The sequence below is a fragment of the Cornus florida genome, unplaced genomic scaffold (assembly GCF_030987335.1).
Source record: "Cornus florida cultivar Cherokee Brave unplaced genomic scaffold, ASM3098733v1 CherokeeBrave_3.0.0_Hap2_Chr02, whole genome shotgun sequence".
Lineage (NCBI taxonomy): Eukaryota > Viridiplantae > Streptophyta > Magnoliopsida > Cornales > Cornaceae > Cornus > Cornus florida.
The window spans coordinates 4210242-4353786 of NW_026775572.1; the positions used below are offsets into that span (position 1 = coordinate 4210242).

At 34.1% G+C, this 143545-nt stretch overlaps 13 protein-coding genes, 1 long non-coding RNA gene and 1 other non-coding gene across 27 annotated transcripts in view; 7 read left to right on the forward strand and 8 right to left on the reverse strand.

Annotated features, from left to right (window-relative positions):
• Positions 1–4994: 4994 nt before the first annotated feature.
• Positions 4995–13435, forward strand: LOC132293199 (ABC transporter G family member 22). Of its 4 annotated transcripts, none has more exons than XM_059790561.1 (11): positions 4995–5116; positions 5616–6027; positions 7888–7979; positions 8545–8780; positions 9449–9604; positions 9734–9917; positions 10581–10889; positions 10992–11279; positions 12008–12292; positions 12381–12488; positions 12774–13435. In XM_059790561.1, exons 2-11 carry the CDS (start codon positions 5622–5624, stop codon positions 12993–12995), a joined length of 2286 nt encoding a protein of 761 aa, XP_059646544.1. In that variant the 5' UTR covers positions 4995–5116; positions 5616–5621; the 3' UTR covers positions 12996–13435. The 4 variants fall into 4 exon arrangements, with proteins under 4 accessions (XP_059646544.1, XP_059646546.1, XP_059646545.1 ...); XM_059790563.1 differs by having other exon boundaries at positions 7888–7958; XM_059790562.1 differs by lacking the exon at positions 4995–5116 and adding an exon at positions 5130–5332.
• Positions 13436–18667: 5232 nt separating this feature from the next.
• LOC132293200 (sucrose-phosphatase 1-like) lies at positions 18668–29696 on the forward strand. 6 transcript variants are annotated; one of them, XM_059790568.1, is made up of 11 exons: positions 18668–18823; positions 19367–19458; positions 21406–21490; positions 21575–21874; positions 22067–22168; positions 22357–22551; positions 22661–22948; positions 26752–26938; positions 28457–28503; positions 28593–28714; positions 29383–29696. In XM_059790568.1, exons 3-10 carry the CDS (start codon positions 21431–21433, stop codon positions 28686–28688), a joined length of 1275 nt encoding a protein of 424 aa, XP_059646551.1. In that variant the 5' UTR covers positions 18668–18823; positions 19367–19458; positions 21406–21430; the 3' UTR covers positions 28689–28714; positions 29383–29696. The 6 variants fall into 6 exon arrangements, with proteins under 6 accessions (XP_059646551.1, XP_059646550.1, XP_059646548.1 ...); XM_059790567.1 differs by lacking the exon at positions 29383–29696 and adding an exon at positions 28973–29332; XM_059790565.1 differs by lacking the exon at positions 29383–29696 and having other exon boundaries at positions 28593–28853.
• Positions 29697–30192: 496 nt separating this feature from the next.
• Positions 30193–30264, reverse strand: TRNAC-GCA (transfer RNA cysteine (anticodon GCA)). Its single transcript has one exon. It is a non-coding gene; the product is annotated as a tRNA-Cys (tRNA).
• Positions 30265–42666: 12402 nt separating this feature from the next.
• On the forward strand, positions 42667–43740 carry LOC132285005 (uncharacterized). Its single transcript, XR_009472410.1, has 2 exons — positions 42667–43172; positions 43292–43740. It is a non-coding gene; the product is annotated as an uncharacterized LOC132285005 (long non-coding RNA).
• A 2424-nt stretch (positions 43741–46164) lies between these two features.
• Positions 46165–47647, forward strand: LOC132293202 (uncharacterized). The gene has a single exon (XM_059790574.1). It carries the CDS (start codon positions 46894–46896, stop codon positions 47260–47262), a length of 369 nt encoding a protein of 122 aa, XP_059646557.1. The 5' UTR covers positions 46165–46893; the 3' UTR covers positions 47263–47647.
• A 125-nt stretch (positions 47648–47772) lies between these two features.
• LOC132293201 (receptor-like serine/threonine-protein kinase SD1-8) lies at positions 47773–51582 on the reverse strand. Of its 2 annotated transcripts, none has more exons than XM_059790573.1 (7): positions 50111–51582; positions 49891–50022; positions 49603–49793; positions 49228–49438; positions 48773–49010; positions 48499–48649; positions 47773–48367 (listed from the first exon to the last, which is right to left on the reverse strand). In XM_059790573.1, the coding sequence occupies exons 1-7, from the start codon at positions 51453–51455 to the stop codon at positions 48059–48061; spliced, it is 2577 nt and encodes an 858-aa protein (XP_059646556.1). In that variant the 5' UTR covers positions 51456–51582; the 3' UTR covers positions 47773–48058. The 2 variants fall into 2 exon arrangements, with proteins under 2 accessions (XP_059646556.1, XP_059646555.1); XM_059790572.1 differs by having other exon boundaries at positions 49873–50022.
• Positions 51583–54117: 2535 nt separating this feature from the next.
• On the forward strand, positions 54118–68565 carry LOC132293203 (E3 ubiquitin-protein ligase RHF2A-like). 2 transcript variants are annotated; one of them, XM_059790576.1, is made up of 9 exons: positions 54118–54365; positions 55251–55391; positions 55478–55524; positions 65217–65279; positions 65660–65768; positions 65877–66256; positions 66371–66475; positions 66594–66959; positions 68212–68565. In XM_059790576.1, exons 1-8 carry the CDS (start codon positions 54360–54362, stop codon positions 66901–66903), a joined length of 1161 nt encoding a protein of 386 aa, XP_059646559.1. In that variant the 5' UTR covers positions 54118–54359; the 3' UTR covers positions 66904–66959; positions 68212–68565. The 2 variants fall into 2 exon arrangements, with proteins under 2 accessions (XP_059646559.1, XP_059646558.1); XM_059790575.1 differs by having other exon boundaries at positions 54131–54365; positions 66368–66475.
• A 5141-nt stretch (positions 68566–73706) lies between these two features.
• On the forward strand, positions 73707–77215 carry LOC132293204 (fasciclin-like arabinogalactan protein 16). Of its 2 annotated transcripts, none has more exons than XM_059790578.1 (3): positions 73707–75166; positions 76508–76635; positions 76741–77215. In XM_059790578.1, exons 1-2 carry the CDS (start codon positions 73846–73848, stop codon positions 76570–76572), a joined length of 1386 nt encoding a protein of 461 aa, XP_059646561.1. In that variant the 5' UTR covers positions 73707–73845; the 3' UTR covers positions 76573–76635; positions 76741–77215. The 2 variants fall into 2 exon arrangements, with proteins under 2 accessions (XP_059646561.1, XP_059646560.1); XM_059790577.1 differs by having other exon boundaries at positions 73708–75166; positions 76728–77215.
• A 2515-nt stretch (positions 77216–79730) lies between these two features.
• LOC132293206 (protein WVD2-like 4) lies at positions 79731–84009 on the reverse strand. Its single transcript, XM_059790579.1, has 8 exons — positions 83832–84009; positions 82608–83204; positions 82446–82504; positions 82196–82276; positions 82005–82086; positions 81846–81917; positions 81624–81731; positions 79731–80387 (listed from the first exon to the last, which is right to left on the reverse strand). The coding sequence occupies exons 2-8, from the start codon at positions 83199–83201 to the stop codon at positions 79923–79925; spliced, it is 1461 nt and encodes a 486-aa protein (XP_059646562.1). The 5' UTR covers positions 83202–83204; positions 83832–84009; the 3' UTR covers positions 79731–79922.
• A 3900-nt stretch (positions 84010–87909) lies between these two features.
• On the reverse strand, positions 87910–95916 carry LOC132293207 (calcium-dependent protein kinase 26-like). Of its 2 annotated transcripts, XM_059790581.1 has the most exons (8): positions 95654–95916; positions 94038–95159; positions 91593–91736; positions 91300–91452; positions 90493–90608; positions 89708–89875; positions 88788–89012; positions 87910–88255 (listed from the first exon to the last, which is right to left on the reverse strand). In XM_059790581.1, the coding sequence occupies exons 2-8, from the start codon at positions 94990–94992 to the stop codon at positions 88133–88135; spliced, it is 1884 nt and encodes a 627-aa protein (XP_059646564.1). In that variant the 5' UTR covers positions 94993–95159; positions 95654–95916; the 3' UTR covers positions 87910–88132. The 2 variants fall into 2 exon arrangements, with proteins under 2 accessions (XP_059646564.1, XP_059646563.1); XM_059790580.1 differs by having other exon boundaries at positions 94038–95916.
• A 4627-nt stretch (positions 95917–100543) lies between these two features.
• Positions 100544–111525, reverse strand: LOC132293208 (fra a 1-associated protein-like). The gene is made up of 2 exons (XM_059790583.1): positions 111240–111525; positions 100544–101085 (listed from the first exon to the last, which is right to left on the reverse strand). Exons 1-2 carry the CDS (start codon positions 111440–111442, stop codon positions 100701–100703), a joined length of 588 nt encoding a protein of 195 aa, XP_059646566.1. The 5' UTR covers positions 111443–111525; the 3' UTR covers positions 100544–100700.
• A 3511-nt stretch (positions 111526–115036) lies between these two features.
• Positions 115037–118587, reverse strand: LOC132293209 (dihydroneopterin aldolase 2-like). The gene is made up of 3 exons (XM_059790584.1): positions 118449–118587; positions 116800–117004; positions 115037–115413 (listed from the first exon to the last, which is right to left on the reverse strand). The coding sequence occupies exons 1-3, from the start codon at positions 118465–118467 to the stop codon at positions 115209–115211; spliced, it is 429 nt and encodes a 142-aa protein (XP_059646567.1). The 5' UTR covers positions 118468–118587; the 3' UTR covers positions 115037–115208.
• A 14333-nt stretch (positions 118588–132920) lies between these two features.
• Positions 132921–137925, forward strand: LOC132293210 (uncharacterized). The gene is made up of 4 exons (XM_059790585.1): positions 132921–133694; positions 135014–135160; positions 135389–136078; positions 136556–137925. Exons 1-4 carry the CDS (start codon positions 133332–133334, stop codon positions 137672–137674), a joined length of 2319 nt encoding a protein of 772 aa, XP_059646568.1. The 5' UTR covers positions 132921–133331; the 3' UTR covers positions 137675–137925.
• A 1729-nt stretch (positions 137926–139654) lies between these two features.
• Positions 139655–140868, reverse strand: LOC132293211 (uncharacterized protein At3g28850-like). The gene has a single exon (XM_059790586.1). The coding sequence runs from the start codon at positions 140670–140672 to the stop codon at positions 139758–139760; it is 915 nt and encodes a 304-aa protein (XP_059646569.1). The 5' UTR covers positions 140673–140868; the 3' UTR covers positions 139655–139757.
• Positions 140869–142627: 1759 nt separating this feature from the next.
• Positions 142628–143545, reverse strand: part of LOC132293212 (uncharacterized) — a 6533-nt gene continuing 5615 nt past the window's right edge. The window contains exon 5 of the mRNA XM_059790587.1: positions 142628–142921. Coding sequence (XP_059646570.1) covers positions 142811–142921 — 111 coding nt within the window. The 3' untranslated portion in view covers positions 142628–142810. The remainder of the gene's footprint in view (positions 142922–143545) is intronic.

The window sequence follows — 143545 nt, forward strand, 5'->3', positions numbered from 1 at the left end:
AGCATAATTATTTTATTTTTATTTTGAGGTAAGTATGAAAGCAAATGGACGGCTTACAAAAAAAAAAAAAAAAAAAAAAACTGTTTTAATGTTTCTTTCTCACTATAATTTTGAACTATAATGATGAATTGTTAATTCATGGTAACCACAAAAATTTTATTACTATTCTGTTATAGGAAGAAGCATGAATATAAACAAAATGGGTAATAATCCCGTTGGTATAAATTTATCTCTTCAAAAGTACGATCAGAAGTTCAAGTCTTGAGAGAAATATGAGTGCGTGAGTTTATTTAATTTTAAAAAAAGTTGTTGTTGTTGACAAGTATTAATATCTATTATAATGTTTGAAAAAATATAAAATGTGCATAGCCATTGTGGAATTTTTGCATTGAGATGGTTCATTCACGCAGACTGAAGTGACCTTCCTATTGTGACAATTCATACAATTCTCTATTACCAACAAAATGATAAATCTTTCCAAAAAAATTAACCTGACAATGTTGGGATAGAATCATAGAAATGACAATACGAAGCGCATCAAGATACTTTCAATTAGCTTTTACAAGTGGTATGTTTTTATCATTGAGAATTGATGTCCTTTACTGATAGCAATGGGTGCGGGCATTATCTTCATTTCTATTCTCATTTAATTTTTTTTTACCTATATAACATCTTTAAAATTCGTCAAATTTTTCAAAGCAGCCTTTATTCTTGTTCCCATTTACATAATCAGTTTCTTAAAATCACCTCAAACGAGGCGGGCGCTTTTACAAGTGATATGTTTTCATCATTGAGAATTGATGTCCTTTTATGGCGGGCATCATCCCTATCCCTCTTCATTCCCACTTTCGTTTAATTTTTTCACCCACGTAACACATTTAAAATTTATCAAAATTTTCAAAGCAGCCACCATTCCCTCTTCCATTTACATAATCGGTTCCCTAAAATTGCCCCAAACGAGGTGGGACACTACCAAGGTGTGAATTTTTGTCATCCTTAATATATATACTTAACCTATATCATAATATGTAAATATAATTTAATAAATTTATAATATATTTGGGGCAGAGAAACCATCTCCCGAATTTGTTGAGTTTTTTAAAATAGTCCTCATTCTGGTCTCCATTTATATAATCGATTCTCCAAAATTGTCTTCAAATAGGACGGAGCGGCCCGTCAGGATAGAGATTTTTGTCATCCCTATCCTTTATCAGAGCAGGTAAAAGCTAAGAAACAAAGCAACCGAAGCTACAAGTATTGTGCACGAGAACATGTACCACAAATGAACCCAATATGCAGTTATAGTTAAAATGAATGCACCGAGTGCACCCATTACCTTCCGCCTCCTATATACTTTCGAATGGACAAGTACTTTTAAAAAAATTTAAGCGCAAAAAACAGTAATTATGGGATTGGTGTAAAAGCTATGGTAGTTTTGAAATTTCAAATACCTCTATTTCTCTCTCACATGTGCCCCGGGGGATGGTTTAAAATTTACAATAAAAGAATTTTCCTCCTTTTATTTTTGATACAAAATGACAATTATGCCCTCAGATTTTATCTTACGAAAAAGGACAAAATTTTAGACATAATGGAAAGAAAGGATGGCAAATGTGTTAGTAGCCATGCATGTGTGAGTGTTGGTGTCTCGCCCGAATTTCCTCTGTAAGTAGCCAAGCATACCCTAATTTCCTCTTTGGGCGTTATTCCAAGATAAGAAAGACATTATTGCTTGGTACTAGTAGATTTTGAGTGGGATTTAATCTGTTTCACATTAACCATGTGAGTGTTGCTGTCTCACAGACAAAATGAAGTTTTACAGAGCCAATATGTGTAATCATCATCCCATTTGTTACTCCAAACTTAAAATGTGAGAGGGAGATTGTGGAGCCAACCAACTCCACAGCGATAGGCTAAATACTCTTAAAAGTATATTTTGCGTAGTATTTTTATTTTATATTTTTAAAAAGTGTGTAAAAAACACTCCTAACCTTTTCACATTATGCAAAAATACTACATATGACATAAATTAGTTCTATAATACCTGTGTTGCCCTTTTACTATTCCGAAAATGCTCAAGGTGTATGTATGCTACTAATCTCATAGTATAGGGGTGTTACGTGCACATTATCTTCTTTTCTTTTTTAACTTTTTCTCTATATATATTTCTAGACATTTTTTTAAAAAAAAAAACTTTGAGAATTTGTAAAACAAGGATTTGAATTTTTTTAGATTTCAGTTACTCTTTTCTACTAATTTTTTTTCTTTATTTTAATTTTTTTCGTACCAACACTATTAACCAAAAAAAAAAAATCTCAATATCAGTGCACACTGATTTTCGAAGTTTGGAAAAATTTTATTTTCTTTAGTTTGCACTTTATTTTTATTTTTTATTTTCTATTTTTATCTTTACTTTTCTTTTATACTTTTCTTTTTTATTTTACATTTTTATCTTTACTTGTCCATTGCCCACGTCCTCCAATAGTATCATTTTCAAGTCATTTTATAAAATAGTTCAGTAAGGGTAATTTAGTCAACTTAATGTTTAAATTTGTCAGAGGAACCTATTTGCACAAGATTAAAACTTTAGGGGTATTTTTTGTACGAGAGAGACATTATCCAATAATATCTTTTTCAGTCATTTTACAAAATTATTTATTTTTATACATTTTATAAAATGGTTCAGTAAGGGTAATTTAATCAACTTAGGGTTTAAATTTGTCAGAAGAACCTATTTGCACCAAATTGAAACTTTAGAAGTGTTTTTTGCACGTGAGAGGTGTGATATGTATTGTAAACATACTTTAAGGATGTTTTTTGCACTTGACCCTAATAAAAATACGTATATCATTTGTAAAATTTTATTTTTATACTAGTAATACAGTAATACTCTAGATGTATACTTCACATAAAAATAGTGGATGAAATGTGTCCTCTACCGTAAAATGATTACACTTAGAAAGTAGGGAGATGAACAAACAAAACAAGTAAAATACAATATAGTCATGAAAAATCTCCAAATATAAGGCACACAATTGGAATACATTTTTATATTATACAAAATAAAAAAATTATTCAGACTCATTTTATTCATGAATATAATCACTAATTTAAGCTTAGGGTTGGATGGATTTTTTTTAAAAAAAAAAAAAACTTTGTATTAATTTTGTAATTAAGTCATACTATACTTTAAAATTGTATTAAATCCCATTTTATTTTTTTAAAAAACAATTGCAATATTACTCATCATATCTTAATAAAGTTAAAAGTGTCTCCCCCTTTTAATAACCATGTGGAATCAATGGTCCAGGTAATACAATACGAGTAATTTTTTCGAATGGGGACACCGCTATTGTAAAAATATATATATATATATATTTATTGACTTGTGAATGGACTATTGTCGTTCATCGTACGTTCAATATGGAGGGATGTGATGGACTTTGTATGCCACGTGGTGAGATGCAGTGACCAACCATGCACCGACACGAGACAGTGCCTTATCAGGAACCACCAACATTGTCCTTTTGAGCCACTTGTCCGCACCTGTTTTTCCACCGCCTTACAGCCACTCATACAGCAAATTGAACCTCCTTTTGAAGTTACCATCTTGCCCTTAACTCCCACACGATCTACGATTTTTGGTATTACAAATGTCAAGCTAACGTTGGAACTTCCATTTTAAGACACAAGACAGCGAGAGGGGAAATGACATTAATCTTTGGAAATGACATTAATCTTTTCTTAAATTATAAAAATACTAAGAAAACAAATAGTGGGTTTTTTTTTTAAGGTTTAAATCTAAATAGAGTGAAAATTATATAAAGCTGAAGAATGATATTAAACTCTCTTATGATGCCATTATTTTAGTTTAATGGCAAAGCTTAAAATGACAAACAACAAATATACGAATTCAAGTTTGAGAGAACTTACACAATCTCTTTTTCATTCTTTATTTTCTTTAAAAAAGATTAGGAAGAAAGGAAAATTTTTCTTTAAAAAATTATATATATTTGAGTTAATAATTTAGACATGAAACATCTGGCGAAATTTTATTTGCCTCTAAATATGTTTCAAGTGATCGAGATACCCAAGTGAATAAAAATTCTTTAACTAATACTGTAGACCTGAATTATTTGTTACAGTAGCAATATTCTTTTTCTCTTTTTTTTTTTTTTTTTTTTTTTAATGACAAGTGAGAAGACATACCATACTACTATGCCTAGTGGAATCGAAACGTAAACATCTCTAATGGACTAAAGACCCTACATATACCACAAGCTTAATAGCAATCACTTAAAAGCATAATAACACTAAATGTTAGGTCTAGACAATCTTTCCATCTTAACATTGCATGCAACTAGCTTAATGTCGAATAATGGCTTTATTAAATCGTAGAATAAAGACAACGATGATGATAATATGGTGACACTACGATGACATTTGCTCAACTTTTCAAGTCTTAAACAGTTATGGCAAATAAAAGAAAAGGACCACATGAGATAACATACCAAAATCCAATTTGAATTATGGAAAAAAATGGTGCACATGACATAAGCAAAATTCCAAAACATTTTGCTAGATAGTAGGTACCCTGCAAGATAGGTAACTTGAGATGGAACCAAGGCCTCATAATACAGACATTAAGGACCATGGCTTCTGTCATCTTCACCATTTTGATAAGGTGCCACCTCCAAGTACCCTAATAAGGTTAAGCAACATTAATTTCTAAAGTTTACTATCAATCGACTCAAGAACTTGATTGAGATCCAAAACCAAAGAAATTCCTAACAAAATGGAACATGAACTGTCCGAACACGTGTACGGTGTGGATGTTATAACTCCATGAATGTGATTGATGTTAGGTCCATCAGATTTATCTATGTCATGAATCATGAATTGTGGAAATGGAATTATGCATGCATTTGTTAATAATGATGAAGGTTGGGGGTACTTGTGTAACTTTCCACGTCCCCTCTTAATTGCTCATTATAAGAAGGGACGTACAAGAGAAGGTGATCATTTAGTACCCTTAGTACTTGGAGTAGACTCTCCCTATTAAACACAGATCTTCTCTTAATTCTTCTACTAGTTTGAGACTTGTGTTTTCCAAAAGGTACTTTTAATCCCACTCTCTGTCTTCCTCTACCGTTTACATGTATCTTCCTTCTCTCTTGGTCTACTAGGCAATATTTTCATAATCTCTCTCTCTCTCTCTCTCTCTCTCTCTCTCCCCCCCCCCCCCTGTGTGTGTGTTTTATAATTTCTACTTGGAAAATCTTCAGTGTAGAAGTCATTGAACACCTCCATATCTATTATCTATTAGAAAGTGGTAAGTGATTACCATGTCAGAAGTTATATAAATAGTTTGTCATGCTGTTTTTGTTTATTAGAAAGTAAATTACATGTTAACCTTTTTTAGATTAGGCAAAATAATAGCTACTTGTATCCAAAGCATCAAATTTGCATGGTTCAGATATATAACACACACCTATATAATGGCATTTTAAATTTGATTCCTAAGTTTCAAATTATCCTTCTAGTTTATATATATGAGTATTTGTATATTAACTTGAAAAAGTTCTTGTGGGTGCATGTGTCATGACAATATATAGTAAAAGATGGAGAAATCAAACTCGAGTCCGGGATTGTTGAGGACAAAATCAGATCAGTTGGTGGAGAAAGTGGCGGCGGCAATGGCAGCAATGAAGTCACCGATGTCGAGTGAGGCAGCAGCAGGAGCAGCAGGAGCAGCAGGAGCAGCGGAGAGTGGTGCCACCCTCTCAAGGAAGTCGAGCAAACAGCTACTAGCAGCCGGATCACCTGGGCGCACTGGCAGTGGCAAAAATACACACATTAGAAAGTCAAGAAGTGCTCAAATGAAGCTGGACTTTGATGAAGTGAGCAGCGGCGCCGCTCTGAGCCGAGCTTCTAGCGCTAGCCTCGGATTTTCCTTCTCTTTCACAGGCTTCACCATGGCTCCGGAGGAGATCGCCGATCTCGGCCCATTTAGTGACGAAGATATTCGTAAGTGCTTAGTTCTACTAAGTTTTTAAATTCAAAATGTTTCTTCTTCTTTTTTTTCTTTTTTTCTTTTTGTCCTCTATTCATTTCTATAACCATAATTTCTTAGGATCTGTTTATTAATTAAAACTAATAGTAAAAAATGAAAGGCAAAATTGTTTATCTTTAAATAAATGAAATGGATGAAGAGTCTATTTAGTTCAGTTTTTTAAAACAATTAGCAAGAATTTAAAACTATTTAAAGAGAATATTAAAATAAAGTTCTCTCAAAACAAATTTTTTTTTATTTTTTTTATTGAGTTTTCAAAAACTATTAATTAGGCAAGTTTTTGTAAATAAAATAAAATAAATTGAGCAGGCAAATTTCCATACATCTATTTTCATTTTTTTTTTTTTTTTTTTTTTTTTTTTTGAAAATTTTAACAAAAGTGGTTTGCCCTCATTCATACGTCATTCAAAGTTTAAATGACCTAAATACCCTTACAAAGATTACACTTTTTGGTTCATATCATCCCATAACTAAGAGTATAGAGGTGTTTTGGTCCTTTTATAATCTACAAAAACCATCTTTATCAGGAAACAACTAAGAGCTCAGCTTGAGCAAATGATTGGTTCAGAAAAGAAAGGTTGTTGGGAGAGTAAAGAAAACATATCTGATTTAAGTAATGCAGCTATCAATAGAAACTACCAGGCCTCGCTTTTAATACAAAAGACCAACAGTGTGGAGCTGGTGAAGAGTGGGCCCCATTAAAATGAGAAAGTGAAGGATAAAGTTTCCATTGATTAAACTGGAGATTGTGATGGGACCTAAATTTTCTTCCATGTCCTCAAGACTTTGGAAGCAGATTCGGCAGAAGCGTTCACATCCAAGTTCCACAGTTTTGAAGTTTTCACCCCTACTTTGAAATTTCACTGTTATAAGCAGTTAAATCTTCTTCCATACATATTCCCCTTTTTTAAGCTTTCACTAAATTTACTTTAAATTTTCACTACTACAGTTGTTTTTATAAATACTAAATAATGAAATTTCTATAAAATGAGGTCACTCTAATATGTGACTGATGTAATGTGTTTTATGATGTACAGTTATTTTTCATTCGGCTTGAATGACCTTTTTTTTTTTTTTTTTTCATTAGTTTCAAAAAAATTTAATATCATATACTAAATATGAATATTTTTTAACAATTCAAGAAAGTTTTCACCAAATTAATAAAATTACCTAAAGGGCCACTTTTCTCCAAATTCTTCTTCTTCTTTTTTCTTTTTCTTTGCCAGCCATAATTCACAGTCGATTCTTAAAATGACCAGCCAAAAATAATTTTCAACCGTGAACGTGAAAGGTAGAAAAAGGCTTCTATATGAGTATATGACATGACTTGACTTCTTTTATCAACCGTAACAAACCACCCTGATTTTCGGAGAAATTTTGGTACTATGACCATACCAAAACCAAACAAGGTACTTGATTGAGGATGAAAAGACCACACTTAGACAACAAGAAACAATTTGATTCAGGATGTTCAAATTGAATGATTTAGGGTTCTTAAAAATCATACGAATAAATATAGTATTCCGGTAGAAATAGAAAGTTTCAAATTCTTGAAGACAAAAAATAAATAAAATTCAAGGGTGTACATATATTGGGGGGAAAAAAAAAAAGTTAACAGAAACAAAGTAAATAACAACAATAAGTATTGCTAAACATGCATTTATCATCCAAGAAAACATGCTAAGACTTACAGTATCGTGTGATGTTACGCTCATTCGCACGGGATAACCTGAAAGGACGAAATTTTTTCAAACAAAGTAGTTTAGAAAAAGGTCTGTGCTTACTGATACATACTATAAAAATGCCCATTTCAGCGGAAGATATAGAAGCTGGCATGCGCAAGAAGAAGATTCAAACAGAGCCTACCTTACCAATTTATCTGAAGGTGATGATTCTTGCCATGCATGTAGGTTTTCAGTTTCCTTTCTTTGATCTGCAGAGCATATCCCGGTCAAATCCTCATCCCCGAATTGCACATGGATTAATTTGATACTATCTATTTGGACAGGAAAGGACGGAGACTTGTGTAGAGATCAACGCATCCCATTGAACATGGCAATCCTGTCAGGTTCAGTCTTGTACAGAATCTCATCTTATATGATATTTATGTACAAGACTAGATAATTACCAACAACAACAGTGCGATACATGTCATAATAAAACATACTGCAATTTTGGTCTAGGGAAACAAAGGAACTAATTCAGATACCTGTATATCTGATTATGAAACCTGCAGTATGGTTTCAAACTTGCTTCAGCTGTTACTGAGGTTGGACTCATTCCTGAGTCAGACCCAAGCATAAAATTAGTGTTGACATTTTTTTTTTCCTGAATGAATTAGTGTTGTCATTTTGATGCAAACTACGAAAATTGTTGTCCTATTTCTTTATAACTATAAACAGCTAGTGTTAGGAATTTGCTGCCTGTTTAGTGTTTACTAATAGCTCCATGTCTTGTTCTACGTTATGCAGTTCACGGATGTGACATACAAGCTAGTTTTCAAAGGCGTGACATCCACAGTGGAGAAGGATATTTTAAATGGAATTACTGGTTCAGTGAATCCTGGAGAAGTTTTGGCACTAATGGGACCTTCAGGAAGTGGAAAAACTACGCTCCTAAGTCTGCTCGGTGGAAGGATAAAGGAGTCTACCACAGGTGGTTCAATTACTTACAATGACAAGCCATATTCGAAGTTCTTAAAAAGCAGGTAACAATCTAGAGCCTAGTGTATTGAGATTGATTCACTGGTTTGAATCTAACAATGCAGATTTGAAGGAATAACTCTGTTTATGCAGATTTTGTTATTGGAAATCAACTTATAAGTTCATGTTTTTGGTTTCAAGGAGTAGATCCAAATTCTAAAAAATGAACACAGAGAAAAGAAGCATGAATATTCCATATCAGAACTGAAAACTGTAGAGAAGTTGTTCAAAGACAACAGTAGTATATTTTCTGCATGCAAACGAAGGTATATTAGAATTTATACAAGCTACGACTATCACTTAAACTGCATATCAAGAAAGAATAAGATACATCAGTAGTTGATTTTCATACGCAAAAAAAGCTATGGTAATTCAACATCAAAATAATAAAAGCAAACAGAGGAGCAAAAAAAGTGATTTCTATCTTATTTGGTGGATTTTTTCCCCCCTAGGTGGATAAAAAAGTTGAGTTACTTGGATATAAACCATAAGCAACAGAATTTGAAACTTTTCCATCAAACCTGATTGAAACTTCATTTTATGATTTCTTGCACCCATGGAATCCCTAAGTTTACCTTGGAGTATTGTCTGAAACGAATATTACAGCAAAAATGAATAGAAGTATGAAACAAAAGAGCAATTACAAATTAGACTAACATGAAAAACATGGCAGGATAGGATTCGTGACTCAAGACGATGTTCTATTTCCTCACCTTACAGTGAAGGAAACATTAACATATGCAGCTCTCTTAAGGCTGCCAAAGACATTGACGAAGCAGGAAAAGGAAAAGCGAGCCACAGATGTAATATACGAGCTGGGATTAGAAAGGTAAACTCTCTCTCTCCAGAACATTAAAAATTTCAGATGAAGATTATTTCACTTTGTAAGGGTTAAAGAAGCAAAAATTAGTTAATATTCTTCTCAAAACTAATCAGTTGGAAATATCTATTCACACAGGTGCCAAGACACCATGATCGGTGGATCTTTTGTTCGGGGTGTTTCAGGTGGAGAGAGGAAGCGTGTATGTATTGGCAATGAGATAATAATCAACCCTTCCCTTTTGTTTCTTGATGAACCAACCTCTGGCTTAGATTCAACAACTGCTTTGAGGACCGTTGATATGTTACAAGATATAGCTGAGGTATATTGTTTTTAAAGTCTTATCTTTAAGTTCATTTATTCACATACAAATATTTTTAGTTTAAAAGCAGTTTGCCAATGTTTGTTTATTCTCTGTTTACTCTCACAGACTCACTCTATTTTTTCAACTAAACACCATCTTCAGGAAATCACATACACAATAAGAAACAAGCTATTGCTCAACTAATATCAAAGGGCTAAGTTCTAGAGATATTATTATCATCCCCGCGGGGGGGGGGGGGGGTGGTGCGGGGGGCGGTTGGTTGTGGTGGGGAATTAATGAACAAAATAATAAATAAATAAAATACAACAAAAGACCATCCTAAAAAATAAGCAGTTAGCCCAACCATAACACACACAAAATTAACAATCCCACTAAATCCAGACTCATTTTTTACTTTTGTTTATGGCCTTAGCCTCTCGTCACAGCTTTTTCCTCAGAACACTTGCTCAAGCATGCATCCAACCTAAATGATACAATCATGTCCTAAGTCCTTTGTACTCCCATCTTTCTAGCAGCTTTTCTGTCCTAGTTGTTTGGATATAGACATATAATTACTCAAACTAATATGATATAAGGAATATAGATAATTCAAATGACATGCAATAACCAATTATCTACTAAATATATGGTGTTACTAATTTATTTCAATCTTATGGCAAGGCCGGGAAGACAGTAATCACCACAATCCACCAGCCATCCAGCAGACTATTCCACAAATTTGACAAGTTGATCCTTCTTGGCAAAGGAAGCTTACTTTACTTTGGAAAGGCATCAGAAGCAATGCTTTATTTCTCATCCATAGGATGCTCCCCTCTGATTGCCATGAACCCAGCAGAGTTCCTGCTAGACCTTGCAAATGGGAACATTAATGATGTTTCTGTACCATCAGAATTAGAAGACAAAGTGCAAATGGGTAACTCAGAAAGGGAAACAAGCAATGGAAAGCCATCTCCTGCAGTTGTGCATGAGGTAAAGTAATATTGATTTCATGAGCATAAAATTGTGGGTAGCTTGATAGAGAAACCATGTATGAAGTATGTTTAACTTTCTTGTTCTTTTTCTTCTAAACAGTATCTTGTAGAGGCCTACGAGACACGAGTAGCAGAAAATGAGAAAAAGAAACTTCTGGTTCCAATACCGGTTGACGACGAAGTAAAATCGAAAGCGTATTCCACAAAGAGAGAATGGGGAGCAAGCTGGTGTGAACAGTTCTCCATATTATGCAGGAGAGGACTCAAAGAAAGGAGGCATGACTATTTTAGCTGGTTGAGAATCACCCAAGTTCTCTCTACTGCAATTATTTTGGGATTGCTCTGGTGGCAGTCAGGTAGCAACAAAGCTGAAGAACTTCAAGATCAGGTATGCAATCATTACTTTGTCATAGCACACAAATACATCGACCAAAATGGAACACTAACTGTCCAACCTTACTAGATTCCCCAATGTAAAAGCCACAACTGAGGTGGCTATATACAAAAAAACTGAGGAGAGGTACTGGAGAAGTAAACAAATAACCTAATGTATAAAGCTTAAATTATCGACCTTTGTGGCCTTCTACTAAACATTTGAGATTGATCAACTGGCACTTAATTATTCCTCTTTGATTCATGCAATCATAGACCATTGCTTCTTAATATTGAGATTCTGCAATGTGATTTACCTTTTTTGGTCTCTAAATAGTGCAATATGATTTCTGATAATATTTCTCAGATATGCAACCAACAATGAGGGTAAAAACAAATCTCATACACATTGGAAAGAACCAACAGAATATAAAGAAAGCAAAAAGATCAGAGAATGAATATTCAATGGAAAAATATTTACAAAACCTAACTATAACTGAAAAATCAATTCATTTTCGCTAAATTTGATTATTTCATTGCAAGAATAAAATTCATACAAATACTAGTTAAAGTGACCAAGAAAAGGTTCTAAAGAATCATGTTTAAAAGAAGATACTAATGACATCTGGCTCTATCATGAAAGAATCCTAATATAAGTTGGTCATGTAACTAGAACATTTGTTCTTGCACAAACATGGAATATAAGATCAGGTCTCAACCTAGAATAATAACACTGAATTGCAGGCAGGGCTGCTTTTCTTCATTGCTGTCTTCTGGGGATTTTTTCCAGTCTTCACAGCAATTTTCACATTTCCTCAAGAAAGAGCCATGCTGAACAAGGAACGAGCAGCCGACATGTACAGACTGAGTGCATATTTTTTGGCCAGGACTACAAGCGACCTTCCACTTGACCTCATCCTGCCAGTACTTTTCCTTCTTGTTGTCTATTTCATGGCAGGCTTGAGAATGAGTGCTGGTCCATTTTTCCTCAGCATTCTTACAGTTTTCCTCTGCATCATAGCAGCACAGGTATGCCTCTTTCTAATTATCAGACCAACAGGGTACCATAAAGATTTTACTATGCTTCATGATAAGATAAGCTGGGGTGTAATGGCAGGGCCTCGGACTAGCAATTGGGGCTACATTGATGGACTTAAAGAGGGCTACAACTCTAGCCTCCGTAACTGTGATGACCTTCATGTTGGCAGGTGGCTACTTTGTGAAGGTAAGCATGCCAATACGCTTAGAAGTCAGACCATCCCAGACTTTTCATTCTCAAAAATATTTGAAACTCAAGAAGAAAATAGTTTTCAAAAGATTGAATAACTAATGTGTTCTTCAACCGAAGTCCACATTTATATAAAATATAATAATAAGGTTGGTTGAATGAGTATAAAGGAGAAAGAACTTACTATAGTTAACATTGACTTAAAAGTTCTATGAAAGCTCTTTTTTTGAACACCACATCCTGGAAAGGGTAGTAACAATAATAGTCTATGTGACATTGCAGACAGTTCCAGTATTCATATCATGGCTCCGCTATCTCTCCTTCAACTACCACACTTACAAACTTCTTCTAAAGGTGCAGTATGAACACATCAGTCCCACAATCAATGGGATGAAAACAGACAGTGGTTTAAGAGAAGTTAGTGTCCTGTTAGCTATGGTTGTAGGCTACCGTCTTTTGGCATACCTATCATTGCGAACGATGACGCTCCAACCTGGAGCTTAAAAGAGTGACAATCTTCAAGAGAGTACAAAGCTGAGCAACTCAGCTTCCGCTCTTTTACAGGTCTAAAAGAGAACTTGCGAAGAATTGAGTCACAAAGTTAGAAAAGGGATACTAGCTACAATCACTGATCCAAAACTTCTGAGCTTTTCAGCTTTAAGAAGTTATAAATTCATCAGGTAGCAGAAAGTGATATAGAGGAGACCGTTACATGTTATCCTATGCATGTATGTGGACATCACTGCATGGAGTTCCATTGTAAATTTTTTTTTTGATAAGTAAGTTCCATTTTAAATATTTTCCCATAAAATTGAACTTTTGTTCACTGGTAGGTCCTTGTCCCTAAAAATATGAGAACACTTTATGCATCAGCTATACCAAGTACCAACTTCAACTTATTGTATTTCTACTGAATATGCGTATGGATTCCACAATTTCTGTTATTGATGTGTCGAGGTAGGATAAAAAAACAAAAAATAACTTACTTTGATATGCACAATCATTTGTAATGATTAAAAAAGTCCTAGTTCAATTATCATTGATTGAACTTTACCACCATTGTACACATAGCAATACCCAAAAGTTCAGATAAAATTATAACAGAATATTCAACTGCTAATCTGAATAAATCCCAGTATTGCAAAATGCCTCAAATTTGGCTGTGATGACCACCCAACCCACATTTTTTTTCCTTTTTTTGTCGATGATGGTGGTGTCAAGCCTCTTAAAGCACTCCATAATCCACCGCCATGCACATACAGTCCCCCTGTCCCACATGTATGGGGCAGTTACCGGGAAAATTCCCTGGTGACGGCCCCAAGGGGATTCAAACTCTCAACCTCCAAGATGTGAGGTGAGAGTCTTTGCCATTAAGTTATCCCCGTGGGTTACTTTGCAACTCAATTTGCTGTACATCATTGTTACATTCAGATGCAACTTATACTTTTTCCACAAATTAATTTAATGTTTCTAATATTTTCTAAGGAGAGCTGCATCCAATATTGTGGGCTTCTTCTCCAGCTCTGACTCTAGAAAATTCTAGTCAAATGAAAAAAAAAAAAATGCTTTCTAGGGTTGAAACACAAATAAACCTCGGGTGATTCTCACCATTACACAGTGGGAAGATTGTTTAGATAGCTACTAAGTATTAAAGTTGCTAGGTTGAAGCAGGGTATCTTTGTTTCCCGAAGAAAATATGTTCTGGAATTACTGGCTCGACAATGTTATTGGAATTGAACGGGGCATGTGACCCGAAAGGCAAAACGAGATCTCATTAGATTTCAGAAAAGAGCTCAAAGTTGACGAGATTGGTCTCAATCAGGTACCGATACAGTTCTGGTTTTACCAACAAAACTGTTGCACGTGTTATTGCGCAAAAGCTCACAACCCAATCAGTATTTCCAGAAAAATTTAGTCAAACTTTGTAAGAATATTCATAGTTGTTAAAATCCCAATCCAGAATGTCAAATCTTATCAATCTTAAGCTTACAACAAAAAATATTCCAACTCCTCTTCCAAACACAGTTGTCAAAATATTCATCAAATCTTAGTTTTTTTCCTATTTCTTCGTATCACCTATTGTATCTTATCATGTGTAAGTTTTTTCTTTCTTTTCTTTGCATCTTTGAAAAGAGGTTATAAATATGGGTTTCATAAACAAAACACATAACATTCAAGCATGGAACTTTAAGCAATACACAATCAGTATCATTAAAATTCCATGTCCCAAAGAGGCAAAGGCCGCGAAGCTTTAAGCAATGCACAATCAAATTCATGAAAATACTATGGGACAAAAAGACGAAGCTATGCAATCATCAATTTCCAAGTCATAAACAATAAAGATAAAATAAAATCATCTAGAGGTTATGGTATTTCATCCAACATCTACTAATATGAACTTCCTAAGCGTTAATCCATACTCCTATCTATAATTTAACTTATCCACTGTTGAGAATTAAACACTAACATAACCAAAGTTCCAACTACTTCTCTTTTAATATATGAAATGAGTAAAAAATAAAAATAAAAATAAAAATAAGATTAGGACCTAAAAACAAATAAATTTGGCCTCTGTTATCGAGCTACAAAAAACCCTTAAATCTCCAACAAGTTACATCCACTTTATGACTGATCCATTTTAGCACAGGCTACATCATTGAAAATCTTAAAATCAACAATAACGGCATGAGTCAGAATGAATGTAATCACCCTAGGCATTTGGTTTCTTGTTACCAGGAAATAATGTTTCAATTTAATTCAGACAAATATTATCATAATAATAAAACTGACCTCATCGCTGGAATCGAACATGCATGACAGATGATCCACCATCAATATGCATCCATCCCTCTATTTACCAACACACCACCAATTTAAACCCAACAATGAAGACCATTAAAATATTGGGTTTTGATAGTGTCAAAGCACAAAAATCTTTGTCTCTGGTCTCTCAGTGTGAAAATGCCAAATTTAGAATCTTTTACCGAGTGAAAACACGGGATCGTAAAAACCCTAATTTCATTGTACTCATTCTGTAAGCATCAAATATTAGGGCGTCAAGAATATTTACAAACAAAGATTGTGTTATTGACCTCTGGGTCCGAAACTAGTCAATTGTATCTTTTTATGGTGACTGATCAACAGAGTGAAGTGATGGACCATAGCAATTCTTGTAGTATTTGTATATGGAATTGAAGAGGAAATGGTCTGGAATGATTGGAACAAATGATACCTCAAGAAGATGGGATAGTGTAATTGAAAGAACATTGTTGAAGGTCTGCTATATTATTAATTATTAATTAGCCGTAGGCATATTCCAACGGAATTTGTTCAGATTTTACTCACGTCAAGAAACTAGAGTAATCAGGGTTTTAACGATAAAATGTACTAACATACTTTGAATAAATCACAACATAACCCATATTCAAAAAATTCATGTTTCGTGAATGTATGTATGTGTGTATATATATAACAAGAAAAAAAATGATAAAGTGTGAAAAATACTCTTTATATTTACATTTTTGACAAATAATATGTTGTTATATTGGGTATATAATAAAAACTATCAAATAAAGGGTTATGTAGTTTGAAAAATGAGCAAATTGGAAAAGGGGTTGAAATCACTGTTAAGATATAAATTTTTGGAAGTACCGTCAACTCTTCCGATAATGTCTTTAGGCAAAGTTAGAAAAACACTACTAATGTTTATATTTTTAACAAATAACACCTTTATCATTGGCAAATAAAACCCTTATCATTTATTTTGAGTATATAAAATTCTTTTTAAGATGTAAAATTTCAAAAATACCATTGTCTCTTTCGATAATGTCCTTATCTATCTATCTATATATATATACACACTTGTCATATTTAATTAGTTTTTTTTACTTATTTTTTATTCAGTTATACATAACATTTTAGTCTTTCAGCATTCAGGTCATTGCATTGCACAAAAATTTAATGTTTAGGAATTTTTAGAATGTATATGGAATTATATATTTTATATGTATACCATAAACGTATTTTTTGCCCACAATCCTATATTATATATAAAAAAAAGAGTGACAGTTTAATAATTTTACAACTAATTAGTTTTTTACCTATTTTTTATTCAATTATGGAGTGATAGATTAGTCTTTTCAATATTTAGGTCCTTATTTATTTTAAGATTGAATGTTAGAAATTTTTTATAATGTATTTATACACTTTATATACATATTATATGAGTGATTTTTTTATTTTTAACGATAAAGCCCCACACAATTTTTGCCCACACCCCTCCCTCCACTTTAAGGATAGGTCTAGATGCATTTGATTTAGGGTCAGTTTGGTTGGATGCATTTGATTTAGTGTCAGTTTGGTTGGAGGGTGATGGAAGGAAAAGAAAGGAAACAGAAGGAAATGAAATATGATCATACATCATTAAGGGAAAAGAAAGGAAATTGAGTGATTTGGAATAATACAATTTAGGCATTTTAGGTTGCTTTTGTTATCCTTCTAAAAGTGGGAGTAAACGGAAGGAAATGCAATAATTTTTAATAAAATTTTATTAATATCAAATTTTTCCTATAGTAGACAAAATCAATAAAAAAGGATATGATAATAAATTCATTAAAATAGTTTTTTCCAATTCCTTTCACAAACATGATTATTATCATTTTTTAATCAACCAAACACAATAAGTAGTTAACAATATTCTCTCATTTTCTTTTTTCCTTCTCTCTTAACTAATATTATTATTTATTTTCTACTATACCAAACATAGCCTTAGAGTTAGCCTTTGGATTGATGGAATTGGAAGGAAAAATAAAAGAATAAATAAAAGAAATAAATGTAGTAATTTTTATATTTGGTGAAGGGGAAAAAAATAAAGAACTTGGAGACTCACTTGCTATAATTAATAACATTAATATTTTAGTGAATGAAATTAAAAACATATAAGTCTCACCTTGGATATGATAATAAATTAATTGAAATATATATATACACATATATATATATTTATACTTTTTTCACAATTTTTTTTTTTATTAGTAAAAATTAATTGGATTTCACAATCAAGCCTAGCCCCCGGCCCGGTACAGGAGGGGTGGTGGGCGTGCGCGTGGTAGATGGTTTGGACCCAAGCCTGCATAAGTCATTTCCCTCTTAAAAACTTGGGTGCCCTTGGGCCATTTTTCACTCTTTTTACCTTTTTCCAAACATAAAATAATATATATTTCCTTTTTAAATTTATTTATAATTTACATATTACTGCTATCTTTTATTTCTCTCATAATTAATGTTATAATTTTAATTTTTTTCTCATCTATTTATCCAAACAAAGTCTTAAGGTGGAAGCATCAATAAAAAGACAATCAGTTTGTTGTGTTGTTAAAAACATATGACTTATTAATTTTTGAAAGGTACAAAATTATAAATGAGAGAAGGAAAATTTTTCCTATACTAATATTACGAAAACAAGTTAGGGATTAAATTGAACCCAATTTGAAGTTTTTATTTATTTATTTTATATATAAAAAAATATTAATATTTTAATTATTTGTTTTTGTGATAAAGGAATACCAATTAAGTTTAAAAGGAAAAGTATATGTATAGAATACTCATTAAACGAACAATTTTACAGGGAGTGAAATGTTGAGTGTTAAAAAAGAAACATAAGAAGGAGAGACAAGATCAATCATCAAACCATTAGAGATAAGTCAGGTGTAGCGTCCATTATAAAAAAATTAGAAAGAGTAAATTATAACATCAATAAAAACAATGAGATCAAAAAATGAATTAAAATTTAAATAATTTTAGTAAATTACAAATGAAGAATATAGAAGTTGTTAATTTTATCCTATGTTTATAACATTGTGTTTGAAGTATCAAATCGATATCTTGAATTTTAAAAATATATATATATATATATATATATATTGGTGTCTTAAATTTAGTTTCCAAGAAAATTTAGTTAAAATAAATGTAGATAATGTAAAGTTCAATTATTATATATTTATTAAGATAATTGTGAAAAGAAAAAAAAAAAATTTAAAAGCAAAAAAAAAATATCCCATCAGCAGCCATACCTTGAGAATATGCCGTTTCACATTCCTTTCCACCCCGGATTGTTGAGCCTCGGCCTATCAAGTGCCTCAACTAATATTATCGTGGCCATCAATTGAGCATATGCCCAAAATCGACGGTGGTAAGGAATAATAATATCTCATCTTGCTTGCACTTCACAAAAGAAGCGCCAAACCATTTGGATCCGATACTCCTCCCCCCTCTTCCGTTATCGTCTCCAACAAATTCAAGGGCCACACAACAACAATGCTCTCTCACCACTTGTATGTTTACTTCTTTCATCTTTTGAGCCCTAATTTTCACATCAATTCCTGGTGGGTGATTGTTTATTAATGAACTCCCCTCTCCCTCTCTCTCCACAAACTTCTATACACTGTATAATTTTGTAGAATTTGATTCTTTTCCATTAAAGTTCACTTTTCTGGTTAATTACTCCAATTTCTCTCCATTTTTTTCCCATCAAAAGAATTAGTTCTGTAACATTTTCCCCATTCACTTCCTATATATATATATATACACTATAATATAATATAAACACACCTGGCGTGGCGTGTGTAATATACATATATATTACGTGTCTTTCAAATTATGTAGAACTTTGATTATTATTATTATTATTTTATATTTTTATCGAAGTTCACTTTTCTGTTATTATTCTGATCTCTCTCCATTTCTCCCATCAAAGATTAGTTCTCTCTGTAATATATATAAACATATACACTTATATATAAGTTCACTTATATATTTATTATTTCTTTTTTTGTCTTATTTTTTTGGGTTATTCTAATTGTACGTTTGTTTTGCAGAACTTCATTTACTTTTGGTTCATGAAATTCAAAATTTTCTCATAAACCGCAAGTGCTTTTAGCAATTCAAGTCGCTTGATCCGATACTCCTGGTAATGTTTTCTTCTGTGGATATATATATATATATATATTTGTTTTACTGAGAACTTGATACATCTCTTATGAATGTGATCGTATGTTGAAGGATTGGTTTATTCAATTTGTGAAAAATAATGGCAGCTCTGTTTGTGTCTTTACCGGCATTTAATTTATTTGGTTTTGCTTCATTTATATGCTTATCTGTTTGTTTTGCTATTATGATTATTCTTATGATGCGAATTATAAAAAATAAATAAATTATTCTTATGGACTTCCCCTCTCTCTCTCTCTTTTTTTTTTTTTTTTGGTGCCTGATCTATCAATTATTTATTTGTCTGTGTGTTGGGGTTGGTTGGAGCTTCTTGGTGCAATGATCAAAATTGAGATTCACAGCTTGTTCCTGAAATATTATCTTGGAACCACAGTGGTCCTCAATATGTTGGGAACACAAAAATTGGATTTCAGTGAGAGTAATCTGTGATATGGAAGAGTGCTAGATATATCAATGTTAACTAATTTGTATGATGAGAAGAGACAATTTATACAAGTAACATATGCATTTTAGTTGGGTAAATGCTTTAAACGGCTACCATAGGAGCATGTGGATTGGTTTTGAGAGATCCTTAGGGAAAGTACTATAGAGTTTTATCTATTGGAGGAAATTTCCATGTAAGGAAGGAAATTATAAAAATAGACGTTGTTATGGTTTTCATAAGAGGAATGATAGAAAAAAGTTTGATTAAAGATTATTTTGTAATGGGAAGCAAATATTATGTGAAAAGAGACGGAACAAAGGGATTTGCAATAGGTCAAATGGATTATTTATTATTTTTTTAACCAGGTGGGTCAAATGAAGATTTCTAAACTTTCACCACGATAGAATGATGTCACAACGTAGATTGTTGTTTTTTGATTCATGTACCAGGAAATGTAAGGCAAGGGAGGACAAAATTATTGCGGTATATAATGTTAAGCAGTTAAGGGAAAAATGCCCTTGAAACTAGAATGCATGCGGTTTTCTCTTCGTTTTAATAAAATCTAGCTTACCAAAAAAAGAAATTAGAATGCTAGGATGGATGAATGGTAACACATTTAAAAACTTAAAAATGTAATTTAAAGAAAGAAAAGTATCTGTCAGAAGCTTGATGTAGCACCAATTGAAGACAAGGTGAGAGATTGTAGTTTAAGATGATCTGGTCAAGTGCCATGGAGGCTGGCAACTAATCTAGTCTGGAGGAATGATTTAAGAATAAGTAAAAGGTGTTACGGGGACAAGTAAAGATATGAGTAGAGAAGTTGTGATAGTCTTTGATTTAATAGAAAAAAGGATCCTAGATAGGAATGAAGTTGATAAGTGATTCTTGTAGTTGACAACAAACAGTTGGGAAATAATCTTTTTCCATTTGAATAGTAATTTTTTTTTTTGGATTCTCAATGTCATAATACTAAAAGGATTTCCTACTTGAAATTATATGTTTTGGTTACTAGCTTTCCGAATAGGATCTTGTTGTTGTAACTGCTTTTCTTAATCGCGATTTATATAAGCACATTGTGATTGGTTGTTTGTTGTTATGTTTGTATGGGCAGGAGTGAACCATATACTGTTCATATGCCTGTGAAACTTTCAATGATTTGAACAATATTTTTTTCCCCTCAACAATAACTGTGGGCTTTATCCAAAGCTTACACCTTGTATCTAGTCATCATTTATTTAAACATTGTTTACAACTTTGCAATAACTTTCTATAAGTACATTGACTTGTCTGCATGTCTTGAACAACCAATCTAACTGACAATTGGATCTCTAGTTATCCTTACTCTTTGTTTTATATGATAGTTTATACATCTTTTGAAAATTTGTTAGTAACCAGCTGAAGTATAAGCGTATGACAAATTTATTTTTACAATAATTTATGCAACTTTTTTTCTAGAATTATAAATCCTTGTTAATCGTTTTTCAGGGGTCAAGGTAGCATTAGAACAATCATGGATCGGCTCAAGAGTTCTGCACGTCTCATGATAGTTTCAGACCTTGACCATACAATGGTTTGTATTGTTTTTGTTTGTTTTGTTACTGCCTTCCTTCTATCCTCTTTGTTGTTTCAATTTATTGATGAAGATGCTTTGCAGGTTGACCATCATGATCCTGAGAATCTCTCTCTGCTTAGGTTTAATGCCTTGTGGGAAGCCAATTATCGGCATGATTCTCTTCTAGTGTTCTCAACTGGAAGGTCACCTACACTTTACAAGCAGCTGAGGAAAGAAAAACCCATGCTAACCCCAGATATTACCATAATGTCTGTGGGAACAGAGATAACATATGGTAATTCAATGGTGCCAGATGATGGTTGGGTTGAATGTCTAAATCAGAAATGGGACAGGAACATAGTCACAGAGGAAACAAGCAAGTTTTCTGAACTTACTCTTCATGTATGGTTTGTACTTTGTAGATAATAGCTTTTTTCTTGTTGATGTTTATCTCTAGATAGACAATAACATTTGGTTTAATATATAATTTCCATCTTTTGGCAGTAATTTTGAAAAGAATTGGCATATTATGCTTTGATTAGGAAAATGGTTTATGTAATGGATTCCAGTTAATTTTTTTTTGGGGTTATGCAGGCAGAAACAGAGCAGCGACCTCACAAGGTTAGCTTCTATGTTCAGAAAGAAAAGGCCCAGCAAGTAATGAAGGCTCTTTCTGGGTGTTTGGAGAAACGTGGGGTAAGATTGAACTATATTTTTACTTCATTATTTTTCTGTTAATTCTTAAAAACGTTTGATTAATTGTATTTCTTTTAATAAATTCTGCTAAGATAGATGCAGACTTTTTGAATTACACCATATTTTTATTTCGAAGCTTCTTTTATTTTTTTCTCATTGTTTTAGCATTTTGCTTTGTTGTTGGTCAGTTGAATGTTAAAATAATCTACAGTGGAGGAATGGATTTGGATATATTACCTCAAGGTGCTGGCAAAGGACAAGCTCTTGCATATTTGCTAAAAAAATTCAAGACTGAGGGAAAATTACCTATTAACACTCTTGCTTGTGGTGACTCTGGAAATGATGCTGAACTGTTTAGCATTCCAGAAGTATACGGTGTCATGGTTGGTGGTTCACCTAATTCATCATCAAATTCTCACTTTAACGTCACATTGGGAATTTACAATTTTGTATTCTAACTGTTTTCCTTTTTAAATTTTGTTCATTTTGCAGGTAAGCAATGCTCAGGAAGAACTGTTGAAGTGGCATGCTGAAAATGCGAAAGATAACCCTAAAATAATCCATGCGACTGAGAGGTGTGCAGCAGGCATCATACAAGCCATTGGTCGTTTTAACCTTGGCCCAAGTACTTCTCCTAGAGATGTTACTGACTTTGAGGCTAATGTCGAAAACCCCAATCCGGGTAACGAGATAGTGAAATTCTACTTGTTTTATGAGAAATGGAGGCATGCAGAAGTTGAGAATTCTGCGCTGTATCTAGCTGGTCTGAAAGCAAATTGTGTATGTTCGATATCCTTTTTTATGTTCATATTTTTATATGCATTTAGTACGTGCATTCTTGGAACTTTTATTCTCAATATCAATTAACATTTACTGGATTATGAGTTGAACTATGCCAATAAAATGAGTGGGTGGAAAATAAAACACAGTTGAACCTATTTATGCTTTTGTCTTCGGCAAGATTTCATATTTTATTTTGTGTTGTAGTTCTGTAAAGAATTGAACATTTTTTGCTACTTTATTCAGTTATTTATTGAAACTGTACATTTAAAAGTATATTAAGTTTAATCAAATTTTGCCGCCTTGCACCTGTGTCAAATTGACTCAGATTCAGATGTCTCAATGCTAGGTGAGCATATTGAAGAATTGGTTGTAATTTAGGCCACCAAAAAGAGTGGGGCAGGATCTGGAATATAGATCTCTAAAATGTGTAACGATGCGAGCGTCTCTAGAGCATAAAATGTGAATAAGATATTGTTTGGATATACTAAATCTTATAAAGTGGTTACTTGGATGTAAATCTCAAATTTTAATAACAAAATCACACAGTCTTGTGGCAGTACAAAACTCTGATATTGAGTCCAGCTTTTAAGGCTTTTGGGGAGCCTATATATATATATTGTTCTTGCTAAATAACTCATCAGATTCATGGTAAAATTTGTGATTGAGGTAGTCAAATCCGTCGAGATCATGGATTATGCTATGTGCCAAATTCACAAATTGGAGGGAAATCTGCTCCCCTTAGGTGTAGTAGTTATTAATATGGGTTGTATGCCTGCTCACCCCCTTTTTTCTTTATCCATGTGAGTTAAATGAGAACAATTAAGAAATTGAAGTATGCACCTTAGACCTTTATAGGTATGGATAGATCATAGAATATAGATTGTGTTGCTTCTATTTAATTTATATAATTAAATAATAAAGTGAACAACATCATGAGTTTCATACGTGGTTAAAGAAATTTCAATTTCTTTGTATACACTCATGCTTATGATATAATTAAATAATAAAGTAAACGACATCATGAGTTTCATATGTGGTTAAAGAAATTTCAATTTCTTTGTATACACCCATGTTTATGTGTTCTTTGTGAATGTATGCCCAATTTCAGTTTGCTTGATTCAGATAGAATTGTGCTGAAGTTACATTGTTGGTAAGTTAGGTTTATTTCTAAATTAAAGGCTTTTCTTGAGTCTGATAAGTCAACAATTGATATACTCTCATACCAATTGCTAAGTCTAGGGACCATGACTCAAGGCTTTGACATGTCAGAGTATGAGTGGTGATTTAGACCTAGAGGGGGTGAATAGTGTTAAAGATTAATATTTTATATGCATTAGTTAGTATTACAATGAAAATTACGCTAAACACAAAAATATATTTTATATGCACTAGTGTAATTGAAAATTACACTAAATCACACTTAACCAGTTTATGCAAAAATTAAATCAAAGGGAATATTTTAGTTTTGTGTGTATTTAATCACATGCAATGATAGTCATAATATATATATATATATATATAGTTGTTACATGTGACAAAAAGAGAAAAGAATGAGAATAAAATAAGACAATTAAAATAAGTTGTAGAAAAGCTGGTTTGATGTGAAGAGGCACATGATGAATATCTTGTCCTAAAGTTGATAGTCTTTCCCTACGTGCTGGTGCGGACGGTGCTAGTCAACTCTAAGATACAACCCAAATCAGTTCTCAATGGCACTTCCTTTATGTGCACGACTACAGGAAGGCAATGGATCAAGTCTCTTATGTATCAAAGTTGCCCAAAATGAGTGTAGACGGAAAATAATAGTAATAGAAGGATAATATTTCAGAATAAAAATACTTATAAAAAAAATATATTCAATAATTAAAATATAAATGGCAACAAAGAAGCTTTGAGGGAGAGAGAATATTGTATAGAGCAAGTTCGTAAGCGTATGTGCGTATAGCTCTCATGGATTAGGCTCACTATTTATAGGCATATTGGGATTAGGGTAATTTTTAAAATTCAAAAATATAATTGACAAAATAAATAAGGTCATAATTAGAGAATCAAAGATTCATGACTGTCATAAAAGTTTAATAAACTTATTAGTTATAGACTTTTTCAAATTCAAAATTGGCAAAATAAAATAAAATAAATCATCACCGTCATCATCATCCTTGCCTTAATCCCATATGAACGGGGTCGGCCACATGGATTCTCTCTCCAATCTTTTCCCATTTCACCTACTGTATTTATCTTTTTGAAGTCATTTTTAATAACCTCATCCCATGCTATATTTGGTTGCCTTTTGAAGTTTACTACTAAATTCCAACAAATTGGTCTTATGGATATTTATTTTGAATTTCAGTTATCTTTAGGTATTTGTGCTGGTTGTTATTTGAATTTTAGTTTGTACCCATTACACAATCATGTATCCATAAAAAGTAAAGCATACTAGAAGCAGGAAACGAGAAGATTGGTCTGTGGAAATCTATCTTTTTTTTCCAATCAAAGAGCAACCCTGTGTCCTTTCTGCATTCTGTAATTCACTTTTCCTCTTGGCCCTAAGGTAAGGTTATTTAAAGGGTCTTGTCTTCAAACTCTTTGGCTGCCAAAAGCTTTGACTTTCAGTTTGGTCGGCCAAAATTCTTTGAAGATAGACGAGTAGGTCATACTCGGGCACGGGATGATCAATAGATAGAAAAGGTTGCAGGAGCTCTCAAAAATTCAATGGGCTGCGTAGGGATATTGACACCGACCGGTCCTGGATATAAAAAGTAAAGCAGACTAGAGACATGATTTTTACTTGGAAAACCCTAAACAGGGAAAAATCAGATGACCAAATCTAGTCAGATACAATCCACTATATGGGAAAGGAGCTACAAGTTCTCACACGCTATACTCCAAGTTACCTTTTGACGTAGACTAACGCCAAACTTTTCACTCAAGCATCCAGGTTGTCCGTCCACTCATCAATAGACTTCACTCCTCGTGAATTTGATTCTCTTCAGTAATCTTATTGGTTGATTTGAATTGGCTTGATATGCTTGATGAGATCCTCCTTGATGAACACTCAATTACATATAATGGAGTTTAAGGAAACCCTAGATCGAGTAATTAGGAATTTTACCCTCTCAAGGATTTTTTTTTTTTTTTTTTTTGTAAAGATAATTAGAGGCTTCAAATCATAATCTAGATTGTCTATAACTCCATATTTATAGCCAATATAGGTGGCCCTTGTAGAGTTCTAATTTGAGAGTTTCCAAAAATAAAGGTCCAAAGAATTTGATCAAGACCTCTAAATCAATACTTAGTGGACAAATATCGATTGATCGAGACCTCAATCAATACTCACTGGTCAAATATAGATTGATCGAGGCATTCTGGATTAATTGACATCATCTGCTTTTCAACAAACATTTGATTTTCAAATATGTTGAGATCCGTTGTTTCTGAAAAGCCACTTTTCAAAAATTCGTTTAAAACAAAACTTTGAGCCTCTCCAAGATCAATCTAGGTCTATTAAGTTCTCTATACCTGTGCCCTAAATATGTGATTGAGGATGCCAGATTTTTTGCCGTTTTCTTCGCAGATTTTTGTCTGCATTTGTCTTCAATGGTCATACTCATATGACTCAAGACACTTTGGCACTTTACAACCTAAGTTTTTAGTAGGAAATTGCCAGCACTTGGCTCATATGTCGAAAGAGTCATACTTTCTTTTTTCCTTTTTGACCTTGGCTTGAACATCAATTTTATTCATTTTTTATTCCCTAAATGAACTGTTTTAGTACTTCACTAACTATTCTGCTCTTGCAGCATCCACCTGGTGTTCATATCCATCCATCTGGTTGTGAGAAACTTCTCCGTGACTGCATAGATGCATTGAAAGGGTGCTATGGAGACAAACAAGGGAAACAATTTCGGGTTTGGGTGGATCAGGTTTTATCTACCAAGATTGGTTCAAACACATGGCTTGTGAAGTTTACTAAGTGGGAGCTAAACGGTGAGACATTCCCCCCTCCCCCCCCAAAAAAAAAAAATAAAGTGGTGTTTTCCTTTGCCTTTGCATGTTCCTGCCCCCAATATGCTCTTTTCATTTTTCACCTTTCCATTTCATTCTCTGCTGTAAAACTAGCTAATCCCGTGGTATGATCAGCTTTCTTTCTAGTCTCGGAAAACACTATATTTTCTTTTCATCTGTAGACCTCAATGTAGCATATGTTCTTTGATTTTTTAATAAATAATGATATGTATGTTTTAAATTCATATAAACAACGATCTGTATGTTTTGAATTCATATTCTTCCTTTTTATAGTTATATTGAAGGGAACATAGGTAAAAGTTTTATATTTGTGCTAATGCAGTTACATGAAACTTGAAGTTATGTATTGTTGTGGTCATTGTAGAAACTCCCATCTTTAGTGGCACTTACAGTATGGTTGTCTAGGTTTGGACTTAATGTTTAGAGCTGTAGACAGACCAAAGAATAAACAAATTTATTATTTACATGAAAGTTCTTTTCCCTAATAATTTTTATTTATTTTATTATTCAATCCTCTATCTATTTTATTTTTCCTCCCAAATTGTTTCTTCTATCTCAATTTACACAAGAAACATCGTCTTTGAGAACATAAATGTCCATGATGTTCCATATACTGAGCTTGAGAAGGATTGAGGATTGAATTACTATCAAGACTTGAAAGTTATTTTTAATTAGAGTGAGATAGGTTCTCTTCCAATTTCATTGTCAGAACTCAAAGACAAACCAAAAATTGTGAATAACACACACACACAGAATCCAGCTCTAGGTTGCGGCAGACATGTTATTACCTACAAGCTAGGAAGCAAAAGCCTCTTGAGGCAATCGCACCAGCCCACAATGGATATTTTGTGAAGTATTGGAGAAGTATTTTTAGGGTTTTCTGGAAAATAATTAATTAGTCGTGAAGACTGGAGATATTTTGTGAAGCCTAAGAGAAAAAAAAAAGGATGTAGTGCAGAAAACTTTTCTGTTTGGCTTCTACAAATATTTCAGATTAGTGAAAGCTTGATTTGGTTATTAGTTTTGTAAATCTTACACAACCACTGGTGCCCAAATATAAATAACTTCCCATAGAAAATTCTGATATGTCCAATATCCATTTAGCCAGAAAAGAAAAGCAAAATGCAGATACATCTAATGGAAGCAGTTTCTATTTTCATTTTGGGAATTTTCTCCTAGGAAATAGACTGAATTTCGATATCTTATTCTTGTCCAGTTTTAGGAATATGAATGGTGTAACATATCATCATCACAATCTTCATGATATACATGCTTTCCAACTTTGCTCCTTTTCGGGTTATTATTCTTACTTTTGTTGATAGAATTGGAGCTTTATATATGCATTTTTATCCCAATAAAAAGGAATTATAAGAGGAAAAGCAAGGATCTAATGTGGGATTATTTAAGTGACAAGATAGCTGCAATATTTGTAGTAGGAAAAGTGGCCTAAATGCTTTCTGAAAACTTGCTCTCTTGTAGGTGAAGAGCGGTGTGGTTGCATGGTGACAGTTCTATTAAGTTCGAATGTAAGTTCTGAAATTGTTGTGCTGAAGTATCCTACTAAATGTCTGCTTAATCTTCTTAATATTTTAAAAGTTGATTGCTTAATTTACAGGATGAGAGTGTTTCAGAAGGGTTCACTTGGGTGCATGTGCATCAGACTTGGTTGGATGGGTTGGCAGCAAAAGATCATACAACCTGGTTTATCTAGCCGGTGCTCCCGTCTCTGATGATCCAGTAATGCATAATTTTACTTCTATTTAAATAAATGGAGATCACATCATAGTTACAAATTCAGTTGATGATTCATATATCACCATCAACTTTGAAGATGGCTTCAATTACAATATATTTTATTTGATCTGTCTTATTGATAGGGTTGTCTTTTTCTTTCTATATATATATATATATATATATATTTGAACTACCGTTCTGGAGCATAGAATTAGAGTGAATAGATCACAAATTTAATGAGTTTGTCTTGTTTCCTTTCAGATTAAAAGCTACTATTTCAATTTTATCATAGGTAGAAGAGTTGTTAGCTTCCCTCCCTCCTTCCCTCAGTGGTTGAATAAGTGAACATAAATAATCGAAAGTCGGGGCAGGGCCATGAGATTAACAGGAGTAGAAGTTGAGGCAGGCAAATTTAGTTTCCATGATTCATGTTCATGCCCAACCACATTCATCATACATTGCTGAGTGGGTTGTCCAGGGGACGGTGTTCTAGTGTCTGTTTCTTCTTGTGACCATCTTATGCTATGAATAAATTTTTTGTAATGGTGAGACCTATGTTTTTTTGGGATCAAAATATACATATATACAAAGAAAGACCATGGATATGTGTTGCATGCCAAATGTACGAAAGATCAAATCTGATGCCCTTATTGTTGTTACACGCCGAACAGGTTCCTTTATGTGCCAAACAAAGAGGTGTATTGAAGTAAGGAAAGAGTGCTTAAAGAAGAAACAAAATCGTTGCAACTTGTGCAATGGTGTTGCTAACCAGTGGGATTTTCAAATTATATTCTTACCTTGTTTATTTTCAAATTTGTGACGCCCATCCCACTCTCTTTTGGTCTCGGTGATTATTGAAGGCATCAATCTCCTGCTACTCTGTTTCGATGCAAGCAGCCTTGCATGGGTTCCTAGATCTTGTAATGGGGTTGCGCACTCCTTGGGTCGTAGAGCTCTTCTTCTCAACTCCTCGGATTTTGTTACTGTAGTCCAGTACGACTTCCCTCCCCAGCCTGGTTGAGGGTGGTTTTGTGTTTGTTTCTTTCTCCTTTGACTGTGTTTTCCTTTGTTATGAAAAAAATAAAATAAATAAATAAATAAATATGACAGTGCTGGCATTACCACCTTCTTTCATACCCCCTTTTTTTTTAATAAGGAAATTAAAATAATTGAATCATGTTACTCTCTAGTAGCCTTAACCATCTTAAGTGAAACCCTAGGATGAAATGCCACACTCATATCACATCAGTTCAATTTTTATTTATTTATTTATTTTGGCCCTATAAAAGATGAAACAGATACTTCTATTTTATTTATGCAACTAAAAATAAGGAAAATAAAATTTTATTTATATATATATATATATACTCAGGTGAAACATGTATTTTATTTATGCAACATGTATTTCGATTTAGGCAACCTGCACTAGAAAAACTATGGTGGCAATGTGGCATGCAGTGAAGAGCAAAAAAGGAAAAAGAAGGGCCCAACCGGGTTCGAACCGGTGACCTCTTGATCTGCAGTCAAATGCTCTACCACTGAGCTATGGACCCCCATCTTGTTCTGTTTTGAACTTAGCATTGCATTTTCCCTTTATATTCTCTACAACAGATTTTCTCCTCCCAAAATCTTTTCACAACTGAAAAAAATAAAAATTATAATTTTAAGCAGACTTTTTAATTGAAATGCCTGCATTTGAAAAAAATCTATAAAAATAATATGCACCAATTAAATTAATTAGACTGATTTATGTTAGGCTCACATCATGACCATATCAACTGTTACTCAATTATGCATATACAGTTTGGTAACATTTTTATTTTTAATATTAATACACTATTATACGAGTGCACAAAATTCGTTTGAACCGTGAAACTGATAGAAATCATACTAAATCGTCATTTCAATTTGATTGGTTTAAGATTAAGTTCCAAAACAAGGAATCATTAATGTATGATTTTGGTTCGCATTAGAACCCAATTAAACTGCAATATAAACTAAATATATATATTACAATATTAGTGAACAATAATATATAACATATGTCACACATATAAAACTGCACACGACTATACAGCAATAAGTTTTTAAAATTACACAAATTTATGGCTACAGTCAAATGATTTTTTACTACTAAATTTCATATTTGTTTTACAAAAGCAGGATAATATTTGATTTGATTTGATATTAAATTTCAAATATATTTTATTTTTTAATTGAGAGGTTATATATTGCCCATTTGTTATATAAATTTGTATTTGCTTTTATAAAGCCAAATTAATGTGGATTGGTAATTAGTTGTTGAGTTTAATATTTTTTGAAAAAAAAAATAAAAAATTGTAATTCAAAGCCGAATTAAATTGGTCTTGATTCAGTTCGATTCGAAAACCTCTACAATTCTAGTTTTAATTGTAATTTTTACTCCGTACTATGTGGAACGTGGAATGAACAAAGACAGAGATATGCCTCCCAGTTGGCACACAGTTATGAAACAGCAAAGCGTACATGTGTACGCAATCTAGACAGAACACGTGACCCTTTGGTCAACCTAATGAGCACGGTTTGTTTACCAAAGGAACAACTTACAAAATCCAAAACCAACCTATTACCATCCATACTCTCCTCTCTCTATAAATGTATTCCCAACATCGGTCTCTGATATTGAATACTCTCGTTTAATCAAATTGGTTCGTCATACACATACATACATACATACATACATACATATATATATATATGGGTCTTCGAATTGTGTACGGTCTGGTGTTCCTCTCACTCTCCTGCACTTGTTTCAAGCTCCTCCACCTTGTTCTCCACCCCATCTTCTATATAACCTCCTGACACCAACTTAATTTCACATGTCCGGTGGTTTTTGTCCGGCGAGACTATGTCGTTATCAATTTTTATTTTTTATTTTTCATTTACTTACTTTTGCAAAAAACATAACACAGTCCACTTTGTCCTCTGCCCCCTAACACTAGATTATGTATGATATGTGATCGTGCGCTTTTCTGTATCATGGGTGCTGATGTAGCGGCGCGCGCAGACGGTTTGATCAATTTGTTGTATTCGATATATAATTAATGAAGCAATTGTATTACTATAATTCAATATTTGCTCTCGTGTCGTTTTCTTAATTTGTTAATGCTCCTAAATCCAGTATCCTATTGTTATGTCCTCTTCTTTCAAACCCTCCGGTGGAGTACTACTAAAATCTCTCTCTTTACCAAACAAAAATAAAATAAAGATAAGGAGGTTGCTAGTTCTCATTAAAAGTGTAACTTTTAGGATTCTAAGTTACTAATGTGTTTACACCAGTTTCTAATAACAGGATTTGATGAGATTAATTAGTATTGTTTCAAATGAATATGTTGTTGAAATATGATCTAGGTATACAATATACTATAGTATTACTATTTAAATATTATCTAAAAGTATAATGTATTCCTATTTAAATATTATCTAAAAATATAACGTGTGTGTATATATATATATATAATAGTAATAACTATTATTATAAAATAATAATATATATTATAATTCATTACAAAATATAATTATATATATGAAATAAAACTATAAAATTAAAAGAATCTGATTAAAAGAGGGTAGAATCTGATTCTATGTCCTTAAGACATATTCGTCCGTTAGCAACTTGTCTTTCTTTGATAGTAGCACTGCAAACCGAATGAATAAGTGAATCGGCTCGATGTAGTACTCTCTGACTCGAACTCACTGACTAAGGCTCGAACCCACAGACAATTATAGAAGAAGGGAGAAGGAAGAAGATAATTTAGAAAAGAGAAGAATGATTTCTGAATTGGTGTGCTTTGGAATGAATCCAAAGGAGGGTTTATACAGGCATCAAGGTGCCTTTTCGGGTGGCCTGAACCATCACCTGCATGGGATGTGATGGTTCAATTCAAGTGGTTAAAACTGAATGCACTGGTTCAGTTTAAAACAGAATGGGTGCAACCCTTTTTTGGAAAAAACTGAAAATTGGTTTTTTAAATTAAATACCAGCCCATCTGAATAAGCCCAGCAAACAGGCTCATCTGAATTCTGAATAAGCCCAGAAAAGATTAAAACTAAAATCCAGCACAGGTCCAATTTCATTTTTAAAAAAATTAAACATATTTTATAACCAAGCCCAAACCGGGCGGGGCATGTGCGTGTGTGGTAAATGGTTTGGACCTTACCTAGGTCCTCCCCATCTTAAAAACTTGGGTGCCCTTGGACTCAAACCCAAACCCATACTTGGCTTATTTAAATTTCAAATTATTTTAATATTTTTTCTATGTGGGACAAGCACTTCCCACATTTTGCAAACCCATGTAAGCTTATCAAACGTCTCACTTTGGAGCTAATTTCTCATTCACTCGGAAACAGATTTGAGAAATGAATTCGTCTATAAATCTGCAAAAGTATCTATTTTTATATACCCCGTTTCCAACAGAATATACTAAAAATTACAGTTGAAATTGGACTTGATGAGATAAATCTCAAAATTTTATGTTCCCATTTGGACAATCTTTCTTCTTTTATAAAATCATTTTCACGCGCCCAAATTTTGGATTTATCTCAATCAACTTATAAGGAAAACCGAGATCTTCTCCAACCTCGTTAGCTTCAAATGTTTTTACCATTCTATGTTTAATTGTTAAGAATACACATTATCAATCATATTTTCTAAGAACTAAATTTTGCATGAAATCACACCACAACACCGTCAGGCATCAACGAACAAATTACACAGACATCTCCTGAGGTTAGGTCATTTTTGGTTTTAACTATCACTTACATCCCAATTTACTTTTTGACTTTAAACACATGCGAATTAATCATTTTACCCTCAAATTTTTAATACAAATTATTTTTATTCTTAAATGACATAAAGACCCCTATATATATATATATTTGTACTGCTATCACCGGTGACAACCACCAACACACGCATGCCGTCGCCACCACCATAAACACACCCATGTCGCCGCCACCACCACCACCATAAACACACCTATGCCATTGCTACCATAGTCGGAGACATTGCCAGTGACAACCACCACTACCACCACCAAATCTAAACCCCAAATTAAAAGTGAAGAACGCACAACATATAATACCCTTAGTTTTCAAAAGGATTAAATGGGAATTTAACTTTGATTTTTATTGTATTTTTATTTAATTAAGTGACTTAAGTGCTTATTTGACTAATTGTGTTCATTGTATTTGTTTAAATTAATTGATTGATTAATTGTGTGTTTAAATTAATATTGTTTAAGTGTGTATTTATTTTATTATTTATTTGACTTGAAATTGTATGTGTGTTCTGTGTGGTTATTTAGTTATAATTATTTATTTACTTTCCTTAATTTTGTTTAAGTGTAATTAATTAATTAGTTAGTTAATTGTATTCCAGATATATGTATAATGAACGTAACTGTAATACCCCTGATTTTGTAAGGGTTATAATTGAAATTTTAATATTTATTTTATTGTTTTCATTATTTATTTTAATTATTTTTGGTATTTATGTGGCTAGGTGCTTAATTGTTTTATTTTTTTTGTTTCCATTTGATTTAAATTTAAATTTTGTATTTAATTGTAATGTTAATTAGGGTTTGAGTTTGGTACAACTCACGCCGACTAGAATTAAGTTTTCCATCGTGGATTAGGATTTGGGTTTAGGGTTTCTTGGGGCTTATATATATATATACTGCTATGGTCTTCAAATGGTGGAAATCTTATTCACGTACAATATAATGGAGAGAGAACAGAGAGAGATGGTGAGGAAAACAGAGGAGTAGACGAGGGTTTTGGCCAATAATTAAGGCTGAACCAAGGAGAGGAGGAAGGGATGCTGCTCATGGGTTGAACCTAGGGCAACAATAGAGTGGATGATAGTCAAGAGGTCACCGGAAAGTCTGGACAGAGGACGCCAAACTAAAGTTACAGAGGCAAGTTCTATTCTGTCTCTCTCCCTTTGGCTTGTGTTCTGTGCATTCATAGCTGTTCTCTAGGATATTAAACGGATAATGCATGCTTAGTATATGATAAATTAATTATCTATAGGGGTTGAAATTAAACTGAAATCATTTTATTTTTAAATTTGGTTTCACTATTAAATCTGTACGCATGCTAAATCGGTAGCACGTTTAATCTCTGTATTTGTTTGCAACCATTGAATATAAAATAGGGGAGTGCTACTGGGGTTATATAAAACTCATGTGGTCAGTTTTATCCTATTTAATTATGTGTTGCAATTTAATCTGTTTCAGTTTGTGCTTATTGAGTTTCAGTGTTAGTCTTTAAGCATATTCTATTTGGTAAGTGTTCTAAGATTTTTCAATGATGCCCACTAGTGTAACTAATGTTTAAGATGTTACTGGATACTCCTAGAACCCTTAGAATCAGTTTTATAAATCAACTGAATGGTAGAAATATGCCAGAGATGAAGCAGAGGGTCGGTGCCGGAGCAAAAAGGGGAACGGAGCTCTCAAATGAGGTGAGAGCCGGCTCCAGGAAGTTGGGAGCCGGCTCCCCCTTCATTAAGCCGGCTCCAAAGTGTTTTGGAGCCTGCTCAACTTGTCTAGAGCCGGCTCCACTTTTCTTTTACGTTCTGTGGTTAGTTTTAAGGCACTGTTTGATATTTTTTGCACTGTTTGAGTTCAAATTAGACTTTCTGAACTGTGTTGAGTTAGGGAAAGGTTTTTAAAAATTAATTCATGGAGTTTTTAATCCTTAGGGTGTATTAATTTAACTATATGCTAATGTTTTAAATCGTAGGAAAATCTAAGGCAAGTCGCAGGCAGTTTACGGATTTAGCGGATCGAAAGGATTTAACTGTGCAAACTGTGTCTAAAAATTAAAAAGAGTTGGAACATGGATTCCAAACATTATACCATGCTATCTTTAATAAATTAAGGTCTTAGTAATCATGAATTTAACCGTAGAAAAGTATATAACAGTACAGGCGGTTAACGGATGGAATGAGCTTAATTGCTTAAGTAAGCTTTAGTAATTTAACGAAATATTATTATAATTATAAATCTTAATTTTTTGGTGGCATGCTAGGACCATTTAATTAACAAGTTTGGTCTATGTATAGTTTGGACATTATTGGTTAAGATATTAAATTCTTTTCTGCAATACATGGATGTAAGATTTGAATTACAATTGCTGTAATATTAAGCATTACACTGCAATTATTTGGGTTAGGATTTGGATTTAAATTGCTGAACCAGTACTTAGGCTTTATAAATCTAATTCAATGCTTGGCCTGGAATTAATTGAGGAATTATATTTATATTTTCTGTCAATTAACGGGATGGATGCTGGATTTTAACTTAATGAGTTACTAAACGTTGTCTCGTTTAATTACATGGATGGATTTGTTTTTGGATATTAATTGCTGAACTATTATTAATAGTCTGTAATTGTTACATGATCGTGGATTTAATTGCTGAATTATTATATGTTCTGTCAATTACATGGATATGGAGGATTGTATAAACCGGTATGGGACGGTGTCATACTAGGTTTGGACAGCACCAGTTGCTAAAGTCCTACCTATACTGGAATAAGGGTTCGGATGATTAAAACAGAATCCACCCTAAATACTTAAGTCTGTGCAGTTGAATAAACTGAACGACTTACTGAATTTCTTATGGATGAATGTGAATGGATTTTAAATATATCATTTTGTTACCGTGACAAGAGCATTAGTCTTAAAGTCAACGGTTAGGGTGCATGTATCACCTAGAATGGATAGGGGTTTAATTAAAATAATAAATCCTAATTTTATGTCGTGTCATGGCAACGAATCAGTTGAGCGGCACTACATTGGTTTGGATGGGAATTTATATATATAAATTATGGTACCGCGATTTGAGCTTGAGTCTCATAGTCGACGGTTAGGGTGACGATATGCAGTAGGATGCGTAGCTAGCTATGTTGGTTGAGGTATACCCTGTTAGGCTTAGGTAGTCATGCCCACTCAGGTGCGTATTGCATGTTACCTTCTTTTCAGGTTGAGACCCTCAGCATAGTTGGTGAGAGTCCTGTAGTGTGGATATATGTTTATCTATTACGGACTATATAGATTGAGACGTCTAGGATGTATCTGCGTATCGGGTCTCTGTTTGGATTGTAGTTAGGATAGAACTTGTTCGTGGGCCTGACCCACTATTATTTTTCAAGTAACGGACGGTTCCAGGTCTTAGAGCTTGTTCGTGCCGAGCAGAGATGACTACTCATTCTACCGACGATGTAGGGGGTTCTTCATGGTTTAGCAGTGGACTTCTTTTTAGTTGTTCGCTTTCCAGTATTAGCTTTTGATTAGGGGTCCACCAGATGGATTCCCGAGTTGTATTATAATTGGAGAAGTTGGATGTAACAGACTAGTTCTTATTTATAAGATTTATTCTGAAGTTTTCAGTAAAGGATTTGCATTTAGTTTCTTTCCAGCGAATTTTAGTTACTCATGTTTATCTTAATTATATTCTGTGTTTGATTATTGCTAATTGTTTTGATATCCTAGGGTAATCGGGCGTGGGCCTGGCCAACCCGCATTCGAAAATTCGGGAGTATCACAGTAACTGTTGTGGTCACTTGTTTATTACTATGTTTGGGTGATAATTAGGTTTAGGGCATTATGATTAAGTATTTAGATAGCCTGCTTGTAGTTGGGCTGGACTTAGGATTAGGATTACTGGATTTGGGATTAGGGTTTCAGAGGGGTCTATATATATAGAACGATATATGTTGCAAGGGTTTTTGGAGAAAACCCTATTCACGTAGGGGTAATTTGAGAGAAAAAACAGAGATACATAGAGAGGGTTGTATACACTTCAATGTATATGTTCTTGTGTAGTCTATTAGGGTTAAAATAAAACCTTATTCACGTAGTATTAATCTGTGAGGCTAAGGAGGAAGAACAGAGGAATGGAACAATGGTCAGAGGAGGGACCAGTCTAAGAGAATTCTGAAACTTAGAGACGATACTGCTGTAAGGTTTCAAAACGAAATCTAAAGGTAAGTTTCATTCTATTCCTTTCTTGTAAACTTGTGTTCTGTGCATTCTTTATAGTCTCTAGGGATTTAAATCAACTGTTAAAACATGGTGGTTGATGTATATTATACGAGACGGTAATCTGTTTTGGTTAAAAGTATTGAAATTGGTTTATTGCTTAAACCTATGTTGATTTTGGTTTTAAACTTTTGTAAATTAATTCGTAAGGGAATCCAAGGAGTTTCTAGGATGGTTTGGACTATAATTTAACACTAGAAACTTAAAAACGAAAATTTGATACAAGATTATTAGACTGTAAAGTTTGTTGTGTCTAAAGAACTGAAATTTGTTTCTTATTTAAACTATGTTGTGTTTGGTTTTGATTTTTGTCAATTTGTTGACACTGGAATATGAGGGGTTCCTAGGGTTGTTTAGACTCTGAATGAACCATGAAACTTAAAAAAAAAATTCAGAACTGAAGCTTGGAGGTCACCAGTAGCAGAGAGGTGAAGCAGAGGAGTAGAGAAGGCTCAAAGTGGGAGAGAGAAGGCTCTAGATTTGTGGGAGCCGTCTCCCCCTTCAAAGAGCAGGCTCCAAAGGGTTAGGGAGCCGGCTCTAAGTAGCAAAGAGCCTGCTCTTTGATTTTAGAGCAGGCTCCCTTGGTTGGGTGATGTTTGGACGTGGTTTGGACACAGTTTGGGCTCTGTTTGGGCACTATTTGAGATTTTAAATTGTTTCAGGGACTGGAATGAGAATTCTAAAAGTAATTACAATGGATTTTAATCCATCTAATTGTATAATTTGGTCTATAAGGCAATTGGAATAAAAAGGGTAAGAATAAGCAACTTTGTACGCTGCTAACGGATATGACGGACTAAATTGCTAAATCTTGTTTTTAAAATTTAACGGATTGTAGCATGGAATTTAAGCATAATGTTATGCTAAGTTAGAGCCACACTTGATAAATTAATGTCTTTATATTCATGGATTTAATCGTAGGAAAGTTCAACGGTGCAAGCTGTTAATGGAAGGAATGGGTTTAATTGTCCAAGTTTAATTTCAGCTGTTTAACGGAGAATATATATCTTTATAAATTTTATTATGGTAGCATGCTAAGATCATTTATATATCATGTTTGATCTATGCATACTTTGGATATTAATTGATGAAATACAAATTCTGTTATGCGATAAATGGATTTAAGCTTGGATAGTAATTGCTGTGATATTAAGCACTATTCTACAATTACTTGGGTTATAGTTTGGACTTTAGTTGCTGAACTTATATTTGGGTTCTGTTAATTTAATTAGATGTTGGCCTGGAATTAATTGAAGAAATAACTGTATATATTTTCTGTTAATTACATAGATGGATGCTGGATTTTAACTTGGTGAACTATTAAACCTTGTCTCGTTAGTTACGTGGATGGATTCTGGATTACTAGTTGATGAACTGTTTAAATTCTGTATATCAACTATTTGGATTACGTGGATATAATTTGATGAACTGCTTAAAATGTTGCATCATTCACGGATCATTTGCATTATATGTACCGGTATGGGACGGGGACATATCAGGGATGGATTAGATCAAAAGCTAAATCCTACCCCTTCATACATAAGGAATGGATTAACTAAAACAGTTAAATCCTACATGGATGCATGTCCTGTCAACTAAGACAGTTGAACGACATGATGGATGTTTGCTTTACTTTTCAGTATTAGGAAGGAATCTATATATATATATACTTATGGTACGAGCTTGAGTCTCCTGATCACGGTTAGGGTGCGTATATCGCATTGAGGGATAACTGGACCCAAAGACGTTCTGTGGTAGGTCGGGGTGTGCATGACGACGCGACGACGTTTTGCGTGTTACTTTCTACTCAGGTGTGATGATATATATATATATATATATATATATATATATATATATATATGGACTGTTTTAGATATTGTCGAGCTATCTATGATGTATCTGCGTATCGGGTTTATGTACGGATTGTAGTAGGATGGAACTTGCATGTAGGCCTGACCCACCTTTATTTTTCAGGTGTTCGTGGGTACCAGGCTTAGGGCTTGATCGTGGTGATGCAGATACAGTCACTCACTCTTCCGACTACATAGGATTTTCTTTCTTATAATTTTGGATTTTAATTTTGTAAACATTTTACCAGTTGGAATTATTAGGGGTTCGCTAGATGAATTCCCGAGTTGTACGGATTTGAAGGATTTAAATGATATTAATTTATTATTTAAAGTTTGAGAATTTTTTATTTTAGATTTCTTTCAGCGTATTATTAATTTATTCTTAATTCAGTTTTTTATTCCTGCTTGTTTACATGTTAATTGTTTGATATCCCTCGGATCTGTGCTCGGACTTGATCACCCGTGGCTCTAGAATCGAGGGGTATCACACAACAAGACTTCGCCAGTGGGTTCTTCACAACTCATCGACGCCGGTCCATCACAGAGGCCATCGTCTTTTAAGCTCATCGTCACCGGTGGGTTCTTCCCTCTTCTCCGAGGCCATCGTCGCCGGTGATTCGCAGCCGCAGTTTCGAGCTCACTCGGCCACCGCCACCTCCAATCCACAACCCAAAATCGATCAAGCCAACCCCTGATTTGCAGCTGTCGTTCCGAGCTCGCCCGGCCACCACCACCTCCAATCCAAAACCCAAAATCGATCCGGCTGACCCCTAATTCATAGCCGCTATTCCGTGCCCGCTCGGCCACCTCTAACTCATATATATATATATACATATATGCAGTAATAACATTGTCATCAGGTCACATTATTGTTTTGTATGTGTGTATGTGTATATATATAGATAGATATATATGTGTGTAATTTTAAGGAGTTAGGTTTTGTGTGTCTGTGTGGTGATGGTTGTGGAATGGCGAATTCAGTAGGAGGAAGAAGAGGAAAAGTGTATGTTGGGGGTAGTTTGGTCATAAAAATAGTCAACAGGAGGTCAAATGGTAACATAGTCATTTAACACCTACGACTCACCAAAAACTGACATTTGAGGTGTAAGTGAAATATTAAATCATTAATTTAAATATAAATAAAATTTAAAACTAAAATATTAATCTAACTAAAAAATAACTTAACCTTGAAAAGTGTGAGTGTAATTTACCCCGCGTGAACATGATACATAGTTTAACAAGTGATAAAGTGATACTATGACATTTCTAATTATTATATTTAGACTCCTATATATATATCCTATTCTCCAAGCCTTCTTTTCATATATATATATATATATATATATATATATGTATGAAAAGAAGGCTCGGAGAATATCCTATTAGTTTAACGCCTGCACTCAAATTGATCATTTGGTTGCCGCGACTTTTTCTTCATCTCTCATTTTTTCCCCTATGTTACAAGACAAAACTCAAACAATCAAGAGTTTATAATTCCGCCCTTAGTTAATGATGATGAAAATATTACAATATAAATAACTCCTAAAAAAAAAAAAAATCACAGTATAAATATCTCCTAACAAGTCAACAAGGTCGTTTGAGTAGTCATTTCTGAGTAGTCATTTCCTGCCTCTTAAGTCAGGCAATCATAATGAACCCATGTGACCGCAGCATGAGAATTTTATTTGGTTTTTAGACCAAGTAGCACTAAAAAATGACAGTTCAACCGTTATTCAAAAAAGACACAGTTATATAGTATAAGTAGATACATTCATTTCAATTTTTTCCTTCAAACAAATTGAGTGTGCAAGTTTTTAGTTTAAAATTTTAATAAAATAATAATAATAAAAAAAAAAAGCAAAAAGAAAAAGTTTGAGCATCAAATTGCATTCCAATCTTATATAGATGAGAGGATCCGTAGTTGTTAAAATGAGAGGAGGCCGGCCATATGTCTAAAAGAAAGCCTCGGTTGATTGTTTTGTTTTGGCGCTCATGACGACGAAATCCACACTTCTCTTCTTGGTGGTCTTCTTTTTGGATGCCGTTACGTTTTATTCCTCCGTATGAGCGAGAACGAGAGAGAGAGAGAGAGAGAGAGAGAGAGAGAGGAGGCTAAAACCGTCAAATAACAGAACACCCGTAATATGAATGTCAGCATCCAAAATTATACGTTACGTCTAGATTCTAGAAACAGTTGGAAAGGCTTTCCCAGGCTGACCGGTCATACTCTTCTACGTCCACGGTTTCACCAAAACCCGATTATTTTTTCTTTATTTTGACCAAGTTGTCCCGTGCAACAGGTGCACTATTTGGACTCCTTTCTTTATTTGCTGCTATTATATCAGAGCATAGGTCATCACTTTCATATTGAAATATCTAACGTGGGTACCATTCTCTAATATTTATATTTAATTAAAAAATTCTTTCCGCACCGACACACACGACATAAATCAAACTAATCTATCATGTTTAATATATTTTTATTAGTTTTAGAATATTGTTGAGTTCATTTTAAGTGATTCTCTGCTTAGAGACCTATAGATCCGTTTGTTTTGACACACGAATACTTTTTATATTAATTTTCAAACGTTTGATTGCTATTATAGCGCATTTGAGAAAATTTATAACTCAAGGCTATAATTTGGTTTGGTGGTGTCTTTTGTTTTATATATATATATATTAGGTGGATGATTCAAATCACGTTAAAAAAATGAATGTGTGAGTTACAAATCACATACTCCGGCACATTTTAAAAGAGTACATACCTACCCTCCCCATTCTTGTCATGTTAAAAAAAAAAATTTTAAAGGTTGGATAAAAATGTTTAATTTCTAAAAAATAATTACATATTTGAAGGATGTCATTTGATGAAGATGTCATTTGATGAACACCAGCTAAGTAAGGAGGGTTTTTTTTTTTTTGGTTTTTCTATTTTTAATAAAGAAAGAAAAACCATTAATAATATTTTATGAATAAGTGAGAGAATGAAATAGAACCATTGTGTTGAGTCTAAAATTTTAAAAAACAGAAAAGGAAAAAAAAGTAATATTGTAAGGGTAGAAGAAAGTCATAGAGTCAATGCCATGTTGGAATGATGGTATTTGAAAGACTGAGTCGTTGGGCCATTCGCCCAAAATACAATTCCTATTTTGTAATTCAGCTTTCACACCTACATCACATTCTTCCTCATTTTCACTTTTTTTTATTAATTTATTTTATTCTTTTTTTTCGTCTTCTTCTTCCAATGCAACCTCTTCTTTATCTTCCTTCCTTTCATTCCATTGGTGATTCTCATTTTATAATCTTTATATATAAAAAATGCTCCATTTCATAGTCTTTGACCCAAATATGTATATATACACAACTGTTTGATTATTTCTAGAGAGAGAGAAAAAGATGGATAGCTCAATGGGGGCAGGGTTGATGGTAGTTTTTGCAGTTTCAGGAAGTGTAGCACTCTTTGCACTTCATGTTCATAAGCGTCTCCTCTCTGACTTCATGAAGAAGATTGAATTTGAATTGGGTAATTAATGTCACTTTTCTTTACATATATATATATATATATTATATTCTCTTCTTGATTGAAAAATTAAATTAAATGTTTGTTTGAATGATCATATATATATATATATATATATATAGGATCAACAGAGAAAGGTGAATCACCTAAGAAGACGGTGAGCTTCGCGGTGGATGTGATGGAGCCATCATCAAATAACAAAGAATATCGAAAGAAACATATCATGAGAAAGGCGGCGACCAGCGTTGACTCGGTTCATGATCATAATAATCTATGTTCATCCAACAACAATATGCATATGCCTCTGAATAGGCAAGTTCTGTATAAAGGGCTCATAGAATATAAATCTCTCTTAGGCTGCAATGTCTCTACTACTTGCTAATTGCTAGCGCAACGCCTCTGTTTGGTGGTGGCAGAACTGGGGTGGCGGTGGCTGTGGTGGTGGCTATGATGGTGGTGCTAAAAATGTATAAAGTTGTATATCTAGAACTTCCATAAATAATTTTCCATTAATATTGTAAGTTTGTAACATGTATAAAATCCTGGGAATTGAAACAGGATGTTGTTTTTCTGTTGATAACTAATTAAATTAGCTTGTTTTTCTTGAAATGTAACATCATCTCTCACTTTCTACTGTTGATTATTTAATTCATTTTGGGACAAAGTTTTTGTAGCCCTGTACGCAAGTGACATGAAATTTACGTCACTTTACCATATTTTAAAGTGTGTTGACCTTAAATTATTGCTTTCGCCCATACATAAATACAGATATATATTTTACACAATTTTACATCTCTTCATATGTTATTTTTCTAACAGGAGTAATGATCGTTGATTAGCCAAATAAAATATTTAAAGAATCTGAATCCTTACGCCATTTGGATGTAATAAAGTGGGATTTATGTGTGTATATATAAATAATATAATGCATGTTAATGAAATGTCATGTGTAACTTTTTGTAACTGAATGTTTTATTTATAAGTTATTGTATTATTTTCCTTCCAAACCTCATGTATTGGATAACAGGGTTTTTCCCATGTGAATTTTTTTTTTCTTTTTTTTTTTTTAACCCATGCAAAAAACAGTCAAGCGCACTTACATAGCTAACATCATATACATACACAAGCTACAAAATATCACAATAACTTACGAAATAACTAACTTCAGATAAAACCAACACTAAGTTAGGTCATGACATCAGTCATGATAACAACCTAAAGCTTAAAAGGATTCTTCGATGTGAAATTACTTTAATAAAATTCTGGAAGAATGTTGATTGGTCTTTATTTTTTTTCTAAATCGAGCTATTTTTAAAGTACTTTTTCTACAGTACTTTTTTGTGCGTTAGTTTCTTTTATTTTCAATCCAGTTTTTAATGTTGTCTATGTATCATTGAATTACAATTCTCATGCGTTGGGAAATAAAAACTACGTCACCTTCCGAAAAAACATAAAAAAATTAAAAACTACTTTAAAGCCATAATTTAATATAATCTCATTTTTTTTTGTGCCAATTGTTAACTACCAAGTTCAATGAATGAAGCCTCATTAGAGACGCAATTTAATGAATGTAACTGGTACCTTAATTAGGTCTTTACTGGATCATGCTTTTCCTTCATTAGGCTTGTAACTCTAAATTAGGTCTCTATTACCCGAAGATGGGATCGCATCAATTACCGGTCAAATTTAGAGAGCACACACACTATATGTATATGTATGTATATATAGTTTTATATCAGCAGGCTGCTCCAATTTCTTGTTTGATTTGTTTTATTAATATTTTTTATTTTTATTTGGCGGGATGGATGGTAGTTGTTGAACTTATTATGAATAAGTCAATGCAGATGGCTCGATAGCCTAGTAATTAATGCATTCGGTGAATTTTGAGAATACCAAGCTTCACTCTTTACAACTTCTAATCTAACTGCTAATACTTCTTGTCTTGTGAAAAAAAAAAAAAAAAAAATTATGAATAAGCCAATGGTTATAACTATATGAGAAATGAGAATAGGCTGTGTGTATATAACAAGAATGTTACAGAGTACTTTTTTGAAATTGACTCTAGCTTGTGCTCCCGACCTGGGGCTTACCTTAGGGCGGCCGGCTTTCTAGTATGGATTATAGTGTTTTTTTGTTAACCAACTATTTTTTCAAAGAAATAATTATAAAAGTACACCCGTGCCGATATTTTCGATGCCGTTTGATTTCGGTTCTTCACCTAGATATTTTGGACTAGTTGAATCTATTTTGGGGTTATTCACCTGATATTTTTATTTTGTACGTTGGTAGAAAGGTTGATTTTGGTCTAAAACAAATGTGTAAATCTATAGCTCATTGGCCAATATGATTTGCTTCTGCTATATTTGTTGACGCTATGCCCGGATGGATAAAAGAGATTGTTCTATCTTATTATATGATTTAAGATTATTATCATATATATATATATATTTGTCAGCGATAAAATAAATAAGTAAAAAATAAATAATTAAAGAGCAACATAAAAAATAAATAATTAAACATAAAAAATAAATAATTAAAGAGTAATATTTTATTTTAGGACTTAACCTAAGTCCCATAATCTTTCTCAATGGGGATGCCGCTCTTACATTCCGCATGCTCTCTCGTTCTAGTTCCCACTAATTGAGAATTAATTTTGTCGCTTTTGTGTTCTAGCTCTCGAATTTGGTCTCATTTTATTTTTGTTTTACGTGACTTAACAGTTAACAAGTAATTCTAATAAATTTTTAATTTTGCGGTAGAAGATTTTTTTTAGAACAAATCATATTAAGAGATGGAAAAATTATTAAGTTTCAAAGAAATAGTTTTTTTTGTTTTTTTCCTTTCAAAATCTCATTTATGTTTTAGTTTGTAACTTTGTTACTCCCTCGCTTTCATTTGAACCGTTCACTTGGAAGTGACTCACAGGTCATTTAAAATGATACGGAAGTAGTCTACTTTATTAAAGCCCCCTCTATATCTAACTTGTAGCTAGGAACAAGAAATACTCCGTGAATAAATAGTCTAACTTGTAAGTTGTAAGGATCACTCTTTTGCTATTCCTTAAATTATCTGAATACCCTTGTCTTTGTCCATGTGTGGAGCCTATTAGACTGCCTACCAAATCTGTATCCTCGCTGTAGGCTGTTCTCATGCGTGTTTCATTTCACATTCAAACACAGCATTTGCTTATTACCAACACTCAAAAACATATCCTAGATTTTCACTCACAAAACTCCAAACCCTTTCTCTCTCTCTCCATGTGTATTATTGAGTTACTTCGTACTTCAATTCGACCCTTTCTCAGTCACCATATAGCATAAAGAAAGAGGGAACGAAACTGAAAGCGTAAGAAACTGACAATATAAGAAACCGTCAACAACTCCGGTTTGCTCCACCGGCGATCAATTTATCCTCGTCGATCATAGGATATCTATTACCTACCATTCGGATTTAACCAAGATCTGAAAATCCGATGAATCAGAATTGGAATAATCGGATCGAAACACGGACCATGAGAAATTGAAAATTCAAATACCCTATCCCTAATTTTACACCTTTCTTCGTTTTTTTTTTTTTTTTTTTTTTTTCTTCCAATCATTGAAATTTTGGGGGAAATTTTGACATATGCAGTTTCTTGATTTGTCGAATTAGAGGGAAGGAAAGGAGTCTTTTTTATGACTCTTCTGCCGTCCGAGAACCTTCGGCAGCCTTTTTGCCGACCAAGATGTCGCCATCCTCAGGCGAAGGGCGAATGCAGTGGGCGGAGGTGGCGGGCGGGACCATGGCAGAGTGCGCGGTGGTGTGCTGCTGCTGCCCATGTGGCCTCGTCAACCTGCTGGTTCTTGCAGTCTACAAGTTGCCGTCGGGCCTGTGCCGCAAGGCGCTACGGAGGAAGCGCTGCCGTCCGTTGATAAAGAACACGCGGCAGAGCCACGCAGACCTTCAAATGAACTCCATTTCAGGCGACGTGACACCGGTGGCGGCTGACAAGCTGGTGAGACGGTTGAAATCATCGGAGAAAGATGTGCTTGAAGTGGAGAAGGAAATGTGGGATGGATTTTACGGTACCGGATTCTGGAGAAGTCCTTCATAGGGAAATTGTTGCCGGCAATGTAAGTAGCTCCCCCAACCCCAAGTAATAACAAGTACATGATTTTATTACAAAAATCCAATTAAATTTGGTCTATATATACACATATATATAAGTATTATTATCTGTATTTTCCTGTAGTTACGGTGATAAGTGCGCTGGTTTGGTTGCAAATCTTTGCTTAATAAAAAAGAGGGAATGCTTTTTCATGAACGTATATTTTGGTTACTTAGAAATGTAATTGGTAAGTAGTGATCATAATTTGGTTTTTGGACTTCTTTTTCTTTTTCGTTTACTTTTTTAATTGTTGTTGTTGTTTTGGGACCACAGATGAGGTCATGGATGAGTTGATCATGCTATTGCTATATGATAGAATTTTTTAAAGGAATTTATGGCTTTCTTTTTCTTAATTGATTTATTTATTAGTTTGATGCGGGAGTCATTCTTTTTATGAATTTATATGATGAGTCAAATTATGATTTTTTTTTTCCTCTGCAATGTTAAGTATCAAATAGAAATGTGAAAAAATCTGCATAGTATGGAAGATATTAGGTCAAGAATATAGTCTATATCAAATTATAAGTTTTTTGTCTGCAATGTTTAGGTTAATATTTTACTAGTTGAGAATCCAAATAGAAACAAACGGAATGGAAACATATGTAGATCAATAGACTTAGAACACAAGCTTTTTAAAATTTGAAGTTTTTGATAGGATGTTGACTAGTGTTTGTCCAAACATTTGTGTTATTTCACTTTTTCAGAAGAAGTCAAACAATAGGAATTTCTAGATTACATGTAATCATCTGGCTTCCATCTCTGAAATTGTTACATTATTCAATGAACAAGATCTAGGCCTACTAGGAGATAAACCCGCCTTAACATCACTTGTTCTCATAACAAATGCAGGTCCTTTGGGTATTGGCAGTTGTAAACTTTCATTGCTAAGCATGTAGATAGCATCGGACATGATAGGCCTGTCTGATGCATGTTCTTGAACGCACAAGAGTCCCACATTGATGTATCTAATTAGCTCAACTTCAGAAGGTCTCTCTCTCATACTTGGATCCGTCATCTCCGAAAATTTACGCTTTTTCCACAGTTCCCATGTCTGAAAAAATTCATCTTATCAGCACCAGTTTGTGTTTAAAGTTGAATTATATATATCTTAAAGCAATACAAACATGGAAAAGGACAATGAGAGCAGAAAAAGGGGATGAGATTTTGATCTCAGATACTGACATATACTAGAAGATTTGAGTAGTGGTCTGGTTGATAGAAGCTACTGGCTTTTCTTCCAGAGATGATTTCAAGCAGTAAAACGCCAAAGCTAAAGACATCAGATTTTACAGAGAAAATGCCCTGCACCATGTACTCGGGAGGCATGTAACCACTGGTTTCATCATTTGAACCAATGCATTAGTACTGCTACCTATGAAGAATTCTTTGTATTTGTGATGATGGCAGGTGCAAATGGTTGGTAAAAGACAAATTAGAAAGTGATTCTTTTGCTTACAGTGTTCCAACAATTCTATTCGTATTTGCCCTGGATTCATTTGTTGCATAAATTCTTGCCATCCCAAAATCTGATATCTTGGGTTTCATATGATCATCCAACAGAATGTTGCTAGCTTTCAAATCTCTATGGATGATTCTCAATCGAGAGTATTTGTGAAGATAAAGTAGCCCTTGAGCAATTCCTTCAATAATCTGCTGGCGTGTTGTCCAATTCAATGGCACTTGGTTGGTTGGATCTGTTTCATCTTTAGAGTGAGAATTTGTAAATGACAAGTAATGTTTTGATGCTGTAGGACATAGAGTGTTGGAATATATATATATATATATCAATAAAGAAAAGTGGGATACAATGTTTGATGCTGTAGGACATGGTGTTTTGGAACATATATTCAATAAAGAAAAGTGGGATATAAATTTTAGATGTGTTGAATTTGAGAAGATTAGAATGCAAACCAAATAAGAAGAAATCCAAGCTTTTGTTGCCCATGTATTCATAGATCAAAATTTTTTCTTCCTCTTCAATGCAGCAACCCACTAGTTTGACCAGATTCACATGTTGGAGTTCAGATATAAGTGTAATCTCATTTTTGAATTCTTCAAATCCTTGTATGGAACTGCTGGACAGTCTTTTTACGGCTACTTCTTGCCCATCAAGCAATGTGCCCTGCAATAGAGAACACGTTCGTTTTTCTGACTTTAGGCAGCAACAGAGTATCAATTGCTAGACTTACTATATGCTGAGGAGTTTTGCATAACTAATTGCAGGCAACAAATGTGGTTTATATTTGTGTATGTTTCTATGTATTCACAAATGCTGTGTGGTATTACCTTGTAGACTGGTCCAAACCCTCCCTCTCCAAGTTTGTTTTCAGCAGAGAAGTTATCAGTTGCAGCTGCTATGGTGGCAAATCTGAATAACGGCAAATTGTGACCCTTCTGCATGCCTAACTCATCATCTTTTGAGGTCGTTTTAGATGGACCAAATGGAAATAGATCTTGATTTCTGTTACTTCTTTTCCCTAGTTCATAAGAAAAAGCTGGTTATTTTCTGCAAATCTACTTGAAATTTCATGGCTATATATGAAAGTGAAGGAATACCTTTCATAGTGAACTTACTTCTCTTCCATGTATAGCAAACGAAGAAGCATAAGAGAAGCAATAACAGACCACCATTAATTCCTCCAATAGTTAACAGTTGCCTTTTTTGCTTACTTGAAACCATAAACCGGGACTTTTTGCTGCTTCTATCTGAAAAAAAAAGGAACTATGCTTCATATGTCATTAGGAATGTGAGTGAAACAAAGATGAAGATTAATTCTTCCCTACAAAACATTACATTTTTTATCTTGAAAATCCTTCAGCTGGGCTGCTGCAAGACGAAGATTGAGGGCGCTTTTGTTGCTTCCACTAGTGGTGGTTTGCTGTAAATTCATTAGATCCCCATGCCATAACAAGCACCCACCATCATAAGTGTAAGCAGAACAATCACATCTCTTTAAGCATGCAATCTTGCATTCTTTAGTGCTCTGAGTTGCTAATATCGACTCAGAATTTACAGGCAACTTATCCAAATCTTGGATTGAAAAAAATCCATCCTTTTCTCCATTAGTCCCACATTGCAGAGGGATCCTTCTAACGCACCCTCCAGTTCGATTACCGACCAGCCAATTTTCCTCATTCTCAGGATCAAAACCATCCAAACACCTGCACTCAGTCCCAGCTGGTTTTTCTGGATCACAACTGCTATAAACTCCACACTTGGAAAAAACTTCACATGGATTTTTAGGTTCTGACCAAATCGATTCCCATTGATGACTACCCTCACTCCACATCAATTGCTTGATCTGCCCTGAAGAATTAAGCACAATTCTTGATATTAAAGAAGTACTATTTATAACTGAGTAAGTGAAATAGCTTTCATTCTTGCTTGTAATGTAGCGAAAATCAGAAGTATTGCTGGATGATCCCAACTCAGGAATCGAGATGAACCCATTCCCATTCCAATCTCCACTAGTCCAATACCGCGTGGAGTTTTTCCACCGCAACTGTAATTGGTCTGTTCCATTCACATTGATCATACCTAAAGAATAAGCACCATCGTCAGGATCTTGAGGAGCTATCCACGACGAAAGTGTTTGTTCCTCGCCTGTGACCTTATTCGATCCAAGCCTTCCTCCAGGAAGCCAAGTATCAGTTGGGTGGTCAAAACTTTCCCAAAACACAACACGGGGATTGGAACCATCCCTCAACACAAGATTTCCTGTATCAAGGAGGACTGCTACTGTAGTGTTTTGGACCATGGAAGTGGTATTGGTGGACCAAATAGGGTGATCTATTGAGTGATCAAATAGAGCAAGATTGCCGGTTTCGAGTAATCTCAGCTCTGATGTAACATCAAGGAGAGGTATGTCTCTGTTTGCAACCCAAACCACTGTTTTGTCGGGGATGTTTTTGTACCAGATGGCTAAGTAAAATTTATGAGAAGTGACTGGTGTGTGGAAAACAAGTTCAAACTTGCCTCCTTGTGATATTATAGTCTGCTTCCCAGAGAGAGAATGACCTGCTGAGATGGTGTCTTCAGCCACTATGAGAAGATTGATTTCAAACCATAACAAGAAAAAGAATAATACACGACTATGAAGGAGAACGGAGGACCTTGGCCTAGTTTTGCCCACACCCATTGTTAATATAATAAAAAGTATCTTCCACACAAACTATACGATCACCACCATAAACAATTGATCAAGGTTTTATTGATTGAGAGAGAGAGACCGGACTTGTAGATAGACTAACAGGAGAGAATTACTCAGTCCACATTCCACAGAGGTGAGGCGGCGAGAAATTTCATTTGATGTTGACAAGCACTCGAACATTGGACTTTTCATTTAAGAAACGTACCATTTGGGGTTGAATATATGTGTGCCCTAGTCTTCACGCAAAAATCATTATTCAACGTTATGCGTGACAATTTTTCATCCGATCCGATGATAATAGCGGTAACATATTTGGAGGCTTATAAAAAACTTAAACTGCTGGATAGTGCAGTATACCGCCTCTATTACAGAGAATATGGAAAAATTAGACTTAGCAAATAATGCTTAATGTTGTAGGGAATAATATAAAAGTGGCCAGGATATAAATTTTAGATAGGTTGAATTTGAGAAGACTAGAATGCAAACCACAAATCAGAAGAAATTCAAATTTTTGTTGCCTATATACTCATAGATCGAAAAAAATTCTTCCTCTTCGATGCAGCAACCTACTAGTGTGACCAGAGTCACATGTTGCAGTACAGACTCAGTGTAATCTCATTTTTAGTTACTCAAATCCTCGTATTGAATTGCTGGACAATCTTTTTACTCTTACTTCTTGCCCATCAAACAATGTGCCCTGAAATAGAGAACTTGTTGACGTCTCATTTAAGAAAAGTGTCAAAACATATATGTGAATACCTCAATTAAAACCGCAGGCTCACAATATCTACACGGTGTGAATAGATAACAAGACCACACTACTATGCAAAATGCTGTACTTCTAAAAACATTCACTAGAATTAATGCTGCATGGTTAGTAGGAAAACTGGATAAAAGCAAATTGTGACCCTTCTGTATGCCTAACTGATCATCTTTTGAGGCGGTCCCATTCTGCAAATTGACCTGAAATTTCATGGACAATATATGAAAACAAAAGAATATACTATTTCATAGTGACCTTCTTTGTCTTGCATGTATAGCAAACAAAAAAGTAGAAGAGAAGGGACCGCTATTAATTCCACCAATAGTTAACAGTTGCTTTTTCTGCTTACTTGAAACCATAAACAAGGAGGACTTTTTGTTGCTTCTATCTGAATAAAGGAACTATGCAGCATCATATGTCATTAATTAGGAGTGTGAGATCAACAAAAATGAAGAAGAATAATTCTTCCCACCAAACATTATCTTTTTTCATCTCCAAAATCCTTAAGCATGATCTTGAAAAGAATTATCTAAACGAGACGGTTGTTGATTTCTTAAAATGCTTGCTATTAATTACTAGCATTGTATAAATCATCCATAATTTTTTTTTTTGGCAAATACAAATACTAAGGGTCATTTTTTTAGTCCTCCCATTTAAAAGGACACATCTAATTTAAATCAACAAAACTCGAATTAATAAAAGTAATAAAAAATTATTAAGCGTGTTTGAGACTTGAGTTGAAGAATTTGTATTTGATTTCAATTCAACCATTTTTTTTTAACTTGGCATAAAAAAAAATCTCGTGAATTACATTTAACAGCCACGAAAGCTACACTAGCCACTGCAAAATCACTTATTCTTGAGCATCAAACTAAATTAAATCCCGAATTTTTATTAATAAAACACTGAATATCTTGAATGATGACTAGACATAGGAATGAAATTAATAGACCGGAATAACATTCAACACGTACATTTGAATACCTCCATTGACCAATAAGTTTTAGACCATTCTTAAGCACTAAAGTCCCTGCAGACTTGCATTGCTAATATCTTGATGAAACATTGTAGTCACCTGGTAGCCACCTTGACAGCTTGTCATGATGATTAGGGAGCACAAACCAATCCCACTACAATCAATTAGTTTATGAACAATTTAAATCTACAGCGAGCAAGATTAACCATCTTTATGAGCTATTCTATGTAATTTTTATATTGGTAGACAAAGAAGTATGACATAAGCTCTAATTAACAAGCCTAAGTAATAAATTGTTACAGAATTATAGGTTACAATTAAATTACTGTGAAAAGAAAATATATGTTAAATTAGTGTCTACTAGCCACTCAAGTGGCATGACTTCTTTCTTTCAAGGAGACAGGGGCCTGAGCCCTTTTGCCACCATTTTTAGGAGGGTCCGTATGAAAAATATTTTAATATTTTTGTTATTTTGATGGCATAGTATTATTAATTAATTAGATATTAATACATAATAATATGACCCGCTAAATAAATATAATAGACATTATAGAAAATTCTCTTCCATGTGTACAAAGTATTTCAAAGGAAAAAACTTTTTAGATTAGATGAAGATAAAGTATAAAAGAGTAAATAAAATTTCTACTAGCTTACTGTGATTACGACAATGATTACATAGTGTGAGTGTAAGACAAAATTAATTTAGAAAAAAGAAAAATGGTGATAGGGTGGTCATAATTGAGGACCTCAAAATTGGATTTGTATCCCTCATGTATGAGAGAGAGAGCCAATTATTTTAGAAGTAAAGAGACATTAGAGACGACCCCCATCTTATATGCCAATGGAACTTTGACAACACAAATGGGAACTAAAAAAAGCAAATAAAAAGGATAAATAAAGGCAAAGGCGGACATTTCTTCTCTCACCTCTTTCCTCTCTCCTCAATCCCTCCCTCCCTCCCTCCCTCTAATCATTTCTCTCCCTCTCTCTCTACCCCTTGGTTCTAGGGTTCTCTGATCATCCCTGTGAACCAATTCCTTTCCACGGAACTTTAGCATTCCCTTTCCAAGGAAGAATTCAACGCTCGATCTTCAATTTCATGGGCGTTGTCTCGGATTCTTGACCCACTTTCTGGAACGTCTTTCTGTTACAAATGGAGGTAAACGCGCCAAAATTTAGAGATCTATCTATCATCTTTGGTTCAGTTTTATATTACTTCTGGATATGTTTGTATGCTTGTTTTGATCCTTTGCCCAAAACGGTGATTTGCTTTTATTTTTTCTTTTTATTTGGAGGAATTAATTTGGGTCTTTTGTGGTGATTGTTATATTATTGAGGAAAATTTTAATTACATTGTCTACTAAGAAGGGCTTTATGTTTTCATTATTTATCTGAATAAGGATGGATCACGGAGGTATAGTTTTTAACGGGTTAGCTTTTGATATATCATAGGTTTGTGATACGGTTGATTATAGATTTTAGGAATTGACTTTGGTTGAGTTCTCGGTAAGAGATCGTTAAATTTTGTTTTTTTAATTTTTGGGTTCTTTTTATTATTTAAAAAAAAAAAAAAAAAAAGTATTTTACTTGTTTTTGTGGGTTGTATTCGTAAGTACCGATAACTTCTTATAGGATACTACATTCGGTAACTACGGATACTCAGAGAGATGAATTCTTGCCTAACTCTATTACTAGGTTTTCAACTGTTCCCCTTTTATAATTAGGATGAATATGTGTAATATAGGTTACTTATCAAAAAAAAAAAAAAGAAAAAAAAAAAAGAATATGTGTAATATAGGCACTTCTATGTTTGGTTTATTTATTTGTTTGTTCTTTTTTTTTTCTTCTCTTTTTTTTTTTTTTTTTTTTTTTTTTTTTTCAAATTGTTTTTCTCATTTCCCCCTTTAGATAAATCATTTTGGGAACTGACTGTGAATCATATTTCCCACCCCAAAAAGAAAAGAAAAAAAATTGTGACTTGGGAAACTTTTTATGTGCGCTCTTCTGATGTAAAATTTTGTGGGGGGATTTTTGTGTTGTTAAGGTTCCTGGGATGGATGAGGTCAAGAAGACCGAGGGTCATTTAACATCAGCTGCAGCTTTTGTGGAAGGGGGAATTCAAGATGCATGTGATGATGCTTGTAGCATATGCCTTGAGGCCTTCTGTGAGAGTGATCCTTCAACGGTAAAATACTATGAAATTTCTAGTATTATAGTTGTAATTTTTTTATTTTTTTGTTATCTCAAACCCAATTAAAACATGTACTGCAGGTGACTAATTGCAAGCATGAGTTTCATCTTCAATGCGTTCTTGAATGGTAGTATCCCAGTCCTACAATATTTTATTTTATTTTATTATTATTATTTTTTTGTTGATTATTCATTTCTCAATTTTTTCTATTCCCTAGGCAATCAATTGATGTGAGTTTACCAGTAATATTAAACTATATTTTGTCTTGTCTACAGATTGGTATTTTAGAGGAAATAGGAAAAACCTTTCATGCATCATTGTGGGGGTTTATTTTTCCTGTTTCTAAAGGATATTGGTATTTTAAATGGGCTATGTTTATTAACATAAACGAGAAAATGAGCAAAAATCAACTTTTTGTATATATAAATAATATATTATATCACCCTACCTTATTGTTTTCTTGTGTTCGTACAACAAATATAAGACAAAATATTCTTAATATTACCAAGTTTTATATCTACCTAATGATTTATACTTCATATATATAAAGCAAAAGATTCTCAGAGATTCTCTCTCTTTCAAATCTCAATCTCTGGATTTTTCTTTCCTCTCTTTCTCTTGCTACTTCTCCTCTCAACTATCTTATGCATGTGGGTTTCTTGGGGTTGACTGATGGGTACCTTAAGGCTTCATCTTTCTGAACAATCAACCCGTCTCATCTCTCTCTCTCTCTCTATATATATATATATATATTTATTTATGCACCTTTTTGATTTATTCTATATGTATATATTTTTTAATTAAAATGAAGATATGTATATCATTCTTGTAGTTAAATCTCATTATTATTATTCGTATTGGAAAAAAAAATTCAAATAGTTTTGGTGGACTGTAAAATAGACGTGGTCTTTCATTTTTCATTTTTTATTATAGGGTACAGGTTAAAGCTTTTAGAATTTCAACTTGTGGTTCATAGAAGTTTTTTATTTTCCCATCTTTAGAAGAATTCATTTGGAAGCTGAAGTTGAGAAATGCATATTTGAGTTTGAATTCTGGGAATGCCTGCGTGTTCAGATTGAATTGGATTTTTAAATTGACATCTGATAGTTAACCAAGCTGGATTTGGATTTAATAGAAGTGATCAGTTTGTGTATTGGATCAGTTATGAGTAGATAATTTTTTAATGGATTGAACCAAGATCACCTCTGATCCGGAATAAGATCAATTTTTTTTCGGGCCTAGGTTATAGCATGGAGAAAATTTGTAAGGTATGAGCAGTTTCAATCTTTTTACAGAGACCTCACTGGACCACGGTGAAGTGAAGAGAGAAACCATGGTGTTGGGCCTTAGTGGAGTGAAGGAGCTGAGAGAGATTGTGGCGCTTGGCCATAGTGGAGAGAGGGAGAGAGAGAGAGAGAGAGACTGGGCCACAGAACCTTTAGAGCTGGGTCACAGTGAAGTGAGAGGAGGGCGAGAGGTGGTATCTCCTCTCCTCTAGATGTGTGTTGGGTGCGCTTTGTATAATAGTGGAATAAAAACCATTGGGTATTGTTAGAGACCAAACCAAAGTCCAATAAGGTGGTTATATCAAATTATATTAGTCTAATTATGGTGGTGCAACAAGATGAAAAGATAAGGAAAGAATAACAATAAAAGAAAGACTTATCAAAAATAATAATAATAACAATAAAAGAAAGGATATGAGTTGTGGAGGACATAGGGCTATCTCAAGGAACTGCTAAGCCCTAAATGATCTTTGGACCCGTTCGAGGAACAGTCCCATGGAATGGGTGTTCCTTAAGAAATCCTAAACTCCAGCCTCTAGGCCAAACTCCCCTGGGATCCTAGGCCTTGCTTCCAACTTAGGTGGCTTGGTCGAGATGCCACTTCCCGCAGTAAACTCCTTGAGGTTATTCAGTAGAATAGTGGTGGGTTTCCTTGAGGTCTTCCAAACAAGTTGATGAAGTGTGATAAAATCCGTAGGAAGTCCTCAAGACTTGTTAGATGTATAGGCTTTCTGTTACAAGGGGTATTTATCCCATATCGGATCCAGATGGAAAAGTGAATGGGGTATACGTGGGTGGGTATGCAGAACTATCCAATAACTTAAGTTTTTGGGTAAATGGGCAAGCGCTCACCTTTTACAGTTGGTATCAGAACCAGACTCAGTCCTTGATCCGGTGCCACGCCAAGCGCCCGGCCTAGAAGGCGTCCGGGTGAGCCGCCCGGGTAGGTAAGGTTGTTCGACCGCAACAAGGACATTGCGAGATCGGGTGGGGGAGAATGTTACAAGGGCTAGTTGTCCAATATTGGATCCGGATGGAAAGTGAATGGGGTATAAATGGGTGGGTAACACTACCCAACAGCTTAAGTTTTTGAGTAAATGGGCAAGCGTCCACCCGCTACACTTTCCATGTAGGGATGATTGGGATGTTGATGTGTCCATAACACTTCTATTGCCACATAGGGCATCCGTTGTGCAAGCTTGAATAGACAATATCTATGTAAAGTGGAGAGAAAAGCAGGTGGTGTTTAATTGAAGTAGAGTGCCATGTGAGCGGGTTCCACTTCTCATTCTCTATCACAATATCCACATATAACTAATGAAGTGGAGAACATTAAGGGCATCCGGTGTGCACTTGCAAGATTATCTATCTTTTTTTTACTAACTATGACCCATGGTGTGTAGCTTAAGATTATCTATCCATTTTATTATTTTATTATAAAACAAAAGGTGAGAAAGAGAAAAAAGGTTGCTAGACTTGCAAAAATAAAAAAGCAAAGCTTTTAAGGATTTTTCACTTCATTGGCTATATGCGGATATTGTGATAGAGAATAAGAAGTGGGGCCCGCTGACATGACACTCTCTTCCAATTGCACACCACTTGCTTTTCTTTTCACGACTTTCAAAAAGTAGATAGATAATTTTGCAAGTGCACACCGGATGCCCTTATTGACCAAAGAATTGGTACCTACTGAATGATATCTTAAAAACTTTTAAACAATAAAAGTACAATTTGAAAAGAAAAAACAAAAGTATGTCAATTTTAAATTTTTTTTCGGTAAAATTTGGTTAATTTCTAAGTTCCGATACGTTAGAATAAGAATACTTTCCCAAAAAAAAAAATGTTGGAATAGAGATAAAATTGGATTGCACATTAATAGTACACATATATATTATTCCCTTTAAAGTAAGAACTTAAAAGTAATTATTTTTTTTTTTTTTGATAAGTAAAAATTTATTAAAAACGCTCAAAAGGGGAGCGGAGCCCAAAAAAACAAAAGGGCCAAAGGGCGCCTTAGACCTTCAGAGAAGCCAATAAAATAATAATTTCCTCCATAGATTTATAATCTCTCCCTGAAACCCAACAAAAAAGAGTAAAAATAACAGAGAACTTAAGCATAGAAACATGTTTCTTTTTTCCGTCAAAATATTTTCTATTTCTCTCAAGCCAAATACACCACCAGATACAAAGCGGCGTAGCCCTCCAAGCATCCTTAATGCTAGCCCCAACAGAGATGCCTCTCCAAGCCTCAATCAACCCTCTAGAGGAATAAGGCATAGCCCAATGGACCCCAAATAATCGAAGCATCAAATCCCAACAATCTCTGGCCATGCTGCAATGTAAAAGGAGGTGATCAACTGAGTCCTTATTACACAAAGACATGTAACAATGATTAACCACCACCTGATTTCTCCTCAGATTATCTTGGGTTAAAATCTTACCCAGGACAGAGGTCCAAGCAAAAGAAGCGACCTTGCGGGGAGCCTTGGACCACCAAATAGACTTCCAAGGGAAGTGTTCTCCGTGACTAACCGAAAGGCATTTGAAAAAGGACCTAACCTCAAAACGGGCTTGCAAGTTAGGAATCCAGAACCACCAATCCGGCTCCCCAAAAGAAATCACTTGGCTATACAACAGCTCTAGAAAACGAGAAACATCCTCGATCTTCCAATCCTGAAAATGCCTCTTGAACTGAACATCTTAAGACAGTCTCCCATTATCAAGATGATAACAGTCAACAATCATGGCTTGTCGGTGAGAAGCAATCCTATAGAGCCGTGGGAAAGCGATAGCAAGAGGGAGTTCCCCACACCAGAGATCCTTCCAAAAACTGATCCTCCTTCCATCTTTAATACAAAAATGAACATGCTTGCAGAAGTCATCCCAACCCCTCTGAATGAAATGCCAAACTCCCACCCCCCTTGGACCACGCATCGCCAGAGAGCACCACCCCCTCCGACTTTCCCCAAATTTGCTAGCAATAACTCTCCTCCATAACCAATGCCTCTCGATCCCAAACCTCCAGAGCCATTTATCAAGGAGAACCTTATTAAAAGGCAACAACCTCCGTAACCCTAAGCCTCCAAACCGAATTGGGCGGCACACTTGATCCCACCGAACCAGGTGAAACTTGAACTCTTCTCCTTTCCCCTCCCAAAGAAAGTTGCACTGCAATCTTTCAATTCTCTCAGCCACTAAAGAAGGAATCTGAAATAGAGATATGAAGTATGTAAAAAGTAATTAAAATTTAGGACATATAAACTCTCAATAAGTATAAATCGTTTTAAGTTAATACTTATTGTTATATATATGTATAGACTTAATTTAAATTTTAGATTATATACTCTTTAAAAGTGAATTATACTCATCAAATGATACTTGTAGTTAATTTTAAGTCGGTACTTTAAACTTAATTATACACTCTACTAGAAAAAATTAAGTATATAAGTATTAATAATTGCATACAAAATATAATTAATTATAAGCATAAAATATATAAATTGTTAATAAGTATAAATTATCTCCAAGTTATAATAAGTTTATACTTGGTTATAAGTATATATTATTTTTAAATTATAGTATTTGTATAAAGTATTCATTTAGGTCTTGTAAGTTTTGTAAACGATAAAATTAAGTTTTTATTTTTTAAAGTTAATGATTTCAGTATTTTTTTTCAAGGACTTGAAGCCGGGGTCTTTTTCCTTGGTGTTTTCTCGCATGGTCTTTGATCTTTCAGTTCATGCTGGCTTGCACCACCTTTAAGAAAAAGCTTGATTTTTCATTTCATAATTAATTAAAATTTTAGATTATATACTCTTTAAAAGTTGATTATACTGATACTTGTTCTTATTTTTAAGTCAGTACTTTAAAGTTAATTATACACTTTACCAGAAAAAAAATTAAGTATATAATTATTAATAATTGCATACAATATATAATTAATTATAAGCATAAAATATATAAAAAGTTAATAAGTATATATTTTCAAGTTATAATAAGTTTATACTTGGATATAAAGTTTTTATTTCAACTTGTATACTCTATATAGACTTACTAAATTAAATTTTCAAGTGTATGTAATGGTTAAAATTTTTCTTAAATTATAGTAGGATTAAGTGCAAAAAACCCCCCTGAACTATGGCAAAACTTGCAACTAACCCCCTAAACTACAAAAAATGCAAAAAACCCATGCAAAAAGAGTTGCAGATCACCCCATCCGGCCAAGTTCCGGTGACAATTAGACGTTAAATTTGGTTGAATTTTTTTAAAAGACTACACTACCCTTATAAACATGAAAGGACAAGAGTACCCTTAAATTTCCAACATTTGACTCCAATATCCAAACATGGCTTTAACCTTGTGATTATCCAAACATATCTTTAACCGGCTGGTTTGGTCACCGGAGAATATATACAGGTTGTGAGCTCGCGGTTCTGTCAATACTCACCTTTGCTGGGTCATGGTAGCTTGGAGCTCTCTGCTGGGTCAGTCAAAACTCACTGGAGCGGGATGAACGGAGGTCGCTACTGGTCAGTTGAAACTCACCGGAGCGGGGTGCTTGCGGCGGTGCTAAAATCAACAGGTATGAGCATAGAGAGAGGGAACGAGCGATCATCAGACGGCCTTAATTGCCCTTCGCCTCAGCCACGAACACCGATGATGGTGAAGAGGATGTTGGTGCTTGATGGGCAGCAACAATAGAAGACCGTGATTAAGAACGGCGGTGGAGCAAGGGAAGATCAGTACCGAACTGGGTTTGCCATTTTTCGGTTCGGCGAGTGGTGAGGATTGGTGGTGAGCACAGATTCTCGATCCGAAGTTTGTTGATGCAGAGGTCTCGGTAGGAGGAAAATTCTTCACGTTAATGGTGGTGGTGAGCTGGCAACTCCATCTCCGTCTTCGGCAACTCTATTCCGATCGCTCCAACTCCGATTATATCAAAGATGAGTCATTCTTTCCTCTAAACATTCTGGAATCGAGTGAGGAACGGTACCATGCTACCCTAGGACAACAATCAGATCCGTTTTCCAGTAAATATCGTGATATATATATATATATATATATATGTTTATATAAATAGATAGAGAATAGGAGAGAGAAAGCAAGTTCTGTTATAAATTGGGGCATTTTTTGTCATTTATTTTCATCCAAAATCTAGACCATCTTGACTTCAGTTCACGGTCACAACCTTGATTACTGATGTTGTTCCGACATGGTGCAAGGCCACAACGGAATCCCCACCTTGCAGAGTCCTTTGGTCTTGGCATGTTGTAGAGCAAACTCGAGCGCTTTCTCTGTAGACGAAGCCCTGGCAGATCCTGCAGACAGAACTGGAACCAACCCTGTAAAAATAACGTCGCTGTATCTCCGACAACTCAGAACTAGGCTTTATATATATATATATATATATATATATATTTTATTTTATTAAGGGCTCTTTTGTAATTTCATCACACTATTCGGTAGGTTGTCGCTCTCCCATTGGTTGGTGAGATTCAATTTGCCATGTCAGCAATTTAAGTCAACATTATTTTTAAATGCGTCGTTTTTTAATAAGGGCAAATTTGTCTTTTTTCTTTTCCGGTGGTCTGAGTGGGCAAATTGCAAAAAAATGAAAGTTCAAGGGGGTTTCTTGTAGTTCCGGGGGGTTAGTTGCAAAACCCCATAGTTCAGGGGTTTTTTTTGCAGTTAACCCATTATAATATTTGTATAAAGTATTCATTTAGGTCTTGTAAGTTTTGTAATGATAAAATTAAGGCAAAAGTGCAAACAACCCCCCTGAACTATTACAAATCGGCAATTTACCCCTTGGACTACAAAAATGAACAAGTCAGTACCACAATTATCCAAATCGTGCAAATTAACCCCTGAAATGCAATATCGGCCACTTTTCGGCCGACTTCATTGTAAATTTACAAAACTACCCATTGTAAAAAAAAAAATACAAAAAAAATAATCACGTGAAATACCCTCAATGCCCCTCTGTTTTCAAGTCGTCAAATGTTCCCAGCCATAGCCGGGCACCTTGCCGAGACGGGTCTCGAATCTCCGCTGCAAACTTCCCCTACAGCCGCCTTCGGACTCCCCGGAATCGGACTTCTTCTCTTCCCTTCACTTGCTTGTCCTTCCCCTTCCCCTTTCGCCATCACAAATCGGCAGGATGTGCCATCACAAATCGAACGTGAGACTCAAATTTATATATATATAAAACTCGAAAAATAAAAAAAAAGAAAAAAAAAAAAAAAACCCCTTGGAAGAGGTATTTGGAGATCTCTATCCGGTTCTTCTGTGGAATTAATCTGATGAGGAAATTTCATTCAGATAATCGTTCTTTGCGACAGAAATATAAATATAAATGAATACATATATAGAGATAGAGGAAGAGAGAAATGTTTGGATCGACCATGGCTGGCTGTGAGATGGTGAACGAAGGAAGGGAGAAAGATGACTCTTTTGGTTGTGGCGGCCGCTTATGTTACTCCTCAACCCTAAATATGATTATTGAAAGAAAAAAAAATTTTAATTTAAAATTAATTAAGGCAGGATGTGCCATCACCAATCGGCGGCAAGGACTACGCTGCTTCACGTGGTGGCGACTCTTCTGGCGTCGTCGTCTGGCTTCCTCCGACAAGCTTGTATTCGATCCCATCCTAATTCTTCACCCAAACCACCACTTCCGCCGTGGACCCCCATCCAATGCTTTAATGGCGATGCTGAAGCGGGCACAGGCGCTGAAGCGGCGAGGTTGCCTGAGCAGCAACAGTAGCCCCCCAACCACCACCACCACCACACACACACACACATATTTACATATATTTATATTGATGAAAAAAAGTAACAGTAGCCACACACACACATATATATTTACATATATTTATATTGATGAAAAAAACTACCGGTTTTGATCCAATCATATCAGAGGTGGCTGGTGCAGCGATGGTGATGGCGGCGATGGGCTGTGGAGAGGAATGGTTCGGCCTGCTGGTGCAGCGATGGCGATGGCGGCATGGGCCAGCGATGGGCTGCGGAGAGGTCGGTTGTGACCTTGCGGGCGGAAAACTGATTTCAAAATTGGTGGTCAACCACCTATCAATCTAAATGCTCCACCGGCTCCGGAGTCATCGAATTTTGCTGTTATGTTTGGTGTTCTTGTGCTCTCTTTCTTCTTCTTTTTTATGTTGATAGATCACAAAATTGAGGGGAAAGGAAGGAGGAATTGACTAATCAGAGAAGCCTCGTGGACGGACGAAGGGAAGTTACAGAACGGGGTTGTGAAGGCTCGCGGCACCGGCGGGAAGGAGAACTCAGCTGTGAGCTTCTCGGTTTTTACCTTATTACGTGGCAGAAAAGTTAAAATGCATAAATAAATAATAATATTCATTAGTATTTGAGGGTAATTTCGGAATTAAAAAAAAAAAGTCACGTGTAGACCTTGTGGGCCGGAAAGTGGCCGGAATTGAGTTGCAGGGTTAATTTGTACGATTTGTGATAGTTGTGGTACTGACTTGTTCATTTTTGTAGTTCAAGGGGGTAAAATGCGGATTTGTGATAGTCCAGGGGGGCTTCCTCATTTTGGCCGCATTGCATTTCCCTAACTTTAGTCCATTTTTTGTTGCTTGAAAATGAGCTCCACACTTGAAATTCCTTGTAATTGATAAGGTGATTATAATTTTGATGTTTGGATTTCCTTAGAATTTGACACTAGAAATTATCATATGATTGTCCCAGCACTCAGATCTAGCATTTGATTTCTGCTACCAATTTTGAAATTTAATAAAATGTTTTCATAAAAATTACTGCCATTGGATGGGTTTTCCTTGGATTAAGATCTGGTGGGTCTATATAAATTCTAGGTTCAAAGAACATTTTGTGGATTCCTTAAATACCAAATACATAGACCAGTAAACATCATCTGCTCCATACAAATTCCTTCCCCCCCCCCCCCCCCCCCCCTCCCCCGGCGCGCGGGCATGCTCACGACATCTTTTGTTTGGTTATGATCGCTGGAGAGGCCTGCAGGTAGGTGTGTGTCAATATTATAAGTACTACATATTTTTTCTTCCCCAGTAGGTATATTCATACCTTTATTTCATCAAGTAATTTAACCAATTCAATTGGCCCTATTTTTTGGTTGCTGGTAAGTCAAGCAATTAGTCTTTCACCATTCAGTATCATAAAATAAGAACCCATTTTCTTAAATGGACTCTATGCTTGTCTAGAAATCTTTTAGGAGTTCGACCATAAGAACTTGTACGTCATCCCGAGAACCCCCCTCCCCAACACAAAAAAATAAAATAAAATAAAAATGAAAGAAAGAAAGAAAGAAGAAGAAGAAGAAAAGTTCGTGCATGTCATCCTTCAAGTTCCCCCTTCAAATACTATTGATTGGCAGAATATTTGATTTTGATCTTGTATGCAAGGATAATTTTTTCAGTAGTGTCAACTTGAAAATGTAAAGTTGATCATTAAAAAGAAAAAAAGAGTTTTAATTTAAACTTTAACTTCTTCTTCTTTATTATTATTTTTCTTGTAGGTGCCAGAGAAGTTCTCATTGTCCAATGTGTTGGCAACCCATTAGCCTGAAGGATCCCACCAGGTTCATTACGGCCTCTCTGTTTTCACATCTCTACTTTTAGGACAAGACTTGCCTACTCATCGGTGAGTAGGTCTTCCCTACTTACTGCTAATGTGGTCCAATCACAAATGTACAAATAATTCGTAATTATAAAATCAGGAAAGTGATAAATAAGGATAATAATTTTTTTGGAATAAATTCAGTCACCCTCCATGGTTTCCTTATTTATCACTTTCCTGCTTTTGTAATTAGAAATTATTTGTGCATTTGTGATTCGACCACGTCAATGGTCAGTAGGGATGACCTACTCACTGGTGAGTAGGGCAAGTCTTGCCCCTACTTTTATTTTATTGTTGCTCTTTAAATTTTGACGGCATTACCTATTTTGCATGTTATGGCAGTCAAGAATTGCTTGAAGCCGTTGAAAGGGAGAGGAGCTTAAGGTTCAATCCATCAAGAAATGCCACAATATTTCATCATCCCACCCTTGGGGATTTTGAATTACAGCATGTCTGTTGTCCATCAATGCTGAGTGAAATTATTTGTTTCCACAATAGGCAATAAACACATACAAGCCTCCTCAGGTTATAGTTTCTGATGTTTCTCATTGTAATGCAGTTACCAATGGGTGTCAATGATGCTGAACTTGAAGAACGTATTATCCAGCACTTGGCTGCTGCTGCTGCAATGGGAAGGACCCACCACATTGCTCGGAGGGAGGGCTCAAGGAGCCGTTCATCTGCTCATGGTCGTCCACAGTTCTTGGTGTTTTCACCTCAACCAAATGCACCTCCTGCTGCCCATGTTTCTGCTTCTTTGGCTCCGGTGGGAGGTGGATCTGAACCACCTGCAATCACGGTAGATAGTCCATCTGTTCCGCTTACAGATGGTGTGGATGAACCACAGTTCACTGCCGCTCAAACTGATCAAATTTCTGCCTCGTCATCTGGATCAGTCGTCACACCAACAAATCGACAAAGGATCTCTGTTAATAATCGGTTGTGATGATATTTTAATTATATCACGTTACTGTTACCTTATATTTTAAATTCAGTTCCTCGAGTCACATTTCTTATTACTCTTTCTGACTATGCATCATTTACTTATAGAAGCTCTGCTAGTCAATCTTTCACACCAAATCAAGATAGAGCGGGACCATCAGATTTGCAGTCATTTTCAGATTCTCTGAAATCTCGATTTAGCTCGATGTCAATGAGGTAAGTTAGGTAGAAACAACACTTCTTTCCTGTCACCCTTTATGAGTGATTTTTTTTTTTTTTTTTTGGGTTACTTAATTTGAATTATGTTTATTTATCTAATTCTATTGTATGATAGATACAAAGAGTCGATTTCAAAGAGTACTAAAGGGTGGAAGGAGAGACTGTTCTCTCGAAGCACCTCAATGGCAGATATTGGTTCTGATGTTAGGAGAGAAGTGAATGCTGGAATTGCTAGTGTATCTCGCATGATGGAACGCCTTGAGACTAGAGAAAATAGTAGAGCTGGCCGTGCTTCTGTGTCACATGATGTGGGTGATTATCCAGTTACAGAGCAGAGCAACCAAAATAATGCAGGGACTCGTCATGGAACCCCACTGAATGACAACAATACTGCAGCTTTGGCTGCAAGTTCAGTTTCAAATTAACTTATAGGACTTATTTAAAAGCAGTTGTATCTGTCCTCTGCATTTCATCTCTGAAGGTGAGTGGTTCTCATTGGTTTAGGGATTCTTATTAATACCTTTTTAATACCCATATTTTGATATACATTCTGAGTCAAAATACTAGTTTTACCATAAGTCTCTTTCTTATCCCTTTTCCCTCATGCTCCATTGTGACCTGAAGGTCACGGATTCAAAAGCGAAACAACCTCTCCGCATATAGAGGTAAGGTTGCATACATCCAACCTTTCAAGACCCTATAGTGGCAGGAGCCTTGTGCACTGGATTAGCCCTTTAGATTGACTTCAATAGGATTATGTTTGGTGTTCTGATGATGATTTTTTTAAAATTTTAAATTCTTATTTCTTTAGTTGACAAGTTGATTGTCAATTTTATTTAAATTACATGTTATATACAAAAATATGTTGCTAAATTAATCTATTGAAAGAAAAAAGAAAAAAGTGGAACTTATTTCATATTTTGAAGCTCTGGCTTGTTGATAGATAATGTGAAAAGCTACGTTTTGCACGCACACGCACACGCACACGCACACGCACACGCACACGCACACGCACACGCACACGCATGCATATATATCAACTTCTATGCTTTCATTAAAGAGAGTTTTAAAGTAGTAAATTTTGAAGTGCACTTTGGTATACATGCGTGGTTTTCAAAATTAAGCATGTTCCCAGTAGATACACCTGTATGCCTCAGAAGGTTAAGGTTTGCTTGAGTCACCATAGATGAGCTTTTCTGTGCCTAGCATTTTCAAGCCTATGCTCAGGCTTAGAAATGATGGGTTGTGTTAAATTATTTCTGTGATTAATCCCAAATAGTATTAAAGAGGTAGGGATTTGAACTGGGCAAAGGTCTTACTTCCAAACCTTGCCTAGCCCCAAAAAGAACAAATGATTGAGAATAAGATGTAGAAGTGGCGTCCTATTATTTTGAATTTTGTCCAATGAAGGGGGGGTTGGGCAGACGGGTGGATGTGACACGGGGAGAAAAAAAGTACACAGTTGGCAAGATGAACTTCTTCCTAACCTGTTGGCAGCTATTTGTTTGGATGGGCATATGTGGTTGGATAATGTTTGATGGTAACCGTAATACAGTCTCAAACTGATAATTTGTTTGAATTTGCTCTGGTGGTTTGGCCTAGTCAGGGCAAAAATGATTGGGCTAAAGTTCTATAATCTTTCTGTTTGTATTAGTATAAGATTTTATTAATTGATTATAACTCCCTACTTTTATGCATTCAGTGGTGTTGCTTGACAACAGTTTCCATTTCAGGTTGTAAACCCCTTGTCTCCAGATATGACATGCTGAGGGCAAGTTGCTTTGCATTTAAGGCCAAGGGGATGAAAAGAGTCGTGATGCTTGTGGTCTGATCTGAATAAAAGAGAGGAAATCAAGAGAGAGAGAGAGAGAGAGAGAGAGAGCCCTACTATAGACAGAACCTATATATAAATTTACTGGCATCTGCCTGTATATTTGTTTATATGTAAACTTGGATTCAGTATCGAATATCGGGTAGTTTTTGGCACTGACTTTTGTTTAATATTCTAAAAATATGAAGAGAAAATGATGAACTCAATGTTATGTTGAATGTTAGATTTTCAGTGGTGTGACCTTCTATCCTTGAAATTGTTGTTTTGGTCCTCAGGTTACCTGAATTTTCTGAAGTATATTGAATTCTTGATGCAGTTTTTGTTTTAAGGTGGGGAAAAATGAAATAGGAAATAGGCACGTAGGAGAGGTTAGAGTGGATTTTGTCAAGAAAAGGATTGCTCTATTCCATCTGAAATGTGGGTAAAAACCATGTTAAAGATTTTGTCGTTCTTGCTAGCTAGCTTATTTTCTTCAAATTTCATATATCCGTCTGGATTTCTTTCAACGTGAACATTCTTGCTGGCTTGAAATGGAACTATTTTAATTTTGAATCTAAATTATTTTTAAAAGTTGGTGTATATTTTCTGAAAGACCAAATATGGGTAATCTAAAATAAATCCATTCTAATTGAGATCTAACCAAAATTACGTATATTTTATTTTATTAAGCTGGTTTTTAATTTGGGAGGGTCGGAGATGAATGATCTCTGCAAAATTTAATTTTGATTTGAATTCACTCTCAACATTTAAATATGGATATGGACTTAAATTCACGTAAATCTGCACTATATCAAACCCTAATCCTCATGAATAAATACTTAATTTGTTACTTGAATTCTTAATATACGTTCATAGTTTTTCTTACAATGACAAAAGTGTTAAAAGATGATATTTTAAGAGAGGGATTGAGTCGGTGTTGAGTCTTGTTGTCCATAGCCAAGATATAATTAAATAGATGAATGAAAATAAGTTTAAATAATATATAATCAAAATCAAACCTCACACTGTCAAACAGAGAATCGTCCTATATACATCTGGGCCCAGACAAGCTGGATTGGGTCCACATTTCTTGGGTTTTTAACCCACAAATAGACCAATCTTGAAGGTTGACTCAAATCCATGTTTGCACTGTCAGCAGAGCTCAAACTACCTGATTTATTGTTGCATGAAAAAATATATATAATAATAATAATAATAATAATAATATGACAATTACAGACTGTAATCGTGCATGAAATTTGAGTTTTGGAATTGAAGTAAATTTTTCTAATTCCACCAATTTTAATTTTAAGATTCTAATTGTATGCCATCAAACATAATTAAGGATAAATACTCATAACTTTATATCTATTTTACTTAATTATTTCAATATAAAACTTGATTTACTATTCTTTTCTTTTAGGTTGTGTTGAAATTCACAACACTCAGTTATTTTCTGGGTGGTGGTGACATCGCATCTTAGTTCTCCACACCACAATGACTAGTGAGAGTAAGTTGCAATGTAGCAATATGAAAATATAAGGATTCTCAAGTGAGTTCAAAGAAAGAGTTGTTGAAGGGTTTTTATTGGGTCAATGTCATGGATGATGGAATTCATTAACAATTAATCTTCAAGCTCGATAATAGATTTGTCTTTCACCAGGGTTGATAAAATTCATTAACGATTAAACTTCAAGTTCGATAATAAATTTGTCTTTCATCAGGGGATGAAACTTATCTTAAAAATAAGAACCGTGCTATAATAATTATAACCGACTTAGAGATATGGGTGTGAAGCCACTACACTAGTACACACCCTACGTCTCTCAATTGATTGTCAACACGAGGACTCAAGGGTTCAAATCCTATTTCTTTTAATAAAAAAGAAAATGAAAGAACAACTAAATTGTCATTTATTTAGAAAATTTTCCCTTTACAAATGGGCCTAACAAAAGAGTTCACCTAACTGCATAACTTGATTATGTACACCCACCTACTCAATTTCAATTTGGTCTTCAATTTAGGCAGTAGACTCTCAATTAAGGTGGCACAAAGACATGCTATCTAAAAAATTCATGGCACCCCTAATTGTGAATAGCTTGGTTGGAGCATTGTTCAGTACCATCTTAATTTTAAATCATTTTTTTCTTGAAATTGTAGTCTTACACCAAATTTTTACTACACACAATTAAAATGAAGACACATGAATGACAATTTTTTAATTAAAATGGTTTAGAATATTAATGAACAATTAAGCAGTGAAAACAAAAATCTTATAATTATACTATGTATGATTTCTTCAACAATTTTAAATATATTTGTATATTCCGAAAGAAACACAGAGTGGAATGTTGGATATTGAAATTGTATTGTCATGACAAACACATGGACCTGCAGCAGAGTTTTCTTTATATGTAAGAAACAAACAAACAAAGTTTGACACCGACAAAACCCATATAGGGGAGAGTCCGGCCCATACACGTTATGGTTCATATTTGTGTAAGCAACCCATTTAGCTTTGATTCTCAACTTTTGCCTAAAAAATATATGAAGGCGACCAAGCATCTTCCAGTGGGAGAAATGTCACTTTTATTATTTTTTATTATATATATATAGATATATATATATATAGAATATTATACTATGTATATAAAATTGCTGTAATACTAAGTTCAGTCACGCATGACACGCGCTTTAAAAGCATGGTGGGAGAGTTGTCTCTTAGCGTAGAAATGAGGTCACTTTATTAATTGTCAGACAATCGACAGCTTGCCGTCTCTTCCAGCTGTTTTCATCCTGGCTGAGCCGCTCTGCTTTCCGCGTTTTACGGCTTAGCCGACGCGTACAAGCCAAGTAATGAAAAGGTGCGTTTGGTAAAGCATGCGCCTTTTATATGCACGTAAATTAAATCAATTTTGCCACTAGATCTCTTTACTAAACATGATTTATTATTACTTTAATGCAAATGATTGTGAACGGCATAGAAAAATATTCCGTATATACAAGTCGGATAAATTGGCAAGGATGAAAATAGTATCAAAAGTATTAATTTAAAAATATTCACACAAATCACATCTCCATGAGACTAGAGTACTTTTTGATAACTCAACTAAACACTTTTTTCAAAAATAAAAATAAAAATTAAAAATTAAACACTTAAATTAAGTTTCATGTAAAAATTTGAGTGAAATGATATTTAAGTACAACAGTAATGAGTAGATATTGATGCACAATATATATCATGTTATTGGTGGGAAAATATACCCATCAACTTATTAACTTACACAAAAAAATAATAATTTTATTTTTCAATTCGACAAATGCTTAGCCTTAAGACGTGTTTGCACTTGTTAATTCATGAAATTTGTCCCACTGTTAGAATATTTACGAGTTATGGTACCTTTTTATTGGACAAGCATATCAATGAGACAATGACATTGTGTTTAAACTTAGTTCTTAAGACCCATGGATGAATCCAATTCAAATTGAATCAGTCTTAATCTAATCTAATAATGATATTTTCTTGATCCAACCTGACCTCAAAACTACTTGTATCTCTGGGAATGAGTCTAAATACTCCTCTTAAAGAAAAACACTAAAAATAAAAAATTAGAGACAAAATAATAATATTTATAAATTTTGTGCTATAACATAATAATATATTTACCATAATCATCATCTTTGTCTTTGTCTCGTGTAAATGATAATAGTAACCTGAATTCTCTTTTTCATTATTTTCTATTATAATTCATGTCTCTTAAAATAGTTAAAAATTTAAAATTATTTCATCCCATGTAAGATTTAACTAACTTCTTTGTCATTTACTTTATATTCTTTTGAAAATATTCTTTTGAAAATATTTTTCTTTCTCAGGTAAAATATTTTTTTATTTTTACTTTGTCGGTGTTTGGTAGAGGTCTACGTCGAGGTTGAGATCGAGTCCATCAGGCGGGACATGTAAAATAACTTACCAAAAATTTATGAATAAAATATTTTTTAAAATTTTAATATTTTTTTCAATTATTCATCTATTAAGGTATATCTTCCACTCCGCATTAGGTATGATTACCACCTAAGCCTACTCTATCTAATTTATCACTAACATTAGTTACTTCTAAGTTCTAATTGGACAAAGCTTGCCTACTAATCTGTGGGTAAGTTATCTCTACTGATCACTAATGTGATCCAATTTTAAATGGATACATAGTTTATAATTATAAAATCAGGAAAGTCATAAATAAAGAAATAAAAGAGGGTGACTAAATTTATTCTAAAAAAATTATTATCCTTATTTATTACTTTATTGATTTTGTAATTAAAGACTTTTTGTGCATTTGTAATTAGACCACATCACCAATGATTTATTCACATGTGAGTAAGCAAGTCTTGTTCCTAAATAACTTACCCCTCACTTAATCATTACTAATCTTGTATCATCTAATTACTCCTCTATGTATCATACAAGATAGCATCCCCATTTTGGCTACAAAAATCCCTCATTGTTCTTATTTCTTTTTCAGCACCCTAAACTATATTTCATACAACATAATTGACCTAATAACCATCCCATAAAATCTTTCTTTTGCTATATTTGAACCTAAATAGCAAAAATAATAATTGAGTAATCATTTGCTTTTTAATTTTAATATTTATATTGTCTGTCTTCATCTTTGCTTCATCCAAATTATATCTCATGTACTATTTTGGTTTATCTATTAATTTTTTTTTTCCCACCTAAACGTATCTATTAAAATGATATCATTCACAAACAATAAATACAATTAATATATTTCCAAACATCTTGCATTATTTCATTCTACACCATCATAAAGTCAAGAATTCAGTTTTGTAATACAAACTCTGTACATAATTCATATCTGTAATATCAAATTGAGAAATTAATCAATTATTGAATCAGCTGTTGAATTCATACTCAGATTTTTTAACTACTCTGTACATAATTCATTTCTGTAATATCAAATTGAGAAATTAATCAATTATTGAATCAGCTGTTGAATTCATATTCAGATTTTTTAACTAATCAGCGGTTGAATTCATATTCAGATTTTTTAACCTGGTTGATTTTCATATTCATTATTCAGATTTATTAACCTGATTTTCATATTCATTATTCAGATCAGCGGATATAAATTTCATTTAATGAAAAGGTGCAGACTTTAGACACAAGAACGTGACTCTTTCATATAAGATGCAAAGCCATCTAAAGCCGCGCCGGCCAAACACTGACCTCATGGACAATGGCCAGTATACATGTGACCCCACAGGCCCCGTGAAGGTAAAAACGACTCCATTTGTGCGTTTCAGCTAGGATTCCTCCACGTGTCCCAACTTTTTCATCTCCAAGCAAAATCACTTTTACCAACCCCCCCTAAATGAAGTAAACACTGCCCTCACTTTAATTCCACCACACAAACCACTAGAAATAAGAGAGAGAAACGCACACACAGATTTTAGAGAGAGAGAGTGAACTTCATAGCTCTTCTTCCCCCATATATCTCCCCATCCCAAAAGTGTTCTTATTCTTTCCTTGAGCGCCATGGCTTCTCAGAAGTATGGTGCCTTCAAGATCTTCTTCTTCTTCTTCTTCCTTGCCCTCATCGGAACCGGAATGGCATTGCCGGAAAACAGGACGGCGAAGCACTCGTCTCCGTCGACATCATCATCAGCCCAGATCAACTCCAACTCCGTCCTTGTTGCCCTTCTCGACTCGCATTACACTGAGCTCGCCGAGCTTGTTGAGAAGGCTCTCCTATTACAGACCCTCGAAAAGGCTGTGAGTCAACACAATATCACCATCTTCGCACCCAGAAATGAAGCTCTGGAGCGCGAACTCGACCCCGAGTTCAAGCGATTCCTCCTCGAACCCGGCAATCTCAGGTCCCTCCAGAGCCTCTTGCTCTTTCATATTATCCCGACTCGGATTGGGTCGCACGAGTGGCCGAGTTCGCCCGCCGGCTCGACTCATCACACCACGCTCTGCAACGATCCTCTGCATTTGACCAGTGAAGCTTCCGGAGAGAGAGTGGTGGATCTGGCCAAGGTTATTCGTCCAGACGACGTCGTCCGACCCGATGGCGTGATCCACGGGATCGAACGCCTGTTGATTCCCAAATCGGTTGAGGAAGATTTCAACCGTCGACGGAATCTGCGGTCCATCTCTGCCGTGCTGCCGGAGGGAGCTCCAGAGGTGGACCCCCGGACCCACCGGTTGAAGAAACCCGCGGCGCCTGTCCCCGCCGGCTCACCTCCGGTTCTGCCTATATTCGACGCGATGGCTCCCGGACCGTCCCTAGCTCCGGCGCCTGCCCCTGGACCGGGAGGACCTCACAAACACTTCGACGGCGAGAGCCAAGTCAAAGACTTCATCCAGACCTTACTGCATTACGGCGGCTACAATGAAATGGCAGACATTTTAGTGAATCTGACGTCGCTCGCGACGGAGATGGGGCGTTTGGTGTCGGAGGGGTATGTGCTGACCGTTTTGGCTCCCAACGATGAAGCCATGGCAAAATTGACCACTGACCAGTTGAGCGAACCGGGTGCGCCTGAGCAAATAATGTATTACCATCTGATACCGGAGTACCAGACGGAGGAGAGCATGTACAATGCGGTTCGGAGATTCGGGAAGGTCCGGTACGATACCCTAAGGTTACCGCACAAGGTTGTGGCGGAGGAGGCAGATGGGTCGGTTAAATTCGGTCAAGGGGACTTGTCCGCGTATTTGTTCGATCCCGATATATACACGGACGGCAGGATTTCGGTTCAAGGGATTGATGGGGTGCTTTTTCCGACGGAGGAGTCCGTACCGGCGACGAAACTCTCTCCGGTTGCTAAGGTTGTTGCGAAGCCGCGGAGAGGTTCGTTTCTTTGATCACTGACTCAATTTTAGTGTTATTGTTCTCGATTTCTTGTTTTTATTTAATACTAGTATTATTAGATTATTTTACACTAATTTTAGTACCATAGTTGATTTATAAACGCATGTAATTGATTGCTTTACTTACATTTCTTCAAAAAAATGGGGTCGGTTTATTAATTTAATTTGTGTGGGTGACCGGAGAATAGAGTCATACATAGATGGTAAAGCTATAAGGATATTCCGGTGGCCGGAATTTGGTAGCGGTGGCGGTGGGTCAGATGGGAATCATGACCATATAAACGCGTTGTTTATGCCTGTCATAACTAATTGTGAATATTTGTAGGTAGAGCCTATTGATATTAGCTGTCTTGCCTAGTAAAAGTAAACACATAATTGGCCACATATGCCCCCACCACATAATTAGTATTGTTATCCGACATGCAATTTAATCACTTTTAAGTCTACCATTATTGTTGCTTCATGTAATAACTTTATTTGGCATATGATTAGAATAACCTTTTTATCATCTTTCTTCTTTTCTTGAGAGTAATTTAGGTGTGTCACTGAATAGTGGAAGGTCAAAAATGGCGTATTTTATTTTGTCGGTGAGGGGTTAAAAGGAGATTTCCTTACCGACCCTGTGATCCACTCAACTACTATTCCATTTATGACTTCAATCAGTGCTGACAACCTGTCTATGACACTTATATTGGTACCACATTATTCTCATATTGTTGTATGCATTTCAATTATATATCAGCTTCTTATACGGTTCTAAACATTTCATTAATAATTAGCTGCTCTGTCTACCAACTTATTATATAGTTGACTTCAATTTTATAGTGGCCTCTGGGGTGTGTGGTAGAAGTAATAATAATTTGATATTGAAGTAATAATTAAAAGCAACAATAATAACACCGAGCAGTACTACACATCCTGGATTACTTGAAATTTAAGATACACAACTCCATCCCCATTAGTGACTGGTTGGCCTTGTCTCGAATCTTTCCCCTGGTCCTTTCATTCTCAGCTTTGCTGAACTGAAATTTGTGGGTATTGTTGCCTAAATTACAAGGTCTTGCTCTATCGTTAACTAGGCTCCTTTGGTTTTCCCTTATACGAAGGAAGCCAAAGTTGCACCTGAATTTATAGGGATTACTCAAACCGGTCACATTGTCGTTCTTAACACAGAGTATAAGAAGTTTAATACTCCTGATTTATCTCGTAATAGTCACTCGGGGTCTCGTCATTAACACGATGTTCTTTTTCTTCTTCTTGTTGCTAACTAGAACTTCATTCTATGCTTTGACTCACTAGTTTTACTTTAATGCAAATGCAGGCAAATTGATGGAAGTAGCATGTAATATGCTGGGAACGTTCGGACATTTCACTAGCTGTCAGTGACAATTCATACTACATAGGAAAATCCCAAAAGAAAGAAAAATGAAACACAGAAATGGAGAAAAAGTGAGTATATTACTGACTTGTACATTCCTCTCTAATTCAGTTTTAAAAATGTCCGTTCATTAGGCTTACAATAATATTTGTTAAATTGACAGAGTTACCTTGTAGATGACTGTCTATTCTACTGCACGGCTAGATAAATGGAAGGATGCTTGCACTCTCAGCAGAAAGTTTTTCGATGTTATTTTGTTATAAATACTGTAATTACATGTCATTTTTCGATGTATCTATTTTGCTTCGTCAACACTCAATGCACAAAGAAAGGATCAGCTCTAGTCATGGGTGGTGTCTCTCTTTTTTGCCCCTGTTTGTGCATGAATTACTTTACTGGAGTCTCAATAATTTTCATATTCTTTAGGGAATGTTCCATCTCCAAAGCTCTAATAATTGAATTCACAGTCCTTTTATCTCATATGCTTGTAGACTGCAATCTGTGTGTGTGTGTGTGATACAAGGGACTGTCGGTGAAGTCATTATGGTTGTGGAGATAGCATCTCTGTTCTTTGTATTACTAAATTGTAACGTGTTGTGTGAATGAATGAAAAAGGACCTTCACTTGCTTTGGTGGTATTTATTTATTTAATTATTTTGTTTTGTTGTGAAAAAGACTTTTATTTTTATTTTTTTGACATATTGTGAAAAAGACACATCAGAGTAGATGGTTGTTGTGGTTGGATTATGTATTTATTTATATTGATTAAGACAGCAAGGTAAGGCGTACTTGACGGTGGGTGTTGAGTCTTGCTCTAATGAAATGGAAAATATATGATTGTCAATTATTGGTTTATGCAAAGGAAAAATTCTTTTTGTGGTGGGAGTAATTGTTTAGCTTTATATGATAAAAGTATTTTTTTAGTTATTAAAAAAGCCCTCTCAGTCGTACATTTGCATGGTCTTTTGTTATTATTAGATTAATGATTAATCACATTACCAGCTAGCGAATGAGCTGGATCTCTTGAACTTATTGGTAGGCAATGGATGGTGGGCTAGCCGTCCCCCATTTGACTTGTCCAAATTTCGAGCTCCTCTCTATCTGCGTATTTTATTTTATTTATTTTGGTTATATGAACCCTACTTGAATCTCATAAAGCATTTGTCTTGACTAACCAAAAATTCATTCGGAATAGATATTGGGGAGTTTGTGAGTAATAATCTCATTATACCATAGTTCAATTGATACTTAAATAATTTGATCTTCACTTATAAATATACATGCATATATATATACACTTAGCACAAACCATTGTACCTTCATCTCAATGTACCGCAAATATAATCGAAGTCACTAGCTTCTTTTTTTCATTTCGTTTCTCTCCCTTCTCTTAATTTCTCTTCTAAAATTTTACTTTTAAATAACACTTAGCCGGCCAACTCACAGACCATATCATTCTATCTATGATATTTATCATTTCTCCTTACTTATATAGTAATGGAACATAACCACCTCTGTAGATCGATAGTTCTTAATTTGGTTAATTCGATCGAACCAATGCATTATCTCAATTTTTTCTTTAATTGTACGTTTACCTATTTTGGTCACTCCATTTTAGGAAAAAGTTCTTTCTAATCCTTCTAAATAAAATCCAAAATTTAATCCATATTTAGAAATATATGGACATGGCCTGAAACATAGCATTTGGTACAAATTTGAAGACCGAATGAGCCCAAGGGATTCTTCTCCTATCATGTCTCGGGATTCGGGAACCACAAAAAGGGTAAGATTTGTTTGGAAGCCCATTATCTTCACTCAAAGACCAATTTGGTTAGAAGGAAAAGAAAAAGAAAGGAAAAGAAAAAGAAAGGAAATGACGTGAAGGGACATGGTTATTTTAACTTTTGGTATAAATTTGGAAGAAAAATATAAGAAATTGAAGAGTTTGGGGGGATACATTCAAATTTAATGAGTTAATTTTTGTTATCCTTCCAAAATTTGAAATTACGAAAAAGAGCAGCTTTGCATTTTAAGGGAAGCAAGGTCCACTTAAAGAAGGTTGGGAAGCAAGGTCAAAGACTAGCATTTTTAATGAAATTTTTTAATACTAAACTTATACTTACTTTAAAAAAAAAAAAAAAAAAAAAAAAAATCTATGAAAAAGAGTACCGTAATTAAGGTTATTATTTATTTTCTTTTTCTCAACCACAACCTTTTAATATTTCCCTTAATTCCCTGGAAAAAAGTTTTGCACTCAGTATTCGGGTACAATTTTTCAGCCCATATTTGCAGAAATTAAATTAGTAGCCATATTCATCTTGTTGTGCCGGATCACCAGTTTTTTTTTCTCCACTTTGGGAAAAGATGGTCCCAACCCTAAAAAGAGAGCAGTTTATTGCACTGATCTCATTCATTTGGTGTTATATGAAGCATAGAAACAAAAAGGAATGGATTATTGCATGAGTTGTGGGGTTGGCAAAGTGTGAGGGGATTAACCTAAAAAAATTAAGAGGTTAAAACGTATTCAGAACTTTGGTGGAAACATTGCACCCAACAATAACACACCCATCAAGGCATCATTTACAATTATCAAAATTCACTATAAACTATCATAATCAACCATTTAATCCATATAACCAAATTAAAAAGAATGATATTTGATGATTTGTTTCGACTCACAAGAGAAGATCGAGTTCCAGTTTTCTTGAATCTCTCAGGGAGGAGGAGGAGAGAAAGAAGCACAAAACAAGAAAGAGGACGCTTGAGTTGGAACACAAGAGGAAGTTTATATAAAATATTTTTCAAGGAAAACAGTTATTAATGCAATCCACCCTTTCCTGCAACACTGAAAAGTAGAGGAGAACAGTTATATTTCCCTTTCCCTTTCCTTTTCCTTTTCCTTTTCCTTTTCCTTCAATCAAAAGCAACTTTTGAGAAAGTAGACATCAAATTTCAACTAGTTCCCATCCTAGGAGGGCAATGGGATCAACCAAACATTATTAAGTTACTAAATTCCAAAATGCTCACTGAGAAAAATATGAAGCTTCCAGAACTTTGCTCTACCCCAAAAGAAAAGGGCAAAAAAAGAGTCCATCATCCACTTGAGCTAGCTATCTATAATTGCAGTAATAAAGAAGAATATCAATCTACAGTCTATGAGCCAAAGAAATTCAATGAAGCCATATATATAGTCATGAACTGAAAATTCTTCACTATAAAACACATGATTATATTAACCTGTAGATTACCAATATGTAGCTTTCAAAGTGACTTACAACCACACACTATTCACAAAACAATGGAACTTAAAAAGACTTTAAGAACCTATAAGTAGTATGAGGTCTGAGTTATGATGTCTTCAACCTCCAACAGCTACTTCAACAGGCATGATATCTGGATTGCCTGAACTCGAAAAGTCTCCATTGCTCTGAGCAGGAGTCTTCTCACACTCTGGCTCTATCCTATCCTCGACTTCAAAGGGATTCACGGACTGATTTTGGCTTTCTTTGGATTCTCCTTCAGAAGTTTTTTGGTCTTGGCTCTCTGTTTCTGTGGTCTTTGGCTTAGCCTCGACTGGTATTCCTTCTGTTTTAGTCGTCACAGATTCCTGAGGCTGAAGCTTAGATTGAGACTTCCTTATCAATTTCTTTGAAGCAGCAATATCTTTGTCACAACTGGCCTGGCTACCCTTGGGTGACTTGCTATGATCTCGGTACACACGTGGACTAAGACACAATCCACGGCCTTCTGAGGTGTTGTTTCCTGCAGCAATGAAGCTCTTGTTCCTTCCAAGCTTTGGAGATATTGCTCGTGTTGTTGGTATCTATAAAATTAACAAATACATACAATCTAACAACAATGCTGATACATAAAGGCAAATCAAGCATAAGTAGAGGACAGGAGGAGTAACAGTCGTTCACCTACTTGTAAATAAATTTAATGTGCAGCTTGTAACAAAAGTTTTAACAAAGAACATATCTGTAAGGTGAATGGATGTAGATTTAAGGATGCATTGTCTAAGAAGTAAGAACCCTAAATTCCAGACTTCGCATATAGGGTCACTATCTGTTACAATGATGGTGCATGACTGCGCCTAAATCACAAGACTAAGTGTAAGAACTTCAACTTCTAATCCTGACCGTGTAATTATTAATTTAAGGTAATCAAAATAGAACGATCACTTTCTTCAGTTCAATCAAAGCCAGGCAAAAGGCCTTCACTTTATAGATGTTTTACGTCCACATTTTTTTTCCCCCCAGTTGATACACCAGCCCCCCCCCCCCCCCCCCCCCCCCCCCAAAAAAAAAAAAAAAAAAAAAAATCATAATTGTTATAGTCAATGCAAGTGGCAGGACAACACCATTGGTTTGGAGACTGCAGTACCTCCCAGAGGATGCTAGCAACCAATACCCAATGAAACCACATTTATAGCAACACCAGAATGAAAGAATATAAATAGTATGAGGTAGATTGTTGAAATTCTAAAGTATCTTTATTCAGAAATTGATTGACACAACACTACAAAGAATGTAATGAATTCATTTAAAATTCTTTCCAAAATGCAATCAACCAAATCTCTTTCAAGGCTGTCAAAATGCCAAATCAATCATTAATCTCCTTCATGATCACCAAAACCTATCTTCCATAAAAAAGAGGCATCGAACCAATAGATAAATGCATGAATGTAAAAGCATACAATTATCTGGTAAGTTTAACAGCATAAAAGTGCATTGATTACCAATACAAATACGACCCTGGAAAAATTCCAGAGTGCTGCATGCCTTAATGTCAGTTATTACGACATGAGGCTTCCTTGAAGTGGAGAGGTTGAAGTAATTATACTGTTGTCAAGTTGCCATACCAAACTGGGAAAGGGATGGAGGTAAATATTGTATTTGTAAATCCACGGAGAATTTGTATAATGCTATTCCAGTCTACGAAAGAATTTTGTATACAATTTCACAAGTCACAATGCCTACATTTTTAACTGCAAATTGTAGGAATAGAGGTAGTTCAGCAGTGTATAACCTTCTAGCATCAAGAAAAAGACATGACTTACCTTCTTCAATTCAACTTTTGGCGGGGGTTCTTTGTAGAAATTGGGCATAGGTGTAGCTTTAAAAGTCAAATTCTTCCTCAACTTTTTTATCTCTGCCTCCTGGTTCTCCTGCAAAAACTCCAATGTGGAAACAGAGTGAATAACCTGAGAGTCTGAGACTAGATCAAGGATAACAAAACAGGAATTAAAAATAGATAAACTAAATATTCTTTGTTCCCATACCTTTGATTGTGCTTGCAAGTTACTTTTTTCCATTTCCTTAGCATGAATTTTCTCTTCTAGCTTTGAAAAGAACTGAAGAACAAATACATAATAATGACCTTTTTTAGAATTTAAATTATGCCATCAAAAGCTGACGAAAAAAAAGTATGCATAGTCCACCTCTTTTCGCTTTTCAGCACGCTCTTCCAACCTGAAGGAAAATCCAATCGCACTGCTCCTCCGTCCACCAGGTGTGGCACTCCTGATAAGATATAGAATATCATGAACATATTAATGTGTGACAGGCAACAGGGAGTTGATAAAAAGAATAGCTCAACAAGAAACATGGAAGTTTAGGATAGAAGTAGTACGAGGAAGTAGTGGAGCGGGCATCGTCGTCCTCTTTAATTGGTAATGCAGTTTTGATAGGCTGTGAATGTTGATCAACCGATCTGCAAGAATAAAAGCTATTCAGAAGAAATTTAATTCTATTTCATTCTTCTCCACACATATTGACATTTAAATGATAGAATGATACAATAGAACCAACTTATATTGCAGTAATATAGATGACCAATAAACGTATTTGAAAAATCTATGTAGCAGTGGAGTGCCACTTACGAGGAGACTTTAGATGGAGGGTAGTTTGTAGTTCCATTTACGGAAACAGATTTTCCAAGCTAATGATAACAAACACAGACAAAATTCACATAAAGGAGGGTTAAGTACATAGAAGGATGAAAAGACTTTTCAACACAACAAAATTAGAACCCAAAACATTACCAGTGACTGATTGGTGCTTTGGGCAGATGCTAGAGTCGCCCGGCGAGTGGATGCCCGGACACCATTTGTGTTTGTTCCCTTTGAGTTCACTCCGGTGGATGCTCGTCTCTTAGTTGGACTCAAACTCGTAACTGAAGTCATCATTCCATTTGAAGATCGAAATTGAGCTTTTGCCATACTTGTTCGAAGATGTTTGGCATCTGATTTCACTGGGTACACATCAATGCTCTTCTTCATGACATCAGAATGGAGTCCTCTCGCGGGGAAAGACAGGCTCTGAGTCAGGCTCGACCTTGTGTTACGAGCAAACAGAGCTGGGCCTTTCAAACTAGGTCGATCCTTGGCAATTTTATTGTTTTTTGAATTAGCAACATTTGGTCCTTTAAGGAGGTTTGGTAATTTACTCTCTCTTGATAAATTAACATCTATTTCGGCTTTAATTACATTTTCAGAGATTCCATTCACATTGGAGACGTTTTCACCATCATCAACATGCAGTTCCTGTTTCTTTAAACCCACATCCGATCCTTCCACATTGGTTTTTTCAGTAAAACCACTCTTATCCTCTATTGAAACCCCATTTTCAGACTCCATTTCCTGAAAAAGAAATCTCAGTGATACACATTTCCTGAAAAAATTTAATTGTCAATTAACAAACCAACTTAATTAACCCCGAGTCACAGAATCCAATACAAGGGTAGCCCAGTACACGAAGCTCCTGCCATTGTGGGGTCTCGGGATATTAATTGGATGCCGAAGGCCATTTGTCCCCCCAATGCGGGTGCTACCCTTGGCACTATTTGACACAAAATGACTGCTCTCGTACTGGAACCCATATTTATCATTTCTATACGAAATGATTCAATTCCTAAAAATCTAGAGTGGAAGAGTAAATCCAAGTTCGGTTAATGACAAAATATGCGGAAATGAGAAAAGGAAAATAAAATAAAAGGAAACACCCAGAGAGCGTAACAATGAAAATTCTTGTAATTTTCAATCTATGTTGAATTTTTCTTTCCTATATTTTCTCAGCAGCCAAACAGAGAACAAATTGAAAACACAAACTAGAACATTTTCATTAACTTAAATCAAACCCAGTGACTGAACAAAGATCCAAACACAATACAGTGCCAAAAGTAAGCATTGAAGTCAGAATTATGAAGTTAGAAACTACTGCAACAAAGATTGAAGAAATGCAAAGCTTATAATGAAATCAGAGAGTACCTTCTTTGAGTGTGGATAAGAAACCCAAGTAGAGTAGTAATAGTTGCTCTGCTTCTTTGAGTAGAATTATGCTTTAGAATTCAAACGCTTCAAAGTTGGGCGACTGGTTCGAGAAATACTAGAGAGAAAAAGACGTCATTCCATAGAGAGCGTTAAAAAGAGAGACGAGATTTTCGAAGAAGTGAGAATAGATTGATTGCTATACTACTTAAATGACTAAACTGCCACTCAGGACCCCCGCACAAATAACTGTCCCCCCCCTCTCTCAATCATTCATTTTCCATTGCATTTATTACAGTGTATGTATATATATATATATATATATATATATATATATAGTTGGCCAAATTTGGGGAGGGTATTTGACTATAAGCACAACCGAGACATTGATAGTTCTTGTTTGAATTGTAATTATGAAAATTAAAAATTGTAAAAAAAAAAAAATTTATTTGTTTTAATTTTTCAAAAACTCAATTATGAAAATGTTTATTTTTAGATTATGTTTATTGAAAACTGTTTTTTATTCTCTGAATTTATAAGAATTATTTTCAAAATTACGAACCAAATAAACCTGGATACTCTATTTTTTTACGACTTTACGAGTGAAACAGTGTCTTACTTTATTATAAACACTTTACAATAATTACATATGAGAATGGAATCATAACAAGTTCCTTGACTAATTACAATAAATACTTAAATACAATTAACACACATCAATAATATATAATTTTTGCATTTTCAATTTAATAATCATATTTTTTTTTCTCAATTTAAATGCATTTAAAAAAAAAAAATTAAATGCATCCAAGAGAATACATGTCCTTTAGCAGTGTGAATGCTTACATTTTGTTAATGATAAGACTTGGTGCCGTCATTGGATACCATGTGGATAAGACATGAGCAATGTCTTCTTCTTCTCATTATTATTATTATTATTATTAGTAGAGCTTGTAATCAACCTCTACCACTTTGGACTTTCCAGTCTTTTCACCTGCTAGTAAAATACCATATGATTTTAAATTACATTTTCTCTCTTCTCGACTCTATTTTTTAATAAAGAATATGTTTTCACACATATACACAAATATGAAATTTAATATTCAATACTTGAGCATTCTATATTTCAATATTAAATTAAAATATTCCTATTAATGACAGAATTTTGGACTGTCTGCACTTCACCATCACCATTGATTGAGGTAACATGAGGCCGGGTGGGACCTAGGGTTTGAAAGCATTACCCCACCATTTATTATTTAATTAACCCAAGTTAACAGAAGTTTGTATGACTTAATTAAAATTCAATCGATTTTATCCTAAAGCTAATTATAGTTTCATAATGAAATTTTTTTCTTTTCATCATATAAAGTGAATTGTATAAATGATTTTATTTTCATTTTTTATACACATTTTTTTTGGTGGAGCTTTCAATCTTCTTAATTGAGAATATAAGTTGTTGATATAATGAAAAAAAAAAAAAGTTGTTGTCCTGTTGGACATGGTTGAGTTTAATCTTGACAAGTCTCATCACTCAACCCAAATGTTTAGAATGCTTCTTCTTATTAGTCACAGATCAAGTAAGCAGGAACAATGAGGACCCAAATTTGGAGTGTTGACAAACCTTTTCCATTCAACTTACCACTCATCTTAGTGACAATGTCACATGCATATGTACGCAACATTCATGCATCTTCAACTAAAAAACAAAATTTGAAATTCTATATTCATCATTAACATCAACAAATATACCACCAATACTTGGATCCATCCGTCACTATATATGGTGCAAGTACTGGTTTTTTTTATTTTTTTTATTTTTAAATCTCAATTAAGTTCTATCTTAAACAATTTTTTTTTTTTTTCATTGGAATAGGTTTTTGTAGTATGAGGTTCACTAAGAATAAGGAGGTACATTTTCAATTAAACCATTTCCTCAATTCTCATTAATTTTAGGATTTGATCATTCAAGAATAATACTATCTAGTAATAAGTGTCAAGTTATAAATCTCAAATGCTTTTACCGTTTTGATGACCCATTAAATAAATTTTCTAATCAAAAGTTATGTACAATGACCATTATATTATACCTTTTTTTAATAAAAATGCAATATCTTACTTATATCTTAAATTTAATAATTAACTTATTTCACACGGATAACTTACATAATTGTCAAGTTTTTGAATGTTTGGAGACAAGAGACAGTTTCTTGAAATTTTATTTGAATGTGATTTGACCAGTCAATTAATCCTAGTTCGGTGGATGGATAAAGCTCAAAAAAAATAATAATAACAATAAACCAAAAGGGTATTATGGTCTATTATGTTTTGTGATTGACCAAATTAATCAAGGGCATTATAGTAAATGGGTATCATACCAATGATTGAGAGCAAAACCTTGAGAGAAACTGTTGGAGAACGTGCACAGGGTGGTTGTTCGCGGACGTGGCACGACCGAGCAACGTGGTTACGTCCCCACTATCAACGTGTACAACAGAGAGGCGTGAGCTGTCACGACGTGCGTGGTAGGCGACAAAGGCCCTCTCCAGGAAATCGTACGGCCCATTTTTTATGGTAGGAAAGATCAGGGCCGTCCATTTGGGGCCCCAATTAATTTTCCATGTTTGAGAGTGGACTGAGATTAATCAGGATTTTGTGGGTGATACGTTGTATTCAACGCTGGCTTTGTTTGAAAGTAACTAAAATGGTGCCCTCTTATTTGGGTTCTGACTCCATGCATGGCATGTGCATTTCCATTCATGTACTACATAGCTAGAGCATGGCCACGTGGCAGTGAGATATTGGGTAAATACATTCAGGCCCCATGACTAATCATACATTGTGATTTCTTATGATCATGAAAAATGAATGTTGATGGTACAGGTAAAAAGTTATCAAAAGGTATTAAAAAATTCTCGGTATTTTGCTTTGGACTCCTTTAAGACATTTGGTTTGAATTAAGCTCAAAACACTCTTCAATAATAAGTGGTTAGACTATTTGATGTAATTATTTATCTTTTGTAAGGGAATATCTCGGGATCGGATATTATCCCTCAATCGTTAAATGTAGTTATAATAAGTGGAATTCACCTGATGAATGAACCAACAACAATTGAAAAATCCCATTTGATAAACAGTTAGGATATCTCAAGGATGAACTACATTACTCTTAGGTATTTATATATATCATTAATTGTCATGACATCAGTTTGCATGTGTGGTCCATTCATATGTGAAGTTTAGGGGAATTATTTAATTGGCGACGGGATGTTGAAGCTCTCAAATTCTTTTTATTTAAACAAAAGTAGGGCCAAACAAGCTCCTAAATCAGATTGAAATCGCCTAAACAGCGCGATTTTGAAACCCCACTTGGATATGACCAAAGTGTTCTTTATCTCATAAATGATTAGCAAAAATAACTCTACTTAAGGTTTTAATCAAACTTCGCCATCTCATCCACTTAGCCAAATGAATATATAAAAACACTGTTGATGACATGTAGGTTAAGTATGGTATGACATAACATAATAATTGTAACGATAATATAACACACTTCATGATTGAGTTTTTAATGAACCTCTGTTTCATTATTAAAAAGATAAGGTTGCTTGTGGCGCCGATTCTTCTAAATTTTAGAGCAGAGATGCATTGTTTGAAACTGAGATACACAAACAAACACGTACATAGTACATACACTCTCTCACACACTCGTTTAAATGCCAATTCCTGTAAAGTGAGCATATGATGATTAACGTCTAAACTCATCCATAGGAGCCGACTATATCTTATAAACACAATAAATAAATAAACTACAATGAACTCATTTCATAGTTCTGCAGATTACCAAAAAAAAAAAAAAAAATCATTTATGCGGAAATTTGCGACAGAACTCTATTAAAAGTTTCATTTCATATGCTACATAGAATATAATGAAACATATCAATTTAATGGAATTTTATACATTAAGACGGACCATTTGTATCTAGGGGAATGCAACTTGATTCATACAAGATTTCTGGTGTGGTAAACAAAATTTCACCCACCCACACGCACACACACTCAGAGAGAGAAAGAGAGAGGAATCAATAACCTTTTTCTTCCGTGTAACATAAACAGAGGACAGCCCTGTTGTGAAATTCACAAAACCTGAACACTTGTAACTGCTAAGAAACTTCATGCAAACACTAAAAGAAGCTGATAAATACACCAGCACTTTATAATCCTTTGACCTAGTAAGATTTGTATACAACAAAAAATAATGAGAACCGGAAAAAATGAAAAAAAAAAGCCGCATCATTGTATCAACAAACCTGGAGGGCCTCCCTAAATCCAATACTAAAACTACTTTTGTGACGCTTCTTAGCCAAATCGTCGTTTCCTTTTTGCATCATGGCCACAAACTCATTGTAATCTATGGTACCATCCTGACAGATTAAAGTTGAGTGAAGGTTAATGATCAATGAAGCGAAAAAAAAAAAAAAAAAAAAAAAAAAAGACCATTTCAAATGTCAAAGCTAGCCGCAGTTCAAATTTCCGTCATAATCACCATTATGAAATTGACCAAGTTCATTTCTTAAACAAAGAAAACCAATCAAAAAGGAAAGCAAACGAGGATAAATTTTTTTCCCATTGTCGATCAGTAGGTACACTTTTGATATTGCAATTTAAGTGTGTTCTGAATAACTGCTTGATCTGAAGAGTTGGCTGAAGATCAAATTTGGACAGTGTCATGAATGTCATAACGATGTCCATACCACTTCAACTTCATAATACATGGATCCACTCTTATCCATGATTACTAGATATAATTTATGAAATTTAGATCAAGCTCCTAGTTGGCAATTAGTTTTCCAAAGTCTTAGAAGCACCAGATCTCTAATAAAGATCTTATGTGTTGACACAAACGCCATAGATACAAGGATGACGTAATGATCATGAGGTGATTAAAACACTTACATTGTTTTGATCAGCTTCCTGGATAATTTCTTCCAAGTGGAAATCATCTATGCCAAACTCTTTGCAGGTTTGTTGAAGCTCATCTAGGGTTATATAACCACTGCCATCTTTGTCAAAATATGAAAAAGCCGCAAATAGATGATCTTCCTTCTCAATTTTGTTAAGATGCAATGTCGCAGCTATAAACTCCCCATAATCAATAGTGCCATTATTATCAACATCAGCCTGCATTTTCAGAACAAGCATTGGAATCAAAAGAAGTCAAATATTTGAAATGGAAAGATTAAGATAAAACCACAGACAAGAACATCGCCAATCGAGTATGTAAAATTGACAGTAAATTATACATAAATTTTTTTATATATATAGCTAGAAAAGCACCCTAGAGGAATTTTGTTAAACATTCAAAATTTTTCCTGAATTGTTGAAGATTCAAATTGCTAGCATTTAATATCTCTAACTAAGTTGATGTTTATTTTAGAGGGAAATTCAATTGCATTCCACGGGAATGGTAAATATTGTGGTTAATACAGTGGTAATAATGGCATTCAAGTTCCAAGTATGATATATGAACAGAATCTGTTATAGAAATGATATGCATATATCAGCATAATTTCAGAGTATAAGATTCCCAAGGTCGCGAAGAAGGTAAACGGTATTAACTTATTGTCTTATTCAGTTTGAACTAATCCTCTTTGCTCCTGAAAACAAATTCTCCAACTAAAATTTCACTCTGAGACATTTTCTATGAGAACTATATAGCCCAAGACAAAATATGCTACAAATTTCAGTCCTGATGAACAAGTTTAGCCACTTGAAGAAGCATCTTGTTTCGGCTTAACATATAATGAGAAAGATTTTTGAATCTATTCCTTTAAATTATTTTTTAAGCCACTTTCGGATTCTAAAATAATACTTACAGCCTGCATTAGATTGTAGATCTCGGACTCACTAAGATCTGCACCAAATCTTTTCAGTCCAGCCTTGAGTTCTTCAAAAGTAATTTGCCCACTGTTGTCTGTGTCTATCATTTTGAACATTTCTTTCAACCCAGCAATTTCTTCTTGAGAGAGACTCTCAGCAATGACCTATAGGAAGAAAATATATATTTTAAATTTTTATTTAAAAAAAGCACAAGCGAAGTATAATTTTTCATGGTAAAACACAAAGTAAATATTTAAAAGTGTTGAATGTGCTTCTGCGCTAACATTAAAATTTGATGCTATGCATTATCAAATTGAATAGATTTATGTGCTCGGTCAATATATGAAGATCTGCTAAGTCCATGCAATTGACATCCTATGTAGCAAAAACACAAGATAAGTATTTAAAAGGATGTCATTGAACTTCTGCCCTAAATTCAATAGATTTGTGTATCCAGTCCAGAGACTAGAATTTGTGAAGTCCAAGCTATGCCCTATGTATTATTAATTTATAGGTAATTTTATACTCTCACACACGCCCTTATTGGGGCTTGAATCCTCGACTTTCCCTTTGGTTAAGTGGAGGACATACCACTCTAATCAAGGCTTTGATGAGCAATGCCCTATGTAACAAAAACACAAGTATTTAAATGGGTGTGAATATTTCTGGTATGAAATTTAATACTAACTGCATGTCTCACAGGACTAAGTAGATTTATGTATTCAGCCCAAATATTAAAATTCTATGTGGCAGTGACTCATGAAGACATACAAACACTTACTCTAAGAGCCATTTTCTTAAGCTTGTTCATGGCTGAGAACTGTCTCAAGCGTCTTAAAACTGCAGAACCAAGAGGGGTGTCCAGCGCCACCCCATCAACCTGGACCCAAGGGTGGCCTGCAAGGAAACCGAAATAAATATTACCAGTGTTTAAAAAACATTCTGCTATGCATTCTGCATGTCAATGACATATACCAATTTATCAATTGTACCAAAAAAAAAAAACACGTATCATCTGGCTTCCCCCAGAAGCTTATATAACACCACTTTCCCTTACTTCTATGGAAATCATTTTCTGAAAAGGACTTGAATTTAATTTAACTTCAAGCCACAAGAAGCTATAATGACATTTAACTCCCTACATGCTTCGTATATAGACCACCAAACTGAACAGATGAACTTATCACTACAAAATTGGAAAACTAAAAATTAAGAAGATCTCCATGTAGAAGTCCCAACTGTCCAATACACGACAATAAGTCCAGCTTCTTTTCATTAGGAAACTAACTGAGGCAGAGAAATGATTTTCACAAGATCACGACAAAAACATCTATAAATAAGCAAAAAAGGTATTTGAAAATCTATCTAATCTGGAGCAATACTTGCTCAGTATATTTTACACACACACATAATTATAGAGAGTATATTAAATGTCTAATCACATCATTTCAAAGAAACATGTAAATGTATCTCTTTAACAACACATGACATCCGTTGGCAAGGGGAGTTCAAATCATAAGCTTTAAACATTCAAGTACCTCTATATATCTCAATCTATAGAAGTGTAGAATAAAACATAGTAACTCACAGAGAACTTCATGGGCGGTCAGCCGCTTCCTAGGGTCTCTAACAAGCATTTTCCTCACTAAATCTTTTGCACTTTCAGAAATATTAGGCCATGGATCTGATGAGAAGTCAAGATCACCATGCAAAATCTCTTCAAATATCTCTTTCTCGGTTTCTGTATCAAAATGTAAATCAAAATAGAGGATAGTTATGACAGCTAAAATTACGGTGACATGTGTATGAATGTAATAACTGTGAAAAAATAGAACCCTTATTGAGTCAAATACCATATAAAGTACAACTTAAAAGTCCTACCTGCCCAAAATGGAGGAACTCCACTTAGGAGAATATAAATGATAACACCAACACTCCAAACATCGGCTTCTGGACCATAACACTTGCATAAAACTTCAGGTGCAACATAATATGGGCTCCCAACCACATCAGTGAATTTTTCCCCTGTGATTCAATATTGTCATCAAACATCTAGACTTAACAGAGTCAAATGTATAGCACTACAAAGTTTGAAGATTAGAATACACATTCTATTTAAAGTATCCACAAATGTCAAAAGTTAAATAAACAACAGATACTCAAAAGTTTTCCTTTCAGGAGACAAATAATTGATCAACATTTGTTTGCTACCGTATTATGATAATTTTATTACTACCAAGTATTCAATGCTGCCATATCATGAAATATCTTACCAGTTCAACAAGTAATGCCGTTTACATGGCACTTATATATATTTTTTTGCTTCATCAATCGCACTATAATTTTATGCATACCACCCTCTTATATCAATCGCTCTATAATTGATCTTGCTTCATCATGTGTGAGAAAACTATTGAACTGCAATCCAATGCTCTGATCAGAATTGCGCTCCCAAACTCAGCAGCAGCTGATCTGCCTAAAAATTTAATTCCTCATGAACTGCTTCTCCATTGATCTTCTATCTCCTTGCTAGTAACTTCCAACTAGTGTTATATTTTGTAACTTATTTCCTTTCCTCATTTTTTCTAAGACGTGGTTTTAAACATAAAACTTAGTAAATGTAAAGTTAACATGATGAAGAGATTAACAATTGCTAGGTCTTAAGATAAGGTATGCCTTAAGAAAATAATTTTAGTGAAATTTTGCGTAGAATCAACAACATGATTGACCACTTTGACCAATAGCTAACATAGTCAGATTGCTCAATGTCCCAGCTGAAGCAATAAAATAGCAATCCTACTTATTCAATTCAATTTTTGAATTCCACTAGAGTCAACAGACAGCTGAGTGGCATTCTTTCACTGTCTTGGTAAATTATCTAGAAAGTGGGATTCCCTCTCCATGAAAACAACTTATTCCATCACAGAAATATGTTAAGTGCAGATACCAGAGAACCCTGAAGGGCAGTTCATTCTAAAGCTTTAGGGTATGTTGTCTCCACAACAGCGATCACCCAAACACCAGGACTAAAGTTAATTTAACTCAACAAAACTTACTAATAACTTAGGTTGGGCCAATCAAACGTTAGTTGATCAAATGCAAAAGTTGTGTTAGCATTTGATAGAAGGGACAAGATGTGTAGAAAATACAACATGGAAGGAGAGAACGATCTTTTCTTTTTCTTTTTTCTTTTTTATTTTTATACTTCTGAACAAACAAAAGATGGATGCGTTCGTAAGTTGACATACTCAAACTTTCATCGTCAAAACAGAATACACGTATAAAATTTTTGTCATTCAAATTCTGAAGAACATGAAATAAATTAAAATTGGGCAAGCAATGAAGATGTATAGGAATTGATCATTTGACGAATAAAGGCTGCTTTAAGGAAACAAATTATAACTGGGAGTCAAAGTGACTAAAATCTTTGAAGACATTTCAAATGGATAGTTTGCAATAGTAAACATTGACCTTAGTTTGATCATCTAACCCTCAGAAGGGAAACCATAGCAAATCCTTCAATATTTTGTAATGATTAAGCATCTACACATATACCATTCTCATATGACATCCCATGTACATATGGCCCGCAATCAGTATAATTTGAGAAGCCTCCCAAATCTAGAAAAGTAGAAAAGGAGGGGTATAATATCCATGTAATTATGGCCCAAATCTCTCTTCTAACTTCTCTTTTTATTCTCTCCATTTTCTAGCATTAGGAAATCTCCTGTTTTTTCCGAAATAATTACATATTATATCCATAATCTTGGCTTCGACAAAAAATGCAAATGAGTATTTTACTTGCTTTAGGATCAGGTTCACAATCTATAGTAAGTCAGGTTTGGCAATGAAAACACCATTTTTTCCCATGTTGTCACCCACTTCTTCCCAGTAACTCATCTTTCACAAAATGCTATTAAATAAGGCACCCCACGCCAATACTTGAGCTAAATTAGGCTTATAGTTCTTAATGTTCTTTATACAATTATACTAGATCTGCTAACTAGCTAGTTAATCAAATAAGGATCATCACAAATACAAATGTTTTATAGATCTCTATTTAACACTTTTCGCATATGTAATTTTGACAGCATACAGGTAAAGCTGGATGTCAAGGGTGGTTCACTGGTTCTATTGACATTTGACAATATGAAGGTTATTAAATATTACAATTAGTAAGTAAACTATTACGGGTGATTATATAAGTATGTAAATTACTTTTTGGTAGACAATATACATGTATATTATATTATATCATAAGAACAGCTATAATGAGTTCATAGTAACAGAAGCAACTGAAAAAAAAAGGGGGTTTTCAATGTGTACCTGGCTTAAAGAATACCGACAATCCAAAGTCTATAGTCTTGAGAGGTGAATCCTCTTGCTCATTGACAAAAAGAAAATTCTCAGGCTTGAGGTCCCGATGCATGACTCCCAATGAATGGCAGGCTTCTATTACACTAACTATAGTCCTAGCAAGCTCAGCTGCTTTTCTTTCTGTATAATGCCCCCGCTTAACAATCCTATCAAAGAGCTCACCCCCTGCACACAGTTCCATGACAAGATGAACTGCTACAGCATCCTCATATGCCCCTTTGATTGAAATGACATTAGGGTGCCCAGACAAGTGATGCATAATCTCAATTTCCCTCCTAACATCATCCACATCATCCGGTGTCAACAGTTTTCGTTTTGCAATGGATTTGCAAGCATACCCTTTCCCAGTTGCTTTCTCCACACAAAGAAAAGTAGTTCCAAACTGCCCATGTCCTATTTTCTGCCCCAAATTAAAAAATTCCTTCAGATGACCAGTTTTGGTTATTAACACGGACTCTGACTGAAGCCCGTGACTCAACGTTCTCCTGGCGTTGTGCAGCTGCTTCATTGGTCTTGTGGGATCTGCTGCCCTAGTCTCTTCTTCATTGGTGGGCTGTGATGGTTTAATCTCTTTTTCCTTAACTATCTTCACCTCTTCTGCCTTTGCCTTGGTGGGCCGTGGTGGTTTAGTCTCTTCCTTAACTGTCTTCACCTCTTCTGCCTTTGCCTTGGTGGGCCGAGGTGGTTTAGTCTCTTCCTTAACTATCTTCACTGGTTCAGGGGGCTTATTTTGAACTGCAGGCTCTTTGACTACAGAAGGTTCTTCAACACTAACTTGCATATGATTATAAGTTTTAATATGTGATGATCGGGACCACCAAAACGAATTGGAAATCGTTTGAAAGAATCCATCCTTTGAGATTGATCCAACACAATTATTTGATCCAACACAGTTGTTTCCCATCTAATACAGCTCTATAATCAGCTCTATAATCGTCCTAAAATGTTTCATTTAAATTCAGACACAACAGTTGAGAACCGAAGATTTTTCCTCTCAAAGAAGTAAAGCTTTTGAAATGATAACATCCAAATGAGGCCCTTCTCATCCATGATCAACAGAACTATTATACTCTCTGCAAAAATCAATAGACACCTCACATACTAAGAAAATATTTTACAAAACCAATTTATTCACCCAAAAAAAAAAAAAAATTTACAAAGTAAATTAGAATCTCTTTCTAATAAAAGAGACAACAACAATTCAAAGAAAACCCTATAGCACACAATAATTGCCACGAAGAAGAATTGAACCCAATTAAGCAAATAATAAAACCCTAATGTAAAATCTCTTCCAATCGAAAATAAAATTTATCTTGTTAGTTGAAAAGACAAAACACAACCTACAAAAAAACACTTCCAAACCCTTCAATTCCTCAACCAAAACATGATTATAAATCAAAATCAAAACCAAAATCAACGGAAGAAAACCCAACACCCAGAAAACTATTATATTGGGAATTGTACACTGAAATTGACGATTCAAAGAAAGAAACCTTCAACAATAGAGCACCAAATATAAAAAGATGAGCGTAGAAAAAGAAGAAACAGTTGTGTGAGTGATCAACCTTCTTTTACGATCTCTCTTTATATATATCACCTATCCCTTGGAATGAATTTGGTTTTGGTTTTGGTTTTGGTCTTGGTCTTGGGTTAGGGTTTTGATTTTCTCATCGTTTTATCTCCCCTTCTCCAACTATATACAAACGCAGTTGAACAGAAAGACATAAAAATGGCAGGTTTTTCTGTTGGAAAGATTCAAAACGCGTTAAATAATATATACATATATATTATATAAATACATCATACTTACTCCAAGGTACTATTTAGAAGAAGGTTTGATTTTCCAAGATAATAGTCCGAATGGTGACTTTGCGTAGGTTAACATATATAGAAGATGGTTTGATTTTTGAACTGGCGGGGCATTGAGAATTTGATGTTGATTTATTTATTTTTATATATAATATATATAAGGACCAGCCAACTAATAGAAAAGAATAATCTTATTATTGTGTCAAGGGACATAATATGTATGTATATATTAATAAAATTACACGTGCAACTAATGTAAGTAAATACACATTTTTACACTATTAAAATTAGTTTTAGTGATTTTATGCTATTTAGATTATATATATATATATATATATATATATATATATGCTATTAAATAGAAAATTTAATTGAATAGACTTGGTCACATAATGATCAAGAAAATATAAGTTTTTATGATGTCTAAATTACTCAAATATTTTACACAAAAATATAAGATAGAATATTACATTGTTTGAAATAAAATTATTATTACACTAAAATTAGGGTACATGAAATAATCAATGAACATATATATAGTTTTTTTATTTTTATTTTTTCTTAGAGCACTTGTATTAGCCTCACATAACATACACAATTTTCAAATTAAGAGTGCGGTTCGAAAGCGAAACCTCAAGAACTTACTTTTCGAATCCTTGCTAACGCTGGCTATACTCCTGGGGGTATATTTTTTTTTATGTTGTAAAAATTTTGACATGTATAGAGAGAATTGAAGAACTCAATTACATTATTTATATATACAAAGGGATTGTGAGTGAGAGTAAAACCTGATTGATTCAAAATTATGGAACTAATTGAAGTAATCGTAGGCCGAGAGTAAAACCTGATTGATCCAAAATTATGGAATTAATTGAAGTAATCGTAGAGAAGAACTGATGTCAGAACAAATCCCGCAAATTGATGTGTGTGTGTGTGTGTTAGAATGCCAATTAGGGCTTGCTAAGATATGCTTTTGTTTGTGGACAATAGTTAAATCTTCAGTGTTCAAGATTTACCATATTGATGTGGATTAATAATAAATTGAAGTATTTTATTTTAATTACTAAATAAGATATAGTAATCAAATCATCATCTTTGATTTGATAAGTAAGAATGTACCCCTATCATCTTTGATTTAGTAATTGAAGAAGGCATCTACTTATTATTGTTCCACATTAGGGGTGAGGAACTAAGTATTGTCTTTTGTTTAACTGTGGGGTGTGTGTGTGAGCGCGCACTTTAATTGGCTTATCTATAGCATGTATGTAATATTATTACATTATTATATAATAATAGAAGAATTTTAGTAGTAAAAACTTTAAAACAATTAAATGTAAAAATAGTATTTTAATTGTTAAAAGTTTGATAATAGAAGAAGTTTAAAACAATTAAGTACAAAAATATTTGGTATACTTAATAAAAATAAAAATAAATAGTAGTGTTTTAATTGTTAGAAGTTTAGTGTTAAAAGAATTTTAAAATAACTAGACGATTTAAAACACCTTGAATATTTACAAAAAAATAATAATAATAAATACTTTTGGTCTTATAATTTATTTATTTATTTATTTATTATTATTATTATTTTTACATAAATGACAAACATACCTTGACTACTTAATTTCTCTATTTGTTATCTACGTATATTAATTTCACTAAAAAACATAAGTAACATTCGATTGAAAGGGAAGTGCAAGGATATATATATATAATATATACATACAGACACTATGTGTTGACCCGCAACGTCTAGGTGGCGGCAGCCACCTGGGGAAAGATGAGTTAGAACTTAGGTGGCAGTTGGAATTGGGACGCCGGTTGCCGGCCACGCCGGTGAAGAGGGCATTTTAGTAAAATAATTATATATTGAATCAAAATTGAACTCCAAAGTGGTTGAATATCAAATTGGAAGCTTACAAGAAAAAGTCATTGGACGGTTGTTACTTGTTAATAAACTTTATATGGAAAGCTAGAAATATTTTGGGGTAAGAAATATTTTGGAAATTAAATTGGAAGCTTACAAGCAAAGTCATTGACCGTCTTTAATAAATTTAATATGGAAAGCTATAAATATTAGTATTTGATATTCTTTTAAGGAACAACCACGGAAAAAATTCATGTAATAAATGATGGAGTTTGCTTCTGATAAGAAACAAAAATTTTAATTTATTAGGGCAATGTCTCTTGCAAATATTTAAAAAAGTCAACGAATTTAAAGAAATCGGTTTTATCAATGACTTTTTATTTAATCCTTTACTTATTTTATTCAATGACTTTACAAGGACCATGTCTTAGTGTGTGTCGAGAAGTGACAATCAAATACATCATCTCCCAGTGAGATTTGATTTTTATATACTGTATATCTTTTACTTTTTCTTCACCCAAATGGCTAAATCTAACACGATACTGTTCTTCTAGATTATTAACAAGCTTCCTTCAAAGCCAACGCGCTATAACAAATTGTCACTTCTTCCATCTTAATGTCTATTTTTACTTTACTAATTTAGAAAATACTCTAAATTATTAAGTTTTTATTGCCGACTTTAATTTAATACTCAAATAAAACTCATTACGAGTATTAAATCATATTTCAAGGGACAAGTGTAAAAAATACTTCTAAAGTATATTTCGCGCAACACTTTTGCTCCTATTTAAAAAATGTGTAAAAAAACACCACTAATCTTTTTGTGCTAGTGTTATAATACCCATTTTTCCCTTTTACTCTTTCAAAAATGTCCAAAGCATATATATATGCTACTAATCTCATAATATAAGGATGTTATGTTCACATTACCTTATATTTTCTTTTTTTTAAAACTTTTTTCTTTATATATCTCTCTAAACCTTCTTTTTTTTTTTTTTTTTTTTTTTTTTTTTTAAACTTTGAAAATTTGTAAAATAAGGATTTGAATTTTTTGAGATTTCAGTTTACTATTTTCTACTAATTTTTTTTTCTTTATTTTAATTTTTTTCGGTACAAACACAATTAAAAAAATGAAAAAAAAAAAAAAATCACAGTATCAGTTTACACTAGTTTTCAGAGTTTGGAGCAAATTTGTTTTCTTTAATTTGCACTTTATTTTCGTTTTTTATTTTTTATTTTTATCTTTACTTTTCTTTTATACTTTTATTTTCTATATTTATCTTTACTTGTCCATTGCAAGCGTCCTCCAATAGTGTCATTTTCAGTCATTTTACAAAATTATTTATTTTTATATATTTTATAAAATGGTTCAGTAAATGTAATCTTTAAATTTGTTAGAGAAACCTATTGCGTCATCTAATAATGTCATTTTCGATCATTTTACAAAATTATTTATTTTTGTATATTTTATAAAATGGTTGGTAATTTAGTCAACTTATGGTTTAAATTTGTGAGAGAATTTACACCAAATTAAAACTTTATGATTGTACAAAAATAATTATAATTCATTAAAAATCAATATTTATGAATTGTATAATTAAAATTTGTGTATCCGTATATTTTCATCACGATAGTGGATTATTTCATTACATTCCTCTTGATACAACTTTGAGTATGTAACAACATGTCCTCGATCACAAATCATGAACCCCTTTAATTTCCTAGTAACATAATGTATTTTCCAAAAACAAAACCAAATAATGATGAGCAAAATTTTTTAGGAGATTAAGTCAAAAACATCTCTTTCCCTTTTCCTCTTCCATTTTTTTTTTTCTATTAAATTATTATTATTATTTTCCAATCTTTTGTTTGGGTGGGAAGCTTTAGAGCCAATCACAATCGTCGGTATATTGGTCTTTTGCGCGGAAAGTGCGTGCAATGGTCGAAACAAGGATTCAGCACCGCCATAAACGTGCTTGAGACTTCCAAAGTGGACAATAATATTTTCTTAGTCTTCCAAAGTGGAACTAACCACCCTATCCACTCCCATTCCGTCTAATTAATTAATAAATATATAATAGAAAGGCATGTCATCAATCAGTAATTGCTCTTTTGTTTTTTTGGTAAAGAATTCATACCTCTTTCAAAATGGGATTAATTCATCAATGGACCATTACCCACCAACGGTTGGGATTTGCTGCACTTAAAACTTCATATTTTACCATCATTTTTGTCAAAATTATTCCAGTAAAATGGTATGATCTCAAATCCAAATTAAATCTCAATCCAATTGAGTCAACAAGCCAACGAACTGGCTTGGCCACTTTCCACAATGCTGACCTAGACAAATTGCACATCAGACAATTCTCTAATTCTCTCGAGTACATAACATGAACATGATTTACACGTTCACACTATTTTGTCTCGTGAAGCACTTCATAAGAGCTTTTGTACGCGTGATTAAAACATCTAAACAACTACTCCCAAACACCATCGTGAATCTTGATAGAGCCAAGGGACCTTCCTCACCACTCAGATTATCTAGAGGACTAATCAAGTGAGTTCCGACTTTGAGCATCGGTCCATCAATGGACTAATCAAATTTAAGTAAATAAAGACCATCGTGTAGATAAAAATACAGTTGGTTGGAAAGATTCAACGCAAACATTATAAACCCATTCACTTCTCATACCACAAACACGCATTGCAATTGGAATTGGAGCTAAAACCATGAAATGACAAGCGACTTAAACTGCACCACAAGCACGGCAATGACGGGGTATATAGAAAGAAATAAATCTTGATAGTCAAGGTTTAATAAAATTCCAAACCTAGGAAAAGCAGAATGTATATCTGTACGCTATATTCACATTACAGGCCAGTAGAAGTAGTTAAGGTCAAAATTTGAACAGTATCGAGGCAATCATGACGGGCTTGCTTTAGACGTCGCTGACCAATCCAGAAAGATCAACATGTCCAGACTCAGGATTACATGGTTTAGGAGAGGCGTTTCTTGGAGGATGGCTGCCTTCAATTGGTATACCCTGCCTTGTAGAAGAAGACGATGATGAAGAAGAATCTCCATCATATAGTTGTGGAGCCCCAAAAGCATTGAAAAAACCATTCTTCATCTCCTCAGCTGCTTCAAAGAAATGGCCAAGGCCACTGAAGAAGCTACGTTCCATGGCTTCAATATCACTGCGCAGCCCAGGGAAGTCAAATCGACCAAGCTCTGGCAACTCCAAGGGGAAAGACCTTTCAACCACCTGGCCTGTGACATCTTCTTCAGTGTATTCTTTATTGGAATGGATCACTTCAGAGGGCCTGGATGAATAAAATTGAAAATCAAACCAAACCAACCATTTGAGTAAATACAAGTGTACAATATAATCCTCAATTATTCCAAAATTTATAGATGTAATGGGACCAACAAAATAGACCATATACCAAAATAATGCAGTTTTCCAATTGTTCTAACCAAAATTTTGCTATCTCATCTGCTTGCTGCATTTGAAAATTTGAACTACATTAAAGAGACTTCTTGTTTCAAAATTATAGATAGTTGCAATATATTTTTATTGCATGAGTAATTACACTTTTAAAATATATTGAACTCAAATGGCCAAAGAAAATTCCTAGCACAACATATTTCTAACATCATCCTCAACCAAGCGCATTTTTAGCTAAAAATAGTGTCTTTAACCTAAACATTCAACTAACTTGAGCTTCAAGGCCTCACTTGCCCATGACAACAAAACTATGTTAATTTCTCTTATATTGTATATTATCTCCTATAGGTTTTTAACCTGAACTATGAAAATGATGCTATCCTTCCCTTTTAGTCATGCGTTCATCTTAACATCCTCATACATTTTTTTTTATGGAAGGCAACTGTAACAACCCACTCCACCACATGGTATGATATTGTCCGCTTTGAGTTCGAATCCGCACGATTTTGCTCTTGAGTTTTACCCCAAACGGCTTCATACCAGTTGGAGTGTGCAAATTATATAACACTTCCCCATTCCACACCGGATTGTGCACTCGTACCCTGTCATTGCCTCGCACCCGCCCACAAGGTTGCCACAATCACCCCCCCCCCCCCCAAGGGGTCCAACGTTCTCGTTTGTCACACTTTAGGCTAGGTCAAACTCTGATATCATTTGTAACGACCCACTCCACCACATGTTATGACAATGTCCGCTTTAGGCCCAAGCTCGCACGTAAAAATAAAATTCTCAACTTAACTATTTTTATTATTCGTTTTCTACTACTCAAAGTCCGAGGGTGAAGTCCTCTTTCCTCCTCTTTACTGTCAGAGCTAACATTGATAATATTGCTTACTACAACCTCCATCTCCATCATTTCCCTCGTAAGGTGAGCTAATTTTTGAATCTCCTCAAATAACATGTTAAAACCAATATCACCTTTGAGATGTAACTAGATCATTCGTTATAGCAAGAATGGTGGTGGTGCACTTAGGCCACAGTTAATGAGATAATGTAGCTAGCAACCAAGGTCACTTGTTTTGGACTTATTTGTCTTTGTCACGAGAAGGCTGATTGTTGTCACGTGATGCCATATCTAATCAGTTATAAAAAACAAAATATTAGTACCATATTTATATATATACATACATATATATACACATTTCCAAGGTTGACCGTTGTCACGTGATGCTATATATGTAGGAGTGTTATCTCCAAATGGTACGAAGCCTTTTGAGGGTAAAACCTAAAGGCAAAATCATGCGGGCTAGGGCCCAAAGCGGACAATATCATACAATGTGGTGGAGTGGGCCATTACAAATGGTATCAGAGCCTGACTAGTTGGAAGTGTGACCAACGGGAACGTTGGGCCCCTAAGGGAGGTGATTGTGGTGACCTATGTGGGAGTGTGAGAGGCACCGGCAGGCTACCACAATAGGCGAGCTACAGGTGCACAATCCAACATTTCCCAGGTGTGAAAAGGTGAAGTGCTATATACGCAGGTGTGCCATCTCCAAATGATATAGGTCTATTGGGGTAGAACCCAAGAGAAAAATCGTGCGAACTCAAGACCAAAGTGGACAATATCATACCATGTGGTGAGGTGGGCCATTACAAAAATTGTGGCAGTGTGCGCGTGGGCGGGTGCGAAGCACAACCAGGCTACCATGCTGACAGGTTACAGGTGCACAATCCCACATCGCCTGGGTGTGGAAAGGGGAAGTGCTATATATGTAGGAATGGTATGAGGTCTTTTAAGGTAAAAGCGGAAAGCAAAACCATGTAAGGTCGGGCCCAAAGAGAAAAAGTGAGTGTGGTACCAGAGCGTGGGGAAAAAGTCCTTGGCAATATATATTTTTATATATAAATATTGTATTAATATTTTTGTTTTTGTAACTGATTAGTTATGACATCACGTGACAACGGTTAGCCTTCTCGTGGCAAAGGCAAACAAGTCCAAAATGAGCAACCTATGCTGGTACTTGCAATCCGGGATAATTCCATTAATTGTGACCCAAGTGCACCACCACTATTTTTGTTAGAACAAATGATCACTGAGTTACATCTCAAAGTTGATGTTGGTTTTAATGTGTTAATTAAGGAGATTTAAAAATTAGCTCCCCTCGTGAGGAAAATGATGGAGAGGGAAGCTACATCAAGCAATATCATCAATATTAGCTCCAACAGTGAGGAGTAGGAAGACCCATCAAAGGACTACACCCCTGGACTTTTTTTTTTTTTTTGATAAGTACCCCTGGAGTTTGAGCATTAGAAAACTAACAATAAAAATAGTTTTAGCATAGTATTTTATTTTTACGTGCGGGCTCAGACCAAAGCGGACAATGCTATACCATGTGGTGGAGTGGGCCGTTACACTAACATTCTTGAACATTGAAACTTTCTCATTACCTAGTTATACATATCATTCCCTATTCCTTATTTGGGCTTGCCCCTAGGGGTCTCTTCAAGGTTAGTGGGAAGTTAAGATTCCGTGATTGACAAATATGCGAAGAGATTGGCAGGATGGAAGAAGCAATACTTGTCAAATGGGGGTAAAGTTACTCTTATCAAGAGTACGTTATCGAGCCTTCCCACTTATTTTCTTTCTATGTTCCAAATCCCTTGTTCCGTTGCAGATAGGATTGAAAAAATTCAAAGGGATTTTCTATGGGGAGGAAAGGGCGATGAGTTCATGTACCACCTAGTCAGATGGGAGGAAGTTTGTAAGCCTGTGAAATTGGGTGGACTTGGTATAAGACGTTTAGTTCCTTTTAATCAAGCTCTCCTGGGTAAATGGTTATGGAGATATGGGAGGGAAAAACATCGTCCACGGTGCAGGTTAGTCTCTTGTCGGTTTGAGGAAGAGGCTGGAGGTTAGTCTACACGTCTAGTTACCTTGGTGGGAGGAGTAGGGATGTGGAAGGCTATTCGGAAGGGATGGGATGTTTTTTTTGCTCATATCAGATTCAAACTCCATGATGGTCGTCGCATTCGGTTTTTGGTAGATCTTTGGTGTGGGGATCAGCCACTTTCTCATACATTTCCTAGATTATTCAGTATTGCTGTTGATAAACACGTCTACGTAGCTGACTGTTATCGGCTTGTTAGCAGCGGAATTACATGGGATGTGCATTTTCGGCGCTATTTTCAAGATTGGGAGATGGACGAGGTATGTGTTTTTCTAGATCTTCTATATCGGCAGGAGGACGTTGGCAGAGATAATGACGTTTTGATTTGGGTTCCTTCTTCCCACGGTCGTTTCGAAGTTAGATCCTTGTTCTTATGTTTGTCTAATTTTGTGATTCGAGACTTCCCGTGAAAAACTATTTGGCGGTCTATGGCTCCAATTAGGGTGGCTTTCTTCGTCTGGACCGCTGTGTGGGGAAAGATTCTAACAATTGATAACTTGAGAAAAAAGGGACAATTGTATTGTTAATCGGTGTTGTCTATGCAAGGATGATGAGGAGTCCGTTGATCACCTCTTTTTGCATTGCCCTGTGGCGAACGACTGTTGGAATCCTATTGTTGGGTTGTTTGGCATGTGTTGGGTTATGCTACGATCTACCAAGGAATTAATTCATGTTTTGAGAGGATGTCGAGTGAGAAGAGACGTTCGCGATTTCTGGAGAATTATACCACATTGTGTATGGTGGTGCATTTGGAAAGAGAGAAATAGCATAATGTTTGAAGGGAAAGAGTCACCTACGGCAATAGTCAAACTTTACATTCTTCGTTCTCTTTTCAATTATGTGAAGAGGAGCTTTTGTTCTTCTTCTGATGATTTAATTACTCTCTTGGATTCTTTAGGGCCTTAGTCCCGGTTCCACTTTTGTAATTGGGAGGCGTTCCCCTTTTGAACGCCTTTTTTAATGTTATTATTACTTATCAAAAAAAAAAAAGCATTATCTTTTCATATTATATATTGTTCTCAATTCTGCTCAACAAAACCTTTTCCAAACTATTTAGGGTTGGCTGCATAAATCTTATTTCGCCATTCCACTATATAAAATCTTAATCTCATTTAAACCACATGTTATCACATCTTTTCCACCTATCTCAGCCCATGTTAAATTTGGTCTTCTCCTCCCCTAATATTATCCTCAACAAGGATTACATCACTTGTCCTTAAACTTCACATGAACAAACCATCTTATTCACATTTGTTGTGTTAAATGCATTGTCTTTACGCAACTAATCCCAAATACGGAAAAAAAAGGGTTGCATAAAATAACTTGAAAGTGGGGGTAAAAGTTCTGTCAGGACTATATGAACATAAAGTTTTCCTTTAGTTCTGAAAGTGTGAAATAACCATAAAAATACAAGCACCTAATATTTCAAACCTGACGTACTAAAACCAGCCCGATCAATATGTCTGGAGACCTGAATAGATAACAGTAGGATTCATTCCCAGACTCCTTATGAGAATAATCTGACGACAAAACTTACACTTTTGGATAATTCCAGGTTCAACAATCTTCTACCTCTTTATTTAATTCCTAATTCTACCAAAAACCCTTGCATATTTCGTCTTCATCCTATTTATACTAACATAATATAATTCTGAAAGCACCTCTCGCTTGACCCTCTGTAGTTACCCTTAATATGGTCTTCTTAACTGGATCAATATCATCTGCAAATAAAGCAGACTAAGAAACTATATCCCATAGCCAGCAAATCCATTCATCACAATGCAAATATACAAATGCCTACATGCCAATCCTTGATCTAACCCTAACCTGTGACCAGAAACACCTACTTGTCTCTTCAAGAATTATTCACACAACTACTATTTTTTTTTTCCCCCACTCATTCTACCAGTATGCAACATGTAATGAAAAATAATATATCAGATACCATTTTATGGAGCATATCAGAATTTATGAAAGAATATAACTCCTGAGAAATTGCATATTCATATCATACAAGATATCTACTTAGAAGTTAGAGCACAAAGTTTTAAAAACAATATTAATTGTCTTTATGAGAAACTGAAAATTTTCCACAAAGCATAAAATATATCCTTTCAAGAAAGTCTGGATATGAATGCACACATATACATAATTCTCAACAAAAACTGGCAGGCAATTTAGAAGCAAATTTCATAAATATGTACCAGAAATTGATGCACTCACCAAGCAGGGTGAACATGCTTGGAATAACCCAAGCAACATTAATGAACAAAAAAACTGGCATAGCAGCACCTGATCTTGCACTATAGTAGCAATATCAAGCAAATGATTAAATAAGCAAAGTTGACATTCTTAAATGCGGAAAGGAAAAGGTATGAATAGGTGCAGCAATGCACTTCTGTGAAGATACAAGTGCAAAAGAAAAAGCAGAGTACGCAAGAAAGAAACAATTAATCGAGTTCAACAACTAAAAAATGCAAATCATACAATGCATGAGCACAAGCCTCCAAATTCCAAGGCAAGTTGTAAAAAAACACATTCTGTATTATACATTTCAAACTTTGTTGTAAGAAAACAGACGCAACTGCTTATGATACAACAAGGGCATAGTTGTTAAAGGCTCAGGGCGCACTAAGGCGCCAAAGGCCTTCTGGAGCCTAAGCGCAAGGCACAGTATAAGGTGAAAGCCAGATCAGAGTAAGGCTTGCATGTATATAACAATGCATATTTAAACATAAATTATTAAATATATTCATCATCAAGCAGTATTTGCAGTTAACATAAATAGTGAACCATAAATTTATGAACTCTTTCAAATATTTTATAAGGTTAAACAATACGATATAGGGTTAAATACACTGACCTACCTTAAGGTTTTCCCTAATTACAAACAGATGAAACTTCTCAAAAATCTTGCACTGACCTCCCCTCTTGGATATTTTTACCTTTATACCCCAAATATTTTAATATTAAAAATGGAAAAAAAAAAAAAAAAATTGATATTGTGAAATGACCACTTTGCCCAAGAGTATAAAACAACACTCTTTTCTTTTCTCCTCTTTTTATTTTTCCTCTCTTGTTTCTCTCTCTTCAATGGCACACCGCCACAGCCACCGTCACCATGGCAATGGCTACACCACCACAGCCACCACAACAACCATCTCTCTCCTCTTTCTTCTTCCCTCTCTCCATTCTCTCTTTCCTCTCTAGCAATGGCACCAAGGTATCCATTCCTCCTCATCTTACTTTCTATCCACCACCCATTTTCACCTCTTCTCTCTTCATCCACCACCATTTCCCCCACCAAATCACCCCCTGCCCCAACCCCATCAATTTGTCTGGTAATAAACTCAAAGGAAAGATACCCACTTTGTTAACTTAGCTCTAAAACCTCGAATTCTAGAATCTTGCTTCGGAAGAGCTAAATGGGAAGATACCCAATTCGTTTGGACACCTATTATTTCTCCAAAACGTGTCGCTAGCGTCAAATTCGCATTCAAGATCAGTAGTACCCAATTCAATGGCGGCCAAACTGACCTTTGCACAAAATCTATATATGGATTCACAACAGGCAGATTTGAATTTTCTTACACACAATATATGTTATATGTAGATGTAGTATGTATATTTAATGAATCAAATGCAAACCCTAACACACCCAGTTCATGTACACTCATCCTTCATTTATGGGTCTTCTTCCATGGTGGGCAAGCCGAGTATATATTTCTCTCTATATATATATTTATGTATATATATATATACGGAAAAGAAATGAATTTTAATAGGCTTTTGAATCATAAAATCCAACAAATCTAAAAACAATTCTCTGCTTTCTCATTAATCAAAAGAGAGGCTTTGAAAATTTTCTTGAAACCTTTAGTGATTCAGATGACCTTGAAAGCTTGAGGAGAAGTGGAACATACCACTCTTTTTTGTTTTCTTATTTTTGGGCAAGGTTATTTTCTAAATGCATCTGGTCCATACAAATGTAGTTCCCCAAAAAGTGGGAGAGAAGAGCATGAATCACATTATGTAACTAAAAGTTATTTTGAATTTACTCCATTACCTGTTTACATATTTGTTTGGGAAGTGTGGCTATGATAAGAAAGAATGTGGGTTGTAGGTGAAGAGAGAGAGAGAGAGGGGTGGGCGGAGAGATAGAAGGCGTGGCAGTGATGGGTGGGATGGAAGGGTATTTTTTGTCCATAAATATAAAGTCATTTGGTAATTTAATGGCATTCTAAGGGTAATAACTTCATTTTAGAAGGGCTGGTGGGAAATTTAGTCCATATATGCCAAAAAAAAAAAAATTGACAAAGGGGAAAATTTGTAGCAAGTGACCAATTGTCAGGGGAACACAATGCAAGATTTTTGAAAAGTTTCATCCATGTGTAATTAGGGCAAACCTCAGGGGAGATCAGTGTAATTAACCCTATGATATATAATATATAACCATTTAATTTAGTATTCATTAAGTAAAAAAAAAAAAACTGACGTGAATAAATGATTAAAAACTACAAGGCGCACCTTTTTTTGTGTTTTTTTTTTTTTTTTTGACCTGGAGCCTACTAAAAAGCGTGCCTGAGGACTTTATGAGAGTCTCGTGACTCTCATTGAAGGGGTCTGGCCTGTAATAGGTTGAGGTGCTCTAGATGAGCCTTGACAAGCCTAAGGCATTTTTAAAGCCTAGGCGCTCCTTTAACAACTATGGACAAGGTAATATCAAACAATACCCTAGTTGCAGCATGATAAGGTTGTAAACAGAACAAATACCTCTACTAAGCCTTATATAATCATTCCTAACAAACATCGTTGTATAGGTACACAAATACATTAAAAAACCTGTAACTAGTTCCTAATCCCATCTCTTCTTCATTTGTTTTAGAAAAAAGATCAATCAAGAAAGTAAGAATGTGTCTTCACATAGTCAGTACCACTAATGTCGCAATATTTCATTTCAATGGAATCAATTCGTTTCAAGAAAAGAATATGCAACTTTATGCATCCAAGAAACACTTTAATGGCCATATAAATTACTAATTAACAAAAGTAGTTATCAGAGGAAGAAAATACTGATAAAACATAATACAGTATCAAAGATAAAATATACATATATATATATTGCAATCAATAAAAATATAGTATATTTTTCTGAAAAAAGTAATGACAGATCTCTAGTAATTTAGTAAGTCATTGAAATTTCAAATGAAATATGTAAAGTCTTAACCAGAATTACCAAAGCATGATTTAGAGTTACTTATCAAAAAAAAAAAAAAAAAGGAAGCATGATTTAGAGTTAAACATTCCAAACAAAGTCAATGTTGACAAGAATGTGGTGTGTAAGGTGGGAAAATTGATACTGTAAGTTAATAAAAGTCACCAATCAATCTAATACCCAAAAAAAAAAAAAAAAATCCACAAATGCCCTAATAATGCAATATAAGAAACTTTTTGGTTGGCACAAAGGAGTTAACTCGATTTAAAATCCAAAGCACCATTCATTTGTCTGCCTACAAAGCAGTTAACTTCCCATAATAGTTACTCAAAATATGTAAGGATTGCTTCACTTTACTAATCTTGTTTTAATTATCTGAACAACATAATCTCCAATCTCTCCCTCTGTGAATGGTTGAACCTGAGTAATATAACTATTTCTTTACAGTATTTATTGACTCTTGATCTTCAAAACATCCCTGCATCATTTCTGAATTTGGTAAAGTTACTTTAGATGTATTCACTTTTAGACCTACTTATCTCAAGCTCTCTTACTCAACTTCTCTCTACACCTCTAAATAAGCATTTACGTGTATTTTAGTTTCATCAAACAACACATCATCAACAAAAAGCATAAATCATATAATATCACCAAAATGAATTTGTCAATTAATTCATAATTATTAACAAAAAATATATATATTTTAATCTTGCTTGTTTTCACTCTACAATCAATTTGGGTAACTAGGTTAGTTTTAATTTAGTTTAGATTTGTATTAGTTTTCTTCAAAACATTTCCTGGGGTTCGACCTCGTCCTGGCCTATCTATATTCTAATAGATTCTTGCGCTTGCGAGTATATTTTAAAATCAACATCAACCTTATATTGATTCTTGGTTTAAATTTACATTAATTGAAAATTCACTCTAAAATCCTCTCTACTATATTTCTATTAACATTAATTGAAAATTCACTCTAAAATCCACTCTACTATATTTCTAAGAACCCTATCATAAGTTTACTCTATAAATACAAAAAAAAAAAATCATATAAGCATTCTTAGAAGGTATATAACTTCCACTGTTATGATCTCAGTAAACAATTTTATTAGCATAGACATGCCCCTTTGTATTTTTATATTCTTCAATCAACTTTTAGTTCATGTACCCTGATCTTACAAAATAGACTTTATTTTCCACAACCATCTTCAAGTCATAATATTCTTTTAAACTTAGCCTCCTATAATATGTTCTCAAAAGAACTCTTTTTACCTTCTTTGTCTTGTGCTCTCTCACAAGCCCCTTAAAATCCTCAATCTCAAAGCACTTAATAATAATATCTAATGTTCCTCCTTTAACTTATCAATTCTTTACATTCTTCTCACATCATTTGTACCTAATTTAGTATGCTCTATCCTCAACCTATCTTACTACCTTTTAACCTTCTTCTCGGGATATATGTAATTTTAACTTTCTTGATTACCCTTTGATAGTTACATCTAAAACCATCAATTCATGTTCCAAAGTAAAAGTTCCAAATATCCAGATGGTTCAATCTTAGGTATCCGAATTATTATTAAAGCTAAAAAACGAAGAATTTAGAAAATAAAATATATCAATAATCGGGAACCCTAGGTATAAATTAACAGAAGCAAATCAAGGGAAACATCTTACAACGAAATACATGAGAATCCGCTCAGTTTTCACACGTCTAGCTCCAGGGTTAAATCAAGGCCAAATCACCACAGGTCAGGTCGTAGTTTACTATGGGTGTAAAATCAAAATTCTCATTCTTTTCCAACATTTTCTAAGCAACCAAACAGAAATGCACCAACATAAAATTATTTTTATCAAATCAAGTGAAATTACCTTCCAACGCAGTCTTTGAGAACCTGCTCAGTTTTCTCGCACTTCCTGACGAATTTCCCGGGCTCGACCTCTTCGGTTTTGCACTGCGATTTCACGATCTTTCTTGTAGAGCACCGGTCGCCAAAACTAGGGTTCGAGTCTTTGGATTGACTACCGTCACCGGACTGAAAATCGCCCGATTCGTCCTTCCAAACCCAACCCATCGCAAAATCAAGAATTGTTTTTCTACGGTAACCGTGCCAGAGAGTTCTGGTTTAGGGTTTATATACCGAATAGGAGAAAAAAATATTTTACGCACGGCACGGGTATAAAAAGTGTTGTATAAAAAATAGGACAAATTGCATAAAACCCCCTCTTATTTTTAATTTTGACAAGAAACTCCTTGGAGAAAAAACTTGACATAAAAATCCCCCCAATATCTAATTTATTGCAAAGTAATATTATAATGGAGCAAATGCCCTTTAAAATAAATTTTAAAATTATTTTTATTTTTTTACGTTTTATTTTTTTTAAATAGAACTTTAAGAAAATTTTAAAAAATGCACACCATTAAAATGAAGTTATAATACGAAAATGTCCTTTAATATAAATTATAGAAAATTTAAGTGGTCTTTTAAATGATTTTTATTTTAGATTTTTTTTCCCTTTAAATTTAAAATAAATTAAAAGTATTTTTATTTTCTTATAGACACCATTAAAAAAAAGTTTCGAAAACATTTTAACACCACTATGCCGAATGAGTTATTTGTATTAACTTTAATTTCATATTAAGAGAAACTATTTTCTAAAATTTATATTAAGAGACGTTGTCATCATAATAACATCACTTTTTAATAAATTGAATAATTAAAAGGGTTTTATGTCTATTTTTTGTGCAAGGTGATTTCTTGCCATAAATTGAAAATAGAAGGGGGTTTTATGTAACAAAATAAGAGAACTCCCTTATGTATCTTTCTTCGATCAAATATAGAAACATACATATATTATCCTCCTATTTTATTTCATTTTCCTTAAATTCTTTATTTAACTTGAAGGAAAAATATTATATATGAGAGATCTTAGATAAATTTTAATTAGTCTTCGTATGATAATCTTTTATATTGCGAGATCTCTTATTTTAATTCTTTTGATTTCCATTAATAAAACGAGATCTTTCATTGGTAATTAAAAGATTATTATTTGAATTAATATTATAAATGGGAAATAATTTTGATTTAGGCTCGTTTGTTTCACCTAAAATAATTTTTGAAAATCATTTTCCTCATTTATGGTGTTTAGAAGATTTCAAGATTAGGAAATTATTTTTCATATAACTTATTAGTGGAGACCTAAGTATCGTCCTAAATCATTTTAGCCAAAGTTTGTTTGGTTAGCGTCAACTAGTTAGAAAGGAAAAGAAACGGAAATTTTTAAATTGTTTTGTAGTTTGGTTAGCGTAAAAAGAAGAGTTTTCAGGAAAGTGATATTGCCGCTGGTTGATTTTCCTTAAAATGTTTCCTCATAAAGCATGCGAAAATTTCAATTTCCTATGAAAGTTGTATCATTATATGTTAGTTTTCAATTATACCCTTATTAGTTATTTATCTTCCTTCTTTTTCAGACTTACAAAAGGAGGACTTCTTTTTCATAAATTAGGATTCCTAATTATATTACAACTTTCTAACTCTTTAAATTAGGACTCCTAATTAAGTTATAATTTTCTGACTCTTTAAATTAGGACTCTATATATATGCACGCACATATATTTTTATTCATAAAATAATTATTTATATTTTTTATTATGCTTATTGCAAGATGTATATTACTTAGTATTGAATTTATAAGGGTAGTTTTGGCATATAAATTATTTTCTTTTCACTTTCTTGTTAACCAAGCTAATGAAACAACATTTTCCAACAAAAGTTTTACAAAAAAATTATGCTAACCAAATGCATGATAGAAACATAATTTTATTTTTTTTCACTTCACTTCCTTTTCCTTTCACTTTCCACTATCAATTTCTAGCTAACCAGACGAACCCTAAATGATTGAAAATAATTTACCAAAAAATGTTTCCATAAGTCACTTTAACAGACTATCTTGGGTTATCTAACCATGGGTATTCTTATTGAACCTCTGTATTTTTCTAACAACTAATCTTTTTCAGTTTTCCCAATTTAAAAATATATTCGGTCTTCTATATAGAGTGAGAGGAAAGAGAAAAATGAGAGGAAAGAGAAAAAGGGACACAAATTTAGGTTGGCAAGAAACATATTTGGGTCGAGAGCATGTTTGGTATAAAGAGAGTGGAGAGAGAGTAATGAGAAGGAGAGGGAGAGACGGTTTAGCGTAGAAAGAGAAAGTAACGAGGTTTAAGGGGTATTATTCCTTGTTGGTGAGGAACACGAAAGAAAGAGAATAAAATGTGTACAAAAGCTTGCCATACACCGAAGAATAAGAAATAAAAATAATATTTTACATAAAAATATTTTACAAGAAAACATTTTTTGTTGGTGAGGAATACGGAAGAAAGAGAATTAAATGTGTACAAAAGCTTGCCATACACCGAAAAATAAAAAATAAAAAAAATATTTTACATAAAAACATTTTACAAGAAAAACATTTTACATTCAAATAAATAGAGCCTTAATAAAAAAAAATATGTACAAATGTTAACGAATTTCTTCGGGTATGTATGGCCCAATTATATAAGGTATTTGTTTTGTTGTTAATTGAAATTCTCATCCTTTTTATTCACACCATGCTCAAACTCCTTCCTTCTCCTTCAAGAATGTCCACTATTTACTTTTCGGCTAGTAATTTACCGTCATTGAAACATTTTAGGGCTAAAATCGTAAAACTCCTCTCTTATTTTCAAAAATATCATATGATCTATCAAAAAATCTCTGAACTAGCAAAAACTATCACATTGCTCATTTCCGTGACGGAACTGTTAAGTTGTTGCGAAATGACAATAATAATCTTGATAATATATTAAAGTAATATTTTATTAAACTGAAATTGTAGTGTGAGAAGGGCAATTTTGTCATTACGAATTACAAGGTTATTTTGGTCAGCAAAATAATGCAACTGTTACACGTGATACAATCCCATTAGTTCTAGACAAAAAACTAACGGGGAGGAGATTATATGATAGACTTTTAAATATCAATGAATATTATAGTTTCTTTAATTAGTTGGGGGGTTAGTTGATAGTTTTTGAAAACAAAAAGAAAGTTTTATGATTTTAGCCCAACATTCTAATACATTTTCAGAATTTTATTAGTTCACTTGATATTGATATAAAATGTGATAAATCTTCTTTATTGATAAATGGAGATTATCGCATGCATATATTATCACATCTATTACTGGATGACTTACGATGAATCAAGAACTAATTTATAATTTTATCTCTTTTTTATTACCAAAAAAAAAAAAAAGGATTAAATTTTTTGAATACATACCATCATTCCAAACTTGCATCAAGTGTGTGAAGAGTAACAAGAGCCATAAGCTCTTCGATACTTAACCACCGGATAAATAAATGATAGTCTTTCATTACACACAGAATAGAACTTGCCCATTGTATTAAAAACCTTCAGTATTTAATTAGTATAACTCATATAAAATAATTTAACATCCACAAAAAAACCAGGGGCGGAGGCTGTCAGAGTAAAAGCAATTTTCGGACTCACTAAGTAAGAAAGGCAGGCTGGTTGGTTAGAGAACTACTATAAAAGTTGGCACATTTGTCACACAATAAGTAGCATCCACACATTCATTATAGATATACCTAGTTATATTTATCACCATAGTAGCCAAGTAAAAGCCATTACCGTGTTGCCCCCAAAGTGGCTATTCTCATATTCCAAACTTTTACAGCTATACCAAACAAGAACTTCAATGGTTAACTACTACAACAACAACAAAATTCGTTACGTAACATACTTTTAGACAAGCAATGTACAGAAGGTGATGCATAAAAGCTCAGTTTTGTACATCGATGTTTTGGTATCTAAGAATCTCGACACCAAGGTAATCAACAGGTCCATGGACGGCAACATGAGGCTTCCCAACCTTCACACGAACTGCAGATATACATGAGTACTTGGTCAGAGTCGTCGACGCGATGAGTTCAGCCACTGACTCGAGAAGGTTATGGGGTGGTCCCTCTAAAACTTCTCTAACCACACTGCCAGAGCACGATCAACCATCAGAAGGATTGTCAACCAGAAGAATCATATACAAGCTATGCTATTTTGTTTTGCTGGTAACCATCTAACAATAACATAAAAGGGAAAGACTTCATTGTTTTCTTTCACCATCCAAAGGATAAACCATGAACTGAATAAAGAGTATGTTGTTTATAAAAGTGAAAGTCTGAGGTTTTGTGGATCAAAGATTTCAAAGGAAAAATAGGCATTATTTCCCCTAAGCTTCAGAATGAGTTCATGCGAGTCAATGAAAAAGGATCTAATTAATATTCCAAAACTAAGGCTGCTTAGAGCATGAAGACCAGGAATAGCAGTTTTTTTAGCCGAAACGGTTTTGGGACTCTAATGTAGAAGGTGATGTAAATACATCTTTTGAAGGCCCAAAAACCATGCAGCTTTTGAAACTCTCAGTGGTCGGTCCAAGAAGCTCAGCTTATGGTTTTGGAACTCTAATGTAGAAGGTGATGTAAAATACATCTTTTGAAGGCCCAAAAACCATGCAGCTTTTGAAACCTCAGTTGTCGGTCCAAGTAGCTCGGCTTATGGTATTTTGATTTGCAAAAAAGGATGAAACAGCACAGCTCAAGTTGATGAGGTTTGCTCTTTCAATAAAACATGCATAATTTTGAAATATGACTGGAGTTTATGCATACGCTAGCGTTTTAGCTTCAACATATTATCCATGAAAAAAAGATGCAAATATACCAACACGTGTATAGTGAAGCCTGAAGGTAGAAGCTTTGCACCACAGCCCATAGCCTTCTGTATTAACTATTTTATAGTTCAACAGTGCTAAGAAATAATCCTCTAGCCTCAACCCTCCCTTTTGGAAGCCATTCCAGCATTTTACCACTCAGCTTCAACGGCTTATTTTCCTCTAAATCTGCTATAAGTAATTATATTTCTTTTACAAACCTATATTTCAACTTCAAGAATTTTTTATAGCAGCACAAGTCCATGTGTGACATATGGTAGTGTATTACTTTATGCATACGCACCATTCCCGTCATTTGGACATAATTTTTACCGTACAACTTTGCAAAAATCAACAAAATAGAGTTGAAGCATAACTAAAAAAAGAAGGCAAGAATGTGGTGATTTCAAAAAGTACTCACATGGAGCTATGGTAGGAACTTTCTTTCAGAATATTATCCTGAAGTTTCAAAATTTTGGATGTTCTAGAAAATTGGTTTAATTTGGCTGGAAGTATGATGAAATACATTATGATTTATGGAGCCGTGGAACACTTTTGACTAACTTCTGAGAAACAAGTGCAATATTTTGGAAATTTCATTCTTATGATTTGATTGATTCAGCTTTTCTCAAAGTGAGATAGGTGAAGAATGTTTATAGTTATCACTCACCGGTATATCTCAGTATAACTGATAGTATCTGATAATTGGTCAGATTTACCAGCTGCTCGGAGATCCATCCAGGCATCTACATCTACAAGGAACTTCTGACCCAGCTTCCTTTCTTCTGGCTTCACCCCATGAAACCCATGGAACTTCAGCCCCCTCAACACAAGTTTGTCTCCCTTTATTATGTCCCCATAATCCATTATTACTCCTGATGAGAATCATTATTGTCAGCCATGCATTCCTTAGATTGAAAGATGGCATGAAACATCCACAAAATAGATTTGATGGGAAGCACAATCTTACTTAATCCACTTGAATGCTTAAGTGAACATATTCAATAATTCTAAGCAAGTAAAATATGAAACAGAGACAATTTATAAATTGATGTTATAATTAGATTGAAAGACAGCAAAAACAAGAAGAAAGCCAATAACAATAAGAAACAAGCAAATATTTCCAAGTTCTGCTTGCGAACTTTTGACATTTCAACATCATAAGATCGTATTTCAAATATGCATCAGCATTTCAAGTCCCAGCTCAATGATGAGCTTCATAGCAGAGCTAATTTTTATTTTCACAACAAAATGGACAATAATGCCGATCCCAAGTGGTTGGGAAAAAGTTTGTTAAGTTAATGTACTAGGCAATAATGATTAACATGCCTGTGATGCAATGAATGACCCACAACTTCCCAGCAATCACAACCATTAAGTAAATAGAAAATTAATTGGAAAATAAGTGATGAAGAAAGAAGGTCAAGCGCTAGATAATAAAAGCCTTGCAAAGATTTCAACTGGGTTTGAATCGACGGCTAAATTTCACTTCTAACATGCAAAAAAAGGAAGCATATTTAGATAACAAGGAAATCTTAAAATTTATCCACAACAAAAATCCATCGAAGGCGCAACAGAAATGCTTTTAGCTTTCGCATCTTTACCGCCCATCAGAAACAAATATAAGAACCATCTCATCATCTATTCAAGCCATATAATTTTGATCATAATTTGAAGACAAAGCTTTACATTCTCATTCTTTTCTGTCACTAAGTAAACAGAAAATTAATTGGAAAATAAAATCACCATTATATTAAGAAATTGAAACAAAAAGAACAATTGAGCACTATGGAGAATTAAAATTCTAAATTTTAATATGAAATGGCAATATTAACTCTCAAGCTGCGCCAAATAAACAAAGGAATTGTTGAAATGAAACAATCCCTGAAATTTTCAATTAAGAGAGAAAGAGAGCACTATGGAGAATTAAAATTCTAAATTTTAATATCGCCTGAGTTCTGCATTAGAAAGTTCCTCAATTATGCAAAAAGAGAACTAAATGAACATTGACAGCCACTTCTATGATATGGGTTTATGAGAATGTAGTCTTACGAGGCCTTTCCATACAAAGAATTTCAAAATTTTATGAGCCCAAAAACTAATTTAGTAAAATATCACACAGACGGTGATTTATTCAGAGCACATAAAAGATTTAATTTCCAATATCCATTAAAACTAATACCCATCATATATGAACTCATGAAACAAATACATATACATGTCGATAGATATGCATGATATGCGCCTGTGGGCGAAAAAATAACAAATCGAAACAGATAGCTATATGTAACTTAATATGAATAATTCAACTGTACGTACCAGTGCCGGATGAGGTCATGACTGTTAACGTCGCCAAGTAATCCTCACTCCGGCGCCGGAGACAAACTTAGGGTTTCGCGGATATTATGCCTTTTGCTCTCTCTAGACTTCACAGCTCGCTCTGTTCAACAACCATAATAAATGAATCCGAAAAGCCAATCCTTTGATCCTCTCATGGGCCGTCGTTGTGGTCCGCCAAGGAAATCAGTTGTCCGACCGTATGACTATGCCCAGTTGGTTCTTGGGCTGAGATTTTGGCCCAAAAAAGAAGGTCATATCACAAATTTATTATGTTTCTGGTCACCAGAATGCCTTAAGAAATCTCGCTCAGGACGGAGCTAGGATGTAAGGTAAGGGGGCAAAAATGAATTTTGGGAGGTAATAGTACATTCTTTTTATAATTTTAGTGGGGGCAAATGTAATATTTCATGGGTATATTATTGAAAATGAACAAATTATAAGGGTAGAATACTAAGAAAAAAAAAAAAAGGAAAATTCAATGGGGCCAATTGCTCCCACTGCCTTCAATGTGGATCCGTCCCTGATCTCGCTTAACCGATTCCATTGTAGAAGACACAATTTTTTCTGAAGAATTCGTCATCATATATTTGATCCATGCATAATATCATAAAAAATGGATACAAATTTTTGACATACCATGTTGATTAATGATTATGGACTATTTATGCCCCATTTTTTTAATTTTTTTTTTCATTTACCAATTTGTCATGATATATTTGATCCATGCATAATATCATGAAATATGGATACAAATTCTTTGTCAGTGACAAAGGTATAAAAAATCTAACACTTACAAATGGATGATTAAATTTGTGCAACACCTATGCTCGGACTATTTGGGTTATGTCTATCCAACTCGTTTTACTGTTATGCCCTACACCTAAAAACCTATAAATAGAAAAGAAGGGGTAAAAAAGAATCCATGATTACCATGTACTCCTAGGTTTTTTTATATGCATAAAGAGAGTGCTAAAATTCATATTGATTTAATAATAGTATATTAATTTGTTGTTGGATTAATTATTTGGTCTCTCATGTTCTTTCACTCCGAATTATGCATGTGGCTTGAACTTTTTACATGTCCAAATGATGAAAGATCATTCTTAATCTGTTTTAAGAACAACAATTGTAAATATTGGCGTGTGTATTTGATTAGTTAACATGTATGGTATATGTGATGGTCCAAGTGCAGACACAAGAAAACATGGTTGCAGGCACATTTTGCTACTTTAACAGAAGTGGAGAGCTGATGAGATGAATTTGTCTATTTGATTTGGAACTGTAACACCATTCAAAAACAAATTTGGTCGCCCAATTTGATAGCACCATTCCTGGGATTCCTCATGACCAACCCCACACACACACACACACACAAAATGAAATGAATAAATGGTGGCCCTTCAAGTTGAATTTTATAGCCCTCGCTTGCTAGCTATCTCCCACCATACATACTACTGCCCTATAATCACGTGTGCCTTCCATTCTGAATCCAACCCATTATGTTTTTCACCACCAAAGAGAGATTCACTTTTCTTCAAGCATTTGAATCAGAATCAGTTACACATACACATCAAATGGGAACAAAGTTATATAGTATTGGTTGATTGTCAAGAACCACTTAAATTTGTCTGTACCAAATATGAAACCTATGTGTTCCTCTGGTTTTTTCATTTTTGTGAAATGGTTTGTCTTATAGTGAAGTTGTGTTTGGTCACATTAGGACTCCCGTGAGAAAAATGTGCATTTTATGTACTACTTGCGGAGGATATGTACCCCCAATACTGTTAGTTGAGTGTGTTGGCTCTTCCATCCTAGTTGTAGCTGGCATTGGGTTATGTCATGCTTGTCCTTCGGTTGGAATTGGATGGATCATTTTCAAAAGCCCAATAAATAAGTACTCCTATTGACTAATGCCCACATAGCATAAGCATGATCTCTCCGCCCTAAAGGCAGGTTGAATGATCGATTTTTTTTAAAAACAATGTTGTGTGCGTGTGTGCCTTTGCTTCCGAGCGTGACGTTTGGCATAACACCAAATTAAGAATTAGACCTGATTTTAATACTAAATGTAATTGTTTGAATGATGTTTTCACTACTTTAATAAAGTTAGCATTCAAATTTACAACTAAATTATAATTCAAGACAAGGTGGGGAAGCAACAAGATGACATTAAAAGAAGAAGAAAAAAATCCTAATTTTTGAGATATATATACATAGTAAATTTGGTCTATTGTGATGTGAACGGACATAATATAAAAAGTAAAATTATATTATCTAATACTTCTTAATTTGCCGTCAAAGGTTGATTGCGTTGGTTGGTGATCAATCGCAGTTGAGAGGCACATGGAATGATCAATCGGCTTTCTCTTATATCTTTGTCTTTCTTTTTCTTTGCCGCACAATCGCACACACATAATATGTATATATGGTGGTTATTTTTTGTTCTAGCTGTAGGCCCACCTTGCATTAATTTTGTTTTGTGGCTGCCGTTGAACTTTGTCACTTTATGAGGCCTAATGGGCTTTGGGGGTTAACATCATGTTTCTTTTTTTTTTAAATAAAAAAAAAAAAAATTCTTTGGGGTTTCTTTCAATGTCTTGGATTTTTAAAAGAATAAATGGAAAATATAAACTAAAACTTCACTATCTTGCTATCTGTCTGTACATATATATGTATCTATCAGTATGTGTGTGCGTGCATGAATATGTATATGTTATGTATATACAATATACATGTATATAGGTAAAGTATTGTGTGCTGCTTTGTTAGACGTGACATTCTTGTTACCATTCTTACAGAGAATCTCGAGGATCTCTTCTACATCAAAACCTCTCTGACACAAATTTTGTTTTTTGTTTTTTTCGCTTTTGACAAAAATCATATACTCATTTGGCTCTATAACAACCGGAGCCAATGAACTTTCACAGATTACTTGGTGTTAAAAATTAACTATTTTAAATGATAAATTTTATTGCTATATAAGTTTAGGAAAATGATGCTTGCAAAGAAGGGATAAATTGATTTTTTTTGATCTAATTCATGTGACTCTCTATGTGAATATATCATGTCGCAATATTTAAAGCGATAATTATTAATTTTCTCTCTTTTCAATTTTTTTACAATTTTTTCTTATCTTCATCCCAAGAGTCACATATATATATATATATCTATACTACTAATAAAAGTGGATTCAATATATATATTTATATACACTTTAAAATACTTATTTTAATTAAAAAATATTTTAAAATGATTTTCACGTACCATTTTCATCTCTTACCAAGGGACGCAAACTTTGGCAAAACTTTCACTTCTATTGGTTCTATTATAAGATAGGATATCTGATATGAAATTTAAACATTTTTTTATTATTTATATATATTTTTAACAATTTTATATTACTTTGTATTTCAAATAAAACAGTGAATTAATACCTTTTGGACTGAATTTTTGTTATTAATAATTTAATTTTGAAACACGCAACGTTTCATTATATTGATCTGCACATTGCTTCCTTTCTTCAAAGAATACATACGTTCATGGCTTCCCTTTTTGAAGGGACACAAATGTTCGGCAAAAGTTGCACATCGATTGATTGTCATATATATAAGTTAGGAAAGAACTAATTCAATAGGAAGTTTTGACATGAAAACATTGAAATAGAAGAAAGACAAAACGAGGTCCGGAGATGGTTGTTAACAAAGAAGAGTAGTTTGGGAGCAATGACTTGATCAATTTGGTTGTTGATTGAATCTTGTTGATAAAGAGTTGCAGAAATCATTCAGAAAAGAAAGAAAGAAAAAAAAGAGCCACAGATAGATGAGAGAGAGTTTGAGTTTCTTTTTTCTTTTTTTTTTTTCCTTTTTTTTTTTTTTTGGATAAACTACAATGACACCCCTATCGTCACCATTTAACACTATCCAACTTTGTTTCACAGAAATACTATGGTAAATCTTCACGTGAAACTCATACTCTGTATTCCTTATTGAACTAATTTTTGCAATTTTAGGGTTATGTAACACAATATATGGATGATAGCCTCAATGATGGATCACCTAATAAGTTTCAAGTTTTTTTTCTTTTTCTTTTACTATATATATATATATATATATATATATATATATATATATATATATATATATATATATTGGTTTCCTTAGTGTTTAAAAATTTTAACATTAAATAATTGAATCAATCTTCACTAAAAACAGTTGATATCAAATTAGTCTACCTCAACTTTCCACTCACATCAAATAATCCGATTAATTCTTCGCAATATCAAATAGGCATCAAACCGGAGTAACCACTTTGGCCTGTGGATTTATGGTAGATACACAAGTTGGCCTCAATGATGCATCACCCAATAAGTTTCAGGTTTTTTTTTTCTTTTACTATATATCATGTATAGATATATATAAATATATATATATATATATATAGGTTTCCTTGGTGTTTAAAAATTTTAACATTTTAATATTCGTCCTATCATTTTAAGTCTCTTCCTAATCCGAATTAATATTATTACATCTTTTCTATTTTTTTTTTGATGAACACACACACACACACACACACATATCTCTTTCTATTGGACTTAAGAAAGTATTATATACATTTTAACACTCTTCTAAACTAAACAAATTACTAATATTTTTTAAAAGTGGATAGATTGTTGATAAAGAGTTAGCTTTAAATTCAAACACCTTTTAAACCAATTTCCTATTCTCCTTAGTTCTTCACATTGATGGTTACGTAATTAAGTTAAATCACATCTCGAATGAAATTAGAATTGAAATTTTATTTTTCAATAAAAATAAATGATAGTAGATATAACAAATTCACTAATATATCTTTCATTATCAAAGTGAACAGTTGTGCCATTTTTATCTGTATATATAAATTGTTTGCATATTTTACAATTTTGGACATACATGTGTAGTTAATTATAATTAATGAAAAAAATTCACGCCCATGTAAGTTTTATACCAAGTTTTAACAATGAAGGAATTGCTTTCACATTCAAAATAATACCTCTTCTAACAAAAAAAATTGGATTATGGAAAAAAAAAGAAAAAAAAATTCTCATGCCCAACATGCAAGTGTGAAGTGACATAGATTTAGATATGACTAAAGAATTAGATTCACATGCATATAATTAGGAGGATCTCAGGCGTGTGTTTAGGTTCTTGACAATTAGCCGGCACACCTTACATCATAATTCACTGATGTACATAATTATATCAAAGACTTTTAGACTAAGTAATTCCATTTTCTATTGCTGGTATTCATGGGGATACTTTTTAACTTTATTATCTAAAGTTTGTAATAGAATTTGTGGTTTGAATTTGATAGCATTTCTTTTAAAAAAATTAATAATAATAATTTTTAATTATTAGTTGGTTTATTCCAAAGGTGATAGAAAATAGAGGAGTTACCCTTAAGACATTTAATCCATTATTGTTGAAGACGTAAAATTTCAGTTGAACGTTAATTTGGGTCTTTAACTGGTTTGGTACCCCAGATTATGCAATAGTGGGACACGAGTTAGCTAGATAAGAGCTTCACGGCTCCTTGATGTCATTATTGATGATTTATCTTCTTCTTAATGAGTCTACTCAATATATCTCTAATTTTTAAATCACTTGATTAAATATTTAATAAACATAAACATGTTTATTAATATTAAGATGTTAGATATACATTTTTTTTTTTTTTGTCAATTTCTTCATTATACTGCAAAAAGAATCTAAAGCAATTTCTGGAAGAAAAAAAAATCAATAATCATTTCTCATCACGTGCATGGCATGTTGATTTTTCTAGTATATTATATATATATATATATATATTTTTTTTTTCTCTCCAATTTTTTTCTAGTCATCTCATTCATCTTTTTCGCACAACTAGATACCTTCATGTAATTGTAGAGAGATTTGATTAATTGTAAGTGATGATGTCTTACTTATAAAATTTCAATAAAATCAAATTATATTGCAGAGAATGAATATTAATGAAATTCAAAGTGATTGTTGAGATTTTTTTAATAATTTTTTAATGATAAAATCATCTTAATAAAATTAAATTCTATTATAGAGTTTGAATGAGAATGGAGTCCAAAGGATGATTGATATGACCTTTTTATTGTTGTTGAATTTGCACAAGGGGTTCGGTTACAATCACTAGATGTAATTCAAATGGGCAATATATGATAACATTTTTATATATCCATTCATCTATTTATTTATGGGTTCTTTAATTTTGAGGGTTTAGTCTTTTTCCTTTCTTTTTCTAGAATTCACAATGTATTCGTAGGGACCAAAAAGTTGTGGATGCAATTTCAAACATAAGATATGGCATCAAAAATGAGAAAGTAACTGTGTTTTCTTTTTCAATATAATTATTTCTCAACTGCAAATATTTAGTATAATTAAAATCATATTTAATTCTAATTAACTTTTTATTGATATGCATGTATTAGTTGGTTGTTGATCAGTACTAGATGCTACCATCATTAATCACTATCATGTTTCAGCCTCAGCCATTTGAATTTAAAATATTTTTGTTGATCTGTTGATATATATATATATATATATATTAATTTACACGCCCAATTAAATTCAAAGCATATCTATGAAATACATGCAGTCGATGTACGTAGGGGTTCATTACTAATAATATAACACCCTCATCAAATTCAACTATTAAGATTGGAATAGTGGCATAGTCAACCTAACATTAAAAAAATCAATAATTAAAGGGGGGAAAATGATATTAGTCATTGGCATGCATATATATATATATATGTATATATATATATATATATCAATCAGACTAAACAAAATGATGACAAGTGGCACAGAAAGATTCCACTATGCAACAACATTCTGTGTGACAAGCATTACTCAATTTTAATATTAAAAAAGGGAACAGAGTGATGATGAAATATAATGAATTGCGAGTTGGTGATTTGCTTTAAACAAATCAACCACATTGGGACAACTTTATTGAAGTCTTCCTAGCTCTTTTTTGACAAAGAAGGGTGAAAAAGATCTTCACATTTTGGGCCCTTTTTCTTGTTCAAACAAAGTTGTATGGACAACTACAATTATACGGTATATAAATATACATTTATATACACACACACATCTATCTTCAAAGCCAAACATGATCATCAATATAATAATCAGTCATCACTGGCTGTGAACAGATGATACTAGGGAAGGTCTGACTCACCGCCAGTTGTTCTTCGGTGATTTTAAGGACTTTTTCTTAATCAAACATATATATATATATTATATATATATATATATACTATAAAATTGTCTACAACAAAATTTTGTATTGATCAGTTTAACAATGTTGTAACCGTAGAACCCGTGCTTGGAAAACGACATGCGCACATGGCTGATTTTTCTAAGCCAATAAATCATCTGTCACTTTCTTGTACAATAATACTTATCTATAATTTCGGGTTATGGTCATTTAACCTCGGGTTTGGTTGGTTGGTTGATACATTTGTCCTTGTCGAACCCGAATTGATGTTGGGTTGAAAAAATTGTTCCATCCAAGTCCAAACCCATATGTTTAATAGGTGGCTTGTTCCCATTGGTCAGAGTCATAGAGGAGACCACCTCATTTCACAAGTGTAACGTAATTGTCATTGGGTCTACTTTTTTTGGCTACCTTTTCTATAATGTCCCTTTCAATTAGGGTTCGCACTGTGATTTGTTTGTTGATTCCGCTCCCAATTTTCAACAAATTACAGGGTACTTAGAGATGACTAAGACTAACTTAACTTAAACATAGCAAACAAAGGCAACTACTTTTGATGGGCTAATTTTAATTAAAAAATTGCAATATCATGACTAATTCAGACAAATTATAGGTCGTTGTTATTGCTTTGGAGTCACCACCATCAATCTACAAGAAATACTTTTAGGTTCAGGCACTAAAATATAATTTTATTTTTCACCATCAATCTACAAGAAATACTTTTAGGTTAAGGCACTAAATTATAATTTTATTTTATTTTTAAAAAAAGTTCAATTGAGAATTAGATTTTTTTTTTTTTTTTTAAATAATGTCAATTGAACCTCAATTGTGATCTATGTTTTAACCGAACGTTTATAACTTCGTTCTCAAGATCAAGTTTGAATTTTATCTTAAAAAAACCTCTAAACCTTATGTGCAAATTATGCTATCACTTTTATTTAGATTTAATTGTGTGTTTGATCATAATATAATAGGTGGTTGCAACGTGACATCTACCAATTATTCTCAAACTTAAGAAAAATAAAGATCATTATAAAGTCACTTAATGAATACTTTTTCTTCATATTATCTGTACTAGATTGTTCTTTAAAAATATCTTTTGAAAAGAGTACAAAACAATGCTTATTTAATAAGTAGGCTTATCAAATTGTTCTTCAAAAATAATTTTTTCGAAAAGTGTGCATAACAATACTTATTTAATAAGTACGCTTTCACAATCTTACCTTGAAAGCATACTCTTCGCAACTTTTTTTAGTCCTTGATTATAATTTTTTATTTTAAAGATATTTATATTCTCATGCTAGGGAAAAAATGGGTGGGAGTTTTTTTGCCATGATAAAAATAATATATATATAAATATATTTTAAAAGTGTATCGATCAACAAAAACACACACAGGAAAATTTCGTATCCGCTCTTCTTAAATGTCACATAAAAAATATAAAATAATTAAATAAGAGTAATGCTACCATGAAAGATAGACCTTTAATACTAAACCCTTCTTTTTAACCAATAAATTAAAAAAATTATTAAATAACTTATATTATTATTATTTTTTTTGTAAATTTTAAAATATTGTCTTAATGAAATGGTTACATGTATATCAATTATAATTACTAATATGGAACCTAAAAACACATAAATGGTTTCAATTTCACAGGTTGTCCAAGCGCACCTTTTGTGTATTTTTTAGTAAGACCAAGTCAAGGGTACGTATGGTTTCATTAATATTAAAGGAAAAAGTTGGAAGTCACGTGTGGAATGAACTGTTCTTTATAACTTTTTCTGATTTGAATAATCCTATGGATTACAATTTACAAATTTGCTTTATAAATAAAACGGTTGAGATATATATTATCTGAAAAGTCTTTATACTAATGAATTTAAATGCGACATAACGAGCTGATTCTGATTTGCATAATCCTACGGATTACGAATTTGCTTTATATATAAAATGGTTGAGATATATATTATCTGAAAAGTCTTTATACTAATTAATTAAAATGCGACATAACGAGCTGATTAAGTTCCGAAAATGACTTGCACATACCCCATTTTTCCTAGAATCACTGGTCGTTTTCATTAATGGTTATTGTCATTTTTGTTTTGTCTTTTGGCCTAATTTTGTATGTGACAGTTTGCACTTTAAAATGATTTTTTCTTTTCTTATTTAATTAACTTTATTTATGTAACTTTGTGATAATTAATTTTGGTTAAACCATCAATTTCCTTGCATGCAGATGCCTAGATAATTTAGTGAGTGACTTTGGAATGTCACGTTTCGACTCTCCACATTTATTAATTTAACTTATAACCCTTATTACCTTTTAAATAATAATAATAATAAATCAATTTTGTTGGGGTTACAAAATCTGCTTTTTTGTCTTAAGAAGAAAAGATTTTTAAAAAAACGGAAACTGTATCTTATATTTGTAATAGGACAGAAAAATTCTGTATAGGTCATCATAATTCTAAGTCAAGGTTGGCATAGTTTTGATTCCTTATGAGATTTCCTACATTTATAACTTAACAAAATACAATTTCCAAATAAAAAAATTAATAATTCAAAATGCATTTCGTGTTTTTCAAGCTTAATTCTATCTAATTTTCGCAAAGATTCCATATCAACTCTAGAGTGGATTATAAAATTATATTTGATTACAATTTCTGTTATTTTTCTTTTCCTTATCTTTTTCTCTATGCAAATTAAATAAAGGTTGTAAATAATTTACCCTTTTGAAACTTCTGTATTTGGTGAAGCAATATTAGGTAATTGACATTTTTTCTTTTTTATTTCCTGCAAACAAGCTATCTAATCTCATATTTCTCACTATGGTGATGAACTAATGATATTTTTCCATCATAAGTCATAAGATGCCAATGTAAAAAAGAAAAAAGGACAACTAAAAAAAAAAAAAAAAGGTAATGAAAAGAAAAAGGAAATCAAACTACCAACGAATAAAAAGATTTGGATGGACATTATGGACATCAACATTATAGCAAAATTTCAAATAATTCTCAAATTTTGATGAACATGTATGGTATGCTCCTCAACTTTCTACAATGTATTTTGATTGGCAAACATTTGAAGTCAACTATTAAGATGATGGATGATCCAGCTAACCCCGTTTCTTGTATTGTAAGTGGCTTTGTTGATAGGTCATTGACCACATGTGCACCACATGTGGCTTTGGTACCAATACATATATACCATATATATATATATATATGTGGTTTTGCTTAAAAGAGTGGGTAAGGATCATGTAGACCTTTAAGGACCTCCCTTTTTGGGTTAATGGAGGTGAGAAGTTTCCATGGAAGTGGATTGTGGACGCCCACAAGTTAGGGCAGCCCTTTATTCATGAGGGCAGGTTGGCTTTACAGCTAGGCAAATGTTTGAAAAATTAGGAGAAAACTTTGAATTTTGGTTTGATACTAAATCACGTAAAATGGCTAGGGAGTATGTACGAATGTAAAAGTTGCGAAAACATTACTCGTGTAGAAGAATTATGTGATTTAGATTTGACCTACCTTAACAAATGGATCATAACTTAATTATTTTTATTTAACGATACAAGGACCTTCCTCAACACCTAATTTAATAAGTTGTGTTCTGAAAATTTAGAAAATGAGGAACATAATTCATAGTCTCGTGCACTTTTCTTTTCTTCCATTATTTCGGCAACCAAACAGAGATTTCATACGCAAACCTCACTGAAGAGGTTTGTTGATGGCATTGAAATCTTTAGACATGTTCAAAGTGTGTTAAATTATAGTACCGTTGTTAAATTATGTGACGGTAAAAAAAGTGATGAAGGTAAATATACTTAATTAATTCCTACCAAAGAAATAATGTTCCAAAATTAGGTTGATTAGATGATCTTGATCATTAATATTCATCTAGATTTAGACAAACGCAATAAGGTAAATTGAGAGAAAAATTAATTACAAAAGTAAGAAAATAAAAGAAAAATATAAAGAGCGTTCATTATCGAATGAAAAAGAAAAAAAACAACAAAAAAAAAACACAAAAACACAAACACACAAAGCCTTGCATAATGTGAAGATTATTGACCAGGACAAATGGACAATGATAAGAAGGTCACCAAACATTAGAAAAATGAACTAAATTCCGGTATTCTTCTTCAATTAGAATGTATTACTTCTTAAAACACAATATCTTCACTCACCAAACAAAGCAAATAAACAACTTTAACATTAGAAACCAACTAACATGACACCAAAAGTGCATGAATTGTACACTTCCATCAATTACAGTGAGGAAAATGGTTTGACAACTTGAAAGCTTTTTTAGAAATTTCTTTAACCATACTCAACAAATTGCTCCTATTCTCATTCCGATGTTTAGTAAATTAGAAAATATTCAATGTACTCTAAAGATCCAAAAATCTCTGGATTCATCATAAGCACGAGTCTTTTCACACAAGAGATGAAAATTAGGAATAATCTGAATTATCTCTCTTCTAATGACAAACTGATCACCCTCTAGAAATGAATTAAACCACCACTAATTATTATTGTTATTATTTATATGCAAACTCTAACAAGATGATTTCATTTGCTATTACAAATAGCCTCTGATTACAATTTAGACCACTCTTAAAACAATCTTTTCCTCCAATCTGCTAAAAGGTTGAGCTCATTGTCGTGTTCCATTCAAATTGACACAATCACACAAGATGACATCACACAATTGTTAATAATCAAATGTAAACTTAAATTGTTAAAGAGATGGGTAAACATGATTATTTCATACAAATATAACCTTATATTTTATGAATTCAAGCCAAAATCAGAAAATGCTCTTTTTTAAAGTCAATTACAAGTTAGATAAATAAAAAAAATGTGAGAGGAAGATAGGTTTTCATTTGGAATGGTGAAATAGTTGATTTATTTGTGTAGTTAAGTAGTAAGTGATGGACAAAGATTGTAACAGTCTCACCCTATTTAGATGCCCCTTTTTGGCTCCTTCGAATTGGTCACACTTTCGACTAAGTCATACCATTTATAACAACTTTCACGCTGATACTATTTGTAACAATTCTTATCATATCGAGACACAATATTGTCCGTTTTTAACTTCCTTAAATCAGAGACTTCTCAAGAGATTAGCATTATAGTACTACACCAAATACTAAATTACAAAATTTTAATAAATATACTATCATTATAGTTTAAAAGATTTTATATCATAAACGAAAAATGAATTTACATATAACACTCGTTCTTTTTACATGATTTGTCTCACACCCCTATGCATAACTGCCCAAATAGATTGCCACAAAGATGATTCCTCTTGTTGTTGTTTATGTAGAGGCTCACCAGAAGCAAACAAAAAAGTGTGATTTAAAATAACAATGTTTGTATATGGGTTTCACTGTTGATATCCATAGTCTTAAGGCCTCATCATTGTCTTGTTACAACTAACAACTTACAACTTATTCTCTCTCTCTCACATTCACCGCTATTTGGACATGAAAAAAGACAACGTTCGCACCACGTTGCTGTGTTTTTCATTTCAAGGCATTATTTTGTATGCCTAAATATTCGATAAAGTTTGTTTAATTGGTCACTCCTTTTTCCCCCACCAAATCGTGAAGTGTGATCAAATCATTTTGACTATTAAAAAGAGAGTCGAAATTATGTTTACCCCAGTTTAGCTACTAGTATATATATGTATACTAGTATATATATATCTCTTCATTATTTTTCTAATAAAAAAAGTTATGAAATTGATGTATCATTGTTAAGTATTTTCAATTATCTGTTTTTGATCAAAAAAATCTGAACTAAAATTTGGTTTTTCAAATGGTACGGTACTCAGTATGACAAGCCAACACGCTCTAACAACAGGAGAGCAAAATAATCACTGATAATTAGATTACGTAAATTTCTTTTCTTCTCTCGAGTAAATATTGAGATTACAAATTCCAAATAAAATTGTGCTGGGTGTGTATTATATTTGATCTATAAAAAATAAAAATAATAAAAAAAGTTAAGAATGTGTATGGTCTACCGTCTACTCATATTTTTTAAAGGACAAAATGTCAAAAAAAACTCCTACTGTATTAAAAACGTACAAAAAAATACTTGGAATGTTTAGTGTGTACATATAAATCCCTAATATTTAAATATACTTACAAATCATCCCATAATATTTGGTGATTGTAATTTTGACCAATTATTCATTTTTTTAGAAAAATCCTAAATACTCTTAATAATATCTCTATCGTCCTTCAAAGTTTTTTTTTTTTATTTTTATTGTCTTAAAGGAATTGTAAGTGTTTCAGTATTCAAATTGACAAAATGTCCTGCTCAATTTAAAAAATGTAGGTTTTTTTTTTTTAATTACCAAAAGCTATTTGCACATTTGGTGATTTTTTTTTTTTTTTTTTTTTTTTTTGCACTTTATCTTTTATTAAATATCCAAATACATTCTTTTTTTAAAAAATTTAAAATGTGTAAAGAAAAAATGCAAAAAAAGTCTTAAATTTTTTTCTTATATTAAAAATTCAAAATAGACATATGTCATTTTGCGAGTAGAATGGTTCGGTCTTTTTTTTTTTTTTTCGTGTATACTTTGAATATTGAAAATTGAAAGGGATATAATAATTACGTTTAGTATTTAAAATGAATAAACTGTTTTTCTTAACTTCAAAGTTTCAAGTCTTTCCTTATTTGGAGAAAGGATAATTATGAGAAATGATCTCTTATTATCCACATTATAAAATATTATCAGAACCAAATCTAACAGAATCTTCTGTATTTGGTTAGATTGAAAAAAAATTCTAATGGTTAAATTTGGAAATTATTTATCCATATACTTCAATTCCAAATGTTCAATTTATTCATAAATTGAAATAAATTAAATCAATAATTACTGATGTTAAAAATAAAATAAATTACATTATATATGAGATCAGAATCATCAGACTGACCAATTAAAAATGTTCAGAGACTTCAATTCAAAACACTGTTTTCATAATAAAGAAAAAGGGAATTTTTTTTTTTACAACAAGGTGTCAATTTTGCTGGGTTGTTAGGCTTAAAACTCAAACGGGAGTCAACGACCTCGTTCATACGCCGTTACATCCGCAATACAATTATATATATATATATAATTGTATAGATATAATGATAGATACATACAAAGTCTCCATAGAGTAGTGTAGTCATTTTAACCACAGTTTGGTTTTCTTTACCCAACCTCAGAGTTCCACTCTTCCCTTTACCAAACACTTACATTTTAGCATTCCACTGCCTCTCTCTCCATTTTTATATCCAAGCAGAAAATAACGGCATCTTCGTCTCTCTACCCCCCTCTGATATCGAGCTTTTCTTGGAAACAAATCCTCTAGGATTTTTGTATCTACAACAACACATTGAATCTCACTCTTAACTGTTTTTCTTTCAAACATTATCGGAGATCCGAAGAAACCCAACCCACCTTTATCTTCATTAAACATTGATCTTCGGAGACTTTCATAAGTCTTCTCTTCTCTCTCTCTCTCTCTCTCTTTTCTGCGCTGTAATTTATGCAGATCTTCTCCCACTAGGGCACTTTCTCTCTCTAGAAATGGTGGTGAAGATGATTAAATGGAGGCCATGGCCTCCTCTGCTGTCCAAGAAGTTTGAGGTGAGACTGGTGGTGCGGAGGCTTGAGGGTTGTAATCATGTGCGTGAGGAATCAGAGAAGGAGCGTGAGGACGCAGAGAAGGAACGTGAGGTCGCGGGATTGGCGGTTGAGATTCGGTGGAAGGGGCCCAAGATCGCGTTGAGTTCGTTCAGACGGACGGTGAAGAGGAACTTCACCAAGGAGGAGGGTGTGGGGCCAAATGGCGTCGTCGAGTGGGACGAGGAGTTTCAGAGCGCGTGCTGTCTCTCTGGCTACAAGGACAACGTGTTCCATCCTTGGGAGATCGCATTTACTGTGTTGAATGTGAGTGCTTGCTTCTTATGACTTTGGATTCTTTCTTTTCTTTGGATTTTCTCTTGTTGATTTTTTTTTTTTTAATTTTTTGGATTTGGGTTTTGATTGAAGTTCTTACATATTCTGATAATCGATGTGAGAAATGTGGGGTTGTTTGGAAAGTATTTCAATATGCAATCTCTTGTATTGGGTTTGTTTGGATTTTTTGAGTCTTTGTGATTATTTCATCGAATTCTTGTTTTTGGATCAAATACTGTTTGAATTTCATGAATCCTTTGTTTTTGTGCAGGAAATTTGTTATTTAATTCAAGACTTTATGTCAAGAATGAAATAGGGTTTTATGTAATGTCTGTGTGTATTATATTCCCTGCCTTTTGTTTTATTTTCTTTGACCATATGCAAATTGAAGTTTTGATTTATTATCTTTGAATTCCTATGGAGTTGCTGGTGGACGGGTTATATTGTATCTATAGATTGACTTGCTAAACTATCAAGCTATGGAATTATTTTGAGGTCATTTAACTGATTGCTGAGCTTTTCTGTAAATTGAGCATCTTACTTTATGATATGGTTATGATCTTTGTAGGGGACATCTGAAACCACAATTGTTGGTATTTTGCAAAAGAAATTGCATATGGTTGAAAGTTTGTAGATGTGATGACCATTTTTGTTGACTTAGAACTCTCTACTATTAATTCTTGTTGTCCTAACCTGTGAAAACTGGGAGTGGACTGCATTACTGCGGATTTGTCTTTTACTGAAATTTAATGTGTACAAAGGCACAGACATCCTAATTGTTCTATATCATCAGAACTGTGATGTTGTGGCCAGAATTTTGTTCCAGCCCGGGATGCAACACCTCCGAAAATTGGGCTTTGTGTGGTTCTAGAATATTCTTTTAGCCCGCGTTTTAGGGTTTGGGGCGTGTCACAAGAGAACACTAAAAATCTCAGGAAAAGAGAGAGGGAATTAGGGTTTTGGGGGCTGAAACTTGTAATCTTTCTTTTTTTTTTTTTTCACAATCCGGATCTTCACTGTGGATGTAGGCTTATGCTGAACCACGTAAAACTTTGTGTTCGTTGTGTTGTGTGTGGCGTGTTTACTTTTCTGTCATGATTCTTGATTGTGTTCTTGGTTCTTAGTATTTGTCAGAAAAAACACTTTCCAATACTTCCGTTATATTTGACCTGGAATACAATTTTTTCTTGCATAATTTTGGATTTTGTTAACCATAATGGCACATTGCATCATTTTTTGGGTATTTTATAACACTTGAAAATTTTCCAGTAATTTGTTCATGAAAACTCATTATTTTGTTTTGGATACAGGGCTTAAACCCCAAAAATAAGGTTTCTGTTGTCGGAACAGCATCACTGAACCTTGCTGAATTTGCTTCCAAAGCCGAGGAAAAAGAGTTTGATCTTAACATCCCTCTCGTCTCAGGCAGTGCAGCTGAACCTCATCCCTCACTCTGTGTATGTGGCATTTGCGGCATACCATGGCTTTTATTTGTCAATTTTATTATATTACATTGTATTTAAGAATTGTTGGGGCAAGCAGAGCAGCTTGAGCAAAGTTGGGGATGTGTTATCATTGGATTTTTTAGTTTCTTTTTATGAAAGGGTTCATCAAGGTGTTGCTCCCTTCCATAGTTCTGCTAAGGTTTCTTAGGTTTTCTTATCTTGGGATCTATTGTGTTGCAGATATCTCTCAGTTTATTGGAATTGAGAACTGCTCAAGAACCAGCAGAGTCAGTGCAGAGATCAATCATCCCTGCTGCATCACCACCGCAATCAGGAGACACTATGTCAACAGAGAAAGATGAGCTTTCTGCTCTTAAGGCTGGTCTGAGAAAGGTAAAAATCTTTACAGAGTATGTATCGTCCAGAAGAGCAAAAAAGGCCTGCCGTGAGGAAGAGGGAAGCGAGGGCAGGTGCTCTGCGAGGAGTGAGGATGGTGATTATACCTGCCCCTTTGACTCAGACTCACTCGATGAATTTGAGGAAGGAGAATCAGATGAGGGCAAAGAAGATTGCAGTGCTAGAAAATCATTTAGTTATGGCACATTGGCTTATGCCAATTGTGCTGGAGGATCATTTTGCTCCAACATGGGGATCAACAGTGAGGATGAAGATTGGATTTACTACAGCAACCGAAAATCAGATGTGGGATGCTCACACGTTGAGGATTCTACTGCCTCTGTTGTTTCTGAATCCACCTTATTACAGAGTTCAAAGCGTAGTATCCTTCCTTGGAGGAAGAGGAAGCTGAGTTTTAGGTCTCCTAAAGCAAAAGGGGAGCCACTGTTAAAGAAGGCTTATGGAGAAGAAGGTGGGGATGACATTGACTTCGACCGTCGACAGCTGAGCTCTGATGAATCTCTCTCTTTTGGGGTAAGAGGCTGACCGTTCTCTGTTTTGCATGTAATTTTGGAAATGTTTCTTTGTAGTCAAGACAAGATTATGAAGTTAAAACCTCAATTCTCATCACCAAGTGCCGTTGCAATCAGCAGCACATTATAATAGCACACAAAATGACAACATTAGGACTCTGTTATTGATTGCCACAGACCAATCTCGTGGGATGTAGTGTTCTTTGGCAAGTTCACTCAACCTTCTGATCCTGAAGTTTCCATGCTGCCCTTTTTCCCCCTATAATTTTATCACTTACAGGAATGATTCAGTTGAGTCAGCCGAATCTTGGCATGAAATGGTCTCATTATTGCCTCAAATTAGATATGTTTATATTATATTACACTAGTAACATATGCTATGAAGATGATATATTTCAAATCTTATAAGTTTGTATTGTTTATTTATTTGTTGAACATAATTATGTCAAATTCTAAAAAATAGCTACTATTTTGACAGTGGGGTAAGTCTGACGGAGACTTAAGTGCCAATCGATCATCAGTGTCTGAGTTTGGGGATGACAATTTTGCCATTGGCTGTTGGGAACAGAAAGATGTGACAAGCCGTGATGGGCACATGAAGGTTAAAACTCAGGTCTTCTTTGCTTCCATCGATCAGAGGAGTGAAAGGGCTGCAGGCGAGAGTGCATGTACAGCCCTTGTTGCTGTCATTGCTGATTGGTTCCAGAACAACCATGATCTCATGCCCATTAAGTCCCAATTTGACTGTCTGATCAGAGAAGGCTCGTTAGAATGGAGGAACCTCTGTGAAAATGAGAGCTACAGGGAGCGGTTTCCTGACAAGCACTTTGATCTGGAAACAGTCCTCCAAGCCAAAATACGTCCTCTTTCTGTAGTTCCTGGGAAGTCTTTTATTGGGTTTTTCCATCCAGTTGGAATGGAGGAGGAAAGATTTGATTTTTTGCATGGTGCCATGTCCTTTGACAATATATGGGACGAGATCAGCCGTGCAGGGTCAGAATGTTCTATAAACGGTGAAACCCAAGTTTATGTTGTCAGTTGGAATGACCATTTTTTTGTCCTCAAGATTGAACCGGAAGCTTACTACATCATTGACACATTAGGGGAGAGGCTGTACGAAGGATGCAATCAGGCTTATATCTTGAAATTTGACAGGAACACTGCAATATACAAACTGCCAAGTACCGCACAATCATCAGAAGAGAAAACTGGAGGAGATCAGCAGATAGTTGCTGCTGCAGAAGAACCCAAGAACCGGCAGACTCAGCAGATTAACCCTAATGAGGGTTCTGTAGAAGGGATGGTAATAATTAAACCCGAAGAATCCATGAAGAGTACAGAGGAAGAGGAGGTTGTGTGTCAAGGGAAGGAGTCTTGCAAGGAGTATATAAAGAGCTTCTTGGCTGCAATCCCAATTAGGGAATTGCAGGCAGATATTAAGAAAGGTTTGATGGCTTCAACTCCTCTTCATCACCGATTACAGATTGAATTTCACTACACTCAGTTACAACAATCAGCACCCGACACTCCAGCAATAGAAGCTTCCACTGCCACGGCCACGGCTACGGCTTCACCACAAGTACTTGAAGTGCAATAACTGAAAATGTTTGCTTATGACTTGCTATAATTGTAGGAAGTGTGATTATCTAACCCTTTTTTTTTTTTTTTCTTTTCTCTTCTCTTTATCATGGGCATGCCATTGGATGAATGGGCTAAATGAGGGTTGCCAATGTCCGGAGCTCGTGTTTGTGTCTTGTGCCTGTTTGTCAACCTCTGTAGGGCACCTTTCTTAGTTTTAACTGTAAACTTGATTGGAATGAGAAAACCTGTTTATCACTTTGTGTTCCACTTGCATTTCTCAAAATACTCTCTTTTTGGTGTGAATGAAAACAATCCTACTCTGGCAGATGCTTTCTGATTGCAAAGGCATATGATCCTTAAGTTTTGATTCTTTTGAAAAGTATAGGATCTGACTGGCTTATATTCATTGTTCTTGTTCGATAATAATTGTTAATGTTGGAACTACAGATTCATTTCCAGTGCTCTGCTGAAACCCTCTAGCTGTAAAGATGGGATTTTTTTTTTTTTTTTTTCTTTCCCAAACTTTTGTCTATAAGGTCTTGAGAAGGATCCCAACTTATGGTTTTTTTATTTTTTATTTTTTTTTATTTATTTTTTTTTTTAAATAATAAAAACCCCATTATTTATTTTTATTTTGTCAGGTATTTTGGTCTTTAAATTTACATGTCCTTATTTGCTCAATTTAATTTTTTTTTTTTGGTTGCACTTTACCCTTCTCTTTTAAAATAAATTTCACAATTAAAGTAGCATATGTAAATGAAATGATATATATGTATAATCCATATTCATGGGTCTCCAATTCCATTGAAAGTCTAGTTGTGCACGTTCAGGATATTCCCTGTTGTATTGCAACAATATTAGTCCACGTGAATTATACCCCATGATAAGAGCGACATTGTTTGGTCCACTATTGCCCAAACTTCACATGGTGGACATAATATAATTTCTGAAAAGTTCCACTTTTCTGTTTGTGCAAGAAAAATAAAACAACTCCTACAATGATTTTTGGGGACCATTGGCCATGCATATCACTCAATATGCTTTGGTGATAATTATAGTTGAATCTTAAAATAGATTGTTTTTCGTTTTTTTTTTTCTTTCTAATTTCTTTGCGTCAAGGTTCAGATCAAGGTAGCAAATTGTCTAATGATCACTATTACTTTCTCTTTTTAAGTGTATATTAGCTTCAATACTGATTACTACTACTTTTGAAATATGATTATTGATTACTACTAGTAAAACACTCGTATAAGAATTTCTTTTTGAAGATCAGACTGACTATTCAATCTTCGTAGCATTAGGTGGGTGTAGAATTTGTTTGTGCTGTTCCAAAGATATTTCAATTGTATATTGCAATTGAATTTTTCAAGATGTGAAAAGGTGATAATCAATTTAAATCAATAAAATATATTAAAGAATGTTACCTAATGGCTAAGTTTGTAGCGCACCCAGCTCCCTGAACAAGTGTGCCCGCATTCGAATCCCCTAATTTATAAGGAATAGGATCAAAATGCACATTGGTTTGCACATCAATAATCAATTCCAATTCACAACCAATGCACAACCCAATACGGTGATTAAGAAACACCTGCAACTTTAGGATGGATCAAAACATGCAGTGTCTCTGAGCTCATGTTGTTCCTCATCCTCACCTATTGCCTGTATCTGCAACTAATTTGTCATTCAAAAAGCTTTCTTGATTGGACTCAATATCATTTATCAGTTTTTCAGACCCAAGTAGGAAATTAACACACACATATAACCAATATAGATATAATATGAAACTTGTATGCCATGATCAATAAAAATGCTGCCATAGCATCCTGTTTGGCTACTCACATTGTTACTCTTCACTTCTTGATCCATGACACTGCAGAAGCATTTTTCTTCTGCAGTCATGCGAGTAGTATTTTTGACGAAATTTCAACAACAATAGCAAATTGTACCCTTTTCAACTATATATATATATATATAAAGCTAGCTAATATGGAATCAAAAAAAAAATTTCCATAGTTTGTTAGTACCATACAGATGAAAGTTTTGAAGTTCATATATATTACATAAGCTAGAAATCAATAGTAAAGAAACAAATTAGATATCTAGCAGCAAACTGGACACTTAACAAGTCCATTTTCATTACACTCAGGGCATCTAATTGACAATTCATTGAGCTGCTCATCCGGGATGATCCTGCAACTGCCACTGCAGTTGGAGCACAAAACAAATCGAAACCCGGCACACCCATTGCAGGGAGAATTGGATGGATTTAGTGGTATCCCTTGCAACAGCTTCTTGAGCTTCCCTTGTTCGTGCAATCCGACCACCTCATCAGCCCCTCCAATGTGTCTTCCTTTGATGAAAAGCCTTGGTGGGACTACTCTGCCACCCAGGATCCTCCACAGCTCTTCCCTGAATTCCAGATGCATCGAAACATCCCTCTCGTAGAACATGATTCGAAAACTTTCCAACAGAAACCGGATAGTGCTGCAGTCCTCGAATGTCTTCCTGATGCCTCTCAAACTTGTTGTGTACAGAATGACTGACTCGCTTCCTCCTGGTGGACACTTCTCTTCAAAACCTGACAGTGTTGCAAATTCTTCACTCTTCAACTTATTCACTTCATTGCACCAACTATCTTCCATGAGTACTATAGGCTCAAAGGCTTGTGATTCTTTCAGTAATTGTACCTCTACAGACACCAATGCAGTCCCAAATTCTGCTTTGTGCTGGGCAGGCACTACGTCTTTGGACTTTATGGGGGGTCTAAGGCTTTCTCCGTCAACGCCTGATTCGATTTCTGCATCTTTGACATCATTTAAGGCCTTGGATCCACAGATATTGCTAGAATTGAGGTCTGGATGGTTGTTCTTGTGTTCTTGTTCTTTGTAGAGTACTGGTGGTGTTTGGAAGTTTGGATTGGAAGGATTTACATGAAAAACTAGGCCTTGTTTGAGAGTGGTGATTGTGGAAACGGATTTCAGTTTCCTTAGGAATCTCCCCTTCATTCCTTTCATATTTTCTTGTTTTGCTTCTGCTACCGAAATTGGCGTACATGTGGTGATTATCCACTTGGGACTAAGGATGAGATTGGCCAGTGAAGATATTAGAGAGCCATTGTTGATGGAGACTTTTCTTTCTTTCTTTCTTTTGGTTTCCAAAGGCTGGAAAGTGGAAACGGGAAAGCCATTGTTGGTTGCTTTTTGAAATTCTTGAATGATTGCTGGATAAAGTAACGGTTAGGCTGTCAAATTTGCATCTCCTACCCATCATTGTCTACTAGCCCCTTCAGCACCCACAACAAAGCATATAACTAAATGAAGGGTAAATTGGTCATTTCAACGAAAATCGTCCGGATAACACTAGCAATGAAAGCGCAACTATACTAGAGGCGAACCCAAGGGAGACAAGGTGTGCCAACGGTCATAATTCAATCACAAGTGTTCATAAGTGGCTTTCTTCTTTTCTCTTTTCATCAATTAGAGAGCTTTCTGGATATAAAGCGACAACTTACATTGACTTTAACATTTTGTCCCGCCATCACACTACCCCTCATTGACCAAGAGTAACACAAGAAGCAAGATACGAGTTTTGACACAAGATCTTCTAATCCACCTACTAGGTACAATAAAATTTTTGAAAAAAACTACTAGGTACAATGCATATTGTTCTACTTTTATTTTATTCTTCTTATTTTATTTAGTATTTTCCTTGTGTTTTAAACCACCGCCTAGTAAGTAATCACAATTTCTTAACCAGTTTCTACTCCTCCTAATAGTTTAGCACATTCTTTGTTGTTACTATGCGGTCATAAAACACAAGGAGATTTTACTCATTGGTGTTAAGGGGTCTCTGCACTTTTATTGCTCTCTCGTTTCTCAATTCAGACTTACTCTTTTCAACTTTTATTGCTCTCTTGTTTCTCAATTTAAACTTACTCGATCTGTTCAATTGCAACCTATATAATGCGCATTCTTTACTTTCAATTGCTGTTTTTGTTTCTGTATTCCTGATTTATCCACCAGGGCAGTCTGGTTGGTCAATAAATTTAAAATATCCAAGTAGAAATACAACCTTACAATTGTGACTGTATCTACTATGGTAGCGGCAGGAGTTTTTATTGTAGCTCGGCTTCTTCCTCTAATCAAACGGGAGCTACGAGCAAATAGAACACCTTTCAGGAGTATCAATACCGTCACATTAATCGTAAGTGCATTAATGAACTTGGAAACCCCCTATTTTCCAATAGAAATGTTGGCCTACTTCCACACCGGATATATCATATAAGCCTTTTAGTGCGTTGATAGAACATGATAGAACATTCATATTACCCTTGACAGAAATCGAACTTTAAACGAAATTATTTTGATTCAACCATCTTTTTCTCAACTTGTTTACTTGAATCATATATTTTGAATATCTTCGAAAAACAAGACAATCACACAACAGCACAAAATGTAAATCCTGAGCCTAGCATTCATCACAATAATTGTACTGAATGAGTGCTTCGCAATCCGACCCAAAAGTCTAAGTTATTAGGTGAGACTAACACCCTACTCATATATACCCAATCACATTGGATATCCGGATCTAATGTGGGACAAACTCTCCCCCCCCCCCCCCTCCGGGCGCGCGTGCGCCCGCGCGTTACATTCTCCCCCACCTAAACTCGCAACGCCTTCATTGCGATCGGGCCACCCGAGTTGTAGACCTGAACGCCCTCCAGACCGGACGCTTGGTGTGACACCGAATCAAGAATTGGGTCTGACTCTGATACCAATTGTAACGGGTGAGTGTTTCGCGATCCGACCCAAAAGCTTAAGCAATTAGGTGGGGCTAACACCCAACCCATATATACCCAATCACTCTCCCATCTGGATCCAATGTGAGACAAATTCCCCTTGTTACAATAATCCACTTCAACATTAATGATAAACAACGACACCTAGTTCCAAAATCCCACTATAATCAGTTCTTCAAATAAACTTTAAATTTAATATTCCAGAAGTAACTGGATTAATCCACACAATTAATCACACATTCACACTAGTAGCAAAGCTAAAGTAGATACAACTTATAGAATGGCATAAAGGTAATAGATATTTCATATACATAATTTATTTGGTGTGACCGATTCACACTTCAAAGCATTTAACTATTCAGCCGCTACTTCAGATTCTCCAAACCCAATGCTGAAATCGAAGCCAATGCATGTCAACTGCTGATTATGTGCATCTTGCAACCTCATCTTAAGAGAGTATGAACCCTGTGTGTCAAAAATCGTCAGCTCCATAGAAAAAGACATACAAATACACCCGAGTCAATACCGACTCCTCAGAATTTGTTAACTTCAACTTAACAACTACTTATGAATCTTTTTTCGGATGGTACAAGATATTGTTCCTTATCCTCTGTATTCTCAGGCAACCAAAAATGGAGGATAAGGGAAGATGGAAACAAAGAGGTAGAAGAAAGGTTAAAGAATTTAGATTATCAGTTAGAGTAACATATGTTTAAAAAGGGAAAAAGAAAAATGTCACAATAACAGTAAGATTAATTTATTCACTCCCTGTATCTGTAGTACATTATAAAAATAGCCTCTACAACAATATCAAGAGGCCAGATTAAAGTTTATCCCATTTCCTTCCAATGTAAACCAATGTAATATTCTGAAAAGGCACCTTTTCAATGTAGGCTAGGCTGCTTACCCAAAAAAAAATGCTATGGACTTCACAGGATATTGTATAGATTACTCAAGTCTGAAATTAAAAGTGAGATAAGGGTTTTTTTTTTTTTTTTTTAATTGCAGGAATGATATTTTTAGGTCAATAAAAGATCATATAAAAACTTCAAGATGCACAAGTTTTAATGTAGCATGATAGAGTGTCAA

Excerpts from the sequence above, each read along its gene's own strand:
- LOC132293206 (XM_059790579.1), bottom strand. The coding sequence starts at position 83,201 with ATGGAGTCTGAAAATGGGGTTTCAATAGAGGATAAGAGTGGTTTTACT. Across the intron at positions 82,505-82,607 it reads AAAGCACCAATCAGTCACTG|CTTGGAAAATCTGTTTCCGT; the intron begins GTAATGTTTTGG and ends TGTTATCATTAG. Across the intron at positions 82,277-82,445 it reads CCTCCATCTAAAGTCTCCTC|ATCGGTTGATCAACATTCAC; the intron begins GTAAGTGGCACT and ends TTATTCTTGCAG.
- LOC132293207 (XM_059790581.1), bottom strand. The coding sequence starts at position 94,992 with ATGGGAAACAACTGTGTTGGATCAAATAATTGTGTTGGATCAATCTCA. Across the intron at positions 91,453-91,592 it reads AGTTCCTCCATTTTGGGCAG|AAACCGAGAAAGAGATATTT; the intron begins GTAGGACTTTTA and ends ATTTTGATACAG. Across the intron at positions 89,013-89,707 it reads TCTACAATCTAATGCAGGCT|GCTGATGTTGATAATAATGG; the intron begins GTAAGTATTATT and ends CTGAAAATGCAG.
- LOC132293200 (XM_059790568.1), top strand. The coding sequence starts at position 21,431 with ATGGATCGGCTCAAGAGTTCTGCACGTCTCATGATAGTTTCAGACCTT. Across the intron at positions 22,169-22,356 it reads GGTGTTTGGAGAAACGTGGG|TTGAATGTTAAAATAATCTA; the intron begins GTAAGATTGAAC and ends GTTGTTGGTCAG. Across the intron at positions 22,949-26,751 it reads CTGGTCTGAAAGCAAATTGT|CATCCACCTGGTGTTCATAT; the intron begins GTATGTTCGATA and ends CTGCTCTTGCAG.
- LOC132293203 (XM_059790575.1), top strand. Across the intron at positions 65,280-65,659 it reads AGCCTGAAGGATCCCACCAG|TCAAGAATTGCTTGAAGCCG; the intron begins GTTCATTACGGC and ends ATGTTATGGCAG. Across the intron at positions 66,257-66,367 it reads AGGATCTCTGTTAATAATCG|AAGCTCTGCTAGTCAATCTT; the intron begins GTTGTGATGATA and ends ATTTACTTATAG.
- LOC132293211 (XM_059790586.1), bottom strand. The coding sequence starts at position 140,672 with ATGAAAGGAATGAAGGGGAGATTCCTAAGGAAACTGAAATCCGTTTCC.
- LOC132293199 (XM_059790561.1), top strand. The coding sequence starts at position 5,622 with ATGGAGAAATCAAACTCGAGTCCGGGATTGTTGAGGACAAAATCAGAT. Across the intron at positions 7,980-8,544 it reads TGATGATTCTTGCCATGCAT|TTCACGGATGTGACATACAA; the intron begins GTAGGTTTTCAG and ends TACGTTATGCAG. Across the intron at positions 9,918-10,580 it reads TGTTACAAGATATAGCTGAG|GCCGGGAAGACAGTAATCAC; the intron begins GTATATTGTTTT and ends TCTTATGGCAAG.
- LOC132293208 (XM_059790583.1), bottom strand. The coding sequence starts at position 111,442 with ATGGGTTGGGTTTGGAAGGACGAATCGGGCGATTTTCAGTCCGGTGAC. Across the intron at positions 101,086-111,239 it reads CTCAAAGACTGCGTTGGAAG|GCCCTCTGAAGTGATCCATT; the intron begins GTAATTTCACTT and ends TTATTCATCCAG.
- LOC132293201 (XM_059790572.1), bottom strand. The coding sequence starts at position 51,455 with ATGGGTGTGGGCAAAACTAGGCCAAGGTCCTCCGTTCTCCTTCATAGT. Across the intron at positions 49,794-49,872 it reads AAGTAAGTTCACTATGAAAG|GGAAAAGAAGTAACAGAAAT; the intron begins GTATTCCTTCAC and ends CTTATGAACTAG. Across the intron at positions 49,011-49,227 it reads CTTGGATTTCTTCTTATTTG|ATCCAACCAACCAAGTGCCA; the intron begins GTTTGCATTCTA and ends AAGATGAAACAG.
- LOC132293204 (XM_059790578.1), top strand. The coding sequence starts at position 73,846 with ATGGCTTCTCAGAAGTATGGTGCCTTCAAGATCTTCTTCTTCTTCTTC. Across the intron at positions 75,167-76,507 it reads TGTTGCGAAGCCGCGGAGAG|GCAAATTGATGGAAGTAGCA; the intron begins GTTCGTTTCTTT and ends ATGCAAATGCAG.
- LOC132293209 (XM_059790584.1), bottom strand. Across the intron at positions 115,414-116,799 it reads AGTTATACTGAGATATACCG|TGTGGTTAGAGAAGTTTTAG; the intron begins GTGAGTGATAAC and ends GTGCTCTGGCAG.
- LOC132293210 (XM_059790585.1), top strand. The coding sequence starts at position 133,332 with ATGGTGGTGAAGATGATTAAATGGAGGCCATGGCCTCCTCTGCTGTCC. Across the intron at positions 133,695-135,013 it reads TCGCATTTACTGTGTTGAAT|GGCTTAAACCCCAAAAATAA; the intron begins GTGAGTGCTTGC and ends TTTTGGATACAG. Across the intron at positions 136,079-136,555 it reads ATGAATCTCTCTCTTTTGGG|TGGGGTAAGTCTGACGGAGA; the intron begins GTAAGAGGCTGA and ends CTATTTTGACAG.
- LOC132293202 (XM_059790574.1), top strand. The coding sequence starts at position 46,894 with ATGTCGCCATCCTCAGGCGAAGGGCGAATGCAGTGGGCGGAGGTGGCG.